The 144,179-nt window shown below is 36.1% G+C and overlaps 5 protein-coding genes, 2 long non-coding RNA genes and 1 pseudogene across 7 annotated transcripts; 4 read left to right on the forward strand and 4 right to left on the reverse strand.

Moving 5' to 3' along the window:
• Window positions 1-9,564: 9,564 nt before the first annotated feature.
• LOC110698177 lies at window positions 9,565-10,895 on the reverse strand. Its single transcript, XR_002506676.1, has 3 exons — window positions 10,433-10,895; window positions 10,261-10,309; window positions 9,565-9,644 (listed from the first exon to the last, which is right to left on the reverse strand). It is a non-coding gene; the product is annotated as an uncharacterized LOC110698177 (long non-coding RNA).
• A 10,540-nt stretch (window positions 10,896-21,435) lies between these two features.
• LOC110698154 (uncharacterized mitochondrial protein AtMg00820-like) lies at window positions 21,436-21,956 on the forward strand. Its single transcript, XM_021875561.1, has 2 exons — window positions 21,436-21,556; window positions 21,628-21,956. Exons 1-2 carry the CDS (start codon window positions 21,436-21,438, stop codon window positions 21,954-21,956), a joined length of 450 nt encoding a protein of 149 aa, XP_021731253.1.
• A 10,135-nt stretch (window positions 21,957-32,091) lies between these two features.
• Window positions 32,092-33,430, reverse strand: LOC110697957 (cold and drought-regulated protein CORA-like). The gene is made up of 2 exons (XM_021875354.1): window positions 33,228-33,430; window positions 32,092-32,662 (listed from the first exon to the last, which is right to left on the reverse strand). The coding sequence occupies exons 1-2, from the start codon at window positions 33,325-33,327 to the stop codon at window positions 32,274-32,276; spliced, it is 489 nt and encodes a 162-aa protein (XP_021731046.1). The 5' UTR covers window positions 33,328-33,430; the 3' UTR covers window positions 32,092-32,273.
• Window positions 33,431-45,835: 12,405 nt separating this feature from the next.
• On the forward strand, window positions 45,836-48,177 carry LOC110697958. The gene is made up of 3 exons (XR_002506618.1): window positions 45,836-46,362; window positions 46,531-46,726; window positions 47,644-48,177. It is a non-coding gene; the product is annotated as an uncharacterized LOC110697958 (long non-coding RNA).
• A 2-nt stretch (window positions 48,178-48,179) lies between these two features.
• On the forward strand, window positions 48,180-51,232 carry LOC110698155 (annotated as a pseudogene).
• Window positions 51,233-53,347: 2,115 nt separating this feature from the next.
• LOC110698156 (protein FAR1-RELATED SEQUENCE 1-like) lies at window positions 53,348-53,743 on the reverse strand. The gene has a single exon (XM_021875563.1). The coding sequence runs from the start codon at window positions 53,741-53,743 to the stop codon at window positions 53,348-53,350; it is 396 nt and encodes a 131-aa protein (XP_021731255.1).
• Window positions 53,744-58,491: 4,748 nt separating this feature from the next.
• On the forward strand, window positions 58,492-59,757 carry LOC110697959 (cold and drought-regulated protein CORA-like). Its single transcript, XM_021875355.1, has 2 exons — window positions 58,492-58,688; window positions 59,103-59,757. Exons 1-2 carry the CDS (start codon window positions 58,583-58,585, stop codon window positions 59,552-59,554), a joined length of 558 nt encoding a protein of 185 aa, XP_021731047.1. The 5' UTR covers window positions 58,492-58,582; the 3' UTR covers window positions 59,555-59,757.
• A 16,505-nt stretch (window positions 59,758-76,262) lies between these two features.
• Window positions 76,263-78,780, reverse strand: LOC110697961 (GTPase HflX-like). Its single transcript, XM_021875356.1, has 5 exons — window positions 78,146-78,780; window positions 77,971-78,063; window positions 77,766-77,870; window positions 77,131-77,273; window positions 76,263-76,554 (listed from the first exon to the last, which is right to left on the reverse strand). The coding sequence occupies exons 3-5, from the start codon at window positions 77,835-77,837 to the stop codon at window positions 76,434-76,436; spliced, it is 336 nt and encodes a 111-aa protein (XP_021731048.1). The 5' UTR covers window positions 77,838-77,870; window positions 77,971-78,063; window positions 78,146-78,780; the 3' UTR covers window positions 76,263-76,433.
• Between the last annotated feature and the right edge of the window lie 65,399 nt (window positions 78,781-144,179).

A 144,179-nucleotide genomic window follows, 5' to 3' on the forward strand; every position in this document is an offset into this window, starting at 1 on the left:
ATCGGATGACATATCAGAGCTGGTCTGATGTTTCCCTTTGCTGGTACCTGTATAGAACCATGTCACGTTGTTTCTGGCAATTCAGCCTGATTTCACCTGTTTCTTACAACAATGATTCTCAATCCTTTTGAGATTTTGAACCATCTACACAACACTTGAAAGATATCAACATAAGTATGTACACACACTATACAAGAGAATACCATTCTAACCAATCATTGAAGGAAGTAATTGAAGCCAATACCTAAAATCTAACTAGACCTAAAAGGACTCTTAACCTACAAAAAGACTCTCTACACAAAGGCTTTGTGAAGATATCAGCAATTTGATCTTCACTTTTACAAAACAACATCTCCACCAATCCTTTTTCCACATTGTCTCTTAAAAAATGGTGTCTTATTTCAATGTGTTTTGTCTTGGAGTGTTGCACAGGATTCTTTGAAATATTGATTGCACTAGTATTATCACAAAAAATAGGAACACTTTTATAAATAACACCAAAATCTTTCAGCTGGTTCCTTATCCACAGTAGCTGGGAACAGCATGAAGCTGCAGCTATATATTCAGACTCTGCTGTGGATAGGGCCACTGAATTTTGCTTTTTAGAACCCCATGAAATTAGACAAGAGCCAAGAAAGTGTGCCATACCTGATGTGCTCTTTCTATCAACTAAGAAACCAGCATAATCTGCATCTGTGTATCCAATAAGATCAATGGTACTGCCTTTGGGGTACCACAATCCCAGATTTGCTGTTCCTACAAGATACCTAAGTATCCTTCTAACAGCCTTCAAGTGAGATTCCTTTGGATTGCTTTGAAACCTAGCACACAAACCAACAGAAAACACAATGTCAGGTCTACTAGCTGTTAGGTAAAGTAGAGAACCTATCATTCCTCTATAAAGAGAAGCTTCAACATCTTTTCCCTTAAGATCAGCATCTAATTTTGTAGATGGGGGAACAGATGTATCATAAGCTTTGCTGTTCTCCATGCCGAATTTTTTCAGCAACTCTTTTAAGTACTTTTGTTGATGGATCATTATTCCATCATCCATTTGCTTAATCTGCAGCCCTAGGAAGAATCCTAGTTCTCCCATCATGCTCATTTCAAATTCACTCTGCATAAGATTAGCAAATTCATCACATAAAACCTGATTAGTAGCACCAAATAAAATATCATCAACATAAATTTGTACTACAATCAAGTGTTTCCCCCTGGTTCTTATGAACAAGGTCTTGTCTACTGTTCCCCTCTTGTAATCATTTTCCATCAAGAAATTGGACAATCTTTCATACCAAGCCCTCGGAGCTTGTTTCAACCCATATAATGCTTTGTCCAACTTGTACACATGTTGGGGGAACAGTGCATCTTCAAAACCAGGTGGCTGCTCCACATATACTTCTTCCTTTAAATATCCATTGAGGAAGGCAGTCTTTACATCCATCTGAAACAGCTTAAAATTCATGTGAGCAGCATAAGCAATTAAAATCCTAATAGCCTCTAGCCTAGCTACTGGTGCAAACGTCTCATCATAGTCAATTCCTTCTTGTTGATTGTACCCTTGCACCACTAGCCTTGCTTTGTTTCTGACTATAGTACCAAGGTCATCTAACTTGTTTCTAAAGACCCATCTAGTGCCAATGACTGATCTTTCCTTGGGACGGGGAACCAAGTGCCAAACCTGGTTCCTCTGAAACTGATTTAACTCATCTTGCATAGCTAGTACCCAATCAGGATCAGTCAATGCCATTTTATAGTCAGTAGGCTCTACATTAGACAGAAAAGAATAGAAAGCACAAAAGTTTTGAAAAACATTTGTTCTCGTTTGAATCCCCTTATTTATATCACTAATTATTTGATCAGTGGGATGAGAAGATTGATATCTATAACTTTTAAAATTAAGACTGTTTTGTGCTTTCTCATTAAGTTGGGAACCAGCATGTTCATGGATCTCTCCTTCTTCTGAGGAGCCAGGAGGATTCACATTCATGCTGTTTCCTCTATCATTACTTACCTCAGGTTCAGGGGTGGTACCTTCTTCTGTTCCCCCTGAACTCATTACCTGTCTATTATTTGAGGAACCATCAGGACTTGGTTCCCCTTCAGAGTCCTCATTATCTTCATTTTCTTCTCTAGGCACTTCATCATTATCATCTGGTGGAGTATTTGGTAGGCCTAGATCTGCTTGCACTTCATCCGTGGGACCAGTATACTGGTTCCCCGTGAAATCCATCAATCCAGTCACTTCATCAGGTTGTACCTGCGCAATCTCAGAAGACATGTTAAATTCATCAAAAATGACATGGACACTCTCCTCAACACAAAGAGTCCTTTTATTGAAGACTCTATATGCTTTGCTGTGAGAAGAGTATCCAAGAAAGATTCCCTCATCACTTCTAGGATCAAACTTATCAAGTTGATTCTTCCCATTATTATGCACATAACATTTACATCCAAAGACACGAAAGTATGTGATGTTGGGCTTTCGACCTTTAAGAAGTTCATAGGGAGTCTTATTTAACTTTGGTCTAATGAGACCTCTATTCAATATATAGCAAGCAGTGTCAACAGCTTCTCCCCAAAAACTCTTTGGGAGACCACTCTCAATGAGCATCGTCCTCGCCATCTCCTCAAGAGTTCTATTCTTCCTTTCTACAACACCATTTTGTTGAGGTGTTCTAGGGGCTGAGAAGTTGTGATTAACTCCATGTTCCCTACAATAATCAATAAAGTTAGCATTATCAAATTCAGTACCATGGTCTGATCTTACCGAGACCAGCTTGTGGGTGAGCTGGTTCTCCACTTGTTTCACCAATGTTACCCATTCTTCAAACGTTTCATCCTTTGTGTGTAACATCATTACCCAAGTGTACCTAGAATAATCATCAACCATAACACAGACATATCTATGACCTCTTCGACTTTGTACTCTCATGGGACCACACAAGTCAATATGTACAAGTTCGAAGGGTCTGCTGGTACTCATAATAGTTTTAGGCTTAAAAGAAATTTTGACCTGTTTCCCCCTTACACATTCAGAACAAACTTTATCAGCTTCATACTTAATGTTAGGAAGGCCTACAACTAAGTCACGTATTTTAAGTTTGTTTAGAAGTGTTAGGCTAGCATGTCCAAACCTCTTATGCCAAATCCATTGATTATTGTCAGAAACAGCTCTCAAACAGATGGACTTGTCTTGAGGGATTTTATCTAAGAAGGTGATGTAAACATCATGCTTCCTGGTTCCCTCACATACAAGTTCTCCTGTTTGTGAGTTAACTATGTGACATAGGTTGGCTTGAAACTCAACTCTATTACCTTTGTCACATAATTGAGAAATACTCAAGAGATTATGTTGCAAGCCTTCAACATAATAAACATCATCTATTGCGTTAGAAAGTGTCTTACCAACCTTACCTAAACCAGTGATGGTTCCCTTGCTGTTATCCCCAAAGGTGACACTTCCTCCATCAAAGGCCACTAGTGAAAGGAATTGATCTTTATCCCCGGACATGTGTCTTGAGCAACCACTGTCCAAATACCAATAGGTGTCTCCCTTCACTCTAGCCTGCAAGAGCAAATCAAACATTAGATTTAGGAACCCAAACATACTTGGGTCCCTTTTCAACAATATTAACAACTTGTTGATCCTTTCTTCTCCAAACACACTTTGCACCCTTGCTGTTCTTGTTAGCACTAATTTTCTTAGCTGGATATTCATGTATCTTATGTCCATTTTTACCACAATGAAAACACACATGCATCTCTTTAGTCATGACATACTTGCCTCGTTGATATTCTTTGATCCAGGTGGTTTCTCTAGGAGACCAGTTAGTCCTGGTTCTCTGTCTAGTATAACCAAGACCAACTTTTCCTCTGTTTCCTCTTGATGAAGTCAGGTAATTTAAGGATTCTTGAGCATTCAATAATTTGTCCACATGTCTATGACTATCATTAAGTTCTTTTTCTCTGGTTTCAAGTGTTTTAGTTAACAATTCGTTTTTCTCTTTAAGAAAATCAAAGTTACTTTTTAAAGCTTCGAATTGTAGATTAAGCTTTGAAACCATAGAGTCAATAGACATGTCAACAACCACTGGTTGCTTGTCCTTTTTCAGTTGATTGATTTCCGCATGCAAATCACAAATATTACTTTCATACTTATCAATCGTATTACTGACATCTACACTGGTACCTGTAGGGGAAACAGTGAACTGTGCAGCTTTAAGTGAAGCAATTTCCTTGTGAGAGTTTTCCAGGTTGTAAGCCAATGTTTCAAAGGCCTTCAACAAGGAAGTTCTAGTACACGAATTTGCTTTACTTATAGCTACTGAAAAATCAAGAGTATCACTAGTGGTTGATAAGTCTCTAGGGAACCAGGAGGTCAGATCCTCTTCACCATCAATTGGTTCAAACGATCTTTCCTTTTCTAGTTCCACTTTACACTTGTCCAATTCAACCTCTAGTTCTGCTACTTGATTTTTTAGTTCATAACAGACTCCTTCTAGATGATCACAACTAGCAATAGCAATATTACATTCACCACGTTTTTCTTTTAATTCTCTTTTGCAAGTTATGTATGTTTCACTTAGTTTATAGCATTCATCTAGTAAGGAATCAATACAAGCAAGCATATTTTCTCTATCATATTCATGCATATCTTCTCTAATTTGCTCAAAGCTTACCTTGCGTTCATGTAGTACATCCTTCTTTGCCATAAAGCATTTGTTGAATGTACTGGTTCCCCCTCTGGTTCCTGGACCAGTGCTGTTTTCCTTGATGTTTGTAAAGGCAGTTAGGCAAACATCTGAGTTGGGTGATCCTTCTTCTTCATCTGACCCTGAGTCAGAGTCTCCCCACATGGAAGCTATCATGGCATTCTTGTATGCTTGTTTATCTCCGGACTTAGACTGTTTGTCATTCCACTTAGGACAATCTCGAATAAGATGTCCTTTTTCTCCACACTTGAAACATCCTGTAGAAGAAGAATTAGAGTTAGATTTTTTATAGTTTTTAAAATGCTTACCTTTGAAATTCTTTCTTTGATCTCGAAGAGATCTCTCAAATCTTTTTGCAATCATGCTAATTTCATCTTCATCATCTTCTGCTGTTCCCTTAAGCGCCATGCCTCTTGCTGGTTCCTTCTCAGACTTAGAGTCAATCAGCATCTCATGAGTCATAAGGGAACCAATCAGCTGTTCCAGAGACAAGGTAGACAGATCCTTTGCTTCATATACTGTTGTTACCTTGGCTGTCCATGCATCTGTTAAACTACGCAATAATTTTCTCACAAGATCCTCGTCAGATAAATTTTTACCAAGAGATCTAAGATCATTTACAATAGTCATAAACCTACGAAAGCAATCATTGATTTTTTCATTTTTATTCATGGCAAACAATTCATATTTAGACATGATTAAATCAATTTTAGACCGTTTTACCTCACTGGTTCCCTCAAACGCAAGTTCAAGGGTGTCCCATATCTCCTTAGCACTACTGCAGCCAGATATACGATTTGTTTCGGTCTCACCTATTGCTTGTTGTAGTATTGACATTGCCTTAGCATTCTTCTCCAGCAACTTGTAATCAGCAGTGACCAATTCGCTATCTTTCTTGGGAACCTGGTTCCCCTCAACATCTGTCTTGAGAATGATATTTGGACCATTTTTAACTACGAGCCAGCATTCATAATCAATACCCATGATAACATTCTGGATCCTGTTCTTCCACCAAGCATAATTATTTCCATTAAACTTGGGTGACTTGTTGTCATAACCGATTGCACTTAATTCTTGAGTACTCATTCTTAACTCCTCTAGATGTTACTCTTTCGAGAAGCTTAGGCTCTGATACCAATTGAAGGTTCAATGGGCACTCAAGAGGGGGGGTGAATTGAGTGTTAAGTAATCGTTGGCTAATTTTGCTTCTTTTCGGATTATGTGTGAGGAACCAGTTGTGCTGGTTCCCGTACGCAGCGGAATATAAATAAGCAATAAAGAAGACAACAAATTTAACGAGGTTCAGCCAACTCAGGCCTACGTCCTCCTATCCTAAGTTCTTTATTAATCTACTCCGAAAAACAAAGACAAAGAACACTCTGCTGTTTCCCTACTCCGGGAACCAGCAAACCCCACACTCTACTCCAAGTGTGCTCTCGACTTACACTCGTAAGCCCAATGTGTTTGAACTCACAAACACTCACCCAGCCTTTAACCCCTTTGTTAAAGACTCAATACAAGAATCAAGAACTCTCCTTTGATCTCACTTCTACGAAGCTAATTAAGAGAAAAAGTTTAAGTACTAGAATGCTCTTGTATATAACTTGATGAATGGGATTAGTGCTTAAGTATATGCTCTCAAATAATTGCTCTTTTAATTTCTGGAGAGGCACACGAAATATGTGAAATAAGATGAGTTTATATAAGCTTAGATTCCTAAAACCTAGTTTCCTTAAATCACACAATCTTAGAGAATAAGATATATTGTAATTTTAGGAAAGTATTTATCTTATTTGATTTAATCACAAAGATAGAATCAATTAAGATAAATACTCCTAGTTTTTAGGTAACCAAGAATATTTCATCTTATTTCCAGCTGCACAAAATATTTTCAAAATAATCTTTTCGAAAAAATCTTTTGTAAAATCTTTTTCCAAAACGGCAGCTCGAATATTTCGTACAGTGAACCTGGTTCCCCGACCTGGTTCCCTGAATTGAAACATGTTATGAAACCTGTTCCAACTTTGTACCAGATTTCATATCATACTTCAATATACTTTTAAGCACTTATATAACCCAAACATGCAAGCATACTACGGAGCATATTACATGAAAACCTAGATAACATATTAAAGCATAAATCGTCTTTTCTTCATGTAATCTTCAAGACTTGAATCTTCCTTGAATACTTCTATTATGAGCAAACAATCTTTCTTCGAAATATCTTCGAAAGGCTTCTATGCTCCAAGTCTTGGAATCAACTCAACTACTGCACATGTAACATGGTTAATGCACAATAAAGAGTATGTGACTGCTTTTCCGCATAGCAGTCAAGGAAACGGTTCACACTGGTTCCCCACCAGTACATAGCACATTTATCATATAACTGTTTCCTGTATATAGATAAGTTAGTTCAATAGATAACCCATATAATCAATAACTTATCTAGGAAAACAGTATTCTATTATAGCTGGTTCCAACCAACTGTTTTCAACACTTATTAAAACCTGTTTCCCATAGCTGTTTGTCATCATTCAAAACTATCAATCAAAACCTAAGGGACTCAACAATTTGCGCCTCGATTGAATCTGGCATATCAACAAAGGTGTGAGAAATTTAAAAACCCTAATTACATAAATTGAGGGACGAATGGAAATTTAGGACCCTAATTACATAATTAAGATGAATACAAATTAAAGGAACTGGCTTACATTCTTGCCTGATGAGCATTCCCGTTTACCAAGGCATGAGCGAAGCCGTTCGTCGTTGCCTGAGCACCGCCGTTCGTCGTAGCCTAAGCATCCCCCGCCATGTCCTGCCTTCCAATTGAAATTAAGTTCATTTGTGTAAATTGGAGAAGCAATTGCATGGGAATAATTCTATGAAGTATCAATTTATGAAGCCTACATTCAATTAATTTACCCACACTTTATTAACTATGAGAATTGGGGAAAATGGAGAATTGAAGCAAATATGAGAATTGGGGAAAATGGAGAATTGGGGAAAATGGAGAAAGCGTGTACTATGATAAAATGGGTACTGTGAGAAATGAGAATGGGTACTGTGAGAATGCATTGTGAATAGAGGGAAGTAAACACTTCAAAAATTTGGTGAAAAAAATAGAGGGAAGAAATGCGCGCTTCATTCTAAATTTTTTCATGATATAACACATACCGTTGCAATAGGTCTCATTTTTGCTAAAATAGCTAGGCTATTGCAACGGTTATTTATAGCCGTGGCAATAGCTCTACCTCTAAGAATATTAGTGTTAAATCCGTGGTAATAGCTTACTCTATTTCAACGGTAATTAAAATACCGTGGCAATAGCCTACTCTATTGCAACGACAATTAAAATACCGTTACATTAGCCTTTATTAGGCCGTTACATTTGGTAAAAAATGTAGTAGTGTCAGAGTTAAATTTTGGCTCTTTTTTTACCCTTCGACCATCTTTTTTATCTATTAATAGGGGTCGTTTTCCCCCGTTTTCAATCATCAACAAGCATGATCACCAATAATCAGTATCTAATCCCTCTCTCTAAGCTATAAGCTTTTATCTCTCTCTCTCTTTCTTTCTCAGCCTAGCCTAAACACATCCCAACACCATCTTGATATTATAAACCATACTCCCTTCACGAGCTTTGAATACTCCAAGCCATTCTCGTAGTTGCCTTCGCTCGACATGAAAGGTTGATATTTCAATTCTTATTTGATTTATTTGGTTTGATTTATTAATCATTCTTAAAGTTACTAATGTGTGTATTGTTTTGATAGAAACAGATACGAGGCATCAAAGTAGGTAATTCGATTACTTAATTATTCTATTGATTCCTAGTATAATGTTAGGATGTTGATTTTGATTTCCTATTATCATGTTTAGGGTGTTAATTAATATTATCATGTGTCTAGTATCATGTTTAGGATAAAGCTTTAATCTTTATTATTTAGTGACATGCTAGGATTTGTTATTAATCCATTTGGTATCATACCTAGGATCTTGCTATTAATCATGTTTTGATGATATTATGATTATATTGATTATGTTGATGATTGTTAAGTTAATTATATATTGCTTGATTATTTATGATTTATTGGTATTGCTTGATCACGCCCTTTCGTGCAGGTTTAAAGGGAGTTTGTACTTGAAACACGCCTAATAAGATAATTAATAATTTGATTAGGCTTAATATGTTTTTAATTCAAGTGATCGCAAATAATATATTAATTTGTGCATTAATAATCAACCAACGTAGATTAAACAGGTTTAGGGCTAATTTGATGTATGTATGTTGATCGGAAAGCGCACATGAATTTCATCATCAGCTTTAATTTGCACTATAACAAGTATAACTAATTTTGGCTAGCCCAAATGAAATCCCAATGAACAACTCTTGTTGATAACTTTATAAGGGCTATAGGTCTCAACAGATGTAAATCATGCAGAAGCAGTGGCATTAGAAATTTATTAAAAAGAATAGCATTTACTCCTTTTAATTATTGTAGATATTGTCTTGTTTATCCCCCCACCACTCCCAATATTCAAATCATCAGACCAATATTAAATTACAAGAAAAACATTAAAATCATAAAAATGAAGAGAAAAAAACATACCAGATCCATGACAAACTCCATAAGATTCAAAAGCAGGAGTAGCATCATAAATTGAATCCTTATACTCGGTTCCCTAACAAAAATAAACTTAAACTTTTATTCAACTAGGACATCTTCTTCATTGCTAATGCATAAATCCAAAACCATCACCAACATACCTAACCTTTTCTCTCATAACTCTGCACATACTCTTTCCACCCATCCTTGAACTCATACCCGTCGAGCAACTTGTATAGAAACTAGCAAGCATGGCCTCTAAGACATCAACAATGTATATGTCTACACCAATTAGCTAAGAATGTCCCTTAACTCATATTTCCTGTTTGTTATTAATATCAAGAACCTATATTAAACTACCATAGTGCAGGTTAATGTATCCGAAAACATTCATTCATGAAAAGTAAAAACTTTTATCAGCAACATGTCGGCAAACTTTAAATGATGCCTAATTTAAAATAGAAAGCTGGATATAGCCTAGAGTAGACAGCTGTGAAGGGCCAACTTCAAGAAGATGAACACTTAACACTCAGATCCACAAATAATTCCTACTTCCTATTATCCTACTAAACCAAACCATTGGATCAGAGTTGACAATAATTTTTTGGGTGTGCTGCAGATTAATCAATAATAACATAATAACTTTACAATCTTAACTCCTAGGACCTAATCTATGGTTACACAAATAGACATAACAAGGAATAATTTGAAATTGTGGAGATCTATCTAGTCTGCTTAAATATTGCTAAATTAGAAACCAATCTCAATGACAATTAGTTATCAACAATACACCAGGATTAAGTCAGCTAACAATTTAAATATATATAAACATGTAGCAGACATGAAAAGCAATTACAGTAATCATTCTCAAGCAACATACATTATTCAAGATAAACATAAAAGGCTACACACAAAAAATTCAATGTGGCTACATATACCTCTTCAGAGGAACAAGACTTTCCACTATCATTTGCGCCTCGATTGAATCTGGCATATCAACAAAGGTGTGAGAAATTTAAAAACCCTAATTACATAAATTGAGGGACGAATGGAAATTTAGGACCCTAATTACATAATTAAGATGAATACAAATTAAAGGAACTGGCTTACATTCTTGCCTGATGAGCATTCCCGTTTACCAAGGCATGAGCGAAGCCGTTCGTCGTTGCCTGAGCACCGCCGTTCGTCGTAGCCTAAGCATCCCCCGCCATGTCCTGCCTTCCAATTGAAATTAAGTTCATTTGTGTAAATTGGAGAAGCAATTGCATGGGAATAATTCTATGAAGTATCAATTTATGAAGCCTACATTCAATTAATTTACCCACACTTTATTAACTATGAGAATTGGGGAAAATGGAGAATTGAAGCAAATATGAGAATTGGGGAAAATGGAGAATTGGGGAAAATGGAGAAAGCGTGTACTATGATAAAATGGGTACTGTGAGAAATGAGAATGGGTACTGTGAGAATGCATTGTGAATAGAGGGAAGTAAACACTTCAAAAATTTGGTGAAAAAAATAGAGGGAAGAAATGCGCGCTTCATTCTAAATTTTTTCATGATATAACACATACCGTTGCAATAGGTCTCATTTTTGCTAAAATAGCTAGGCTATTGCAACGGTTATTTATAGCCGTGGCAATAGCTCTACCTCTAAGAATATTAGTGTTAAATCCGTGGTAATAGCTTACTCTATTTCAACGGTAATTAAAATACCGTGGCAATAGCCTACTCTATTGCAACGACAATTAAAATACCGTTACATTAGCCTTTATTAGGCCGTTACATTTGGTAAAAAATGTAGTAGTGTCAGAGTTAAATTTTGGCTCTTTTTTTACCCTTCGACCATCTTTTTTATCTATTAATAGGGGTCGTTTTCCCCCGTTTTCAATCATCAACAAGCATGATCACCAATAATCAGTATCTAATCCCTCTCTCTAAGCTATAAGCTTTTATCTCTCTCTCTCTTTCTTTCTCAGCCTAGCCTAAACACATCCCAACACCATCTTGATATTATAAACCATACTCCCTTCACGAGCTTTGAATACTCCAAGCCATTCTCGTAGTTGCCTTCGCTCGACATGAAAGGTTGATATTTCAATTCTTATTTGATTTATTTGGTTTGATTTATTAATCATTCTTAAAGTTACTAATGTGTGTATTGTTTTGATAGAAACAGATACGAGGCATCAAAGTAGGTAATTCGATTACTTAATTATTCTATTGATTCCTAGTATAATGTTAGGATGTTGATTTTGATTTCCTATTATCATGTTTAGGGTGTTAATTAATATTATCATGTGTCTAGTATCATGTTTAGGATAAAGCTTTAATCTTTATTATTTAGTGACATGCTAGGATTTGTTATTAATCCATTTGGTATCATACCTAGGATCTTGCTATTAATCATGTTTTGATGATATTATGATTATATTGATTATGTTGATGATTGTTAAGTTAATTATATATTGCTTGATTATTTATGATTTATTGGTATTGCTTGATCACGCCCTTTCGTGCAGGTTTAAAGGGAGTTTGTACTTGAAACACGCCTAATAAGATAATTAATAATTTGATTAGGCTTAATATGTTTTTAATTCAAGTGATCGCAAATAATATATTAATTTGTGCATTAATAATCAACCAACGTAGATTAAACAGGTTTAGGGCTAATTTGATGTATGTATGTTGATCGGAAAGCGCACATGAATCTCATAAGAATTAAGTAAGGCCAACTTAGGGCGGGTTCAATCTCCTATAGGTTGGTTTTGTACCATCATCCTCGAATATCCAGTCATGGTTCCGGACCACTATGAAGTTAGCGATCTTCGTGATCGTGAATAGGGTGTAACCTTCACAATCGTAAAAGGTTTACAAGTTCCTAAAACTTGTTAGCGACTCTTTTATCTCTAGCTTCTTACCCATTAGACGCTACCATGCTTAAACGCATGATCACAGTGGGGCTCAAAGTTGATGTTTGAAATATTCCCTACAATTTTTGGCGACTCCACTAGGGAGGATCTCTAATTTTAATTCCTAAAATTTATTTTGGCAATTAAATTTAGAATGAGTGGATGAGACTTGAAAAATTCAAAATATTCATTGTGCGTAATTTTGATTAACATTGTGACATAAGCATAAAAAGGTCCGCATTGGAAAGACCATCTGAAATGCGTAAAAAACATAGGATTTTTACACGTAGGAAAAGTCAGAAATATCTTTCACAACTAGAATCGAAAAGATACTACAAAAATCAGAAAATTTGAAGAACATAGAAAATTGCCGCAAAGCGCAGGAACTATCGCGAGATGACAGTGTCTGTCGCGATATGATAGCTATATCGCAATGCGATTTTGCTATCGCTACGCGATAGACTCTGTTTTCTCGCGTCGAGTTCTTTCGACATCGAGCCATAAATATGCCTTCTTGTTTTGACCAATTCTAGTACTATCTCGCCAATTTTACTTTCTAATTGAGTTTTTCCTTCTTTTTTGAACCCATATGTGTTCTACATGTGGTTTTAGCCCTTGGGAATTCACGCTCCATCTACCCAATAGAATGCTCCGTGCAACGACGGGTACATCCGAGTTTGTGAATTCACCAAACCATGGAAGCAAGTCTAACTTGCGGGGTCCCATCCATACGCATCAACCCTTCCAAAGGTAAGGCTTCCACGCGATGCATCCGGACTCATAACCATGGACCCACTTTTGACTATCATAATCCTTGAACTTTAGAGAATTAGAGCCATGGTTAGGTTGCTAACTCATTGCATCATGCTGTGACTATTTGACTACTTGTGCATTCCTTACTTGTGCATTTCCTACTTGTGATTAAGCTAACCTTTTGTGTTGACTTGTTTTTTCAAATAAAGTCTTAATCAACTAACCAATGACTAAAAAGGACTTTGCTTAATCAATTGATTAATTAATTTAGATCAATAAAGTCATAACATACTTGACTTAGTAACACTGTACGCTTACCCTTTTTAAAGAATCATCAAGTTCTGACGCGAAATTTTGTTTTGTGCCGCAGGCTTTATCGCGACCGATAGAGCCAATGCGATGCGATATTTTCATCGCTTTGCGATGGTTCGGTTTTTCTTTTTGAGTCTCCGCGTTGAGTCGAAACTTTTTGGATTAATTGATTAATTAATAAACTGAGGTCTTAACTTAGTCCTTGTTTGAGTCTAATCATGTAGTCCCATGGTCATTACACAAGTCTTGAGCATGTCACTTTCACTCACGAGTTAATGCACACACTTTGTTCATTCTTTTCACCATGACCATGTCTTAGGTCCATGCATGAGTCTTATTTCCGTCATTTGAGTTGAAGGTTCATCTTATTCCCAAAAATTCCTATATCCTTCCATATTCACACATACCTTCCCACATACTTCCCATACATTACACTTTCCCTCTTCACATACTTTCCTCTTACATGCTTCACCCATACATATCATTCCTCTCATGCACTATGATATTTTTCATCTATGCATGTTGAATCGAGTTTGAGTCAAGCAATTAAAAAATTTAATGGTTCAATTCGACAGCACTTGGTCAAGGAGAGAGGGGCGTCTAATCAAGGATAACACCTTTGTTCAAGTACTACTCTTTGATAAACCGATCCGACATAGGAAAAGTTCGTAATAATGGTCAGTCGAGAAGATTTTAAGAAACTTGAAGAAACTGTAAATGGACTCGCCGAGATGCTCAAAGGGCTCACCACTCAAGCAACAATCTTGACAAGCAAGTGCCAGTCAAAACCATCAAGCTCATGGAAGATAGCTTGAGTCAAATCTCCAATGACTACAATTACTTTGGAATTAGCTCTAAAGGGGTCTCAGTGGACAAGGATCTTCTTCCATAAATGTTCTCTACCAATGACATCCCTAAATTCAAAGCTATTGACAACCCTTACTTCCACTTGAGGGAATTTGAGACAATCATGGAGATCAAGGGGATTTACAAGAAGGTTTATCCCTCGCTCTTCCCACTTTCTCTTGAGCTTGTATGCCAGCAATGGTTCTTTTCCATAGCCTCCGAGAATATCTCTACTTGGGAGACTGTTACACATGCTTTCATTGATAGATACAAACTTAATATTCAAGTAGAAACCGATCATAGGGAACTTGAAATTCTTAAACAAAAAGAGAATGAAGGTTTCACCACTTTTTACAATAGGTGGAAGGAAACTTCCGCTAGAATGATTGAAGTTCCAAGTGAAAACAAAAAGAGAATGAAGGTTTCACCACTTTTTACAATAGGTGGAAGGAAACTTCCGCTAGAATGATTGAAGTTCCAAGTGAAAAAGAGTCTGTGAAGATGTTCATTAAGAATCTCTAAGAGAAATACCTAAAACACTAGAAATATCAATGCAACTTGAATACTTTTAAAGCTGTTTAAAACATAGGCATTGAAATTAGGGATGACCTTATGAAATCAAAAGCTGCTACAATAGTAACAATAGTGGATGTAAAGGAAAAAAGAACGACAATCCTTCTTTTTCCGAAAACACCCACTCTAGTAACAATGTTAGCGCCTTTAATCTCAATGATGTCTTAGCCATGGATAATCAAGGGCCAAGAAGGCAACTAAGAAAGGAGTTCACCCCCATTGGGATGAGCTATGACACCGCCTTCGATCTTCTCCATGTCAAGGGACTCATCACTCCCATTGGACCTATTCAAGATCCATCTCCTAAAAATAGATCGCCTGACTGGAATTCTAATGCCCATTGCAAGTACCATTAAAGTAGGGGTCATACTACCGAGAGTTGTCGGAAATTAAAGGAAGCCATCCAACATTTGATTGATAATAACAAGCTTCCCGTTCCTCCTGCTAGCAAGAAGACCGAGTGATGATAAGCACAAAGCATGAAGCGAGATTCAACGACAAGATTTCATGATTCTTGTCTTATTTTTGTTTTCCCCTTTCCCTAATAAGTCTAGCATAGAAACCCTTCATTTTCCTTAGATTTATTTCTTAGAGTCTGTTTTTTTCACCCTTTCCATTTTAATAAAATGAGCATTTATTTCCTTGCATATGATCATCGCATTGCATTAAAAAAATAAAAATAAATATAAAAAATAAAATAAAATAATACAAGCCCAACTAAGCACAAGGTATATCAATAATTTGAGGCACCTCTTGTAGCCACATCACCTTTATCCCTTTCGAATACACAATCCTTTCTTGATAAACCACTTTGAGCCTCGTCAAACGATTGACCTTTCTTTTTTCAACCCACAATTACCTAACCTTGGGTGGGATGGTGTGCAGCTTATGGAAATTTCAAAACAAATACAAAAAGCCTGAGATATTTCTAAAGTATTAAAAAGCAAAAACAGTAAAAGTGTGCAAAAGAGCAAGTGTTCCAATGTCTTTGATATGAACACGTCTCGGATTGCATCTCTTATCGAGTGCTCGGCATCGTGCCTGAGAAACATGAATGTCAATTGAGTGATAGACCGCATGATCGTAATTTCCCAAACTTATCTAAGAAAGATTTAAATACAAATCTCAAAAAGAAAAAAGAAAAACAAAATAATTCAAAAGTGAGAAACCTCGAGCATACAAAAACAAAAGATTAAAATGTAAGATTGCACACCTTGGGGGCTTATTTAGGGTCTTATTTTGGGTCTTGAACCTAATCCCTTCTTCTTCATCCTTTAACCTAACTCCATTATAACCCTTGAAAGACCTCCTTGAGGTATACACACATTTATGCGAGGTTCGGCTAGAGCTACGTTTGACCTGATTCCTAACGGATACGTAGGCACCCTCACTTGGGTGTGGCCGTAATAATCATTCATATTCACATTCATGCATGATCATATCAAGGGATCACAAATGCTCATCCCTATCTATTTAGAGCTAGACTTGGGGGCTTGATCCCTACTTTATTAGCCTACCCATCCTAAGAGTCACCATCATTTGGCTCTTCTCGAAACATATTTTCCACACCCTTAGACTTTGCAGCCTAACTTTAGTGTCACTTTCACAAACATCGCAAACACATAGCCAAATAATCCTTCCCTTAGGATCCCTTTGCCATGAAATCTTGACATACCTTTGAAGCATGTCTTGTCATCTATGAATCACTCATTATCATAATCATCATTGCATAACAAATTATGAAGTACTTAGCCTTTGTGCCTAAGTCACCCAAATACTTTCATTATCAAGTCATCAAACTTTACACCATGAGATACAACGACTAATGCATACACTTGATTAAGCTCACTCAACATGAACCATCGCTTAATTCATTCTTTTCATCTCTTTTCCATCTAGATAAGTTCAAAAAACTTCATTTTACACCAACACTACCTTCATTCATTTTTCAATTCTTTCTTTTTCGGGAGAAAGTCGGTACCCTCCAGAAAAATAACGATTTTTTTTATTTTCTACATTTTCAAGTGCACGAGCACAATCATTGTACAATGGAATCACGAGTAAATGCACATTGAGTGATGTCGTGTCATCACATCGAGTTGAGTCTACACATTGAGTCATGTCATACCACATCGAGTTGAGTCTGCACATACATGTCACATCACATTTAGTCGAGTTGATTTAAACACATTGAGTCACACAATGAGTCAAGTAACACCAAGTCTTGGGTCAACCTCAAGGAAACTATAAATATGAGCAAAGTCTTATAGTCCAAAATATAGATACAGGTACACTAAGTCCCTAGCGGACGAGCAACCTTTACAAAACATTTGAGGCAATTTGATTAAGGGCAAATGAGCTAAAAGGTGTGAGCAACAACAGCGAAGCCGAAAGAAAAAAAAGAGTGCAAAAGCTCTGACCCGATTCCAGCGCATCGCGACAGAACCTATCGCAGCGCAACAAATCCGGCGCAACATGATACACCTTGACGCGAAGCGACAAAGTTGTCGCCGCGCGATAATAGTTGACGTGGCACGTCAGTCTTGAGGTTCTTGTAGAACGATCGGTTGTATAATGATTACCCTACTTGAAGCCTCAAAACAAAAGCAACTTGATTTGATTGATGATCAGCCCGATGACAATCATATTTGATTGATGATCGGCCTGATGACGATCACATTTTGATTACACATTGAGTGGCCACCTTCAATTAGTAATCGGCCCGATTACAATTTTGATTGATGATTGGCCTGACGACGATCACTTTATTGATTGAGTACGCCTAAACATTGGCAAAGCATACTTGATTAAAGCACCTAAACATTGGCTCGTTACACTTAAACGCGCCTAAGCACTGGCAGATTATATTACACCTAAACATTGGTTGAGCATATCTAATACACTTAAGCATTGGTCAAGTCCACCTAAGCATCGTTTGGGAGTATTTCATTACACATAAGCATTGGTTAATCCCATCTAAGCATTGGCGAGGTTTGGGGATCGCTAAGTATTGTGGTATTCGACGACTTTCCCTAAGGTGTGGAGGTTGTCAGCATTAGTTGGTCCCGTCTAAGCATTGGCAAGATTTGGAGATGGCGACATACTGCGGTCTTCGATGGTGTCCCTAAGCATTATGGAGATTATCAAATGGCGAAGCACTGCCACAACATCAACAACAGAGATGAAGCACTACCACAATAACAACGGCAAAGCACTGTAGTGGCGAAGCACTGTCGCAATATTGAAGATGGCGAAGCACTCTCACCTTCGGTGGTATTCCCTAGGATGTAGAAGATTGTGATTACAAATGAAGATAGCGAAACAATGCTACCTTCGATGGCGTTCACTAAGCATTGTGGAGGTTGTCAAACAAATTGGATCTGATAAGATGCGTGTACTCGAATGTGCAAGATACGCGTTTCTAACTCCCTTATTTGTAGAACTAACATTTTTCTACAGGTATCAGCGTTAAAAAGTATGATTTAGGATCGGAGAACGTTTTGAATCATTCTCCGTCCCTATCAATCTACTTTGACTAGCATTTTCAAAACTTGCGTTTCTCCAAACTAGTCAAAGTGGGGGCTTCTATAGACACGTGATTGTGTCTCCCCAAAAACCAAACCCAGTGATGAGTACCTTTCACGTGTTTGATTTACGAATTTATCCAGTTTTTGAAAAGATAAAGATTTAAGAATTTGGGGAGACACAAATAAGATTATGATTGTGTCAAGTTAGGTGAAAAGCTGAAGAATCACGTGAATTTCCTTTAGACTTGACCATCTCTAACCTTTCCTTAAACGTTTTAATTCAAAATCATTCATTTCGTGCCTTTAAACCCAAAATCATTTATTTCGTGTCTTTGAAAATCATTCATATCGTATCGTCTTTATAAAAACGTCCAAATAAGTTTATTTTGGTCCATAATCTGGGTCCAATAATTGCTTAGTTGGATGGGGTTTGAAAGGATCTTTCCAACGATATATTGTAAGCCCAAATCCGAGTTATAACGAAGAGGTTATGGCCAAAATTTTAAATTGAGCCTAAACCGAGCCTTACTTACGACCCAATGACCATGTGGAGGGTCCATTAACCTTAAACATCATTTTTAAATCCCTTAGGATTTATTATTAGCTTCTAGAATCCTCTAGAAGATTCTATTTTATCCTGTTTTTGAAAAGATAAAGATTTAAGGAGTTTACTTCAGATAAAACACTTGTTTTTTCAATGATTTTAATAATGATAAAATTAGGATACGTGCGGATATTCGATTAACCCAAGTCGATTGGGAGTCGGATTTCGTACGAATCTTTTCTTCTAAAAAGTATCGTTGAGCGATAGAAAAATCGCACAACGATAGACATATCGCATCGCGATAAGAATATCGCGCAACGATATTCCTATCGTGTCGCGATGTGATCCGTTTTACTTTGAGTCAAATTCTGGCTCTTTTCTAACCCTTCGACCCTCTTTTTTCTCTATTATAGAGGTCGTTTTTCCCCGTTTTCAATCATCAACAAGCTTAATCACCAACAATCATCATCTAATCCCTCTCTCTAAGCTATAAGCTTTTCTCTCTCTCTCTTTCTTTCTTAGCCTAGCCAAAACACATTCCAACACCTTCTCGATATTATACACCATACTTCCTTCACGAGCTCTGAATACTCCAAGCCAATCTGGTAGTTGCCTTCGACCTCGACATAAAGGTTGATAGTTCAGAGGGTTTGGTCCCAAATCTGTATTTCAATTCTTATTTGATTTATTTGGTTTGATTTATTTAATCTTTTTTAAAGTTAGTAATGTGTGTATTGTTTTGATAGAAAGAGATATGAGGCATCAAAGAAAGTAATTCGATTACTTAATTATTCTATTAATTCCTAGTATCATGTTAGGATATTGATTTTGGTTTCCTAGTATCATGTTTAGGGTGTTAATTACTATTATCATGTTTCTAGTATCATATTTAGGATAAAGCTTTTATCTTTATTATTTAGTGACATGCTAGGGTTTGTTATTAATCCGTTTAGTATCATGCCTTAGGCTTAATATGATTTTAATTCAAGTGATCGCCAATAATAGATTTATTTGTGCATTAATCAACCAACGTAGATTAAACAAGTTTAGGGCTAATTTTATGTATGTATGTTGATCTTAAAGCGCACATGAATATCATAAGAATTAAATAAAGGTCGATTTAGGCGTGTTCAATCTCCTTTAGGTTGGATTCGTACCATCATCCCCGAATATCCAGTCATGGTTACGGACTACTATGAAGTTAGCGAGCACCGTGATCGTGAATGGGGTGTAACCTTCACACTCGTGAACAGTTTACAAGTTCCTAAAACTTGTTGGCGACTCTTTTATCTCTAGTTATTTTCCCTTTAGACGCCACCGTGCTTAAACGTAAGATCACAATGGGGCTAAAAGTTGATGTTTGAAATATTCCCTATAGTTTTTGGCGACTCCACTAGGGAGTATTTCTAATTTTGATTCCTAAATTTTTTTTTGGCAATTGACTTTAAAATGAGTGAATGAGACTTGGAAAATTCTAGATACCCATTGTGCGTAATTTTGATTAACATTGTTGCATAAACATAAAAAGTTCTGCATTGGAAAGACCATCTGAAATGCATCAAAAACATAGGATTTTTATACGTAGGAAAAGTCGGATTGTGATGCGTGTCATCGTGCTAAGCATTCTAGGAGTAGTTTTTCTTTAAGTGAAAATAAATCAACTCAAATTTTCGAGTTACTTCATTGTGATTTATGGTGTCCTTGTGACCAAACCTCCTCTTGTGGAGCTTGATATTTTTTAACTCTAATGGATGATTTTTCTAGATCCGTTTGGCCGGGTTTATTTATTAATTGACAAAAAGAAAGTTTTTCGGATGTTTATGTCTTTTATTGGTATGATTGACCAACAATTCTCATAAGAAATTAAAATTGTTCATAGTGTAAATGGAACCAAATATAATTGTATGCAAGATTATTTTTTGGCAAATGGGATATTGTTTCAAAAATCTTATGTTGGCACTCCTTAACAAAATGGGAGGATTGAACGAAAACATAAACATATCCTAAATGTTGCTCGTGCTCTTAGATTTCTAGGTGGTTTGCCGATTGATTTTTGGGGAGAGTGTGTATTAGTTGCTGCACATGTTATTAATAGAACTCCGTCTAGCATTTTGAATAAGCGTACTCCTTATGAGGTACTATTTGGACATCCACCATCTTTTAAGAAATTACGCGTATTTAACTCCTTGTGTTTTGCTCATAATCAACGTGCAAAGGGAGATAAGTTTCCTAGTAGGAGTATGAAATGCATCTTTGATGGATATTTGTTTGGCAAGAACGGTTGGAGTCTTTTTGACTTAGACACTAAGGAATTTTTTGTGTCGAGGGATGTCAAATTTTTTTAGAATGTATTCCCATACTTAGATACGGTTACTACCAATTTTGTGCCTGAAAGTACGTAACATGAGGTGGGCGTGAGTACAAATTTTTCGGAGTATATATTTGATTGTGAATAGGAATTGTAGCCCCAACCAGCAGGTTCCGTAACCACCTTGCGGTATACCACTCCAGACGGCAGGCATGCTGCGGAGTCTGCTGTCCAGCCGCAAGAAAAGGAGCAGCAGCAGCCCTTGGTGCCGATTGCAGGGGGGCATCTCCTCAGTATGAAGTATGCGACATAGGGGATGCTTGCGAGGATGATGATAATATGGGTCATGGTCTTCAGCTAAAATTCCCTAATGTGAAGTACAGAGATTTCGTCACTCATACAGTGTTCACGCAAAGTCCTTTCCCCGTCTCACCTAAGTCTACATCTCCACCTCCCTCAAGTATGTCGTATCCTATAACTTATTATGTTAGTTGTGACAAATTTTCTATGAAACACCAAAATTTATTGCAGCTGTTACAGCAGGAAAGGAGCCTATCGCCTTCAAAGAAGCAATGATAGATGAAGGGTGGTGTAAGGCTATGCAAGAGGAAATTCGTGCCTTAGAAGACAATGGTATATGGGTTATGGAAGACCTTCCCCAAAATAAGAAAGGTTTAGGGCATAGGTGGGTATATAAAATCAAGTACAAGTCTGATGGTAGTATTGAAAGATTGAAGGCTCGATTGGTTATCTTTGGCAATCATCAGGTTGAAGGGATAGATTATGTTGAGACTTTTTCCCCTATAGCAAAAATGGTGACTGTTCGTGCTTTTCTGGCAGTTGCATCTTCTAAAAATTAGGAGCTGCATCAAATGGACGTACACAACGCATTTTTGCATGTTGACCTCGATGAGGAGGTTTATATGAAGCTTCCTCCAGGATTCAATTCTGATTCTCCTGGTATGGTATGTCGTCTGAAAAAATCTTTATACGGCCTAAAACAAGCGTCTTGATTTTGGTTTACCAAATTGGTTACCGCCTTGAAGAGGTATAGATTTTTGTAGTCTGACTATTCATTCTATACATATACTAAGGGTGCCATATAATTAAGTGTCTTGATTTATGTTGATGATTTAATAATTTCTAGGAATGATTCCGCTGCAATTAAGGCCTTTAAAGATTATCTTAGTTCGTGTTTTCATATGAAAGATCTTGGAGCTGTGAAATTTTTTCTTGGTATTGAAGTTGCCCGTAGTTCTAAAGGGTTATTTCTTTCCCAACGAAAATATGCTCTAGACATTGTCAATGATGCGGGTCTTTTGGGTAATAAGCCTGCTCCAACTCCGTTAGAATAAAATCATCATCTTGGGCGTGCAAATGGAGCAGTCTTAGCTCACCCTGAGCACTACCGTCAATTGGTGGGACGTCTCATATACTTGGTTATTACTAGTCCCGATTTGGATTATGCGGTACACATTTTATCGCAATTTATGAATGAGCCAAGACAAGAACACTGGGATAGATGCTGCATTGCAAGTAATACAGTACTTGAAGGGTACCCTGGGACAGGGAATATTACTTCGCTCAGATAGTGAGCTATCTTTGAGTGGTTGGTGTGATTCATATTGGAAGCTTGTCCTTTGACTCGGTACACTTTCACAGGTTGGTTGGTATTTTTGGGGCAGTCTCCGATTTCCTAGAAGACTAAAAAGCAAGGCACAATTTCTCAATCATCCGCCGAGGTGGAGTATCGCTCTATGGCTGCGATCACTTGCGAATTGTAGTGGTTGAAAGCTCTATTATGGAGTTTGGGTGTGCATCATCCAAAGGCTATACCTTTTTATTGTCATAGTAAATCCACGTTGCATATTGAGCAGAATCCGGTTTTCTATGAACGTACGAAGCACATTGAGATCGATTGCCACTTTGTGCGGGATGCAATTCGTGATGGTTTGATTGGTCCTTCGTATGTATCGACTACGGATCAATTGGCCGATGTCTTTACAAAGGCTTTGGGCATACAACAATTTGATTATTTACTTAGCAAGTTGGGCATTCATGACTTACATGCTCCAACTTGAGGGGAAGGGGGGTATTAGGATAATTATGGGAGAATATATTTGATTTATATGATATATATATGATATCTATCTAAGTTAGGCATATTTCCTATCCTACTTGGCGTAGGGTTAGGGATCTTATTTGTATAAATATTGCTATGCACACTGAATAGAAATCATATGCTTCTACTGCCTATCTTTGCCTATCTTTACACAATCCCACACCTTATTACCAGCCATATAAAACATTAAGTAAAAACTTAGTGTGATGATTAATTTGAAATAAAAAATGGAGAAATGAAGAATATGAATGATATTTTGTTACGAGAAATATATTTCGTCAATATACTTTGAATCACAACATAATTCTTTACAGGAAATTGCATTGTTTTTATTGGTACACATAGGACCATCAACATTGAAAACCCTATCTAAAGAGTAGAAGTTATTACATACAAAAGAGAAGTCTAGAAATCTTAGGTTGTATAATTTTGACGGTTCGACACCACATTTGCAATAATTGAAATGGTTATTGGTATGACTTCTAATGTCTAAAGCTATTAGCTATATCTGCAAGCAACTATTGTAGATAGCTTGTGGATTTAAAGTTAAACCCGCCCCATATCCACCCGCATTCATCTACCCACTTATTTTCCAGCCTTATAACTACTTTATAAAAAAAAAAATTCACATTGGTTCAAAAAAAAAAAAGAAAAAAAAAAGAAAACAAAACAGAAATTCTCATTTTATTTTTAATACTCCAAGATAAGTGTGAATACGCCCCTCCAACACAAGCTTGTGAGCTAATGTAAGTGGAAAAGAGTGACATGAGAAGTGATAACAAGGTAAAATGTCCCTCTCATAATAATAAATTAGCATGTCAATTTCAATAATTGTCTTCACTAACTATAATCTACATCCTCGCTACATGTGGTATACTAGAGGTACATCAGGTGGCCAACTATATCGTATGTACTGCCTTATTTGACTACAATCACATACACAGATACACTCATAAGTCATAAATATTGACAAAATTAAAGATATAACAAAACGATAAGTGTCCAAATGAGATGATAATACTCGTAATCAGTAGAGCTTACTAAATTTAAAGTAAGCAACAAAATTGAAAAGGAGCATGAACATGCTAGAAGGATACTCGTTCGTTGACTTGCTAAGGCCTTTGTTTGATGCATATACAACACGTATTACGGAGTTGGCGCCACTTCTCACATGTACTAATAGTCCAATCCATTGGTTATTCAATTTAAAACCAAACATCCAATAATTGAGTCTTTTGCCAAACATTGATTATAATTTTGTGCTTTAATTTTCTTAACAAGCTCTAAGTAAGATCAGTTTTTGTAAAATATGAGTGAGGAACACATAGTGGTGGATCCAAGAATTTAGATATGAGGATACGCAAAATAAATACTGTTGATTAACTCGATTTTTCGACTGATTTAATATAACTTTATTAGTTTTGACCTTTACAAAATTAAAACAAAATTATTGCAAATTCGTCTAAAAAATTAATATCTTTAATGATTTTATTTATTAATTCTATGCCATTAATACAACTTTCAAAACATTAGCCTTTTATAATTTTTTAAATAAATAATTAAAGATATAATGGTATAATATGTATAAATATTGACAAGTATAAAACTAACTTTACAATTAAACAAGAATAGAGGAAGTACTTTGGATGTATTGCTTTGAATAATTGGTTTGAATTCATTTTGATTATATGCACATGGGACATGGCCTTTTAAGTTTTAATAGATTACTCACCTCAAAACAAATTGCCCCATTTTCCTTTTAAAATATCCTTAACAGAATTTATTTATTTATTTATTTATTATTTTTTTTTTGAAAAGTAAGATACAGGAAAATTAGGAACGTCTTCTCGCAAGACTATAACCTAATTTATCGAAAAGTGAAAAATAAGAAAATTTGCTATCCATAAAGGGGTCGATATCTTGATCGATCGGGATAGAATAGCCTAGAGAGGCAACATAATCTACTGCTCGATTTCCTTCACAATAGATATGCTGAGAATCAAAAGCAAAGAAAGACTCCAGAATCCTTTTGATGTCATCCATGAGCAGATGCAGCTTCCAAGGGCAGCGGAATTTTCCTTATAAAATATTAATAATGGTTAGATTATCTCCTTCAATGAAAATATGGGAGGTGTTATGGTCTCTTGCTAAAATAAGACCATTACAAAAAGCAATAGCTTCAGCCAAAAAGGTCGGGCAAGAGCCCAAATTATAAGTGTGACTAGCTATGTGATTACCTAGGTTGTCACGAAGGACCACACTAGCCGTCGTCGAGTTATGTAAAGCAGAGTCATCAAAGTTTAGTTTACAAAATCCCAGGGGGGGAGGGGACCAAGAAATGAAAAAAGGGGTAGGAGGGGAAGTAGAGGAGTGAGCTGGAGGATCAGTAAAATGGAGATTATCCAAGAGAGAACGGGCTTGTCATTCTTGAAAAAGGGTAAAAGCACGACAAAAAATGGTATCAACGATAGGGGTAGAATTCTTACAGATAAGAGCATTTCGACATTTCCAAATGCTCCTAAACAGAAGGGCTATCTTTGGAATATCTCTAGGTGAAGAAGCTTTAAGAGAGCGAAAAAGGTCATGGACTTACAAAGAAGAGACATGGGAGCCGTCCTAGTTACGCACAGCCATAGAAGACCAAACATCCCTAATAAATGGGCACGAAAGAAAAAGATGGTCTTGAGATTTGGAAAGGGCAAAAATGGGTGAGACATCAATATTCTAGGAAACCAAAGTTTGTCTAGTAAGAAGACTGTTTAGGAGAATTTTTCATAATAAAAATCATAATTTTGGGAGGGATATCTAATTTCCAAATCCATCGAAATTCCCATTTAAATGGTAAGATAGAAGGAGAGTGGGCTAACCAAGTTCAAGATTTAACCGAAAATTGCCCATCCTTTGAAATTCTCGAACAAGGTTCATCTGGAACAGAGGAGGAAGGAAGCGGAATACCTCGAATGAGGTGAAAAAGATCATGTGGGAGACAAGATTGCAAGAGGGAAACATTCCATGAATTGTCATCAGTGATAAACATATCTATGGTAATATCAATATTGAAAATAGTATCCGGGTCCAAATCCAATAATGCTATGATATTAGTGTTAGCGCACCAAATGTCTACTCGGAAGAGGATAGAAGAACCATTACCAATCTTATAACGGTGTCCTCTAATTAAGAGAGGCCATGTTAGTAGTAATTTTTTCCAAATCCGAGAGTCTTTAGACTGAGAACGGTAAGTCAAAAAATGGGATTGTCTAAGATATTTTTTTGTAACTGATTTAACCCACAAGTTAGTAGGATCAGTAAGAACTTTCCAACCTAACTTAGCCAAGAAAGCAGAATTAACGACATTAGATTTACGCAAGCCTAAACCGACTTGACTTTTAGGTTGATAAATAGTATCCCAAGCAACCATAGGCATACCCGCCTTAGACGGAGATTGCTTCCAAAAGAAATCATGATTAATTTTATCTAAAGAAGAGGTAACAAAAGACGGTAAACGAGTTGTAGTCATGGCATAGGAAGGGATAGCCTCAAGATGACTTTGAATTAAAATCACCTTGCCAGCTTTAGAAACTAAATTTGAGGCCCAGGAATGCATTTTCTGATCAGCTTTAGCAATAAGATTCTGAAAAATATCTTTAGTATAACGTGAAGAGGTAAAGAAAACCCTTAAATATCGACCAAGGAAGGATTTAGGGGTCATATTAAAGAAACCCGCCAAAGAGGATTTAGTATTATTAGATACATATTTAGAAAAAACCATAGATGACTTATTAAAATTAATAAGTTAACTCGATAACATGGAAAACTCATCCAAAGTATTCCGAAGAGTAGACACAGCTGTAGAAGTGGCCTTACAAAAAAGAAGACTATCATCCGCAAAGAGTAAGCAAGGTATATCAGGGGCTATTAGTGCAATTTTAACCCCGAGGCCTAAGGATTTTATTTTACTAAGAAGTAATAATTTTTTTGTCAGTACTTCCCTACAAATAACAAAGAGGGCCGGGGAAAGAGGATCTCTTTGTCGTAACCCCCTAGAAGGTTTTATGAGAGCAATAGTGACATTGTTGACAGCAGGAGAATAAGACACAGTGGTAACACAAGCTTTAATCCAATTAATCAAAGTAGCATTAAAGCCAAAGGTGGAAATAGTAGCCCATAAAAAATCCCATTAAATGCGATCATAGGCCTTCTCCTTATCTAGTTTCAGAGCTAGCCTACCTTTCATACTTTTGGACTTATTGAACAAGTTTAGAATTTCATGGACCAACAAAATATTATCCTGAATAGCATGATCTGGGGCAAAAGCATTTTGGTGAGGACCTATAACCTTCTTTAAATAAGGTTTCAATCTGTTAACCAAAATTTTGGAGATTGCTTTATAAATAGTAGTACATAGACTAATGGGTTTATATTGACTGGCCTTCGAGGGCAAGTGGACTTTAAGAATTAACGTGATAATAGTATGATTTAATTCTTGAAGAAGAATACCATTGTAAAAAAAAAAAACCTTTTATAGCTTTACAAATATCTTGACCAATTATGTTTCAATAAAATTGAAAAAAATTTTGGGCCATAACCATCCGAACGAGGAACCTTATAAGGGGACATGTTAAAAAAAGCAGCATGTATCTCATCATCTGTAAAAACCATTGTGAGTTGCAGATTATCATTTGGAGAGATGACCGGGTCAATTCAAGGTAAAGAAATGGTTCGATCATGCGTATAAGCAGATTTAAATCTATTAGAGAATTCAGTAAAAAAAGAGGTCTGTAATATTGGATGGATTATCAACCCATTGATTATCTTCATTTTGAAGACGAAAAATTTCTTTTTTACTAGAGCAAAACTGATTCATGAAAAAATCTAGAGTTGCGGTCACCTTTAGTTAACCATAAATTTCCTTCATATTTACCCCAAAATTTTTTACCAAACTAAAGAAGCTTTTCACGTTGATGAATTAGCCGAATGAGGTGTTAACGTATATGGGAATTATCTGGAAAAAGTAGCAATTGAGATTCTACAGAAATCAATTTTGGTTGATTCAAACTTAGTTAAGCTTGCACATTACCATATTTAGAATGATGCCAATGCTTTATGTCTGTTTTAGCACGCTTCAATTTTTGTAAAAAGAAAAAGAAACAAGAGCCAGTATGACGGGTCTTCCAATTCTTAATGATAATATTCTGAGCTTCTACATCTGAAGTCCAGATATTCTGGAATTGAAATGAAGAAAGTCTAGGCGTCATATTATTGTTAGTAAGCAAAACAATAGGGGAATGATCTGAAATAGAGAAGTGTTCATATAAGAGAGTAGCATCCAGATATAAAGAAGACCATTGAGAACTAACAAAGGAACGATCTAATCTTTCATAAAATAAAGTGGGAGTGAAAAGGATGCTTCCACGAGAAAGAGTTTTCCATAGCAGAGATGTCTATAGCCTGCGTAAACTGAGCAAAACGTTGGAGTCTAAAACATCTAGCAGGGGACGGGGGTTTTCCACCTTGCTTATCATTAAGTAAATATAAGTCATTAAAATCCCCAATAATACATCATGGTAGGGGAGAACTTGAAATAAGGTCAAAGATCTCCAACCAAAACATCGCTTTGTGAGAGGTCTGAGCACATATATAGAATATAACATAAAAACAATATCATGTGCTAAATCATGAATAAGTAAAAATGCAATCTTATGCTGTAATTGTATAACAGTGACAGTGATATTAGGAGAGTTATAGCAAACCCGCATTCCACCACAATGCCCTTCCGGATTGATGACATGAACAGATTCATAGCCTAAAGTTTTACTCAAACGATGACTATTCGTAGGGGAGCTCATAGTTTCAATTGCAATAAAAATATCGGGATTGTTTTTTCCTTTAGGAAAATCATCTCACTAATAGCCTGTGAACACTTAGCCCCTCTAACATTCCAACTAATAATCTTCATAAAAGAGTATTAGAGAAGGTAAAAACAAGGAACATACTACAAGAATGTAGGAACAAGGACCTATACAACTGTAAACAAAATTTAATAACAAAATATACAGGATTCATAGAAAGCAATGTCATAAGTTCCTATAGGAACAATAAGAACATAATCAAGAGCAAATACATGGTGAAGGGCGGGAAAACGTGAGAAAATAGGTCAGAAAAAGAAGGCATCCAAAATAGTTTTTGCAAAACAAGAAGAAAGTATATAATTGATCTACAGAGAATAAAAATAACAAATGAAACCAAAAGTACACCAAATAACAAAAGCATAAGTCCAAAATAAGAAAGACAAATAACAAAGTGAAAAGAAATAAACAAAAGAGAAAATAAGCACTGCCCAAAATGAGCAGAAAAAAGGAAAATGAAAATACAACCCAAAAAAGGAAAACTACTGAAAAATAAAAGAAACTAATGAAACAAGAAGTAAGAAACACTAGACAAAGTGCGCTCAGGTCGTAAGTACTACGAATTAGACCAACAAGCCTAGAAGACCCGGCAGTAGGAGAAGTCACTTCAACCTTATACATGAAAAGTATGAGGGAGCATCTAAACCAGTACATAAGGGAATTCATAGGACAAGTTGGAGTTAAATCATATAGGGGATACTTAGTCCAAAGGAAGAAGAGCCAAAAATGCACCACCCTTTGAGCTTTGAAACAGGCAACCAAATTAGCATAGAAATTCAAAAGCAAAGTCACTTCAACCTGTAAATGAGAGAGGGACAAGGAGCAACAATGTAAAGGAGGAGAAACAAAAGGAGCCCTAGTGTCAATCTTACTTGAGGAGGGCATGCATATATGTAATAAATGGTTCAAATGGACAAAGTAACCCCAATAAAAAAGATTCCAGTAAAATTCATCATAGCACTTAACCACAAAACAGTAGAAAGTCCTACAATGAAAGATGGGAAAGCTAACAAAGCATAGGACTAATAGAGGACATGAATCATAAGGGGAAAGGAGAAGACCAGAATAAATAAAGTATGTTAGTGGATAAAGTAAAATCCACAAATGTCCTAAGTGGGAAACCACATATGATCCTGAATCCCAAAAAAGGGAAAGCATACAGCAAAAAGAGAGGGCAGAGAGTAAAGAAACTCAAACCAAAGCAACAAAAAGACTAGAATGGAAATAAAGGCAAAAAGATAAAGGACCCATAACAAGAAAAGGCTAGAAATATGTACATATATTATCATAATTTGATATAGAGGTAGCATCAGGTTATACATCATGAGTACAGATAGTAGAACTATAATACAAAGGAAGAGCTAAAGAAAAAGATGCCTATAAACAATGGGAAAACTAGCATCGGAACTAGTGCATACAAGTACACTAAAATAAAAGATAAGACTATTACAAATATTAAGTAGGAGAATGGACAGATAACAAAAGATTAAAGGCAGGTCGCATACGAGAAAAAGTTAAGCAGAAGAACAGATCATTTTTTGGGGAGCCTCGAAGAAGCTGAGTCTTCAGCATCTTCAGTCCTCCTCCTCTTACTAGAGGAGTCAGAGAAGCAGGCAGAAACATCAACCCCCATAGCATCAAAAAAGCGTTGTTCATCATTAGAGGAGAGGCATGTATGCTGATTGGAGTTTGTGCCATACTCATAAAGAGGAGGAGTTGATACATCAGGAGCAGCAGAATCATGATCCAATAGTTGGTCCATGAGAGAGGGAGAACTATCATCTTCTATCAGAAGAGGGGATGCATCAGCAGCAGCAGAAGAATTTAGAGGGGTTACCTCTCTCATAACATCCTATATAGATTCATGGGCAAGCAGCATTAAATACTGTTATCCATAGGGACAGAAGAGGAGGATGGGACATGCACAACCATGGGACCAAAAGGAAAAGAGGGAATCTCAGGGGAAATAGGTTGTTGGGGCTTAATGACAGTAGAACCAGGTTTGAGCTTAATAGGGCCCGTCAATTTCTTTTTAAATAAAATGTTCCTTATCATCTCCATACATTATATAATTATCACCCTAGTTTTTAGGCCCGAGCGATGCTATGGGTCATTACATGGGGTTGATCATTAATATACATTTTTATTATGACTCAATTTTCTTGTAACTAAATTTGCTAATCATATTGTCATTCGCTACATAACAACATTTTGTATTCAAATGATAATATAAAATATCACATACCTTGATGGTAAAATATAAACAATTCTAGAATTAGAGGTTGCATTATTCTAATTTTGTGGAGAACTTTTTATATTAAAGTGCATGGCATGAAATGAGAAACAAATAGAAGGGAGAATCATGTGACGTAATGAAAAATTGAGTAAGTGATGTGGCGTAATAAAGGGGCTACATGACATATAGACGTTCGTAGGAACACTTTTTAATATATTAGTATACATTATATTGTAAAAAAAACTTTGTACAACTCTTAATAATATTTAAGAGCTTTATTGATATATTAAGAGATTTACCAAACTGGGTATATTTCATTAATATATAAATCTTCATCGATCATTTATAAATAGAGCTTTTGAGTAGATTATGTTACTAACCTAGATAATTATGGGGTATCAAATTAAGCTCAAAATTAAATCGAAATATGGAATGATTATGTTCATCCAATGGAAATCGAATGATTTTAAGACAAAAACTTAGTGAAGGTACCAGGAACACCAACAATATTATTTATTAAATACATAAATTATTTTATGATATGTCTGTAAGTCCAACAGCTAAGAAAGGTTAGGACATATGATAATATATCATTGAGGAAGTCAACGAATTCTTCCAGGAGAACGACGATACTCTTAATGGTACGATAATAACAATCGACGTGTCAATACAAAAAGAAATCAACATAATAAATTCAAACAAAAAAAAAAAGAAATGTAACATGCATGTAATTAACTTCAAATACCACATCCAATTTTATTAATTTAACATTGCATAATTTGTAAATTACAAGCGGTACAAAAAAGGATAACCAATACATTACCAACATACAAGAAGTACTCAACTCTTTGATCAATACATAATCCACATATGATAAATATCGATACTCAGCACATTTTATAGCCACTACTCATTAGTTACCCTTTTGTTCTTGGGAAGTTTTTGTCTCCTTTGGGGGATAGTGACCACCATGTCCACCATGTCCATAGCTTCCATGGCCATATCCGCCACCATGTCCATAACCGCCACCATGGCCATATCCACCACCATGTCCATAACCGCCACCATGGCCATATCCACCACCATGTCCGTAGTGTCCATACTTAGACTCCTCCACGGACTCCTCTTCTTTGGGTGGGTAATGACCGCCGTGTCCACCACCTCCTCCATAGTGGCCACCACCTCCTCCATAGTGGCCCCCGCCTCCTCCATAGTGGCCCCCGCCTCCTCCATAGTGGCCACCACCATGTCCTCCATAGTGGCCGCCACCATAGTGTCCATACTTAGACTCCTCCACAGATTCTGCAAAATAAGAAATATATGTATTATTTTATTAATACATTGATATTCTTTTCTAATCTATAATTTTCTTTAAAACTAAAACACTAGAGCTCTAAATAAAAATTAATACGCAACTATGACGTCCAATCCGCTCATTAGAAAATTAGAAAGACATAAACTTTGTTTATAAAAAGTACATAAATGATGTACTTTAGACATGCATGTCCCAAAACTCTAAATAACGAGATCTAAGTACATGCAATGTGTGCTTTTAATTTCAAAATTATGCACAAAACTATTAAAAGATTATTTAAAAAAAAAACAAAAAAAGAGTAATGATATTTTAGATGTTCTAATTGGATACTAAATTCGTTACAAACTTACTTTTACTTATAAAATATAAATTCTTAAAATTTTTTTCATTTAACGGCTTTCTTGATAGTAGGTGGTGAAAAACAATTTTGTGGTAAAATAAAATTTTGAGAAATTTTGGTGGTAAAAAACAATTTCTTGAAATTTTTTTTTTTTTTTTATTTTTTTTTTTGTGGTAAAAGTGAAAAAATCTTATGAATAAGAAGGCAATTACGTGATTCCTCATTGGTTGAAGATTCAGCCAATTGACGAGCTGAGCATATGACTATAGTCACAGCAATAAGGGCAAGCAGCAAAGCCTTTGAATAGGCCATTTTCAAGTACTTCCCTAGGAAACAAGCTAATCAACTTGTAGAAATATTTGTTTAGATTTAACTAACTCTTCTTTAGGTTTGGTATACAAAGTTAAAACGTAGCACACATATATATAGGCAATAATATACGAAAGAATGAGGGGCCCAAAGTAGGTTAGCAGTATTATAATTAATAGTGGTGGATATTAAAAGAGGGTAAACAAAAATTGAATAAGGGTGATAAATTTGAATATGGCAATCAATTCAATTTTACAATTATGTAAATCTAGGTGTTATAATTTAAACTTAGTACCTGGATATTATGTGTACGTTGCATTGCCACATTTGATTTTAATTTTACTGTTTGACAAGTAAACGCTACAACTAGTGTAGGGTTATGATTGAAAACGATCTCACCTAATTTGTGGATAGGTATGGTTAGGGGTGTTCAATAAAAACCCGACCCGGTTGTACCGTCTCGATTATCCGTTGATCCGCAAAAAACCCGATGGAAAATTGTTAAATTTTTCTGTTTTTTTCGGGCCGGGTATCCGTCCCGTAAAAATTGCATTGTCGCTGGCCGGAACATGAGACAAACTATGCTACTTTCAGGTACCCGAATACCCGGTAAAAAAAAAAAAAAAAAATCAAACCTACTTGAACTAGTGAACTACCCGATTTTAATAAGCCCAGCCCAATTTTTAACTAAGACAGTACAGCTTACAGACTAGTAGACTACAGCTTACTTGCTTAGATCTAGGGTTTCATTGTTTCAATTCATGCCGAAATTCTACAGCTTACTCCCAAACAACCAAAAAATCGCAGCCAATTCACGCCCAACAGAGAACAATTCTTCTTCTTCTCTCTCTCTTGCGCCTCATATTTGGATAGTGGATTCTTATAATATTTTGTATTGTCTCTGTAAATGTTTACAGCAAATTAGCATATATGATCTTTTTGTGTTCCTAGAGAACCCAAGTTAAGCTATTGTATACTAATGTGCTAACTTATGTCATTCTCCTTGCAAGCACCCAGGTCAAGCTACCTTAAATTAACTGATATATAACTTGTTAGAGTTGCTAATGTGCTTTCTATCAACTGATTAACAATATTTTTTCGATCAGCTAACCTTACTCCCATTTCCTGCTGCAGATGTCCCTAGGTAAAAATTACAGCAGATTTTAGGTAAATTTTTTTTTAAAAAAAAATAAATAAATAGATTTCGGGTATCCATAACCCGTCCCGAATAATTCGGGTACCCGAATACCGGGTACCCGAATTATCCTGGACAGGACACGGGCCGATTTTTCAACTACCCGAAGATCTGGGTACCCGGATTTGCAGTTACCCGGATCTGAACACCCCTAGGTATGGTAGCAAATTAACTCCGTACATATTGCAACTCACCTACTTGATACGTACTTTGTTGATATACTCCCTTCGCCCACGATTATCTGCATCAAACGTCCTTTTTGCAGACTATTAGGCAAAACTTTTAGTGGAGTTTAATTAAGTTTGGATGTGTTTAATTAAGTGGGAAAAAGGAGGGAAAAAAGTGGTCCCTTATTTTTTTGTTTTTGGGTGGGTTAAAGTGAGTGAGAAAAAGGTGGAAAATTGAGGCCCCCTTTTATGAGTGGGTAAAAGGTGAAAAATTGAGTGTAATTAAAAGATGTTAAACAAAGTTAAAAAATAAAAGTAAGGGTAAGGTGGTCTTTTTACACTTTAAAATTTACTAAAAGAGGAAAGAAAAAAATTTGTTGCACATAATAGAGAGCACCCATTTATGACAAATGTTACAGATAATTGTGGGCGGAGGGAGTACTAAAACTAGTTAAGCTCATGATCGAGTTGTCTTGGGTTGTATTGTACTAAATATTTAATGGTTATCTGATGTTGATTTTATTTTTAATTTAAGTATTTTTGTGGCATGAAGGTTTATTTAAGCTAATCAACAACATCACTAACTTTCGTAAAATAATATTACCGCATTATTAATATGTAAATAAACTAGCTATTTGGCCCGTGTGATGTACACACTATATATAAAAAAAATTGAAAAAGAAAAAGTGTTAACATTTATTTGTCCTTTGAAATAAACTCAATGAATGTTTTAGGAAAAATGTTGTAATTGTTGAGTGATTGAAAATCTATCAATTAATTAATGAAAGGTAAGGAGTGAGGGAAAGAAAAAAAAAATTACTCTTATGTAAATTGAATAGGGAAATGAATATAATTGATGGATAATTTTGAAGGGATTAAAATATTGGAGATAAGTGGGGAAGATGGAGTGTTAAAGCAAGAGGAATTGTAAAAATCTCTCATAACTAAGGCCAGTGCATTTAACACGTGCGATGTGTGTGCCATATCTAGTTGTATCTGAGGAGCTCTTAGTCTGGCCGTAGATCACAAATTTAGTTATTGGCATTATTAATGAGAGACAATATGTAAACAAATATTTTTTCGATAGTAAATTGTCCACACACTATTCTTTAGAGTTAAAAAAATACTATTAATGAAGGAAAATAAGTAGATAAATATTTTATAGGGTATTATTGTCCAAACACTATTCATAAAAAAACCTATACATATATAAAAGGTATGTATGTATATACACATTTTAAAGGGTCTAATTAGTAACACACTATAAATTCATAAAAGTAATCTTATACTTTTTATAGGAAGAAGATAGGGAAAAACATATAATAAAACACTTTAAGGGGTGAAGGAGAAAAAGTTAAAGCCCAATCGCATGCTAGTACGTCTAATAGCAAGTAAAACCGTTGGAAAAAATAAAAAGGGATCAAAATCAAAATAACAACCATTTAATGACTAGTATCTTTACGCAACTCTGTATGTTGCACTATTCTGCTGCGCGCAATTTATGGGGTTGCGCGCAGATGTCAGGCGCAACTTATGGAATTACGCGCAACATTTAAATCAGCTAAAAGAAGATAAAAGAACACGATCTGCAGCTCGTTTGTTCTTCTCCTTTTTTCCGCCGTTTTCGACCTTACGTACTCTCTATCTATAGCTCAATTTTCATTGACGTTTGAAGCCAAGGAAAGTGGATCTCGTCCCCATTTTATTTAATAATGCTAAAATCCAATGTATGTTTTTCTTGTTATCTTAGTGTAATTTGGTAAAAATTTGCAGAAAATCGAATCAGAGAACCCTAAATTTTGAATTTGGAATTTTTATATTTGGCTTATAATTCTCGAAATTGTTGTTATATATATCATGTTTAAGGATCGTTTTGCAACAAATTTCGTGAAAAATAGTGAAGTATTGAATCCTGTATGAGCATGTGTTAGTGTGTATCGTTTTTGAACTTTTTAGCTTGAATTTCTTACTTAAAATGATATTTCTTGTTGCTTATACAATTATACTTAATTATATATTAATTGTGATGTAAATTGAAGTATGGTAACTATAATTATGCATTTCAATCATAGATGAAATTTTTGAACTTTGAAAATGACGCGAAATGCATGTGTTTTGTTCTTTTACCATACTGAGTTGCAAAATATCTTCTAATGAATGAATTAGTAAAGTGGTGAGTGTTTTAGGACAAGAGGGTTTAATTAACGCCTAAAATTATAAAGTTTGTAGTTGTTTTCTCTGATTTTCAGTGTGTTCAAAGCTCGTAAATCATCCTCTATTTATAGGGAATGGTTAAGATTAAGGTTTCGGATGTACCGAAGCAGCAGAGGGTGCGTGTAAGGTAGGAAGTTGTGCTATGTTGTGGTGTGTGACTTTCTTTCTTGCGCGTGGTATTATCGTAAGATTTGATTCGGTATCTTTAAGAAATCCTGAATCTTTAGCAAGCACAACATTGAAAGTTACGCTGACATGCTAAGTGAGTTATGCGCGGAATCTTCAATGGCGGCTCTAGAATTTTCATCAAAAAGTAGGTTTTAACCCACGCCTTGGTATAGATTAAGCCTAATTTCTAACCAGGCTTAGTACATTAAGATTTGTTTTACTTTGTTTCAGGCTTATCTTGTTGCTTTATATGTCTAAGATTTAATTAGTAGTCCATCCCGATAGCATTCTTCACTTCGATCTAGCATCAAAAAGGAAATTTTATATCGTCATTTCATTTCCAGTCGAGACCAAAGGTGTGGGCATCATTCGAAACGTGCCTACGTTAAGCATGTTGTGAATATTCTTGGCACTCATAAGAAATGGGAATTGACATACGATTAGGGACAAAGAAAAGTAGGGAGCCGCCAACAAGTTTTTAAGGAACTTGTAAATTGTTTACGGATCATTTAAGGCAACCACGATTAAGGGACAACAAAAGGCAACAACAATTGACCTGTGAAGGTTATACCCCATTCATAATCCATGAGATTACTAACTCTATATGGTTAAGAACCACGAAAGGAGGATCAGGGATGATGGTACGAAGTGAGTCATGGAGTCACATTTGCCCGTATTAGCCTCTACTCGATTCTTATTGTAAAAAGTATTCCTGCGATCTCAACGGCATGCAAACAAAGATTTAATTTGCTCCAAAATATTATTAAGCTAAATTGGTTGAAGGTTAATGCAACATATAATTCTAAAATATTGTGATCACTTCAATTAAACAACAAGATTAAAAAGGAACCTAAACCGGTCGTCCAAATTATCTTATTAAGCATCATATTTAATTACATATTCCCTTTAAACATGCAATATGGTGATCATTAAAATAACATTAACAATGGAAGCAATTGAACAATAATGTTAACTATTAGTACATGAAAAACATAATAAAAATCGTTAGAAATATAAAAGGAACAAAAGGAACATGATTCCTTACTTTGATTGCGTTTGCTTGCAACTATAAAACAATAAACGTATTAGTAACTTTAAGTAAAATAATAAACAATAATGGAAATTAAATTAAATCAAAGTAAAGTTGATTTGAGGCTAAACCCTCAAACAATTCTACCTTTCACGCCTTAGTTTAAGTGTGGAACTTCGGGTAAAGTACGGACTCTAGGGAATGCTTAAAGGATGTATGGTGAGAGAATAGGGTAGGCTAGTATTTGGGCTAGAGCATTAGAGAGAGAAGAGAGAATGATTCGGTTTATAAGAAGGAAAGAGAGAATTGTTTGGTGCCCCGAAACGAGAAATCAGCCTCGTATTTATAGAGAAAATATGAGGGGTGAAGCACGGAACCCTAGAGTTGAAGCGCTGCGAAAGAATTAAACCTAAAAATTGTCATGTCATGGCAGAATTGCCGTGACGCCGCAGAATATGCCATGACGCGGCAAATGTTGCCGTGGCGTGGGATAAATTATCGTGTCGCGGCATTTTAGTTTTCTAGAAAACTGTCTAGGTTTATTTTTATCTTTAAGTCTGCATTAAGCACGTGATAAATTAGGCACTGTTTTAGAGTTACGGACTTATATCAGACTTAGGGTTTTTTATTTATTAATCTGGCTTAATTAATAAATAACACAAAATGAATTAAAAAGGGTTTTGGCTAAAATGTGGATTGGACTGAGTTTGAATAAACATTTGGACTGATTTGTTGACTGATTTGCAGGTTATGTTTGACTGAATGTGGGTTTTAAGCACTCCCAAAATTAAATACTTGACTCGACCAATAATTGTGGTGAAAGGTTGTTTATCATCGGGTTTGGTTTTGGGAAGACATTTTTAGGTGTCTATAGAAGCCCCCACTTTGACTGAGTTTGTAGAAACGTAAGTTTCGAAAACGATAGTCAAAGTAATCGATTGGGACGGAGAATGATTTAAGACGTTCTGCGATCCTAAATCACTCTGTGTACGTCGATACCTGCAGAAAGTGTTAGTTCCACAGATAAAAGAGTGAAGAGATAGAATGCGTATTTGACACCAGTGCATGGAAACAAACACGTTTTGGTAGTCTTCTATGCCTCGAGAAGTCCACCGGATAATGATTTTCCATGCCTCGGAAATTTTGTTAGATGATATTTTTCCACGCCTCAGGAATTTTGTTAGATGATATTTTTCTACTCCTCGAGAATTCTGTTAGATGATATTTTTCCATGCCTTGGGAATTCTGTTAGATGATGTTTTTTCACGCCTCGGGAAGATTGATATGAGATAGTTTTTCCTTGCCTCGGGAATTCTGTTAGATGATGTTTTTCCACGCCTCGGGAAGATTGATATGAGATAATTTTCTCGCCTCGGGAATTTTGTTAGATGATATTTTTGCACGCCTCGGGTAGATTGATGTTTGATAGTTTCCTCTCCTCGGGAACTCTATCATGAGTTCCTACGCCTTGAGTAACTCACAAGTGAAATTCCATACTCCGGGAATAACACTAAGTGTCCACACCTTGGGACGAAATCGCCGACTACTACGCCTCGAGAAGTGTGCAACGAACGATAATTCTCCATGCCTCGGGAAAAGCTTGTTTGATAATAAAAATTATCGTCCATCCCTTGGGACACAATCGCCGACTTCTACACCTTGAGAAGTGTGCAACGACTAAAAGTTTTCCACGCCTCGGGAAAAGCTTGTCTAATAATAAAATTACAAGTCTCTACGCCTTGCAACATGCATCGTCCACGCCTTGGGACACAATCACCGACTTCTACGCCTTGAGAAGTGTGCAACGACCGACAATTCTCCACGCCTCGGGAAAAGCTTGTTTGATAATGAGAAATTACAAGTCTCTGCGCCTTGAGAAACTTGCAGTGCGAATCATCCTCCCCTCGGGAGATGATCGCTAGGTGTTTGATAAATGATAATGGTTCGATTTTCCCCGAAAATGGGTTGTAGTTGAATGATCATTTGTTTGATTGTACCTGAGACTTGCAAAATAGAATTTGCCAAAGGACTCGTATAGACTGTGATTGACTTGACCAACTAACTTGACCAAGCCCGACTTGACATGACATGATATGTGTATGACTTGGGATTGTGTGTGTATAGTTTGAGTGTGTGTGCAGACACAAGCAAGTAAAAATGCAAAAGCAAAAAATTTCCGTCATTGTGGAGGGTACCGACTTTCTCCCGAAAAAGAAAGACGTGAAAAATGAAGTTTTGTTTTCAAACTTCCTCGATAAAAATTTTGAAAAAGTTTTTGAACTTCCCCAAAAGAAAAAAAGATGAAAAATAGAAGAAGTTTTGTACTTCCTCGCTAAGAAAGTTTTGAAAAAGTTTTTGAACTTCGCCAAAAGAAAAGACTTGAAAAAAGGAAGAAGTTTTGAACTTCCTCGATGACCAAAGCGAGATGAATTGCAAGGATTTTCTTCTTATCAAATTGAATTGCTCGTCTTTGAAAATAATGTATGAAAAAAGAATGTTCTTAGGCCAGGAGGCTGAGGACAATTGCATCATGTGACACAATCAATGAATGCACTTAGGTCAGGAAGCTAAGCACATATATAGTGTATGAAAAACAATATTGATGAACGTTGCTTAGGTTAGGAAGCTAAGCAAGTATACAGTGGTGATTGCTCAGTATTGCTTAGTTCAAGGAGCTAAGCACAATATGTTATATATGCAATAATGAATGTTGCTAGGTTAGGGAACTAAGCACATCTTGCATGAATCTTGATAAATCTACCTAGGTCAGGAAGCTAAGAACATTTGTGATAATGCTATCGAATGATGATGACTTTACTGGATGCTATCGTGAAGCATGCGTGGTGTGGGAATAAGATTTCATGATAAGGGGTTCCTAAGGGAAGAAGGATATGGTTATGTATGTGTGAATGAAGTGTGTGAAAGTGATACTAAGGCTAGCTGCAAAGGCTATAGCGATGGGAATATACGTGAGAAGAGTCAAAGATGATGACTTTTTAGGCTAGGTAAGCTACGTGATGTGGGTTCAAGCCCCCAAGTCTAGCTCTAGATGGATAAGGATAAGCATTGGATATTCTTTAACTTGATCATGCACGGATGTGAATGTGAATGTGGCCGCACCTCGATTTGAGGTTGCCTACGTATCCGTTAAGAATCAGACCGAACGTAGCTCTAGCCGAACTTCGCACAAGTATGTGTACACCTCAAAGAGGTCTTTTGAGGGTTGTAATGTGATTAAGCTAATGGTTTGAAGAAGAAAAGGGTAAAAGGCTCAAGATCCAAGAGAAGCCCCCAAGATGTGTAATTGTGTGTTTGAAATTTAAATTTGCAAGTTTTAATTTTCACAATATTTTTTTTAATTTGCTTCGAATTATATTTAATCAATGTGAGCAATATCGAATTATGCGGTCCATCACTCACTTAGCATTCATGTTTTCCAGGCACGGTACCAAGCACACGATAAGAGACGCAATTCGAGACGTGTTCATATAAAAGACATTGGAACAATTGCCCTTAGACATTGTTTTATTATTGATTTTTTTTTTGTTACTTGCTTTTGAAAATTACACAAATTACACATCTTCCCATCCCAAGGTTAGGTGAATGTGGGTTGAAGAAATGAGGCCAAACATTTAGACGAGGCTCAAAGTCGTTAATGAACAAGTGGAATATGTGTTTGAAATGTAAAAGGGGTATAATGGGTTGCAAAGTGTAAAGAATATTTCATACATCAGCTTTGAGCCCCACTGTGATCATGCATTTAAGCATGGTGGCTTCCAAAGGAAAAGAAGCTAGAGATAAAAGAGTCGCCAACAAGTTTAAGCAACTTGTAAATCGTTCACGGGTGTGAAGGTTACACCCCATTCATGATCACGGAGATCGCTAACTCCATAGTGGTTCGGAACCATGACTGGATATTCGGGGATGATAGTACGAATCCAATCTAAAAGAGATTGAACCCTCCCTAAATTGGCCTCTACTTAATTCTTATGATATTCATGTGTGATTCTCGATCAACCCTCCCTAAGAATTTATATCGCGATGCGATAAAATCAACGTGAGCGATAGTTCTATCGTTTCGCGATGGTTCGGCTTCCCTTCCTAAGTCTTCGTGTCGAGTATAAACTTTTTTTGATTAATTAATTTAATAACAAAGGTCTTAATTTAGTTCTTAATTGAGTCTATGAAAAGATACAACAAACAAAAAAAAATATATATAAAAAAAGGAGGTTGGATGCTAAAAAGACACCTAAACTAGATAGGCTGTAGTATTTCAGTTATAACTTTTGACCTGTGACTCTGATTGGGACGAAATCAATGCCAAATGAAGATAAAACTCAAGGCTACAGATCCATGGGTTTCACAATACGTAACTCTTTTTAGAACTCCGGCTATGACCAAAACAAGTTGACGCTTGTGCAGGATACGGGAATAAAAATCCGGGTTGACTCAAAATAAAAATAAAAATAAAAAATAAAAAAAGAACTATGACCTGACTCTAATAAATAAGAAGGGTTAGATAAGGAAAAAAAATAATAATAAATAAATAAATCAATAAAAATGTGCACATATAAGCACATTGCCACACATGATGCAATGAAGTTCGCAACTTAGAGTCTTGTTCTAAGTTCGACTATGGTCAAGCTTATTTGGGTGTCGAACGCGTACCATGGTTAAGAGTTTGGACGTGTTAGCAAGGCAGCCTCCCTTGAGGGTGTATGCGAACGGGCGGCTCCGCAAGTTCGTGATTAAATCGAACTCGACTCCATGGTTTGGGTGTATTTAATAAATAACTCGGATGAACCCTTATTGTCATGAACGTTTTCGGGTTGATAGAGCTTAAATCCCCCGGGGCTAAACGTATGTAGAACACATATGGTTTTTTAGAAAAAACGAAGGAAGCTAATAATGAGAAAATAACAGAACCACTGGAAATATTTCAAGACTGCCACAACACAGCAGGGATTGTCGTGTCACAGTACAATTTTCTGCGTGACAGTAAACTGTGACGTGACACGACAATTATATTGTGCCGTGGCGCGGAAGTCAGAAAATCTGACCAGAGTCTCTGTTTTTTCGTTCGCGATCAGGTTATTCGATTTTTCCTACGAGGTAAACCTAAATACGACGTTAAAACGTAAATGCATATGAAAAACATGCCAAATTAATCACAGGAATACGATTTAAGAATATTTCAAGTCTTATCCACTCATCTCAATTAAATACCGAACACTCAAATCGATAAATTACCAAGAATCCTCCCCAGCGGAGTCGCCAAATTATAGACGTCATTCGAAGCGCGCCTACGTTAAGCATGTTGTGAATATGCTTGGCACTCATAGGAAGTGGGAATTGACATACGATTAGGGACAACGATTGGGGACAAAGAAAAGTAGGAAGCTGCCAACAAGTTTATAAGGAACTTGTAAACCATTCACGGATCATTTAAAGCAACAACGATTAAGGGACAACGAAAGGTAACAATGATTGACCCGTGAAGGTTACACCCCATTCATAATCCATGAGATTACTAACTCCATATGGTTTGAAACCACGAAAGTAGGATCGGGGTTGATGGTACGAAGTGAGTCATGGAGTCACATTCGCCCGTATTGGCCTCTACTCGATTCTTATTGTGAAAAGTATTCCTGCGATCTCAAAGGCACGCAAACAAAGATTCAATTTGCTCCAAAGTATTATTAAGCTAAATTGGTTGAATGTTAATACAACATATAATTCTAAAATATTGTGATCATTTCAATTAAACGACAAGATTAAAAAGGAACCTAAACCGGTCGTCCAAATTATCTTATTAAGCGTTATATTCAATTACATATTCCCTTTAAACATGCAATATGGTGATCAATAAAATAACATTGACATTAGAAGCAATTCAACAATAATAATAGCGATTAGTACATAAAAAACATAATAAAAATTGTTAGAAATATATAAGGAACATGATTCCTTACTTTGATTACGTTTGCTTGCAACTATAACACAATAAACGCGTTAGTAACTTCAAGGAAAATAATAAATAATAATGGAAATTAAATTAAATCAAAGTAAAGTGGATTTGAGGCCAAACACTCAAACAATTCTACCTTTCACGCCTTGGTTTAAGTGTGGAAGTTCGGGTAAAGTACGGACTCCGAGGAATGCTTACAAGATGTATGGTGAGAGAATAGGGTAGGCTAGTGTTTAGGCTAGAGCATAAGAGAGAGAAGAGAGAATGATTCGGTGTATAAGAGGGAAGGAGCGAATTGTTTGGTGCCCCGAAACTGAGAAATCAGCCTCGTATTTGTAGAGAAAATATAAGGGGTGAAACACGGAACACTAGAATTGAAGCGCCGTGAAATAATTAAACCTAAAAATTGTCGTGTCACGGAAAAATAGCCATGACGCCGCAGAATTTTCAGTGACGTGGGAAATGTTGCCGTGGCGTGGCATAAATTATCGTGTCGTAGTAGGCATTGCCATGGCGCGGCATTTTGGTTTTCTAGAAAATCGCCTAGGTTCATTGTTATCTTTAAATTTGCATTAAGCACGTGATAAATTAGGCGTCGTTCCAAAGTTACAGATTTATTTCATTCTTATGGGTTTTTTTTATTAATCGGGCTTAATTAATAAATAACACGAAATGAATTAAAAAGGGTTTGGGCTAAAATGTGGATTGGATTGAGTTTGAATAAACATTTGGACTAATCTGTTGACTAATTTGCAGGCTATGTTTGACTGAATGTGGGTTTTAAGCACTCCCAAAATTAAATACTTGACCCGACCAATAATGGTGGTGAAATGTTGTTCATCACCGGGCTAGGTTTTGGGGAGACATTTTTAGGTGTATACATAAGGCCAAAAGTAGATGTCTACAAGTTTTATACCATTTGTACTACTTTTAAACATTAACCTTTTATAACTTTACTTAAATAAATAATTAAAGATTTTAATAATATAATGGAAAATTTGTCAAAAAAAACCTTTAAAACGATTCTTTATTTAAAAAAATCACCACGATCACTTTTTTTGTTTAATGAAACTTGGCTCTCGTTTTCGGCATTGACTCCAAATTTCAGGCGTTGACCCATGAGTTTTCTTACTTGCCGCCTACAGTTGGATAAAACAAAAAAAGAGAATAGAAAATAAAGGAAATAAAACAAAACCCACTAATTCCCAACACTACTACATTTTTGATAAAATGGAACGCTAAAAAATGAGCTATTGCAACACCCTATTCAATGTCGTCGCAATAGATAGCCTATTGCAACGGTAGGATTAACTAATACAATAGTCAATTATATATCATATCTACTGCAACGGTCCCTTATATGCTGTTGTAATAGATTGAGCTAATACAACGGCAACAAGAGCTAACACGACGGCTACTAAACTTTTAATATTTTTTTCTTTCCCTCTGTATTTTAGACCCAAAATTTTGAAATTCTAAATTAAAGTGTCCAATTATTTTATCCCCCGCAGTTTTCTTATCTCCAAATTAAAAAAACCCCAAATTCCCCTTCTTCAATTCAAATGGTTAGGGATTCCTCCAACTTTGCAACCTGCCTTCTCCATCCTCGAGAACCCGTCATCCATTGAAGTCCAATGAAGCAATACTCTGAATCCTTTCCTCTCTAGTCCAATGAAGCAGTACTCTGAATCATTTCCATTCAAGTTGTATTTTGAATTCTCCATTGAAGCCGTACATTAAGCTCTTCCCTGAAATGGCTTTTGAGCCTTTTGTTCTCCATTGGATCAGCTTCTTGGGTAAATTGTTTTTTTTTTCTTTTAAATCATCACCGACTATCGATTTTACAATCTAGGGTTTCACTAGTAGAAAAAATGAAATAGGCACCCCCCCTTTAGCACCAGTTCTTGAAAACCGGTGCCGAAAGAAATTGGCGGGATTGAAAAATTCGGTTTTGGCACCAGTTCGCCTTAAACCGGTGCCAACTATGGTAATTAGCACCGGTTCAAACCGGTGCGAATTAAAAAAAAGGCAAAAAAACCAAAAAAAAAATTTGAATTAAAATTTCGAGTATAAACCCTTTTGCTCTCCGCCTCTTTTCGTTCTCTAATCTCCTCTCTCATCTGTTCTTCTCTTTCCTCTCTCCTCTCTTTTCCCTCTTCTCTGTACTCATATCTCTTCTCTATACTCATCTGTTCTTCATCCTCTCTCCTTTCTTCGTTTTCTTTTCTCACGAATTGCTAGATTCTCTCTTCTGCTCGATTATCTGTTCAGTAATCACCCAAATCGAAAGTTTCAGGTATTAACTTTATAATTATATGTTGAGTTTTTGTTAAAACTGGAGAAATTATGTGTTAATTTGTTGATTTCTTGCGATTTGTATGTCACTTTCAGTTTTGCATGTTACATATTGCGAAATTCTTTGCATGTTAAATTCTTAGTTATATTCTTTGATTGAATTATAAAGGAAAGGGAAATCAGCTAAAACGGAAACACGATTCAGGGGGCATAAAGGAGGAAAGAAAACAAACAAAAGAGCAGAAAATTACAACAGCTAAAACAAGCATGAAGATTGATGATTTCACAAATTACCTATTATTTTTGTAATTATTCCGGTGGGATAAATTTTTCTTCTTTCAGGCCTCATTATTAATCCCATTCAGGTAACTACACTAAACCCCACTTCATTTGCTCTAGTTTATAATTTGTTGTTATTTTTTTTTATTTATTTATAGTCAAATTGATTGTTGAATATACTTCTGAATTCTGATGGGTTTTTCTTAAATAATGAGTTTAATGTTGGTTCTGCTGCATAAAATTGTTTAATGGGTTTTTAGTTTTGGGTAAAATTGATAGCCTAGAATTATTATCTTTGAATTGAAATTTAATAAGGCTAATATATTAATCATCTAATGGATTATTATATAACATGCATTGTGGGTATATTAGTGCAATTTACACCAACTTTAGCATTAAATGTATATGTAAATATGTTTGATTAAAAAGGGAAGTAGTTCATATGTTCAATTTGTCTGGGATACAATAGCTAGAATAGAATTTGGAACGAAATGGTGAATGTGTAATGGTTGAGGGTTGTTTATACTTTATAGGACTTGGGTTTTTCGGAACGAGTCTTGGCATTGGCCCCCAAATTATTAGGTACGAAGTATACATTAGAATCTTCAATCCTAGAGAAAGTGGGATCAATAATGTGCTTCTTGTTAACTTGTATTGCTTGTTGCTAGGAGAATAGGATATCGTTGATATAATGATATATAATATAATCCATTTATCATGTGCTTCTTGCCAGAGAGGTGGGTTGACCATTAGATTTAGATTTTTGACTATCTTGTGTTAAGCGAATTGAGATGTGACGATTTGTTTTGATGTTTTGTAGTATGATCAAGGCCACAAAATAATGTCAATACACACAGAAACACCATGTTATTTGTCTTAAAACAAAATTATGTCACTATTTCTATGCTAACATGCTGTATAATTGCTTTTGTGTGTTGTTGATGATTTTCTTTCACTAATATGCATATCTTGAACCCTTTCTTTGTTGTGCTTGTGTGTTCAGGCTATTCTTTATGTCTTAGTTCGACCCTTGTCAAAAGATATGTATCGGAAATTTAACAAAGTAGTAACAAAACTATTATGGTTGGAGACTGTTTGGCTCTTTGATTGGTGGGCTGGCACGAAGGTTTGAATCGACATTGATTTGCTTTTAGATACATTTACGTTTTCTGTTTTTGTTTTTCCTTTGTTAAAAAATCGGGTTGTTATAGGTGGAGTTGCACACTTTGTTTTTCCTTTAGCTGTTTGCATGTATCTAGATTTATGTCATTGAGACATGTATTACTTGCATTAGTTTCAAGCTTTTTAACATGTGAATCTTTGTGTCGAGCTTCAGTAACCCGTATGGCCTGTGTCTGACTCTTGACATGATACATTGGATAAGGGTGTGAGTGTTTGAAGCCTAGAACAATTTGAATTTGAACAATGTTATGAAGTGCTTTCTGGATGTTAGGATCCCTACACAAACATGATTATTGTCTCGAAGTTGAGATATTATGGATTTGGAGTTTAGTATTGTGTTATTAAGTGGAAGTGTGATGTGCAGTGCAGGTACCTCAGAGACTGTATATTTTGGATGAATTAAAGCTAACTGGAATTGAAGCTGCTTCTCTTTTGTCGCCTGTGGACACGACTCTTTGTTCAATTGAAAGGAACCTGCAGATTGCTGCGGTTTTAGGTGGTGTTACTGCTTGGAACGCCTTTGAACTTAGCCCCCAGCAACTCTTTTATATCTCTTTGGGATTGTTGTTATTGTGGACATTGGATCTGGTAACTTTTTTTTTCTTTCCTTTGTCAAACTTGAGAATTTTTTTTCCTACATTAATGGTAGAGGCTTATGAAAATATTGTTCATGGACTGAGTCACTGTATTAAGTTTTTGTGCTTAGAGAAATGCTTTGAATCATTTAAACAATGTGTTAATATGTGGCTTCTAACAGATTTCTTTTGGTGGAGGAATTTCCGGCTTAGCTCTTGATACGATTGGCCATACCATCAGTTAAAAGTACCACAACCAGGTTATTCAAGTAAGCACATGGTTCATTTTCTCGTTTCCTGGAGCTAATACGTGTAGTCTTATTGGATTTTTTTTATCTTTAAATGTATATATATGGTAGATGTTTCCTTAAAGGTGGCCTTTTCTAGTTTTCTTCACACTTTAAGTTTTTGCTATCCTTGAGTTGACCATAAGATCAATTTTCAACTGCAGCATGAAGCTGGACACTTTTTTATTGCCTACTTGCTTGGCATCCTTCCAAAAAGTTATACACTTTCAAGTTTAGAAGCTTTGTGCAAAGAAGGGTCTCTCAATGTTCAAGCAGGAAATTTTTTTTTTGACTTTGAGTTTGTCGAGGAAGTAAGTTATTCTCACTATGACCTGTTGAGTTCTCTTCCCTTTAACACTCTCTCTAAACTATCATGTCTTACTGTCTTAGCTTGTCCAACTAGCTTATGCTTTAGTATGTTTGAACGCCTTTTTCGTGCTTATTTTTTATGAGCTTTGTTTGCTTGATTTTGAAATTCTGAATCAATTTGTGACTGTAATTTGCAGACCAACACAGGGAAAATGTCATCTACGGTATGGTCTCTTCTTGGTGCAAGCTTTTATGAGGCTCCCTTGTACTTAATTTTCTCTGGAGAAACCTCATGTTAATTAAAAGGAAACTACTTATGATTATGACAGTATTATGTCTTTGATTAGATGCTGAACATATTCTCATGTATAACATTGACTGGTTTAGCAACAGAGTACTTATTATATGGATATGTAGAAGGAGGTTTAGCTGATATTAACAAGGTTCATCCTACTAATCTATCTAGTCATTTCATTGATTTAACCATCATGTCTTAGATTCTCCAATTGGTCTTGAAAGTCCCTCCTTTAGTGAACAAAGTGCCCCCGATTTTACTGTTATGCATTTCTCATTCCTTCATGAACACACAGTAAAATTCTGTTTGCCTAAATTAAACAGATGCTGTTAGCCTAAATCAAACTAACTCATAAACCTTGATTTTATTGTGCTATTGGGGTTTATTTCTGTTTTTTCCTAATGTTCAAATTTTTTTTTTCCTTCTGAAAAGTTGGATGGCATGCTCAAGAGCTTGGGGTTCACACAGAAGAAAGCGGATTCACAGTTGAGATTGGCGGTCCTGAATACTATCCTTCTCTTACCCCGCCATGAAGAAGCTCGAGCGAAACTTGCTGATGCCATGTCTAACAGGATGTATGTGGGCTCTTACATCAATGTTATTGAGGAAGCTGTTGATGATGAAGACTTGGTACAAAATTTGTGACTTTGTGCTTACTTTGCGGGTTGCATGCACTTACATTAGCAGCCTTCATGCCCAGGAAATTCTTTCTTGCGATGGTATTTTCTTTTAAATTTGCTTGTTATATATTTACCTCTCTGGCATGTTAAAACGAAAACCATTCTCAACAAAAAAAAAATACACGCTTTCTTCATTTTCTCTTCCCCTGATCACTGATGAATCAATCTTATTTGGTAGTTCATGTTTCGTCACCTTACTCTCCTTAATACTTTGTACTTAGAGCTCTTGCGATGGCCCTTTTTTATATTTCATGTTTCCCATTGATTATTTGCATCCAAAAAATCAAGTTTTAGTTAATAATATTTGGATTTAATGGTGAGATCAAGGGCTCAAGTATTCTCAATTGCAATTATATTTGCTGCTACATTTTGCAATGGTGATCGTGGTGCTCTTGAACTCAAGACACAGGTAATAATCTATAATTATATAGGTGAGGGAATTGACCTTACTTTACACTGCAAATTCAAGGATGACGATCTTGGAGAAAAAGTGGTTATCAGTATTTTTTTGAGTCATTAATGAACCACTTTGAGGAGGTTATCAGTATTTTTTTTTTTTTTGCTCATACCTAAAATAACTTGGATAGCTGTTTTTATTTCCTCTTTTGGGTACGAACTTGTGTGAGCATAAAATATAAATTTTGCTACAAGATTGTGATCACTTGTTCTAAGCAATTGTTTCTCTTCTTTCATTCTTCTTTCTGCTGTCTTTTGAACTTTCTTGTATAATTGTTTGGTGAATTATTAGTTAATGAAAAATTAATGTCTGAGGTACTATGAGAATTTTTCTTTTGAATTTATGAAAGCAATTTTGCTACTGATTGTTTCTTAATTGCTTGAACTTCTGGAATAGGGGAAATCAAAAGGAAATGTTCTCTTAGTTTATAGGAACAAACTAGCATCCTGTTGTAACTCATCACGAGAGAAGAGAGAGACAGCACGAGCAACCAATGCTACTTACTGCCACCGAATAGCAGCAAAGTGACGATGAGTTACAACACACTGGTTTCATGGAGCTTCTTATGGGAAATGAATCACCGTTAGCCAATGGGTGTAGATCTCCATTATGACAGTGGGTGTAGATCTCCATTATGACCGAGGCAGAAACACAGCCACAACCACCAACACAAGACCAGGACAGCTAGTTAATTAAATGAAATGCAAGAAAGGTCGATCAGAGATAAGTCGGGATTATTTAATTTTTTTTGGACGAAAATTGTAATATTACAGCCTTTTTTAAATGAAAATTTGTAACTTAATATATATGTTAATGTTTCTATATCAATTTAATTGAAAAAAATGCAACAAATTTTATTTATTTATTTTTATTTTTTTGGGGTATTTTTGGCACCGGTTTTGACCAGAACTGGTGCCGAAAGTTTTTTTTAAATTTTTTTTGAGACTTTTGGCACCGGTTCAAAGCAAGAACCGGTGCCTAAAGTGGGGTTTTTTTTGCACCGGTTATTTCTTTGAACCGGTGCCAATAGTATTGAAAAAAAAAAACCGCGCCATGGTAGTTGGCACCGGTTAACCGGTGCCAAATCATATAGTTAGCACCGGTTAACCGATGCTAAATGCTTTAGTTGGCACTGGTTTTGAACCGGTGCCAAATTTTCATGGATTTGGCATCCCTCAAATACCCAACGGTTCAAAACCGGTGCCAAAGGTGGGGTTTGAACTGGTGCCTTTTTATCTTTTTCGTCTAGTGTTTGCCTCTTGGCTTTTGTTTTATTTTCATATTTTTGATTTTAGGTATTGATTTGTAAAAAAGGATTTGAATCATCATCGACTATCGTATTCTAGGGTTTATGGAGGTGATGGTGGTTGTGACGGTGGTCGCGGTATCCATTACGACACTTCGATTTCTAGGATTTCAGATTATAACTAAGAAGAGATTTAAGACTACCGCTCCTCTCCTCACTGCCACGTGCACGGTATTCTTTCCCTCTTCTCTCTTTAAGCTAAAAAATTAATGAAGTGTTTGTCAATGTTCAAGGAAGATTTCAGCCTGATTTTGCAATTCCGATCCCTTCTTGTTTTAATTTTGAAATTAATTACTTCTTAATTGCTATTTTAATGCATAAAGTTTCGATCTTAATTTCATATTCTGTGTAAGCTTGGGTGGGTTGCTTTAGAGTAAAGGGAGAAGCTTTATTATTAAGATTGCTGGGATTTTTATTTATTTTTTTTCTTTTTGGAAACTTTAAAGGAAAGATCAAGCATAGCTTGATTAGTATGTTGAAAATACAATATCTTGTTTAACTTGTAAATGTGTGATGAAAATAAGCGTATTTTATACAATATTACATGTTCTACTCATCCATCATGTATGATAAATATGATTTGTATAATGACTTTTCTTATTTTAACTTGCAGATTATGATTTGTTAAATTTGTGTTTCTGTTGTATATAATAATATGTTTTATAGTTCAGAACAACACACACAAACACAGTAGTTTTCAATATTAGCTGTATTGTTCTCAGCTACTTCATAATCAAACAAATCTATATTAGTTTACGTTGTATCAAAAGCAAATATTCAGGACATATAAACAGAACAACAAGAATAAAAGTTTACAACGGTAACAATAAAAGAATAGATCAATATGGATTTGAACTCTGACAACGTCTACTTTGACCTTCAAACCCTACATATGCTGAAAATGTACCACCCTGCTTACAGTGGCAATCTGTGAATCATAAGGTACAATTTCACAAGAAACTATTCATGTAACCACCTCTATTTTCAACACATGAAGATAAGTGCCCAATGGTACAGTTCATGCACAATAACTGTACCACTACAACATGTTTAAACAACAAATACAACAAGTACATTGCAATGCATTAATCAACCAGTTGAATCAATTACATTACAAGTGATTGGAACCTGATGTACCAGGGGTACCTAATACACTTGCAAAAAAACCCACCAGAATTTGTTCCCCTAACAGAAGTGAAGTACCCTAAGGAACCATCCACATCCCTCATTTGAATCCCTCCAACCGATCGTATATAGTCATTTGTTGACAATGACATATTGTTATATGCCGCCGCAACTTGCTTCTTTGCTGCATTTTTCGCCCTAGCAGCCTTTTCTTTTCCCTTTTTCTCTGTGCAAGATGGATACCTCACGTAGGTTATACGATGGGCCTTCTTCTTGGGCAGCGGTGGATCCTTAATCACTGCCGGGACGGATCCATCACAACTCCCCACAAACCCACTAACTGGTGTATGGATTCTATTCCGCAACCCAGATGCATGTGTGGCTGGTGTATTTGTACAACCAGGCCCCTTGTTGAAAGCCATGGAAGAAGGCGTCCGAACAACACCTTGTACACCATCATCCTTACCTTCGTTTTCATTATCCTTACCTGCCTATTCCTGTCTTTTGGCAACCATTGCCAACACTTCATTGACTCTAAGGTCCATCAATTGCAACAACTCTGCCACAGCCTCAACACCCTCCTTACAAGCTGAAGCCTTTGAGTAAATAGGTTCATACATCCCCATCAATTTGTGATATTGCCTGGCTTCATCGGTTTTAAGTGGATCATGGTAAGCTACTTTCACTCGTGTGTGTTTGCTTTGAATATCCTTCCTCCAACGACGTAGAATATACTTCTCAGGAACAATGGAAACACCACAATGGTCATACACATAGATCATATGTCGACAAATGATTCCATGAAACTGAAAGTGTTTACACTCACAACTTGCTTCATACGTATTACTGTCATAGCACACCCTATAGCATCTTCGAATCTTAGTCATAGATTCTTTCTTTGCATATTTTTGCTTGATCCACACTCGGTCGTCAATAACAAACTCAACTCAATTCTTACCAACTTCATAGTCATCTAGGCGACGCACGTACAACATTCTTTTGCACTCCCGCTAAACTTCTTTAAATTTGGCGTCCGTGTAACACTTCCGGAACACTTCCTCTGCTGGGAAATTGGTAGCTAAATTCCTAACATACCGTATTGTGTTGGAGTCCGCAATTCTTTCTGACTCTGCCCTTATCTGCATTGCATCGCAATATCGAAGCACAAATTCAGACAACGTTGTATGCTTGTCAACATAACCATTGAAAAAGTGATTGAAACTTTTCGATCGTTGGGTCGTTTTCATCCCGGTCCAGAATAAATGCTTCAAATACGCTGGGATCCACATGTGCCTTTTTTCTCATACAACCCTACATTTCAAAAAATTGCAATTACTGGCTTATCTAAAACCAAACAAACCTCATACACCTGGACTCCTGTGAATGGTACATTCACTGTCTCCGAAATATGCCAAAAATAAGAAAATTAGTAAAAAATAACATTCAGTGGTACAAAAGTCTACCACTAAACCTGCTCCTGCTCTAAGTAAGAACTGAAACAACTTCTAGTCCCCTGCACATAGCCAGCTACACAACCTCTGCATACTCTAAAAAATCACTAACAATCACAAAAAAAAAAAAAAAAAAAAACAGAACATATGGAAGTGTAGTACCTTCAAGCCAACCATTATCTCCTAGTTTTTAATAATCAGTTGCGTCTACCAACGATCTACAAATTCATCAGCATCTAAACTAACATAAATGATATTTTCAAACTCATCCTTTACAACTTCATAGTCCTCATGCTTACCAACATACCTCCCAAACTTCTAAAGTATGTGCCACATGCACCACCTAAGGCAACTCTCAGGCATAATCAAGTTTACAACTTTCATAATCGTCGGATCTTGATTAGTTAGGATTGAGGTAGGAGCTTTACCCCCCATGCAATGTAGCCAAGTCCTCAACACCCACTCATACATCTCCGCCGTCTTCCGAGAGATCAATGCACACCCAAACAAAATACTCTGCCCATGATGGTTCACACCGATAAACACAGCAAAGGGAAGGTGAAATTTGTTTGTCAAATACATACTGTCAAAACACACAATATCTCCAAACTCCTCATACGCAGCTCTATTCCTCGCGTCTACCCACACAACATCTTGTAATGCGCCGTCCTTCCCAAACCGACATAGATGGAAAAAATTCTTATTCTATCATGCCATTTGCATCACCCTTAGTAAGCTCAAGTCTGATTTTCTGAGCCACTGCATTCTCTAAGTCTCTTTACGTAAATGTCATCTCCTCCACTCCATTACGCTCTCGAGCATAACAACTGTACATTTGGGATACCTTCACCTTAGACTTCTTCGCCATATGCACCTACTTGACCAAGTGATTGTTTTTCACCATTAACTCATGCTTCCGGTACATCGCTACATCCTTTGACTTTCTCGGAGTAACAATGTGACCTTTGTGCTCCAAATTCAGCCTTCGAACAACCCAGCTCCCTTCCTCATTAACACTGGCATACAACTCCACTGGACAACCACACTTTTTAGTCTTCCATTTTTGAACTATCTCATCATCTTGCAACAACCCTTCCTTCAGTGCATCCCGTTTACACTTCCTTGAAGCATAACCATAATAGTCACAAGTTCACTTAGCATTCCTTCTCTCCTTACAACACTTTCCCTTTTCCAATTCCTTCTTCACATCCACCCACCCATAAGCAACCCTTAATATACCAAAACCCTTTTGTCTAGCATAACTCCAGAAATAGGTATCCAACTCATCCCAACCCCCAAATACCATGCCCAAAGTTGGGGGTGGTACTTCCTCTTCCACACCAAACACAGTGTTTACCATTATCGTGTTCTTCTTTGGGGTTATGAATGAGGAACCTTCTACACTAGCCCCATCAAACTCCCCTTCAACACCAGGCACAACTTCATCTTTCTCATAATCTGCCCCTTTATCCTCAACCTCCAGACCTCCCCCCTCTTCAACCTCCTGCTCATCTTCTACTCTATATCCATCATCACTCTCTAATATCTCCTCATAAACAAATACTTCATCCTCTCCACCATCTTCATATCCATCACCGATATCCACCTAATTCACATACAGAACCATGACTCATTCTAGATAAAGCATTACAACAAATAACCAATAACCAAATCATACACAAAAACACCAAACCCAACATACTATATCATCACATAATTCATAACAAATCAATCCAACCACAACAACTTCCCATGCAAACCCACAATCCCATCACTATCAAGGAAAAACCACAAGCTTAATACTTTTTTTCCCTTCTTTGACAACAACTAGTTCGAAAAAACACAAGCTTTTTATTTTATTTTTTTTCATTTTTTACACCAACAGGTTCTAAAATAAATTAATTACACTAATAGAATTAGGAGATACTCATCCTTTACTCCATTCCCATTCTAAAAACAACACATTCCCAAAAATTATAATACAAACAACAAATTTCATCAACTCATGTACAATACCATTTTACCCAAATAATAATGAACAATCAACATTCATATCAAAGATTTTCTCAATTAAACAATACCAATTAGCCATATACTGACTCAATTACATGGATTGAAGTTCAAATAAAATTTACAACGAATGGCCCTAGCCCTATTATTCTAATTAAAAGACTCTACATTTCATAATTACCCACTTCAAATACTCAATTATAACCCTCAATTTCAAAAAACAACACGGACAAAGGTAAATACTTACATTCTCAGCGTCAAATTGCAATTCCCTTGCCCATCCATGCCGGACTTTGCCATCTTCCACCAATGTTTTGGCTAGATCGACACCCAAAATGTGGCCTAACTGATTTCTCATCACTATAATCTACTTTACTACTATTTATTTGCAATTTGGTCTTTAGAATTGAAGAATATAAGAACAGTGATGTCACCATTGTTCATGAGCTTCCATTCCCCATTTTTTTCCCTACATTTCCAATTCCCGCTTCTTTTTTTCTTTTTTCTTCCCCCGCTTTGCTTTTATTGTACCGTTACATGTGGGCCCACTTTCCTTTACCAAACTTCATTTTATTTTCACAATTGCCATCCTATACACCACTATTCCCATAGCTACTATGCGCCAATAGTTATCCTGCCAAATGAATCTAATTTTAACATAGTGAGTAGTGACCTTTATATTCATCACATTGACCCGTGTATTAAAACTCTTAATTATTATAAAACTATTTATGTCTTATATATATGACCTTTATTACAATTTAATACCTTTTATTTTAACATAATAAACTTTGTTTTCATCATATAGTATTTTTTATAGGAATAATTGCCATGATTAATCCCAACTTTGCTCCGTCCGCCAATATTAATTCCAACTTTCGTTTATTTTTTATTAATCTCAACTTTATACCCAATCTGCCCAAAACGCTCCCAAGTGACTTGCAACCAGTTAAGCAAGTTACCATTTGTGAGTTGGACTTTTTTTTTTCCACACGTGTCAATATTTTATTGGCTGAAAAAAAGGAGAAAATAAAAAAAAATTAAATTAAAAACCCTAAAACTAACTAGCCACTCCACCACCACCACCGGTAACGGCCGCAGCACAGCCCAGCCCCTGGCCTACACCTTCGACTACCGAGAAACCTACCCTTCCCTTTCTCCAGTCCTTAACCGACCGTTACCCACAAAAAATAACCGCCTCTCCCACAAACGACCACCAAAATTGGCCTCAAACGGCCGAAATCGGCCGGCTTTGGGCCTGAATGGTTGATTTCAACCTTAAATCGGCCGATTTTGGCCGTTAGTGGCCAATTTCGTGGCGGAATCGGGGGAGGGGAAGCCTAGAAGTGGCAGAATCAAGGGAGGGGAAACCTAGGACTGGCGAAATTGAAGGAGGAGAATCCTAGAAGTGTTGGAATCGGGGGTGGGGAAATGGTCAGAGATGGCAGGGATGCCGCCTGCCTTCTGGGTTTGGTTTTAATTTTTTTTTTAAATTTATTTAAATTAATTTATTATATTTTTTTTTTAAAAAAATTTAACGAATCAGGTGCTGCCACGTGTCTAATAACTTGCTACATCAAGTTAGATGACCGGTTGGGTGTAATGAGAGCGAATAAGTATAAAGTTGGGATTAATAAAAAATAAACGAAAGTTGGTATTAATATTAGCGGACGGGACAAAGTTGGAATTAATCATGTCAATTTTTCCTTTTTTATATTAATATAGTGACTTTATTAGAAATATCAACATTTAAACATAGTGACGTTAATGTTAGTGCGTGGTCCATCTATTTAAGAGTTTATAAGGTGAGTTGCTATATGTACTTGGTTAATTAATTTTCTAGTTGCTACCACACCTATCCACAAATTAGGTGATATCGTTTTCAATCATAAGTCTAAATAAGTTGTACCGTTTACTTGTCAAATAGTAAAATTGAAATCAAAGGTGGCAATGTAACGTACATATAATATCCACGTACTAAGTTTATGTTATGAGACTTAGATTTACATAATTGTACTAATTAACTTGATTGCCTTACTAAAATTTATTACCCTTATTCAATTTTTTTTTCACCCTCTTTTAATATCCACCACTATTAATTATAGTACTGTTAACCTACTTTGGGCCCCTCATTTTTTCGTATATTATTGCCTATATATATATGTGCTACATTTTTATTTATTTTTTGTATACCAAACCTAAAGAAGAGTTAGTTAAATTCACAAATAGTTCTACAAGTTAATTAGCTTGTTTCCTAGGGAAGTAATGAAAATGGCCTATTCAAAGGCTTTGCTGCTTGCCCTTATTGCTGTGACTCTTGTCATATGCTCAGCTCGTCAGTTGGCTGAATCTTCCACCACTGAGAAATCACGTGAGTTTCTATTGCCTTCTAATTTCTATTTTACGAGTATCCAACTAGAGCACTTAAAATATCATTACTTTTTTTTATAATCTTTTAACAGTTTTGTACATAATTTGAAATTAAATGCACACATTGGATGTATTTAAATCTCGTTATTGCATATGCAAGGAGCCAAGCATAACCTTGTTTTGATCATTAGGGTTTTGGAACTTGCATGTCTAAAGTACATCATTTGTATACTTTTTCAAAATAAAGTTTATATCTTTTTAATTTTTTACTGAGCGGATAGTAAGTCTTAGTCGCATTTATTTTTATTTTTTTTTCCTCTCTCCGTAGTGTTTTAGTTTTACAGCAAATTATAAGATTAGAAAAGAATGTCATCAATGTACTAATAAAATAATGCATATATTTCTTATTTTTCAGAGTCTGTGGAGGAGTCTAAGTATGGACACTATGGTGGCGGCCACTATGGAGGACATGGTGGCAGTCACTATGGTCATGGTGGACACGGCGGTCATTACCCGCCCAAAGAAGAGGAGTCCGTGGAGGAGTCTAAGCATGGACACTATGGACATGGTGGTGGTTATGGACATGGTGGTGGATATAGCCATGGTGGTGGTTATGGACATGGTGGTGGATATAGCCATGGTGGTGGTTATGGACATGGTGGTGGATATGGCCAAGGTGGCGGTTATGGACATGGTGGGGGATATGGCCAAGGTGGCGGTTATGGACATGGTGGGGGATATGGCCATGGTGGCGGTTACGGACATGGTGGTGGATATGGCCAAGGCGGTGTTTACGGACACGGTGGACATGGTGGTCACTATCCTCCAAATGAGATAAAAACTTCCCAAGAACAAAAGGGTAACTAATAAGTAATGGCTATAAAATGTGCGGAGTGTCGATATTATTATATGTGAATAATGTACTGATCAAAGAGTTGGGTATTATCATGTTTTTTCTTGTAGTTGGTCATGTACTGATCATCCTTTCATGTACCATTTATAATTTCCAAATTATCCAACATTAAAATAATAAAATTAGACGTTGTATTTGAAGTTACATGCATGTTATATATTTTTTTTTATCTGAATTTTTGTTCATTACTTTTTGTAATAACATGTCGATTGTTATTATCGTACGATTAGAGTAACGTCGTTCTCCTAGAAGAATTCGTTGACTTTCTCAACGATGTATTATTATGTCTAACCTTGCTTAGTTATTGGACTACTTACGATCATACTTCCTCCGTGTTTAAATAAATGAAACGTTTTCCTTGTGCATGTATGTTAATGCAACACTTTAACTAATAATATTTGTAATCATCAAAAAGTAAAAATTATTACAAGTGAATATTAATAAACTATTCATTGAGACGGTTCTAACAAGTACCCACAAGACTATATTTATTTTTATGTATAAATCACAAATATTAGTCAAAGTAAATTAGATGAATAGTGCAAAAAGTTAAAACATTTCAATTTTAATTATTTAAACATGGAGGAAGTATCATAAATAATTAATGGATTTAATAAATCATATGGTAGGCGTTTCTGGTACCTTCAATAAGTTTTTGTTGTAAGCATATTTGAATTCTATTGGATAAACATAATCATTCCATCTTTCAATTTAATTTTGAACTTAATTTGATACCCATAAGAATATAGGTAAGTAACATAGTCTATTCAAAAGCTCTATTTATAAATGTTCGATGAAGATTAATACTCCCTCCGTTAATTTTTAAGTGCAACTTTAGGGGGTTTTACGGTTCACGAGGCAAAACTTGATGATGATGATTAATGTATTATAGGGGTATGTAATTAAGGTGGAGAGAGAATGTTTGGATAATTAATCAACCACCTACTGCCACCACCAAGACCGGAGAACACCACCGCCGCCTTCACCAACACCACCGCCGCCTTCACCACCACCACAACCAACCCCACGAAAGCACCACCACCCTCACGAAAACCCACCACCCCCACGAAATCACCACCGTACCACCCACAAAAAACCCAGGCCACCACCTCCAAACAACCCCACGAAACCCAAACCCACGACCACCCACCAAAACCCACCCACCAAAACCCAAATCCACGACCATCCACCAAAACCCATCAACGGAACCACGAGAACAAACCCACTGAAAACGACAACCCACGAAAACCAACCCACCAGAAATTAAACCCCCAATTCGAACCCAAAACCACGACCCACACCGCCTTCACCAACACCACCGCCGTCTTCAACGCAGGCTTCACCACCACCAGTACCACCCCCACGAAACAACCACCACCCTCGCGAAAACCTACGAAATCGCCGGTTGAAGTTGAAGAGAGAGAAAGAAGATCAATGGGGGAAGATGAGGATGACAGAGGAGAGAGCAAATATGGGGGAAGATGAGATGAATGTCTCTTGTTTTGAAAGAGGAGAGAGAAAAAATGGGGACAGGTGAAAATGAAGATGAAGATGAATGAGGATGGTTTTGGGTTTCTTGAATTGAAGATGAAGAGTTGATGATTTAGATTGGGTTGGTTGGGGTGAAAATTGGGTGAGAATTAGTGATTAATAATATCTGATTATAGTTAGTAAATTGTGTTTTAATTTTTTAAATGAGGGTAAAATTGACATTTAACTAGTTTTTTTTTTACTAAAAGAGGAAAGAAAATAGAAAGTTGCACATAATGCTTAGCAGACCAAAATAGTAAAAGTTGCACATAAAAATTAACGGGGAGTATATTGATGAACATATAGCCAGTTTGGTGATTCATGTTACAAAGGTGTAAATTAAGTAAACAAATTCCCGATTAAAAAATATTTAATAAAGTTCTCAAATAATATTCAGAGATGTATAAAGTTCTTTAGAATATAATCTTACAAATAAATAATGTATGGAGATGATAAGGTACATGTTATTTAAAAGGATTTGATTTAATAACCTGTTAAGGATATTTTAAAAGGAAAATGGGGCAATGTGTTTTGAGGTGCACAATATGCTAGAAAGGCCATGTGTATATAATCTAGATGTATTCAAACCAATTAGTCAAAGCAATACATCCAAAGTACTTCTTCTATTCTTTTTTTATTGTAATATTATTTTCACCCTTGTTAAAATACATATTATATTAGAATAATTTGTCAAAAAAAACCTTTTAAATGCCTCATTTTGCAAGAAAAAACCTTTTAAACAATTCTTTGTTTAGAAAAACCACCACGATCACTTTTTTTGTTTAATGAAACCTGGGCTCTCTTTTCCGGCATTGACTCCCAGTTTCAAACACTTACCCATGAGTTTTCCTACTTGCTGCCACTTATTTTGATAATCGCACTCCCCTTTCATTTTTCCCTCTAATTTTCCCTCCAACGAATTTCCTCTGTGTTCTCTTTCCCCTTTCCTCCATGAATGCTCTGCAACACTATCACATCAAACTGGGTTTCTCTCTCTCTCTGCTCGCCATTAATACTACAACCATAAATTGAGGTAAGAGTAAAATCATCAATTCTATACTCGAAATGGTCAGCAGCATCCCTCACCCCACAATACCACCGTTTCACCACTTACATCCACCGAACCAAACCCTCCTGCCATCAACGCCCAAACCGCAACCCACACCTCAATTCACCACCCAACACTCTCCATGCCACCACCTTCTTTATCCCCACAACAAAAGTCATAATTGATACTGCAACCCACCATTCACACCTCTTTTAGCACCGACCCACCACCAGCCGCCGCACACAGTAGCAACACTGCCCAGCAGCACCATCAATCGAATTCACACCCCCACAAATCGTAGCAACAAGCACCCATTCAGCCCCAAATCGATGACCCATTAGAGCGGGTGCTCTTCATTACGACGCGGGCGCTCCTCAATCATCCAATTTCATCAATTTCGGGCAGAAGCAAGGAACGTCCGCTCCAATAGGTATGGGCGGCCACTCCGTTTATCAGGTCCAATTGAACGGAATTAAAAGAAATTGGACGACTGCGAATAACTTACTCAAATCACGAGTGAGATCGGAGATGATGGTGTTTGATTTGGTGATTATGGTCGTTGATGATGATGATGCGTGGATGATGATGAAATCAGAGCAATAAAGTGAATGAAGAAGAGGGGTGAATTCGAGGGTCTAATTGTTTGCACTACTACATTTTTGATCTATTACAACCCTCAAATCCGTTGCATTAGGCGTCAAAATCCGTGGTATTAGGCCTAAAGCAACGGCCATGTACCGTGACATCTGCTGAAGTTGCAATAGGTCTAATGCAACGTCATATGACACCTAATGCCACGGTATCAATGATCCGTGGCGTTAGATCAATACCTATTGCAACGGCAACATTATTGTCGTGGCAATAGCTATAATACCTAATGCCACGGTTTCCTATACCTAATGCCACGTGCATATAACCTAATGCCACGGTTCCCTATACCTAATGTCACACAATGCATGTACCCTAATGCCACGGTTTACTATACCTAATGCCAATAATAATAATAATAATAATAATAATAATAATAATAATAATAATAATAGTAATAATACAATTAAAATAAGAATTTTTTTTTAAAAAATTAGAATTTTATTAATATGAATTCAAAGTTTGTACATTGTTACCTATAAGGAAAATTACAAAATTAAATTAGAATTTTATTAATATGAATTCAAAGTCTTTGCTTGCTTCTGCTTTGCAGCTCTGTGTGTGCAAGTTGTTGTTCGGGTTGTTCTGGTTTTGTCCAGCCTGCTGCTGGTTGCAGGTGCTGCCACTGGTGTACTGGTCCTGGCTCTTGATGCTGGATTCTGTTGCTGTGGCATTGCTGGTCTTCAGCTAGTCAGCTGCTCCTTGTCTATCTGCTGGTTCAACCACATCCTGCTTTCTCCAGCCTGTTGCTGCTGATATCTGTTATTGGTGCTTGCTGTTCCTGTATTGCTGGTGCTGTGTTGCTGGAATGCTGTTGAGGTGTTGCTGGCGTGGCTTGCTGGTTTTGGCTAGCAGATCCTTGCTGCTGATTATGTCTGCTGCTGTTTCTGCCAGCTGTTGTTTCTGCTGCCCAAGCTACTGTTTCTGCTACTGTTTATTTCACCTACACTAGAAGCCAAAATAAGGAGGTGAAAAAATCAATAGATTTTCTAATTCCTATATTAGTAAAGCACTAGCCCATAACTCCATAAGTACTAACAGAAGATTGAATACCTTCATTACTCTGTCAACCTTAAAGGGAAGAAAGGACACTGAACATGCCTATTATTTGCCAAATGTTGTAACAAAAGAAATAATCTCAGGAAAGGGATTTTATGATGCAAAAATAATGAAGGCCTAACTTGGTATCTTTACCGACAAGAGGAAGTTTATTTGTCTCGCACTCAATTAGATTTTCCTAGCTAATCAAACAGTTATCAAAAAAGAACTAGAGAAATCAAAATACTATATATATAAATCTCAAGGCACGGTACAACAAGTTGTAACGTAATACAATGCAAATGGCATCCCAGTGCAAAAGCCACTGCGAAAGAGAGGCCATAAAAACAAGTTAAATGTTCCCAATCTTATCATACAAAAAGTTCATCACTTTCCTATCAGAGTAACATTTAACTTCTCAGATTATCACTAGACGAAAAAGATAAAAAGGCACCGGTTCAAACCCCCCCTTTAGCACCGGTTAACCGGTGCCAACTACATGCTTTGGCACCGGTTAACTGGTGCCAACTACATGCTTTGGCACCGGTTAACTGGTGCCAACTAATATGGCACGTTTTTTTTTTCAATACTATTGGCACCGGTTCAAAGCAAGAACCGGTGCCAAAAGTGTCACAAAAAATTTTAAAAAACTTTTGGCACCGGTTTTGGTCAAAACCGGTGCCAAAAATACCCCAAAAAATAAAAATATAAAAAAAATAATTTGCATTTTTTTCACTTTAATTGATATGGAAACATTAACATATATATAAAGTTACATTATTTCATTTAAAAAGGCTAAAATATTACAATTTTCTTCCAAAAAAAAATTTGAAGTGTCCAAGGTTTCTGGCTGCTGTGTGTCTTCTGTCTGCACTGGTACTGTTGTTTTGGTTCTGCACTGCTACTGCTGTTCTGCTGCTCTCATGGTCTCATGATATCAAAGTAGACCCGCGAACTTCCATTGTAGCAAAAAGACCTATTTCAAAGTATGACATTTAATTAATATCAAGCCATGTATATTAACCTCAAAAGTCAAGACATTGTTTAATGAAGGTGAATTAAAAAGAGATTATCTGAAAATAACAGGAAGTCAAGTAGTAAGCCAAAGATATGCCTAAGGACAGATAAAATTTGTTTAAGCCCTATTGAACTTATGAAGCATAAGACGAGAAGATGATTGATAGTGTCTAATATATCGCTTTAAAAGTCATACCTTCATTGTTCGCAGGGAACTGGCATTAATGTGATGAATAAAAGAAGTGTACTTCATATGCCTGGGCTCCAAATGACAACTATAGCAATTCATTTGTTCAAATATATCCATTCCAAAAAGAGTGTGTGTTATACACGAAGGGCTGGAGCAATCCCAAGACTGTAAGCGGTTATTTACTAGTGACTCACTGTCAGAACCGCTTGGACCTGAAATAAATGATTGATGCAGGCAAGACATATGTTTAATATCAAGAGAAATTCTGAACTAACACAAACAACTTACCCCACAGAGCTAATTCAATCAATAGTTAAAATTAGCAATGCCAATTGTTATATCACATAATGTTCCTTGTTGCCAGGCTATAAGCAATTTCAATCTTCTATGCCATCTCAAACTGGTGGATACTCTACCCAACCCCATTTTCAAAGGATATAGAATTCATACATGGTCTCCCATATTTTTTTGTATATTCATGTAACTAAATAATTAGTTTTTTCAATTAACTTTACTTATGAGTCTCAATGTGTATATTGTAGGGTTTCGTAGTGACCCGACACTACGCGGAAGGAAACCCCCCAAGACCCGCCCCTTAATTAAAGCAATTAACAAGCATAATAAACTTAATCAAACAAGATTAAGAACAAGAATGATACCTTTGCTGCGTGCTTCGCTCCTGAAGAGCTCTTACTTCAAAATCCCGAAACTACGAGATCTCTGACGGATCGTACCCTCGACCCGACCCGAGCGTCCCAAGTCTTGAAGGTTAGTCAAGACCCGGACAAAACAAAACTATGAGTTTTACGAATCAAAAGTTTACTCTAATTATAAGAGTTGCCTTTTTAATTCCACTCAAGGTTGTGTATTTCCCAATACCATGCCTTTGGTATTTATAGGGAAACGCACCCTTGATTTCCAATCTCCCATCAATGTAAGAGAGTTGGTAAAAATCAACAATTTATTTAATTCCAAATTAAATAAATAATTAACTTAATCACATTGCGACAAGTGGCACAATCATATGCAAATGAGTGATGACCAAGGCTAGGAGGGGGGACCATTTGCCTTGCTCCCCAAAGCCCTTGATTGGTCCCCACATGCATGCACAAGGAAGGCTAGGTGGCTGCCAGCTAGTGCTGCTAGCTAGCACTGCCTTGCTGCCCAGCATCCTAGCTAGCCAGTGCACGCTGGTGCTGGGCTAGGCTGTGCTGGTGTTGGTGCTTTGTGCTAGCGCCTGGCGCTACTAGCACATTGTGCTGGCCCTGGCCCCAGCATCCCACGCACCACACGCATCCCCGCTGCACCTTTCACACATGCTCGCATAGCCAGCATGCGTGCTGCTAGCGAGCCACGTATGCTGGCCCTTTGCCTCGCACCATACGCATCAGCCTCGCAGCACCTCTCGCACACGCACATGCACTAGCATCTCATGCACACCCACGCATCCCCTAGCATCCTTAGTGCGTAGCGATGCTAGGCTGCTGTGTGTGGCCTAGTAATGTCCTGGCGCCCAGGCCCTGGCACACGCATGGTGGGCTGCTTGGTGCTGCCATGCGAAGGCTAGCACGCAAGCCAGCATGCATGTTGCGATGGGCTACCTGGTGCGCCTATTGCTTGCGATAGGCTGCCAGGTGCTCCTGGTGCACCTAGTGCTTTCGATAGGCTGCTAGGTGCTCCTGGTGCGCCTAGTGCTTGCGATAGGCCAGCGATGGTGCGCCTAGGCTGCGATGGTGCACCTAGCACACCTGTGCTTAGGCTTGCGCTTAGCCATGCTAGCTTTAACTAGCCTAGCATTCACATGGCTAGGCTAGTGTGGTGCTAGGGCTATGTTCATACTTGTCGCTTTGTGATTTTGTGACGCTCGGTCTCGACGCCCTAGGCTCGATATCATTAAATCCGACGTTTGTATTCGTAAAATTCTGTCGACTCATTAAATCCTTTCGGATTAATTTGTCGTCTCGGATCGGTGATTCGATTGGGTTCGACCCGAAGGGTTCAGTTAAGATTAAGTTGTAATATCAATTGTACCTCGATATTACTGATCGGAAGCGGCCTTCACCTAGGCATTCCGATCACTTGATCTTACTGAAGAATTAACTCTGTAATAATTCTGAACCCTCTATCGGAAGACTACACTTGTTGGAAGGACACCATTCCTTTTAATCTCCCACTTGTCCTTCCGGACAAGTGTGCATATAGTGTATATCCCATTTCCTATGTCTCTTAATATTTCTTCGTGAACTATAAGGTAAGATTCATCGTCATCCTTATTACGTTCAGATATGTTTCTCGATCTCCGAGTTTGATTGTCAATAAGCAAATGATTTCTAAAATCCATCTGAGCACGGCCATGCATTTTCACAGTCTCGCTCTTCGAGCGGCCATGTAAACAACAAAACATTTTCCCTATTGTCAATAGGGGGACAATCCCAATCTTGCATTGTAAGTTCCTCTTACTAAGAGGACTTAGTCTCCCGAGTGTTCCCGTTATGATCCCCAGTTACGGTAGACGTTAGGAAACATCAAAGAGTCTAGTACTCAAACAAGAAAACTTCACAATACTCATGGTCGGAGGAAACAGGTTCCAATAGTCATAATGAGAAATGTACTTATGACAATTTTGAAATTTCTTAAAGTACTTCTTATCCAGTACAGTTCGAAAATGTACCTGTGCAAATGATTTATAACTGTCACGTCCTCGCAGCACAAGAAACGGTGCTGTAAATCATACTACACACTAATCTATGGCGGTCATCAATCGTCTATTTGTTAGATGACCTCGATTAGGGATTATTTTCGATTTAAATATTCAATGTTCACTTAACAGGTGTTTCTTTATCCAAGACATTGTCTTGATACCCTGTTTTGAATATTTCCGTAAATCAAATGGACTCATTATTTAATTCTAAACCACAATTAAATAGTAATGGAGTGAATGATAATTTTGCACAAAAATTAATTACTCCATAAATAAATGGTTTCAATACAGTGTCTTACAATAAATAATCTATTTAATTAAAACACATGTACAGGGAATTTCAAAGCCAGTCTCCAACATGCTTGATTCCCATTGCCTTAATGTGCTTGTTGTGTTTCACCTGAGGCAGCGGCTTATTCAAAGGATCGGCCACATTATCATTTGTGCCAATCTTACAAAATCTGATTTCACCTTCGGATTTCCACTCCCTTATCATGTGAAATCGCCTTTGCACGTGTTTAACCTTCTGGTGTTCTCTCGGCTCACTGGCTTGAGCGATAGCTCCATTGTTATCACAATAGAGGTCTATCGGCCCCTTGATTAAGGGTAGTACACCAAGTTCACTGATGAACTTGCGAATCAAAACAACTTTCTTGGCAGCTTCTGAAGCGGCCAAGTACTAGGCTTCAATTGTAGAGTCTGCAGTGGTGCTCTGCTTGGCAATCTTCTAGCTGAACGCTCCTCCATTCAGACAGAATATGTATCCTGACTGTGACTTCGACTCGTCTCTGTCAGTGTGGAAGCTAGTGTCGGTGTAACCTTCAACAACAAGTTCTTTTTGGCCTCCATACACCAGGAATTTATCCTTGTTCCTTTATAGATACTTTAGGATATTCTTGGCCGCAGTCCAATGTTCCTCTCTTGGGTTCGATTGGTATCGGCTCGTTGCACTCAGGGCATATGATACATCTAGCCTTGTACATATCATGGCATACATGATCGATCCGATCAGCGAAGCATATGGGATCTGATTCATTCTTTCTCGCTCAACAGGTGTCTATGGACACCGTTTCTTGCTGAGAGTTATGTCATGGGACATGGGTAAATGCCCTCTCTTGGCATTCTCCATGTTGAATCGAGCCAGTACCTTATCAATGAAAGTACTCTGGATTAATCCAATCATCCTTTTAGATCTATCTCTTTAGATCTTGATGCCCAATATGTACTGTGCCTCTCCTAAGTCCTTCATTGAAAAGCACTTTCCCAACCAGCCCTTTACGAACTCCAGTAATTTTGTGTTGTTTCCAATGAGAAGTATGTCATCGACATACAAGATATCACTCCTACTTACCTTCTTGTATACACAAGATTTATCTGGATTCTTGATAAAACCAAACTTGCTAATGGCTTCATCAAATCGCAGATTCCAACTTCTACTGGCTTGCTTTAGTCCATAAATGGACTTCTTCAGCTTGCAAACCTTTCCAGCGTTGCCTGGATCGACAAAACCTTTTGGCTGTTTCATATACACAGTTTCATCCAAAATTCCATTTAGGAAGGCGTTTTTGACATCCATCTGCCATATTTCATAATCTTAATATGCAGCAATCGCTAGTATGATCCGGACAGATTTTAGCATTGCAAATGGTGAAAAAGTTTCATCATAGTCAATCCCGTGGATTTGTCTATAACCTTTTGCCACCAGTCTAGCTTTGTATATCGATACATTTCCATCCTTGTCTGTCTTCACTTTGAAGATCCATTTGCAACCAATGGGTGTATAACCCTCGGGCAAATTCACCAAGTCCCAGACTTGATTTTCAGACATGGGGTCCATCTCGGATCTCATGGCCTCTTGCCATTTTGTAGAGTCGGGGCTCGTCATAGCTTGCTTGTATGTCGCTGGCTCATCACCATCCATGACTAGGATGTCCTGATCATCGGTTAAGACGATACTGAGGTATCTGTCTGGTTGAGATCTTTGCCGTTGAGACCTACGAAGGGTAATCGGTTAAGCATTTTCATTGTCAGTTTGATTCTGACCAATCTTCTTAGATGCTTCCAAAGCATCTAGATTGTCAGTTTTGTCAGGTTGACATTGTTGCTCGTCCTCTCGAACTTCGTCGAATTCGATTTTCCTCCCACTTGTCATTTTGGAAAGTTGATCCTTCTCCAAAAAGACACCATCACGAGCAACAAAAACTTTGTTCTCGGATTTATTGTAGAAGTAATACCCTTTGGTTTCTTTTGGATATCCCACAAAGAAACACTTATCCAATTTGGGGTGAAGTTTGTCCGAAATTAATCGCTTGACATATGCTTCGCATCCCCAAATCTTGAGAAAAGACAACCTAGGAGGTTTCTTAGTCCATTATTCATATGGAGTCTTTTCAACAGCTTTTGACGGAGCTCTGTTCAATGTTAGTGCTGCAGTTTGTAGCGCATGTCCCCATAAATAGATAGGGAGTTACCTAAGACCCGTCATTGGTCGAACCATGTTTAACAAGGTTCGATTCCTCCGTTCGGACACTCCATTCCATTGATGAGTTCCGGGAGGTGTCAACTCTGAAAGAATACCTTTTTCTTTCAAGTGATCGTCGAATTCATGGCTCTAATATTCGCCACCTCAATCTGATCGAAGTGCTTTAATTTTCTTGCCAAGTTGATTTTCAACTTCTTTCTGAAATTCTTTGAATTTTTCAAAGGATTCAGATTTATTCGACATTAAGTAGATATAGCCATATCTACTAAAATCGTCGGTGAAAGTAATGAAATATCAGTAACCTTGTCTTGAGGGTGTACTCATTGGTCCACATACATCCGTGTGTATTAGACCTAATAAGTCACTTGCCCTTTCTCCCAACTTGAAGAATGGCTGTTTTATCATCTTGCCTAATAGACATCCTTCGCAATTTTCAAACGACTCTAAGTCGAATGAGTCAAGAACACCTTCTTGAAGAAGTTTCTTGATGCGTTTGATGTTAATATGGCCAAGACGACAATGCCACAAGTAGGTTTGATTCGACTCGATGGTCTTAGTTCATTTGGTATCAATCCTATTGTCTTTGTGTAAAGCATGCAATTTAATTTGAACATATGTTTGCAAGACAATTTTGAAACAACTATTATCAAAATTTAACAAGCAAAATGACTAGGTGTCCAACACCGTGGATCAAAATATTGTTCAAAAGGCATGACAAAACTGGGATTAGTTTTAATTACATCTCAAAGACAAAATAGTGCATGCAAGCATGACCAAAAAACCATCTTCGTCGTCCACTTGTCCATGCATCAACACTTGATAAGCTTTCTCACTTGGTTCCTGAAAAGGTAACATAAAGTGAGTCATACTTGGTATCTGATACCTATGATAAGCTTAATTCACAAGTGTTTGGGAAGATACCTGAGGTGGATGCTCCATTCCCCTCTTCCTCTTCCCGAAAGAGCTTGCATTCTCTCTTCAAGTGGCCTTGCCCACCATAATAGAAGCAACACATCTATGCCTTAACCTTGAAATCCCTCCTTCTTGACGGTCTTTTGGTTGCCCCAAATGAGTTGGCTCGGTGAAGTAGCTCCACCACATTCTTCAAAGAATGTGTCTCCCTCGTTTCAGAAATATATGCCCTTAGTGCATCATATCCTGAGTGGAGTGAAGTGAGCATAATATGACCAGCCATTCCATCTTCTAGTGGAATTTCGAGGAGTTCCATGTGCTTGAAGAGCTTAGTCATTCTTGCCACATGGGGTCGAAGGGGCATACCCGGTCTCAACTTGGTGTTGCAGACTGTAGACCAAAGATGGTACCTCTCTTTCGCAAGGCAACCTTGATCCGATGGCTTCACATTCATTTCTGTAAATGACCTAGTCACTTCAAACAAGAGTCCATCATTGTTGTCGTTGAAACTCTTAGAGAATCTCACACCGACAACATCCCTTAGTCCTCCAAGGAACAAGTCCGGAAAAGAGAATGGAAGTTTTTCTTTCCATTCTTCCGGGATGGAGTTAGCCATGAGCTGTGACACTAATTTTCAATCTTTTGACCATGCACAATAAGTTTCGTTACTCAAGTGTTTCTTGGTAGAGAGGGTTGGGAGGAAAGTATCCAGAACATACTCCTTAGAACAACTCCGGAGAGTTTTCCTGAGTTTTTCTTCCCATTATTCAAGGTTTGTTAAGTTAAGCTTGACAGCTAACTTTTCGGGGAGTTCCGGGCACACATGGTTGTTGTTTGAGTTACTTGCAGACATTGTTCTACAATTGAAATAATTTGAAATGAAAAACCATTCATATAATCAATAAGTTGAAATTTAAAAGCGTTCATGCATATTCTCAATCTTATTGAGCATTTTATCCATGCATTTATAAAATTGTCCCTTTTAGGAGAGAATAAAATGATTCCGAGATCCCAAAGATCAAGAAATGGTTAAGCATGCTTTGGCTTGTCTTAATCATTAAATATCTTAAGGTAAGCAATCCAATTGCTAATAGCTCCAAGCTACTCTCGGTTTGATAAAATGTCGCATCTAATGCATCCTTGACATTTTATCTCTTTTGCCATGACATCTAAGGGCTCCTTACTGATATCGTTAAGCTTAACCAAGACAACTCGTATACCTAGTATACCTTACGTTCCTAGGGAAGTAGTGATGTCTCGCTTTGGCGTAGTCCATCACGTACGCGCATTAGTTTTGTAAGTGTTGTTCTTGGAACGACAAATTTTAGCTCAATATTATTAAGAAACCTAGGGTTTCTATGTTGGTTGATTTAAGTGAACTTAACTAATCGTCGCAACATATAAAAATCATAGACATGCATCTAGCAATCATATATAACAACAATATATAAAGCATAAAATAGATGCATTTGACAACTAGCATGACCCCTTAAAATCTTCAATTTTCATGGGTCTTCATCTTGGCTTGTCTTCATCGAAGCGCCGTCTTGAGACATCTTGGCCAAAATAAAAGCTAGCTAGAATGACTAAGATTAATCTAATAGTACAAAAATACTTAACGGTTTTCAGACCGTATTTAGATTTACAAAAATACATAACGGAACGCAGTCCGTATTTTCTATCCTAGTCGGGCCCCACTAGTTGCCATATTCAATAACCTGTTTTGAAAACAATCTTTCATTCACCCATTCACTATTTGTGAATGGCCCATGCAATTTTACGAAATACATAATTAAACACACAAAACTAGTAACTAACTTAGGTGGTTAATCCGATTAACGCGCTTAATTAAAACTAGTTAAAGTTGTTTAATCCATTATTTCTAAATGCAAAATGCTCACGCAATTAATTAAGCTCCCACTAAATTCCGCATCCATACTTAATTAATCCGATTAATTAAGTCGGCATAACCCATAATTTGTCAAATTTTTGCAAGACCGAAAATCGAGGTTTTTTAACCTCGTTAAAACAATTACTTAAAATTATTAAAATTGGAAAAATTGCAAAATCATAGCTCAAACATTAAGCAATAACTTCCCACAAAACCCCTAGTGGGTGCGCACCATGGCTGCTAGGCAGCCCATGGCTCTATGCCATGGTGCGTAGTGCTGGCAGCTAGCAGGCATGCCTAGCACAACCTGCCTTGCTAGCTGCTTGCCGGTGCAGGCTGCAGTGGGGCTGGGGCTTGCTGCCTCACTACCCAACAGCAGCACAAGCACACCAGCAGCCTAAGGCCCATGCACCAGCACACGCACTACGCACCTGCCTCCTCGCCACACATCAATGCGCAGCAGCACGCTACGAGGCTTTCCCTTGTGCGCACCATAGGCAGCCACATGCGGGCTGCTGGGCAGCCTGGCTAGCCTTGGTGACACTTGGGGTTTTTGCCTCGATTTCCGTGAATATATCTCAGGATTTTAATCCCGATTTATGTGCGATATAAAATTAATCTAAATTTATTTTAGAATTAATTTAGGGCAACAAGAAAATAAAATAAGTCCAACTTAATTAAATTCTTTTTTTAATGGTGCACAAGCCTAAATCATCAAAAATTTCATTTTTGAACAAAATTAGGTCTTTTTTTATGCTTAAAATAAAATGAGCTATGTCCATCATTAATCTTGCCAATATGCAAAATAATAATGGATTTGACAAAAGGGAGTTGGAAAAATAGACTAATCATCTAATGAAAAATTTTCCAACTTTCATACTTGTGTAAAATACCAAGATTTCATCTTCCAATATGAAGATTAATCAAATTTTACTCACAAGTATTTGAACTTGATGGATTTTAATCAACCAAACATGAAAAATCCAAACTTTGTTCAACATGGAATTTAGGGTTAGGGTTCCAATCATTTAAACCTTTAAAGATTAGAACTTTAACATTATAAGAACTTAAAAATTACAAGTTCACAACAAGTTTTCACATTTTATTGCAATTTATTTGCAAAATTTGTGAAAAACAAGTTTATGTGAAAAACTGTAATATTAACTTAAGCACTAATAAAAACTCCATTATTATGCTTAAGGATATTTTTAAAACCAGTAGATTAGTGATGCAAATGTGCATTTAATCTAACCTTGTAATGCTTGCATTAATCAAGGCTTAAAAAGAATTAAAATTTTCGTTAAAAAACGAAAAACCCTAGAAAAAATGGGTTTCTGGTTCGAATTTGGCTTCTGGACAGCCCATAAAAAGGGTTGAATCTATTCTTAGATGTCAATTCCACCCAAAAATCCCTATTTTGAGCCAAAATCGGGGTTCGATAGCCAAATCGAGAATAAAATCGAGTTTTAAAATTAATTAAAACGAGCATCTAATCTAATTAGAAGAACATGAACCAGAAAAAAAAAATTCTATTAAAACACCTTAATTAAAAAAATTAATTGCAAAAATTAAAAGGAGCGTAGCTCCGATACCGGTGTAGGGTTTCGTAGTGACCCGACACTACGCGGAAGGAAACCCCCAAGACCCGCCCCTTAATTAAAGCAATTAACAAGCATAATAAACTTAATCAAACAAGATTAAGAACAAGAATTACACCTTTGTTGCGTGCTTCGCTCCCGAAGAGCTCTTACTTCAAAATTCCGAAACTACGAGATCTCCGACGGATCGTACCCTCGACCCGACCCGAGCGTCCCAAGTCTTGAAGGTTAGTCAAGACCCGGACAAAACAAAACTATGAGTTTTACGAATCAAAGGTTTACTCTAATTATAAGAGTTGCCTTTTCAATTCCACTCAAGGTTATGTATTTCCCAATACCATGCCTTTGGTATTTATAGGGAAATGCACCCTTGATTTCCAATCTCCCATCAATGTGGGAGAGTTGGTAAAAATCAACAATTTATTTAATTCCAAATTAAATAAATAATCAACTTAATTACATTGCAAAAAGTGGCTTAATCATATGCAAATGAGTGATGGCCAAGGCTAGAAGGGGGACCATTTGCCTTGCTCCCCAAGGCCCTTGATTGGTCCCCAAAACCGGGTCAAGGAGGGCTAGCTGGCTTCTAGCTAGCGTGCCAGCTAGTGCTTCCAGCTAGCACTGCCTTGCTGCCCAGCATCCTAGCTAGCCAGTGCACGCTGGTGTTGGGCTATGCTGGTGCTAGTGCTGGTGCTTTGTGCTAGCGCCTATCGCTACTAGCACATTATGCTGGCACCGGCCCCAGCATCTCGTGCACCACACGCATCCCCGCTGCACCTCTCACACATGCTCGCATAGCAAGCATGCGTGCTGCTAGCGAGCCACGCATGTTGGCCCTTTGCCTCGCACCATACACATCAGCCTCGCAGCACCTCTCGCACACACACATGCACTAGCATCTCATGCACACCCACGCATCCCCCAACAACCTTGGTGCGTAGCGAGGCTAGGCTGCTGTGCGTGGTCTAGCAATGTGCTGGCGCCTAGGCCCTCGCACACGCATGGTGCGCTGCTTGGTGCTGCCATGCGAAGGCTAGCACGCAAGCCAGCACGCATGCTGCGATGGGCTGCCTGGTGCGTCTTGTGCTCCTATTACTTGCGATAGGCTGCCATGTGCTCCTGGTGCGCCTAGTGCTTGCGATATGCTGCCAGGTGCTCCTGGTGCTCCCGGTGCGCCTAGTGCTTGCGATAGGCCAGCGATGGTGCGCCTAGCACACCTAGTGTGCTTAGGCTTGCACCTAGCCATGCTAGCTCGAACTAGCCTAGCATCCACATGGCTAGGCCAGTGTGGTGTTGGGGCTATGTTCATACTTGTCGCTTAATGATTTTGCGACGCTTGGTCTCGACGCCCTAGGCTCGATATCCGACGTTTGTATTCGTAAAACTCTGTCGACTCATTAAATCCTTTCGGATTAATTCGTCGTCTCGGATCGGTGATTCGATTGGGTTCGACCCGAAGGGTTCAGTTAAGATTAAGCTGTAATATCAATTGTACCTCGATATTACGGATCGAAAGCGGCCTCCACCTAGGCATTCCGATCACTTGATCTTACTGAAGAATTAACTCTGTAACAATTCTGAACCCTCTATCGGAAGAATACACTTGTTAGAAGGACACCATTCCTTTCATATATCATACGACATTTAGATTCATAACCAAATACGAACTGGTGTTAAAGGAGGGGTGCCTATTTTAATTTTTCTACTAGTGAAATGTTGATAGCTAGACAATGCATGTACACCAACTGTCAGTTTCTGAATAAAAAAGTGTTTCATTCTTACCCTGGTGAGAGGTCATCATCAAATATCACTGTTTTAACATCAAATGCATGAATTGCACTCTTGATCTCAAAAACCTTTCCTGAGCCAATATATGTTCTTGGATTTGGAGCAGCAAGCCTAATTCATACAAAGGTGTTGATGTTATTTACCATGCAGACCAGTAGTTCTCACAAAGCAAAAATAAAGGAGAAATGTATTTGATAGAAGACATATGTAAACTATATGACAAAAACTCATAAGTTAATGCACACTTGGTAAAGTAATCTGAGTTTTGTTTAACAATCTCTATCTTAACAAGTTAAAACGGAGGTACTAAAGATTTTAATTGAATTGTAGCTGCTTTGGAGGCCATGCTCCCAGATGACACATAACATGCCTTAAGTTACAAGTGCTTTTCACTTGCAAAGAATTACAACAGATACAAAATCAACTCACTAAAACCCCTTAAGCTCTAATTTAAAGAATTACATTATCGTTTTAAGCGACACTCCCCCATTCAATTCTCCAACCCTTCCCCAACTTTCACAATCACACACAGAGTGACAGAGATATATAACATGTTAACTGGAAGATTTAGGGCATGCACAGATAATATAAATCTCCAATTAGCTAATTGTACTGTCTTAAGTATATGCACATTGTAACTTATAGCGTAACCACATTATGCAATAGAAAAACCCACGACATACTCACTTTTGATAGGTAGAGCCAACAACCTGAAGACCTGCTGTGTCAGCTAGTTGAGCCAATTCTTTAAGAGATTCTTCTATTCCAAAAGAATCCACTTTAATACCTTTTTGCTCCACACCCACAAGATAAGCTTTTTCAGCAAGAACCTGACATTACAATATTAGGCCACTTAACTTATTCTCCCAAGAGCCTCATGCAATGGCAGAGGGCGCATAAATAAGAAAGCAGTCAATCAATAACAACATAACACAAACTTAAAAATGCTTAGCAACAAGTTGCGTATACTTTTCTTCATGATTAACATAGCAACTAGAATCACCTAAAGCATTAGAACAATGATCCTAATATCATATGCTCAACCTCAACAGAAAGCCATATATGCATATAATATCATAATACAACATCACCACGATTCCTCTTATGAGACTATATCTACTATTTACAATAGGGTAAACAGTAGACAAAATTTCATAAACATAATCTGTTAAGAGGTTCTATTAGAGGTGGTTTTTGATGCACCCTAAATTTGATCATTAAACTAATAATTAACATGAAAGAAGCGCAAAGCAAAATAGAAAGTGAAAGGAAACAAAGACCAAAAAAAAGAAAAAAAAAAGAAAAGAGAGAAGAGGACATACGGGAGACATCAAGAGGTCATCCTTGAAATGGTTGTATTGAGACCTCTTGTTGGCTAATTCAGAGGGCCACATTGCTCGATCACTGGGCAAATACCCAAGTAGAAGCTGCCAATTGCAATTGCAATTTATATTTTTAGGTATTTCAATTCCGATTAAGTAAGTAATCAACTCAAAGTATGAAATGAATAGAAAGCGAGACAAAAACCTTCTAGGCAGTGGAGCGGATGGCAGGAGCGTTAGGAAGACCCATGGATGCTAACCTCCTGATTACTCTGATGTTGATGATCTTCTTTGACAACTTTACAAATTCAACAAATTAGGTTAGGTTAGGAGTTGTTGGTGATGAATTGAATTGAAAAAGAAAGAAGAGAGAGAGGAACCTCGAGTGAGAGCTGAGCATGGCGAGAGATCTCCTCGGGGGTAGGAGAAGGAGAAGGAGAAGCAGAGGAAGTGGAAGTGCCATTGGAGTCCGGCGGCGGAGGAGGTGGGGATGGAGGTCGAACCGGCGACGGAGGGCGGACGATGGGCAGAGGAGAGAGATGGTGGTAGCAAACGAAGAAGGACAAGGCGTAGACCAAAGTAAAGAGTTCAACCAATCAGGTATTCAAAACCACAACAAAAATACCAAGGAATTGCATCCCACAACAAATCCATCTAAAAACAACCAAAAATCCATCTAAAAACAACTAAAAATCGGATACCCATAACCACAATCAACCAAAGCCCTAATTTCAAAACTAAAATAACAAAAACTCAACCAAATTGCCACCTGAAACTCTAAAAATCCAACAACCAATCGCGACCACCGTCACATCGCCTTGATGCCGTGAAGAATGAAGATAGAGTGTGGTGGCGGTGGAAGGGGTGTGTAGTGGTGGAAGTAGTGGAGTCAAGAGGAAAATGGGGAAAGGTAGAAGGAGAAAGGAGAAGCAAGTTACAAAGGAAAAGGAATTGAAAAAGAAAAACGCACGAATAACCTAACTCGGGTTTTTTTTCTCAAATATGGCACCGGTTTGAACCGGTGCTAATTAACATAGCTGGCACCGGTTTAAGGCGAACCGGTGCCAACTCTATGTCATACTTATTTTTTAAAAAAAAAAACTAAGTTGGCACTGGTTTGAACCGGTGCTAATTAAATGGTTGGCACCGGTTTTGGTTGGAACCGGTGCCAACTCCGAATTTTTCAATCCCGCCCATTTCTTTTGGCACCGGTTTTCAAGAACCGGTGCTAAAGGGGGGTGCCTATTTTATTTTTTCTACTAGTGTATATTTCTCTAAAATGCAACAAACATATGAAACAATAAAAAATTGGAAAAAAATGAAACAACAATATCAGATTGTCAGGAATTTAACAATTTGCAATTTGCAAGTATCACCAACATTCCCTAAATTTCCAATAATATTATATTAAAAATAAAATGAGGGAATCAATGCATAGAGAAAGAATTATAACTAAAATTGAAAAATTATAGAACAAAATCCGTGATTTGAGTAATTTGTAATCCAATAATTTGATTTTATAATGAAAATCATAAGATAAAAACAAAAAAAAAGTGAAGAAAGTATATACCAGTAGAAAGGCCAGATAGTATAATCGAGATCAAAGACAACCAATTTGGGAAGAACTTGGAACAAATTTATGGTTTGCAGAACTTCTGTTTTGACCCTTTCAAAGTCAATTACAGAATTTAAAGCAAATAATCCCCAAAAATAACACTAATTAATTAATCAACTCAGAACCTAAATAATTAAACCCTAATTATACAATCAAATGAACAATACTTATAAATCAATACTTATAATTAAATGTAAGCCGACAAAGCCACCACAAAAATTATTTAACAGAGCTATTATACATATATAACAGGTTATCAACTTCACTAAGAGAAAGAAAGTAACAACGAAAAGGTAAATATGCAAGATTTACTTCATTATCCCCCTTTACATACTGCAATATAAGACTCTATCCCCTAGATTAGCAGACTCTAAGGAATTCAACAAATAAAAAGTTAGCTTGGACAAGATACTCATGACTAGATCAGTATTTAGTGATTCTGAAGTACAAAAAGAGAAACAAAAAAAAAAAAAAAAAAAGAAAACTCACTTAGCCACAAATCCATAGAAGCGAATCATCGAGTCCCGGTCATTCTCATATGCCATATTCACTTTTCCCAGACAACCAATCCTAAAGCTAGGATCTGCAATATTACATAAATAAAAGTTACATCAAAGAAACGTTTAATTCAAAAAATGATACATAATTCACAAGCAAGAGTCTGAAACTACATCAAAGAGAAAAAGAGCAGGCATAAGTAATTAGCTTGTATTTTCAAATTATACTATAATGTCACACATCTCAAAATTGAAGTTCCATCTTTGGCTTGCCATCATGCTCGCGTCTTCTTGAGCAACTTGAAGTTCCATGATCACTTTAAGAAGAGCTACATAAGTCCCCCAAAAAAAAGGTTAATATACTGCAGAAAGTTATATGAAGCCTAGGCACAGCTACATCGTCACATATTTATTCTTACATAAATCACAATATGGGGAATCAAGTGGTAATTACCTCAATTAGAATCCCATTATTAACTCCTGATGCAACACCAATATGAAATAGAGGAACATCACTTAAGAATATTTATTCAGTTCAAGTAGCACTATCATATACTTAGATGTTATTAAATTCCATGACATGAAAACAGGATTCTCCAAACTAGATATTGACAAAAGCCAAATGAAATCCTTCCAACACTTTTTCATACCTTTTAGATATGCATAATCCTGTTCAGATATGAGTGGGACATAAATTTAATGTTAAAACTACCATTTAAAAGACAACACTACTTCCAGAGCTGTATATGATTTCAACTTCTCAAGCAAGTTATAAGTCATCAAATACATTTAACTCCACACAGAACATATCTTCTCAATAGAATGTAAGCATCTATTTGAAGTCTTTGTCATAAGATCAAAGATATTACCCCCAACACAAACATGTTAACAGTATAGGCAAATGGGTGTTAAGTTAAGTCCATAGAAACATATGAATCAGAGTAGTCATATGAATCAGAACATTGCATAACGAATGAGAGAATGACATCACCATACTAGATCAATACAAGGATATATCCTCTTTTTGTAAAGTTCATTTGAGCACATAACTCTTTCACCAGCTTCTCTGGGAATTATTTTACTTCCATACCGCCCGAAAAATCGAGTGTACCATGCCATTCAAGCAATGCTCTAGCTTAACAAACACCAGACACAGAAAATACAAGACCAAACTAAGAAGCTAGAATCAAGACAACTGTTTAGAACACGCTGATTTAGCTAGTACTGGATAAATGGTTTTAAGCTTATGCACTGAATTAGAATGAGAAACAATATCACGGGTTCTTCACTTAACAGCCATTATAATTACAATGTATTCACTTGTCCAACAATATTGCAACTTATAATGTCAAAGTTCGAGAAATGCATGAGCAAAATATCAAAATCATATATTAGACATGTTATAATTTTTACTCATCTACAAATTATATCCATCACAAATTCACAATATCCATCACAAATTATATCCATCACTGAATTAGAATGAGAAACAATATCACGAGTTCTTCACTTAACAACCATTATAATTACAATGTAGTCACTTGTCCAACAATATTGCAACTTATAATGTCAAAGTTCGAGAAATGCATGAGCAAAATATCATAATCATATATTGGACATGTTATAATTTTTACTCATCTACAAATTATATCCATCACAAATTCACAATATCCTTGCAATCCTATACCTCACAAAGGACATAAACACGAGCATCATGCATCAACATATATAAGATCACGATGTTTAACTAATCTACTAGTTAAAATTTTCCTTAGCAAATGAATAAACCGTGGGAAGTCCAGAGCGTTCTTGAAGACTATTTCTATACAAAATGGTACTATCATTAATACATTCCCAATCAGCTACTTCGTTCTTGGAAACCTCCTTGTTATTCAAGGGCCTTAACCTCACCAACACCAAGATCTTCTCCTCTCGGCCCGCCCCTCCGGTCATCTTGTCCGAATTCTTTGAACCCTCGTCCATAATAGCCCCTATTCAACACCCAAAGCTGAATAATGTATCCATAATACAACAATCAGCAACACTAGTAACAACACAACTTATGCAAAAAACACCCTAAAATAGGAAATAACCAGAACATTTACAACAAAATTAACGACTAACTTTAGTAACCTTAGATTCTCCAAAAATCAACAAAGTCAGTTAATTGCTCACAAGAAAAGCATTGTCATCATTAAAATTTGGTGTATCAACAGCTCATAAAAGCAAATGAAGTACCTTTTTTTACCTTATTCTCTGCAAAAATAACACCCAAAAAACAAAAGAAAAAAGAGAGAGAGAGAGAGAGAGAGAGAGAAAAAAAAGGAAACTAATTATAGAAATTTTCTCACTTTTCTTAATTGGGTTTAATTAAATTAACTAGTAAAAAAACAACAAAATTAAACAATTAAGATTTATGAGACAGAAAAAAACACGGGGGTTTAGAGGTTATAATCATGGGATTAGGTTGATAATCATTAATCAAATGGCACCGGTTCTCACCTAAACCGGTGCCAACTTCTTTAATTAGCACCGGTTCAAACTGGTGCCAACTATGCTGTTTTGCACCGATTCAAACCGGTGCCATGTTTAAAAAAGAAAACCTGGGTTAATTTAATAACGTTCTTCTTTTTGCTCTAATTCTTCACTTCACGCACTGTGCCATTGAATTAAGTCGATATTTCTCTTCAATTTTTCCCTCTTCTCTTCTCTTCTCTTCTCTTGCTAGCTTCTTCATTCAACGGTCTTCGTTTTCCGTTGAAGGGCTGCGAGTTTCTCATCCTCCATTGAAGTAGTACTCCATATGCATCCCTCCATTGAAACAGCTTCAAGCTAATTAAGGTAAGTTATTTTTAGGTTTTACTTACTCCATTGTTCAATTCCTACGTACTCTTGAGTTTTTGGTGGATTTGCTTTACAATTTAGTAATTACAAGTTTATTGTAATCTAGGGTTTGTCAATAGACAAGCATTGCCCCCCCTCCACAACTACGTTCTTGCTCTCACAGTTGGTTAAGGCGCGAGTTTCAGGTACTGTGCATCTTTCTGGATTTTCCCTTTGCTGTTTGTGTATTGGTTTGCTGTGCCTGGGTTGTATAGGTGTTGGGCTGCTGTTTATTTTTTGCTGTTTGTGTTTTGGTTTGCATTGTTCTGGTAAGGTGCTGGGCGTTAGTGTTTTGGTTTGCATTGTGTTTTAGCTAATTAAGGTAAGGTGCAGGGCGTTAGTGTTTAGGTGCTACTGTGTGGTGCATGGTGCAGCTCAGTGAGGCTGTTTTTCTTGGATGGCTGTTGCTATAGCCTGGTAGTGATAGTGGAATACTATACCTTTATTGGTGAAATATTCTATCTCAATTAGTTCAGCATAACAATATATAATTGTAGGGTAAGAGGGGTAACCTAATAGAAATGGTTTGCGAAAAATTGGATTAAGTAAAACTATTGAGAATTAGTTAAAACATCTGAAAACAGAAAGTGTAATAGCTACCCACATATTGTGGGTGGGCACTAAAGAATTGGAGCCTTGGAGGTAATATGATGCATGCTACAAAAGAGACCATTTTATTGTTATTTATAAGCTTTTTTTGTTTGTTTTTATAGGTTCGTATGTGAATTAAAGTTCAAGTTTAGCTTGAAGATTATACATATTTAGCTCAAGTGGGAAGTATTAGTATGAATTATAAACTTGTCTAAGCTATAAATATTTCTTTCTCTTCATTATTGTTTTAATAGAAGTTTTTTCATGCTAGCTATTAGACTTGTGTATTATATAATGACAAACTAAATACAACAATAAATATAAGAAATGCTTGCATCATCATATGCCTAGATACCCGTTCAAGGCTTTCTCATTAGGAGAAAGTCTTGAATAATCCCCGGTTGGGACTGTTCTTAAACGTTTACTCTCACTTAGGTGGTGAATGTATGTCTAGTTTTTTTCGATTTTAAGGAACATCTTGGCTTACCATTTCCTCGAACACCATGTTCTCTGGGTACATATGTGGGTAACTTATTACCTACATCGTGTACTTGGAGAACAGGGAGGAAATGTTGCCGGATTTTCCTTAAAATTGGAAAGTCGACATACATTCACTAGTGATAGTATACGTTCAAGGATGGGTTAGGTTGGAGTGATAAGGACCCTTTGGAAGCATATATGAATTTTTGTATCTATATGAATGTTATATGCATGTTGTGTGTTTGAATTTGATTTACATATATAATAGATGGTAGCAATTATACATGATTCGTAATATGTTGCCATGTTTAGAGACAATTTACTTAATGGAGAAGGATCGTGGCTGGATGTATAGTAGACGTGATACATTGGAATTCTTTAATGGGGTTCAGGAGTTTTGCGAGAGGGCTTCATCTTACAAGCGCAGAATGGGTTTCGATTGCCTCTATTGTCCTTGTGTTGATTGTAATAATGTGAAGGTGGTCAATAGTGTTGATATCATTAGAGATCATGTAGTTTGTCGTGGGTTTAGGCTTAAATACCATGTGTGGATTTGGCACGGTGAAGAAGGAGAGTATAGTGGGGATGTTATTGGGAATGATGTGCATGATGATAGAAGCAATGACATTTGTGTGGGCGAGGAGTACAAGAATAATGATGAACATATTGTTGATCATGGTGCTGAGGATGGATTTGAGGATGATCATGTGGATGAGGTCGAGGATGAAGGGGTGGATGAGATGATGCGTGGTTTTGAAGGTGACGTGTTTGAGTCATTATCGGAGGCTTCTAAAAAGCCTTTGTATCCTGAGTGCAAAAAATACTCCAAACCATCAGTCGTGCTAACACTTTTTAACATTAAGTCGAAGCATGGGTGGACAAACAGTAGTTTTACTTCTTTGTTGACCGCTTTAAGTGAGATGTTGCCCGACGGGAATGAAATTCCTAATTCTTACTATTACGCAAAGAAGCTCATGTGTCCATTTGGTTTGTAGTATAAGAAGATACATGCATGTCCTAATGCTGGTACGAAGGGACCGCCTTCTATGGTGTTGTGGGATCTTCCCATTATTCCAAGGTTTAAGCGTCTGTTCTCTTTACCACAAGACGCTAAAAACTTGAGGTGAAATGTAGAGGGAAGAAAGAAAAACAAAATGCTGAAGCACCTAGCCGACTCCCCGCAATGGAAGAACATTGATATGAAATTAGGGGAATTTGGTGATGAAGTTAGAAATTTAAGGCTTGGTTTGTGCACGAACGGGATGAATCCGTTTGGCACTCTTAGTACCCAGCATAGCACATGGCCGGTACTTTTAGTGATCTACAATTTTCCTCCTTGGTTGTGCATGGAACGAAAATACGTAATGCTTTCACTTTTGATATTTGGGCCAAGGCAACCAGGAAACGACATAGATGTTTATCTTGCGCCACTTGTTGATGATTTGAGAAAGATGTGGGATGAAGGGGTTTCCGTGTTTGATGCTCATAAGAATGAGATGTTCACATTGCGTGTAGCTCTTATGTGGACCGTTAATGATTTTCCTGCATATGGCAACTTTTCTGGGTATAAGAACAAAGGGAAAAAAGCATGCCCCATTTGTATTGAAGATACGCTAAGCAGACGCCTTGATCATTCTCACAAAGAAGTGCATTTGCGGACCAGAAGGTTGCTCAGGCGCGATCACTCGCACCGTAGGCAGAAAAAGGCTTTTGATGGGACAGCGGAAGAGGGGACTACGCCTAGGCCGTTTACTGGTGAGGAGATTTACGCTCGAGTTAAGGGTGTACGAACAGTCTTTGGGAAATTAGAAAAAGAGTGCACCTTTATGTGTTGCACCATGTTGCAGATGTTCACCCATATTTAGACGAGCACATGGCTAGTTTGCGTGATGAATTTCCATCGTAAGGTGAACGGGCACTAATGTAGTTGCATAATAAGAAGTTTGTGAGTTGGTTTCGTGATCGAGTGATGGGTGGAAAGTATGAGAGTGTCACAGATACAGTAAGGTGGCTTGCTTATGGTCCTAGGGATGACGTTCGCTCATTTGAGGGATATGACATAAATGGGTACACATTTTTGACTGAGCGTCAGGATATGAAATCATCCTCGACCCAAAACAGTGGTGTAACGCTTGTGGCATCGTCAAGGGAGTTTGCAAGTGCTAAGGATAAATCACCTGTTGATGCAGAGTTGTCATACTACGGTCGAATTCAAGAAATATGGGAGCTTGATTATTGTGACTTCACGATTGCTCTTTTCCGGTGTAACTGGGTTGATAATATTAGGCGTAACGTCAAACATGATGACTTTACTCTTGTAGATTTTGGCCACCTGAATGATAGTACTGAACTGTTCATCCTTGCATCTCAAGCCAAGCAAGTGTTTTAGGTAAGTGACCCAGCCGACTCAAACTGGTTTATTGTGCTAGCCGGCAAAAGAAGAATCCTTGGTGTTGGAGATGTTGAGGATGAGGAAGAATATGATGCGTTTGATGACTCGGCACCTTTCACTGTTCCTAGACTTGTTGTACCAAATGAGATAGACGACCAAGCCAATTACATGCGATCAGACCACGACAAAGGAATATTAGATTGAGGTACTATTTTTTGTTAGTTTGAAATTGTAGGCGTCGAAAGTATTATTAAATCACATTTTTAGGTGAAAATGAATGAAATTGTTAACTTACTTGCCCATTTTTCGTATTTTCTTTTAAATGAATGAAGTAACTTAGTTCCGCATTTTCTATGTTAATTTGTATTATAATTCAGCAATTTATATTTGAATAAAATTTTACCTTACAAATTTATTTATATTACAACTAATAACGTGTTATGTTTGTAATGACAGGTTTTACATCTCATGGCGGATGATCACTACCGTATTGGAGTGGAGGATGTAGAGGATGATGATGATGATTCATCTGGGGATGGGGACGAGTTGTATGATGTGAACAAGGAGCCTGATTTGGGTGAGGCAGAAGATCAGGCTCAAGATGTTTTGGATCGTATGCTTGATGAGTTTGAAATTGCAGCTGAACAAGCGCCTCCTATCGAAAATGCAATGTCTGAGTCGTTTAATGAGAATCCTAGTGGAGGGGGGGTAAAGGCACCAGCGAACAAAAAGCTGAGGGGTCCGACGACAAGCTTCAAGAAACCTGTCGGTCCAATGGTCCTAGAGTATGAAAGGGTAGGCCAATCTACATGCAAATGGCGTCGTCAGTATGCTGTTCAAGTTGGGATTTGTGCGCGCAAAATTCCCATTACTCTTCGTTTGAGCGAAGTACCTACAGGTTTGATTAACACGTTTTGGAATGATACTAGGGCAAGTGTTTTTTTTTTCACATTTACAAATTCCTTCAATTTATTGTTATTAAATGGGAAAACTAATAACGACTGTTATTTGTCCTTGTAGAGTCTATTTAACATTCCAAATGAGTACGCCAAGCGAAGGGTGTTTGAATCCTTACTTGCGGCAAGATTCAGAGGCTTCAAGACCACCTAAGTTCGTCGGTTTATCACAAAGAAACTTGTGAGAAAATTAAAGAACAAGAAAGGAGGTGGCAATGATGATGAAGTCATCGATGAAGAGAAACTCCCATGGCAAATATGGCCTAGCGTATCAAAGGAAGATTGGGATGCTTTCGTTCTTCAAAAAAGCAAAAAGGAAGAAATTGTAAGTTCAAGTAACTCTGATGACAAATGGATAATATATTTAATATTTTGGTAGTTTTGAAACTAATATGTCTAATTATGTAGGAAATAAGGGAGCAGAATTCCGGCCAAGAATGCATTGAAGAAGCAATACCACCATCGTATGGGGTGTAAGACGTTTGATGAATTGAGGGAGACGTGGGTGAATGAGGGAGTATACCCCACTGCGCTTCTAGGGTCCTCCACAGTTCCCTCTGACTCCACGACCAGTACTTTGGTGAGTCATGCCGGAGATTTCTTTTGTTCTTTGCATTCTCGTGACAAGAAAACCGGAAAATGGTCCATTAAGGCTCCGGAAACGAAAGAAATGGCAGATAAACTTGTAAGCAACTATGACTTGTGAACTGCATGAATCTTTTGCATATATATCACTTTACATAAACACTAACTTGATGTTGGCCTTTTGTTTTTGCTACAGCTTGAGTACACTGAAGAGCTTGTTGAAGGCAAGCTCGCCCCAACAGTGGAGAAGGACCCTTTCACCTTGGCTTTGGGAAAGCCCTACCATCCAGAACGCGTATTGGGTGACGGGGGGAGCTTTCTAGGATGGGAGAAGGTGATGGGTCCGGAATATACCAAATCAGGGAGATCCCGGGCAAGTGTGAACTCACCGGTCAACTTGGATGCCACGGTGGCATCAATTAAGGAACAAGTGCGCAACGAGATGCGAGAAGAGTTCAATGCATGGGCAAAGCAAATGAACTTGTCGAGCTTGCCTTTCTCCTCGGCTACACCGGTCGACTCTTCTAGTCACCCATGAAAACAAGGAGAAGATGAGATACATGCAGACGAGGAGGTACATGATCAAGTGGTTTCTAATGTATAAGTTTTGACTTTTTGAGTTACGTGGGTTCTAATTAGCCTCGCACTATCAATACACTTTTGCAGGTTAGTAATCCTGCACATGCGTACTTGAGGGAGCCTGAAAATCAAACACCTTATGACTTTCCAGTTCTACAGGTGAGTTGTTTAGTTATTTCTTTGGATGGTGATATTGGTTCTTTGATTCTGCTGTGAATTTGTGAAGTTTGTTGTGTTGTTTCTTTATATTGGATGAAGTTTGCGGTTTATGTGCTGTAAATGTTCTTCGTTTCTTCATTTGCATCGTGTTTCTTCGTTCCTATAAAGACTGGTTTCTGTGTTGTTTCTGTGCTATTGTTGTCGTGTTTCTGTGCTGTCATGTTGTTTCTGTCATACTTTCTCTGTGCTTACTGCCTTCCTGATGTGATGTTGTGAGTTGTGTTGTTTCTTTGCGGTGTTGCTGCTGTTTCTATGCTGTGAGCTGTGAACTGTGTTGAGTTGTGTTGTGAAATGTGATGAGTTGTGCTGTGAGTTGTGAACTGTGCTGAGTTGTGGTGTGAGATGTGAACTGTGCTGAGTTGTGCTGTGAACTGTGCTGTAAGCTATGCAAAGTTGTGATGTAACCTGTGCTTCCTGCTTGTGAGCTGTGCAGGCAGCAGTAGTGCAACAACTGGCAGCAGCAGTGCCGGCAGTGCATCTGTTGTTCTGTTGCTGCGCTGTTCCGCTGTTTTCCTCTTCCCTTTTTTTTGTTGTACTTGTTTCTTACAAGTGATATTCCAAATTGGTGCAGGAAGAGACCCGTTGTGAAATTCTTCACCCGGGCGAATCGCTTAATGGAGCTTTGAATGTCGTTGCATATAGTAGTGCACAACCGGCCAAAACTCCAAAGAAGAGGGTGGAGGGGCCAAAAACCATTGATCAACATATGCCAAAGAAGAAGAGTGAACATGGCTCGGTGAGTGAAAAAGCGTTGAACAAGAGCTCTTCACGAGGTTCAGCTATGCAAGCTACTCCACTAGTTGAAGACACGGTGCTTCAATCGCTCTCTAAGGAGTTAACTTATCTGCACAATCGTGTTTTCGCGTTGCCTAGTGACAACCCCATTTAAGTTCCACTACCTAAGGAAATGTTCCACTACGATGATGATGCAATGGCATGGCTATTCAAAGAAGATGTGAAGGAATTTCTAAGTGGTGCAATGCTTAACATTTCCTTCATTCAAATATGCATCAGGTAATTCAACTAGTACTCAATTTATGTTATTCAGTTTAGTGGTAATTGTCGATTGGTTTTCGATTAACATTCTATTATCATGCATGCAGAGCACTCCAAGAGCACTTATGGGAGCTTGGTTCTCCATGTCAAATTGGGTGGTTATGCCCTGAGTAGATCTCCACTGCTAGAATCTTAGGCAACCACGCTGACGTGTTGTACTATGTTGAACGGGGTATCAAGGAATCAATGTGTGTGGGAGACATGTTTATATTTTCCCCATATTATAAGGAGTACATCAAATTATGCTTGTCAAATTCATTTGTTTTCCCAGTTTATATCCTGTACTTGCCTAATTATTGATTTATTTGTCTCGTGTGAATGTATGTACGTAGTTATCATTGGACCCTACTGGTGATTTGTGTTTCCAGTAACACAATCTTCTTCTTTGATTCTACTATATTACCTCAACCAAGAAAGCGCCTCGTAAAGTCCATATTGCAAAAGTAAATATACATAACTTCAATTCTTGTTATTGATTATCATAACCTAACTCATATATATTAATTATACTAATCAAATTTGAACTTACTTTTCTATGTAGTGTTATGAAGAAGATAAATTCTCGAGCTCCTCGAGGTCCTACATGGAAATCATCGATGGTAATGCCACATGATATTGTAATTTTCGTAATATACAATGCATAAGATGTTGCTAATTTGCTATGTATGTTTGATTCATGTACTTTTCTCCTCATGCTAGTGCGCACAACAAGATAAAGGAGTTGATTTTGGCCTATACGTGATGAGATTCATGTTTAACATAGTGAGTCATTGTACAGACACACAACAAATTGAAGAGGTATGCCATTTTGGTTGAAATTGCGTTCCAAAACGCTTTAATTGCTCTTTTCTTGTAATTTCAAGCCTTAATCACCAATAACTAAGTGATAAAGACATGTTATGACTAATTATGAGTTCACTAGACAAGAAATGTAGGAAATAGGCATCCTAGTAGTGAAAATGGCCTTACTCGGTCCATTTTGGTTGAAAAAACGTTCTAAAACCCCTTAATTGCTATTTTCTTGTAATTTCAAGCCTTGGCCACCTATAAGTAAGTGATAAAGACATGTTATGACTATTTATGAGTTTACTTGACAGGAAATGTAGTAAATAGGCATCCTAGTAGTGAAAATGGCCTTACTCAGGCCATTTTGGATTAAAATGCGTTCTAAAACCCCTTAATTGCAATTTTCTTGTAATTTCAAGCCTTGGCCACCTATAAATACGTGATAAAGACATGTTATGACTATTTAGGAGTTCACTTGACAAGAAATATAGGAAATAGGCATCCTAGTAGTCAAAATGGCCTTACTCAGGCCATTTTGGTTGAAAAAGCGTTCTAAAACCCCTTAATTGCTATTTTATTGTAATTTCAAGCCTTGGCCACCTATAAAAAAGTGATAAAGACATGTTATGACTATTTATGAGTTCACTTGACATAAAATGTAGTAAATAGGCATCCTAGTAGTCAAAATGGCCTTACTCGGGCCATTTTGTTTGAAATTGCGTTCTAAAACGCCTTAATTGCTATTTTCTTGTAATTACAAGCCTTGGCCACCTATAAATACGTGATAAAGACATGTTATGACTATTTATGAGTTCACTTGACAGGAAATGTAGGAAACAGGCGTCCTAGTAGTTAAAATGGCCTTACTCGGGCCATTTTGTTTGAAATTGCGTTCTAAAACGCCTTAATTGCTATTTTCTTGTAATTACAAGCCTTGGCCACCTATAAATACGTGATAAAGACATGTTATGACTATTTATGAGTTCACTTGACAGAAAATGTAGGAAATAGGCATCCTAGTAGTCAAAATGGCCTTACTAGGGCCATTTTGGTTGAAATTACGTTCTAAAACCCCTTAATTGCTATTTTCTTGTAATTTTAAGCCTTGGCCACCTATAATGATAAAGACAAGTTATAAATATTTATCAGTTCACTGGACAAGAAATGTAGGAAATAGGCATCCAAGTAGTTAAAATGGCCTAACTAGGGCCATTTTGGTTGAAATTGCGTTCTAAAACCCCTTAATTGCTATTTTCTTGTAATTTCAAGCCTTGGCCACCAATAAATAAGTGATGAAGACATATTATGACTATTTATGAGTTCACTTGACAGGAAATGTAGGAAACAGGCGTCCTAGTAGTCAAAATAGCCTTACTCAGGCCATTTTGTTTGAAATTGCGTTCTAAAACGCCTTAATTGCTATTTTCTTGTAATTACAAGCCTTGGCCACCTATAAATACGTGATAAAGACATGTTATGACTATTTATGAGTTCACTTGACAGGAAATGTAGGAAATAGGCATCCTAGTAGTCAAAATGGCCTTACTAGGGCCATTTTGGTTGAAATTGTGTTCTAAAACCCCTTAATTTCTATTTTCTTGTAATTTCAAGGCTTGGCCACCTATAAATAAGTGATAAAGACAAGTTATAACTATTTATGAGTTCACTGGACAGGAAATGTAGGAAATAGGCATCCTAGTAGTCAAAATGGCCTTACTAGGGCCATTTTGGTTGAAATTGCGTTCTAAAACCCCTTAATTGCTATTTTCTTGTAAGCTCAAGCCTTGGCCACCTATAAATAAGTGATAAAGACATGTTATAACTATTTATGAGTTCACTTGACAGGAAATGTAGGAAATAGGCATCCTAGTAGTTAAAATGGCCTTACTCGGGCCATTTTGGTTGAAATTGCGTTCTAAAACCCCTAATTTCTATTTTCTTGTAATTTCAAGCCTTGGCCACCTATAAATAAGTGATAAAGACATGTTAACACTATTTGTGACTTCACTTGACAGGAAATGTAGGAAATAGGCATCCTAGTAGTGAAAATGGCCTTACTCGGGCCATTTTTGTTGAAAATGTGTTCTAAAACCCCTTAATTGCTATTTTCTTGTAATTTCAAGCCTTGGCCACCTATAAAAAAGTGATAAAGACATGTTATAACTATTTATGAATTCACTTGACAAAAATGTAGAAAATAGGCATCCTAGTAGTGAAAATGGCCTTACTCGCGCCATTTTGGTTGAAAAAGCGTTCTAAAACCTCTTAATTTCTGTTTTCTTGTAACTTCAAGCCTTCGCCACTTATAAATAAGTGATAAAGACCTGTTATGACCATTTATGAACTCACTTGACAAGAAATGTAGGAAATAGGCATCCTAGTAGTCAAAATGGCCTTACTCGGGCCATTTTGGTTGAAAAAGCGATCTAAAACCCCTTAATTGCTATTTTCTTGTAACTTCATGCCTTGGCCACCTATAAATAAGTTTTAAAGACATGTTATAAAAATTTATGAGTTCACTCGACAGGAATTGTAGTAAATAGGAACGCTAGTAGTGAAAATGGCCTTACTCGGGCCATTTTGGTTAAAAATGCGTTCTAAAACCCCTTAATTGCTATTTTCTTGTAATTTCAATCCTTGGCCACCTATAAATAAATGATAAAGACATGTTATAACTATTTATGAGTTCACACGATTTTTGTATGTATTCCAAATTTTGTAAGGGAAATCCATTCACGATTGAGGAACTCAATGTAATTCGAGACATGTTGACGGCCTACATCACATTTAATTTTATAAATATCATTTATTTCTGTATTAACTAGCTTAGTGTACTACATTATTACTAATTAATTTTGTTTGTTTTTAGTTATGACACATTTTTCTAACTAATATCATATTTTGGGATTTTCAACTATTATTATTATTAATATATCATTAATACTAATTATTATTAATATTATAATAATAATAATAATTATTATTATTAATATTAATAATAATAATAATTATTATTATTATTAAAATTAATAATAATAATGATAATTATTATTATTATTAATTATCGATATTATATGCATGATCTCATTATTATATATTTATTAGTATTAATATTAATGTATATTATTTCCGGAAAAAGAAAAAAAAAATAAACAAGTCAAAGGCACCGGTGCCAACTACATTGAATTTATAAAAAAAAAACTGGCGCCATTAAAGTTGGCACCGGTTAACCGATGCCAAATGCTTTAGTTGGCACCGGTTAACCGATGCCAAATGCTTTAGTTGGCACCGGTTAACCAGTGCCAGGTATTTTTTATTAAATTCAAGATAGTTGGCATCGGTTAACCGGTGCCAAATGCTTTAGTTGGCACCGGTTTTGAACTGGTGCCAAATTTTTGAGGATTTGGCATCCCTCAAATCCCCAACGGTTAAAAACTGGTGCCTTAGGGGGGGGGGGGGGGGGTTGAACCGGTGCCAAATTAGGATTTTCGTCTAGTGTGCTCTTTCCAAACTCTTCAACCCTTCGTCTACCACCATAGTGTTGAAGTATTGTCGCTACAGTAACGTAAAATAGAAAATTTTTAACAATTATCAACAGGTTTTTTTTAATATTATAATGAATAAAATTCTCAAGTAATAAGAAAAGCCTTACAAATCCAAACTCAAGCAGAGCTTCAGGATGTTCATTCTCCAAGCACTTCATGAAGAATGTGTTTGCCTCTTCTCGGTGTAACCACCTTCGTGTTTCAATCCAAGGGAGGTGAATTTGTTGAAGGACCCTTTCTCCTTTGACTATCTTCGCAGGGTCTTACAACTTTTATCATGTCATACGCCAGAAAATACATTATTAAAATCTCTGTGTATAGGGGGATGAGAAACAGAGTACAAATTATAAGTAAAATGAAATCCTACCTTAATTTGCACCGAAATAAATCTGCAAAAGATGACTTAGCAACGCAACACAAAATGGTCTCTAACACTTCCGACGAAAGGATGTCAACCATGAAAGTTAAAATTTTTCGCCTTTTCGCTACTACATCCATGGGCTTTTTTTTTTTTTTTTTGCGTTTTTATAGAATCTGACCTCTGTTTTTTGTAATAGAAGGAAGTGAGTTATTTTTAAATCTTTGTTTATCTTTAAAAATGTTTGAGATAAGTAACTTAGTCAGTGAAATGCCTTATATATAGACTGTAAAATGACGGTTCACATTCTGCAAGGGAGTGGATGTAGTGGGTGGGAGATAAATGATGATGGTTAATCAATGTTAAGCGCAAATGATGATTTATTGGGGGAGATAAATAAATCTGGCACGCATAATCTAAGGAAGTGCCATTTCCCTAACCCTTCATTTCAATATGTCATTTCAACGCATGCATATAATAATTAATGATACATGTCTTAAGCAATAAGTGTACCACTGCAATATGTTTAGGCTTATTACAAGACAAATTTGTGTGATTTTATGTTTGTAGTTGTAAGTGAAGTATACGTTATACTGATTACAATTTTAGGTATGGGATAATAAAAATTGAATAATATGCTAGTTCGTACAACTAATCTTCAGTGTAGTACATGAAGTAGGTTTCAAGCTCCAAATGCAATACGTCTAAGACAATACTACTGTAGTCAGGATGGTACAAATGAACTTCTAAAATGGACCACTAAAAAGAAAAAGGCATGTTTCTTGTGTAGGGTGGTACAAAACCTTCATAGGAGGACATTTTATACTCACATTTTTTGGTATCACTAATATCCTTCGTAGTGGGTTTCACATGTATCTTTGGTACAAATAACTATGTAATAGAGTTGACAGTCGTAACCAATTCATAATCTTTTAGAGAGTTGTTAGTCACAATCTTTAGGAAATTCACAATCTTTTAGAGAGTTGTTAGTCACAATATTTTATATTAATTACAATTTTTGGTATGTACTTGGAGTTCTAGCTTTCTTTCATATCAGGCTCTTCAGCATGGAAGCCTTTCGCCTAAGAGTTAGTTAAGAGTTTTGGCTTCTAGGGCAATAAGACTTTTTGGGATAATAATAATTGAATAATGTGTTAATTCAAACAACTTAACTTCAGTATAATACATCAAGTAAGTTTCAAGTTCCAAATGCAATACATCTACTCGTTATCAATTGTTAAATGATTTAGGATATGTAGGGTTTCAAGGTCGGAGTACACGTTGTCATCTGATCGAGGGTACTAATGTAGTCAGGGTGGTACAAATGACCTTATAAAAAGAACCACTGAAAAGGAAAAGGCATCTTTCTTGTTTAGGGTGGTACAAAACCTTCATAGGTGGATATTGTTTAATCATAATTTTGTGATATCACTAATATCCTTCTTCGTAGGTTTTCACTAATATCTTTGGTAAAAATAACTAATTACTAGAGTTGACCTCATTAACTAATTCGTAATCTTTTAATGATTTGTTCATCACAACCTTTGGAAGATTTACGTTGATAGTAGTACATTGTAGGACATTATTTAATGACAATCTTCGGTTTCACTAATATTTTGTTAATAAGACCTACGTGTATGGATACTACAGGTTACCTTAGTAACTAGTTTGTAATCTTTTAATGATTTTGTAATCACAACCCTTACATGTACCTGAAATTCGTAATCACAACCTCTGAGATATTTACGTCATTAACGAATTCAATTACTTGTTTGAGTTATTCAGTTGTTGCTTGGTTCGTTCATGGCCTTACTTATTATCGATTGCTAAATGATTTAACCAGTTACACCCTGTAATGAACAGTGTTTTGTTATGTAGTCCTCCTCAAGAAATTGGACTTACCACTTACTTCGTTAACCTAATGACAATGAAATTTGTAAACGCCTTAGTACAGTGGTACCTTTTCACGTGTTGATTGTATCATTGTACACAGAGTGGTACTTTTTATGGACTAAAGGGTACCATATATATGGTCACAAGCACGGGTATCATTGCATTGTACGCCATGAACTGGTCGTCTTTACAAATTCACACTTTATATAAAATGAGGCCCTATGGTGGAAAACTGGCGCCTAAACAAAGGAAGTTTCCCGCTCTTTGTGGTTTCACCATCAAACACTTCACTCCACTACATATGCTTGGGTTTGGAGTGAAAACATTCATTTGTCCAAAAATGTGACCCTCCTTCTCAAACACTTTCTTCACAAATTACTTACAATGTCAAATATGTCCTCTGCATCGATAGGAAGTCGAACAATTCGCCGGTCGTTTGCATCTGCGGACATCTCATGGATATCAGCCAAAACTTGCAATTGCTTGGGAGATGACACAACCCTCGTGGAATTTCGGATCTCAATGTCGGAGAAGAATCCAAAGCGGTCGTACTACAAATGTCGCCACTATGGGTACTGAGAGTGGGCTATTCAGTCGGACCTCAATAAGGATGGTCCACCAACCAACATTGGCGGTGTTGTTCGACGGGTAGAGGTGTTAGAGCACTAACACATAAAGATCGTAAAATTTAGGCTAACTATTTTTGTAATTGTTGTTTTCATTTATTTTAAATTGTAATTGTCGTTTTCGTTCAACTTTGGTTAGTAGTAGCGTAGTTCATTAATAATTATCAAAACATTGTTTGTGCTTCTGTATGCTAAAATTCCATATGCAGATTTATGTAGTTCAACTAGTTCAATTTCATGTGAAAACAACACATTTGCACTAGTACTAAACACAAAAGTCTGTGTACCACTCTGAACAAAATAATAGCCACCTAATACAATAGTGGTACATTAGACAATGAGTCCTGAAAGGAACACCCAAGCACTTTTTGATGACAAAAAACATAACCAAGTACCATTAAAAAGGCCAGTGGTGCATAAATCATAGTAAGACGTACGGTGGTAACGAGAATGGTATAGAATGATACCATTTAACTGGCCAGTGGTACGTAATACATACTAAGACTAATAAAGGTAATGCGTACATGCAACTAACAAAGAAAATGCAATACAACACTATGTAACTAGTCGAACACAAAATCATGGTTCCCTTCCCACGAATCCCCATATGGGTCACCATAATCAGGCTCATAACCATCCCAAAAGTCATTGGAATCAGGATTGGACTTGTTCTCGAACCTATCCTTCGCCTCGGTCAAACGACGCACATACCAAGATGGGTAGTCGTTGTACTGAAATGGCTCCCTTGTGATAAGATCTAAGTGTTGTATCTCATCGTACCCGTTTTCAGCCAACATCTTGCTTCTAAAATACATGCATTGTTCTTCGCTCGTATGGATCATGTCAAAAGGATCCTATAGAGAGAAATTCAGCCAATCTACCGTCACGTGAAACAAATCTATGTCGTAGTCCGACGTGAAATCATGACCAAGTAGTAGAAGACCAAATTTATCACCTTCCTCACAGTGGTTATTGAGCATGTACTCAACAGTTTGATGCCAATCACACATAGGGAGGAAAAGCTCCCAAAATTTTATCAGGTGTCTGCAATAGTATGGATATCGCATCCAGTAGATCATGTTTCAAGGAACTCACGGAGATTCACACTGATAGCGGTCTTGTAAGCATCAACATCGTAGTGCATGAAACAGAATGCTTCCATCTAAAAGTACCCGGGACCTCCTACTTCAAAAGGAGTTAGAAAAGGGTACTCCGGATGGAAATCTATCCCAGAGATGGGATTTTTAAGCCCTCCACGAGCAATTGTGGCTCACTGGTGGGCGCACATCATTTCTTTACCTCTTTTGGGGAGGTAAAAGTCTCGAACAACACCATTTGCATCGTGATACCCTTTTTTTCATGAATTCCAATCGCTTCATAAGGCACCTAGGGCTCTTATCACCAACCACTCCCTTATCAGCCACCACTCTCTTATTCCTTTGGCTACCCTTTTTTTTGGCAATTTCTATTACTCCAAGGAAAGGAAATCAGCCATGAACTAATACTTGCCCCCCTTCTTATACTCGCAACTAAGAGCATGCGTTAAGTTCACTCCTAACTACTTTGTGTTAGTTCCGTTACTTCCAGTGGTACAAAAAGTGTACCATTACGTTAAGTGTTCTTGTATGTTTGTGAATATATATTGTTCCACTGGAATGAATGTGTGTTTCTTTTGAAACGAAAGCTATATGCCATAGTACAGGACCTAAGCCATGTAGACTGAAATGGGGTGAACATTCAATATTTACCACCGTAACTGAAGGTAAAAATTAAAACAATACATACAATGGTACATTTAATTGAATCGAATACAAAATCAAATGTACCACTAGTGATTATCTTATACCATTAGCCAGACTTTGTGCTTCTTTTGACAAGACAACTCCTTAGGGAACTCCTTCTGAGGAACTGCCATTTTCGTCACCCGTCATTTCAATATGTCAGAACATAATGGTACATTTCGTGAACAATAAGTGTACCACTACCAACTGTTTGGACTTAGTTTAAGACAACTTTGTGTGATTTTATGTTTTTCCTTGTAAGTTAAGTTTACTTTAGAGCATCAATAGTCAGAAGCATCTTAAAATGGGGTTCTTAATCTCTCTCCATTGCCACATCATCACCAACTCCTAATAAGAGTCACCCTTTATATAATCTACGAAATGCACTAGTTCTTACTAAGATTAGTTTTGCAGATTGTGTACAACTTTTTAATTTTTTTTATACGTATTCATATGAAAAATGTAGCAATAGTATTTTTTATTGTTGTCATTTCGTCCTTAGTCAGCATAGCTCTTTTTTTTAAGAGCTACTCCTTATTTTAGAAGCCCCAAGCCCAATTACCAAATAAGAAACTCCCCTTTGCGTCGTGATACCCATTTTTATCCACGAATTCCAACCGCCTAATAACCCGCTTAGGGGTCTTATCACCAACAACTCCCTTATCAGCCACCACTCTCTTATTCTTTGGCTACCCATTTTTTTTAGATAGCTTTTGTTATTCCGAGGAGAGTTTCCTTCCGAGGCAACCGGATACCACACATGAACTAATACTTTCCCCTTTTCTTATACTCGCAACTATGAACATGTAAACTCCTTTGTGTTTGTTCCATTACGTCTAGTGGTACAAAAACTGTACCATTACATCTTTACATTAACTGTGCCAGTATGTTTGTGACTATAATCACTGGAATGAATGTCTGTTTCTTTTGAAATGATAGCTCTGTGCCATAGTACTGTACCTAGGCCATGTAGACTGCAATAGGATGAATAGTCAACATTCACCACCGTAACTAAAGGTAAAAATTAAAACAATACATACAATGGTACATTTAATTCAAGCGATTACAAAAGTCAAATGTACCATCGAGTGATTATCTTGTACAATTTCCCAGACTTTGTGCTTCATTTGACAAGACAACTCCTTGGGGAACTTCTGCACCAGGTTAAAGAAATTGCAAAGCATTTCATCAAAACAAAATTAAGTTTCCATCCATACTCTCCATCCATTTTCTTCCATTTCTCATTTCATCTCATCTCCATCCCCTTCCCCGGTTACAAGGTACCGAAAATGGCCGAAAATACCGTTGTCAAATACTCTAGCTCAGGTCACCAAATTTTACCCCACCCACATCAACCAATATTGTACTTTCAAAAAAACCTGAGGTGGGCGTCCAAAATAAACCTGAATTTAGTAAAGTATTTTAGGAACACCTACACCTTATATAATGGGATATACCAGCCTGTGCAATCCATTAAAGCACATCTCCAATCAATGTGCTGCCAAAATAATTGCATGCAATTACAAGCTGACAACCCGATTTCGGGACACCTTCCTCTTTTAGAGGACTTGGTGGGTTGCTACGACGAGGGAGCATATGTCATGTTGTATTGGATCATAGAGAGGTTCTATTCCTCGTCGTCCCCTCTTACTGTACCACCTGAGATAGAGGAAGCAATTGACTTGAAGCCCAATCTTAACACCGACTCCATAGTTGGTTACAGTTTCCCTACGCTTTGGTACCACATATTTGTTGGCTCTTTCACGGATACCCTCCACCTCATGACGGTCGATACTACTAACACCCACCTGAGGTTCCAGGTTGAAGGTTGTACCTCTAATTCGAGGCTCAACCATCGTTGGCCCATTCGTAAACGGTACCACCGTGTTAGCTATAAAGGAGAGCGTATTTTCACAACCGAAGAGTATGGCGTAGTCGATCGGGGGTCGCTTATTTTATTTTGGAACGCCCTTCATGAAAAATTTAACCCCATGTTGGTCATCATTTTGGAAGCTCGTATTGGTAAACATGAGGCGAACAATTGCGTTGTTCGTAATCTCCCAGGTGAATATCAAGCAGAGATATGTGCTCCGGAGTCAAGGCCTGGTGGAGTTATAATGTTTTGGAAACCAAATATGCTAAGGGCCAATTTATTGCACAGATTGTGTCAGCCAAATGGGTTGCTTGTTGATGCTGTTTTTTCAGGTAATTTGTTTGTTTTATAATATTGTTTGGAATGTAAGTTATTTAGCTAACTAAATGTTGTTTGCAATTATAGGCTCCACCACCACCATCATGGCCTCTACAACAAGTTTAATTCTGGGAAATATTTGGCTTTTGATTGCTCCAACCACCACTGGGGATTTGGAAAATACCTATGATGAAGATGCTAGGGATCAAATACTTCTAAATGCTTTGTGTCTTTGTTTAATTAGTATTGTAGTTTTATTTTTCTTTCCCTAACACTATTTTTCTGTATGCCTAATACTAAGTTTGATTATGCCTTCACTATGTTCGATTATGCCTTGACTGTTTAATGCATGTATTAGCTATGAAGTTATTACGAATAGGGGGAACCTTGAATATTTCACTTAACTGTGATAGTGGTACATTTAATTCTCCGAAAATGCACCACTGAAAGGAAATGACGTTGGTACATTTAATCATAGTGGTACGTACCTATGCTGTGTACATACTACCTATGGTGTGTACATGAATAATGACCCTTTCATATGCATCTTGTGTACATACTACGTACCTATGCTGTGTACATGAAGTGAATATGCACAGCTGCAATCAAAGTGGTACGTTTTGTACTTTTAATTGTACCACTAGAAAACCAGTGGTAGGAGAATACTGACCCTTTCATAAGGGGCAATCAGTCCAAAACTTGTCATCTAAATGAAGGGTGAACTATAAACAGTGGTTGGATTACTTTCCATGTTTTGTTTGTATTTGGATTACTATTTGTGCTCCTTAGCATTATTCTATGAATTATGGATTGTAATGTTCAATTTCGTTGCTGTTATTTTACTGAATTGCAATTCTATCCTAATTCATGAAAACTTTGACGGATCAATGGTACAAACCACACCAATTTAATGTACCATTGCAAAGACAAATGGCACTTGTACTATACCATTGTGAACTAAATTGTAAGAATATCATTTACATTCCACTAGTGGTACTTGCAATGTACCTATGGCACTGTACGTTGAGTTTAAATTATCCTGTTCGTGTAGATTGAAAAATGTAATTAAAGTAAATTGTTGCATAATTTGCATATGCAACAGAACACCCAATGCAGACATCACATCAAACACTTAGCCATGAGTGGACTGACCACCTCCACACCCAAAGCAACCTAATAGTTACCCCTGAGTGGACTAACCACCTCAGGGAGGAGTACGTTTGCCAGAAAGTGTTTAAATGTTCAATACACAATACTTAGAGCCACCACACTTCAACCCCAGATAATAATTACACCACCGCCAAGGCCACTAACATAACATATCACATTTTTCGCGTTGTTTTCCTAGAACCTGGAATCAAATCCAAAGACCATCTTTCAATTCGTTCATTTCACACTACACGTCGTCCAAGAACAAATTTGCCCGAGCACTAGGAATCTTCCCCTATAAATGTATGAACAAACACTACAGCCAACCACTTCAAAGATATTAACACAAAACACAAATATATACACCACTTACCACACTGAACCTCGTGGTGAATCTCCTAGCAAAGAACTTAATACATGCACGCTAACATAAGAACACCACAGTATGAGATGCACATTGGAGGACCACAATTAACATAAAAGTTGAACATACGTTCTTTTGACCTTAAAATGATCAGCTAGGCTGATAGTTATTGGCACAATAAGTAAATAAGGAAACAAGTGCTTACTTATCCCTTGGCTCTAAGATCTCAACAGTGCATCTCGTCCAAGAATGTAGTTGACCAGTCTTCCATGCTGGGTCACAGAGTCGAAAAAGGACGTTGATACCACTAACCAGTAGTTTGACAAACACATTACACATAACCAAATGGGTCCCAGTAAATACCATGTTTGTTTAGAATGAAAGGCATTAGAATTAGTACCAGAAGATCAAACTCTTTGGCATGTGTGGTGAACAGGTCAGGGTACATAGAATCTATCATCCACAACCGTGGAGCCTTTATGTCTAATGCTAAGCACCACCTGTGCGACTCGTCAGGGGAATCCTTAGGAATTTCAAGCACTAGGACAAAGACCTGATAAAATGACAATTTTAACGCCATATGCACAATTTAGAGTATATACCAAATCACATTTAAACCTAGAGTATTGAACCATGAGAGTAAGTAGCTGACCGCTTGAATCTGCGACAGCTTAAAGCTCAGAACAAATTTGGCATACTTGTTACAAATATGTTCTTCTTTTCCTTCGTTCAATAACAGTCGATTCTACGATCCAAACAAAAAAAAATAACAAGCATGATCATCAATTGTGCACGTAAATATGACACCCCAAAGCTGAAATGAACCACGAACCACTTATCGAAAAGCTTTGGTCAAGCAAAATACGCTTGCTTCTGTTCCCAAAGTCTTTGGTGGCGGTGTATTGCACACTGGCCATTCTAACATAATCACTAGAAATCCGCGATTTATGGTGCACCACTTTAAAGCAATCCCTCTGGTTGGCTTCCATGTGGTCACACTTTATCAACACAATACCAGGACTATGAAGTGAAGCAACAACATAACACCAAGTATACACATTAACATATTTTGCTTGTTGAACCCTGTGAATTGGGTGAAAGTAGGAGAATTTACAATTATAACAAAAAATTTATAAAAGGCGTGCACAAAACAGACTTTTCATCAATTATACATCTGAATTACCTAAGTGGATCCTTCGGGTCCTTCCAGCGCTTTACAAACTGCAGCAGACGTGCCTCGACCGTTGTATGGTGTCGGGTGTTTGACACATTGGTGAACATGGCTGACAAGGCTGCCTCTGTAGGTTTCACCACCCTCTTATCCGAAATTCCGTCCCCCTTCCCTGTAAACTCATCTTCCTCATCAGATGAAGATTAATTTGCCAAACTGCACTGAGCATCAACCAACACAGTAGTTCCCCTTGTCCCAACCAAGCACCACAAATATTTCAGGTCCAGGCTCCATGTTCTCATCTTCCGCTTCAAGATCAGAACACCAGCCATGGAACTCTGAGACAACACCTTCATCACCCCATCCACCTTGGATTCATCCCAAACCACCTTGACCTCACCCCCAACCTCTGCAAACAGTGGATCAACCAAAATCTTTTGAACCACATGGTCCGGGTCATCTTCACCTGAAACTGTATCCGCAGAAGGATCTTCCCCACCAAGTCCTTTCCCACCTTCTTTCAATTGTTCCTTCTCCAACAAAAAACTGCCCAAAGCCTGATCTGCACCATTCACAGCATCATGCTTTTCACTAGACAAGTTCTCATGCAAAACAACTTCCTTCTCTATTGGCTTACCCCTCTCCATTGGCTTCCCCCTAATCACTCTGTAGGCATTAGCTACGTCAACACACTGTGACATCAACTGATGCATTGATTTCATAACATCACCTAATTTCAAGTCTATCACAGACATCAACTTTGGAGTAATTCTATCCAACAGCTTCAGAAAAACAAAAATACAAACTATTAAAAACGGCCATAGGACATATCACTTATTTTATTAAGTACAAAGCTACATCTAAAACTATCATTAATTTGCATTATACCTGCTGCGTAATATTTTCCACGTCTACCTCCTGCGTAGTCTATTACACGTCAACTCTTTCCACCATTTGCTTTGCAAGATCCCAAGGAGTCAAAGAACGCTCCTCCCCATATGCTATATCCAGAGACTGCAAAAGAATCAAACACGACAGCTTTAGTAGTATTCACATCAAATCAAAGTCAAACTAATACTAACCGACAATTTTCCAAAATCCCCAGATTCTTTTTTTTATCATCGCCAACCGCCTCATTGATCTTTTCTTCGGTCCATGCCTCAAGTCTCGGCCTCACACCCCACCTCATTGGGACACGACTGAGGTGATCTAGATAAAATATCTACAGGTAATGCACATAATGGATGATTTAGTTCAACTAACCATTACAAATGATAACACTTCAAAATTTAATAAAACTACTGAAATAGCATTTGGTGTACGGTAGCAAATCCCTAATTTTACTCACCAACAAATACAGGATATAACCCCTAGAACCTGTAACATATCCATCACGAGCAAATTTCTTTTGGAACCTACTGGCTACTACAACCATCCAATTAAATACATAAGTGCACCAATCATACTCATCAGCTTCATCGTACACCAATAACGACAGTACAAGCTTCACCCAAAGATAGCTTGTATTTGTCGTTGCACAAAATACGTATCCCAAAGATGCTATAAGAAAGGCTATCTTGAAATGAGCCCTCTCGGCATCCGAGAGCGGCAACACATTGCCTTCCTCATCCTTTTGAATCAGTGCCCCCAAGGCAGCAACTAATGAAATGCTATCATTTTTCCCAAACTTTTCCAAAATTCTACTATGCTCATCCTACTTATCCTAAGGAATCATACACAAAAATGCCTTCGACCCCATGGGAATCCCAAGTACGTACTCGACCTGAACAAGACTCAAAGGAAGCACACACTCATCTCCAAAAGTTATCGACCCATCACCCTTGTCAACCCTCCAAACCCCATTTATGTGACCAGCTTCTTCATAGAGTCATTAAACTTCTTCATTGCAGTTGCAAAAGCCTTCACACTACGCAAATATGGGGCCTACAACATTACATTCAAAGGACATAAACTTCTATCAACTCACACAGGAGACAACAAAAAATTATTAAGCTGACAAAATAACACCATGAACCCATTGTTCATGCCTTTATTTGTTCATTAACTAAAAAGAACTAGCTAAACAAACACTACCGATACATTCCCACTACACTTGTCAATGTTTTATGAGGTATTTTAATCTTTCACAACCAATTAAGGACTCACAATATTATTACCAAACCAATAACTCAACTAGAATTAACAATTAATCCATTTTATAAAACTGTCCTCATCTTCACATGTATATTTTTCACTACATTTTCCGACCTACATAAACGAAGGACCAACCACATACAAGCATTTCCATATCAAAAATTTTGGCGACATAAAAGGTTGAGACAGTACCTTTTGCGTATTTCTTGATTAGGTTTGAACAACAACCCCTTTCTCCTTCACCTCTTCTCCCTTCGTCTTGTCATCCTACACAAAACATCATACATGTAATTTATCCATCCCCACATTACTCAGTTAAAAACCTTTTATCATTATCAACTAACATGCAATACCATTTGCTTGCCCCTCTTTGCTCTCTGCTTCTGATCACCAGTACCTCGCTCGTGCTTCCCTTTTTCAACTTTTTCTTGCAATAACCTGATCAGGAGATCTTGGTAACCATCTCTGTTAGGTTCAGTTTCATCATCACTAGCTTCACCCTCCTCCACATCCTCCTCAGAATCACCATCTTCAGAACCACCATCATCAGAACTAGATTCTTCAGCACCAAAATGATCAGAAACAAAATCCTCAATCTTGTAATTCCTCTTCCTCAAAAACAGGATTAGGTTTCACTTTCTTCTTGCCTTTATTTACAGCTTTCTTTTTGGGCATCTCATTCACCCGACTCATTACGGGTTTACCCCTCGCCTACATACATATAAATATTTTACAACATAAATCAACTACACCACACAACCATCACTAACCAAACATACAAACTTTGTATTACAACCAACAATAAATTACCAATTCTGATCCCTTCTTGGTCCTTGCCATTATTTCCACCTGCTAATTTTAAATCAACCTTACATAAGTAAGTGACATTTTCCAACTGCATACAACCATTTCAACCAACCCTTCACTGTTCACATATACAATTTTCACAACTAAAATACACTTTATTCACAAACCCACACACATTACCAACAATCACACTTTCATAATCAATACTACTACCAAAATAGCAAAATCAATTTCACTTATTCATAACAACTACATTTTTTTAAGACACTTCCAATCAAATTCATTCCAATTAAATATCATCATCATCAACAAAGGAAATCTTAATTCGCTAATTACAGTTAAATAACAAAGAGTTGCAAATTTCTGTGGCTAACAAGACATTACATAATCTAAATCATCATAACAACAAATTTATTCCAATTACGCGTTTCACAACCTCATATTAATTCCAATAATAAACATGAAAAGCAAAGGAAACCCTAATTTGCTAATTTCATTAGATAACCGTAAATCACATACACTTAAACACCAGAACAACAAATTCATTCCAAATAAGGGTTTTAGTACCACGCCCACTAAAATGTTTCCCAATTAAACGAATGAACAACACAAGAAACCCTAAATCACTAACTTCACTGGAAAACCCTAGATTATATAAACTAAAACTTCATAACAACAAAAAAAAATCACAAATACAACATTTACACATAAAGTCATAATTCGAGAAGTGTTTTGCACCCATACCTTCAAACAACCGACGAAGCCAGTAGTAGCTACCTACAATTAACGCACCAACTACACCACAATAAACTTCTGCTCTTGCTCCAGCGATAACCACCGTCCTAGCGTCTTCGTTGCAACAGAGTACAGTACCTTTCAGGAGGAGATAACACAACAGAACGAGGAGAGAGAATGAAATTGTTTTTCGAAAAATAACCTTTTCAAATTAAAAAATTGGAGCCACCATTACAAACCCAAAAATAATGGGATCTCAAAAGTCAGCATATTCCACTTTTTAATTCTAAGGCCTGGTAAATTACGCATCTGCCCTCCTATACACTTTCTAAGCACATAGGTGTTATGCGCTAATATGGACTCCATGTGCCTGGATCTCAAGATCTACAATCATATGTTATAGTGAATGGACTAGGTCCACACAAATTTTAATAAAAATCACTATGTTAAAATTAGGGTCACAATATTAAATTTAGGGTCACTATATGTTCAACATCACGTCAGTTGGCACATTAGGTCCACAATAATATTATTGCCGAAATTTTGTATTTTACCATCCACAAATAACCCACTTATTGATATTACCACTCAAAAAAAATTATATATTGAAAATATCACCCAAAAAAGCCAAAATAATATTATTGTGAATCAGGCCCACACATGTTTTTCCAGCCCACATACATAATAAGTACTTTGTTGATTATAGATACGAGTAATGTACTGAAACTATTTAAGCTCGTGAGTTGTCTCAGGTTGCACAATACTAAATATTTTATGGTTATGTGATGTTGATTTTTTTTTTGTTTTTTTTTAAGTATTTTTTATAAATTGTGGCGTGAAGGTTTATTTAAGCTAAAACATCACTAATAATTTTTGTAAAATAATATTACAACATTATTAATATGTAAGTAAACTAGTCTTTTAGCCCATATCATGCACATGCTATGTATAAGAATATTGGAAAGAACGAAAACGTTAACATTTTTTTATCTCTTGGAATAAAGTCAATTAATTCAATGAATGTTTTAAGAAAAATGATGTAATTGTTCAGTCCTTATTGAAAATCAATCGATTAATTATGAAAGTTAAGGAGCAAGGGAAGAAAAAAATGACTCGTATGTAAATTGAATAGGGAAATGAATACGATTAATGAAGAATGTTGAAGGGATTAAAATATTGGAGATGAGTAATGGGGAAGATGGAATGTTAAGGCAAGATCAGAGATTTTGTAAAAGTTTTTCAAAATTAAAAAACTAATAATACAATAATTTCAAAGGGTGAAGGAGGGGAGGACATGTTGATGTATAATGTATGTGGTTTGTGTTTCTAGATAATAGGTATAGATTATTACCATTACTATTTAGACACAATACTTTGTCCAATTATTTTGTGATAACATTGTGTATCTAATTAGCTCTATATACTAAATAAAAGTTAAATTTTTAAGTATTATTAATACTTTAATAGATTGATATGTAAGTTAATTGATATGGAGCTTCATTAAGTTCAAATTAATTTCATCAGATTCGATCCGCTCCAATACAAGGTAAAACAATCGAAGTTAAATCCAATATAAAAAAATGAAATAAAAATAAAAAATAAAGAAAAGAAAAAGGTATGTTTTTTTTTGGGATACGATTGAGCCTTTAGACCCTATTTATTCTAACCATGAATATTTATGGAATTGTGTAAAAATGAAAATTAACCTTTAAACACTCAAACAATGATCCAAGCCACGATTTAAATACAATTTTAATATCATTATAAACATTCTAGGAGGTTTCAACAAAAATAAATAAATAAATAGATAAACATTTTATGAGTCTAAGTAATACTTTGGACCTACTGGTTAAGACTATTGGTTTGTGTTAATCATATATTACCTCCGTTAACAGTTAGTTGCAACGATTTAACATAAAGTAGAGAGGAAAAATGTATAATCGTTGCAACTAACTATTAACGGAGCTAGTACTTTGTATCAAAATCCCTACCATATCCATTTGAAATTCATTTAGTCCTTCTGGCTCTTCACGCCAAAAAAGTTTAATGTAACATCAATCTTTCGATAACTATACTAAAATAGAGGGCGCTTAATCTACAACTTAACACATGTCACTATGTGGTTAAAAACATTCCCACTTAATTTTCCAACCCTATATTTATCAACTAAATCTTATTGTGATATTGGATTTACTATATGTACATTCATATAGGGACAAAATAAAGTATAATATAATAATATCAATTATTATACTAATAAGATCTATTAGTATAATATAATCAAATATTCATATAACTAATTATGGTACTATAGCAAACTATAGTACAATGTAATATTATTGATTATTATACTAATAAAATCAGTTATTATAATATATCAATATAACCTTATTTATATGAACAAAATTTTCTATCTTCATATACAGATTCTAGATATGTTACGTTATATTATATTTTTTTTACTCTTAGTAAACCACAAACAATGCAATTTATGATTGAAATGTATAGGAAATAATGCAATTTAAATATATACTTTGTACTATATTTTTTTTATAGACAGATTATCAAAGTTGAATACATTGTGCAATGCAATCTAATTTACAGAATTCGTGAAATTTTGTTCAAAAGTCTTTTTCAAAAGAAAATAAACAGTTGAATGCATACATATATGATTACCACAATGATAACAATATAATAATAGGACCAAATAAGTAAATAAATGACACATAGTTTATATATATATATATATATATATATATATATATATATATATATAAATTTTTTTAAATAGAAAAGTAAATGATTACAATCATATTCTGATGTGGATTAAATGACATTGGATATTAAGTTAACAATTAAAAATAACCTAATTCAATAAATTTTTATCTTTTCCTCTCAAACAATAAAAGACCACCATTAGAAATCAATATAATGACTCACTCACAAACTCACAATTTTAAAAAACTCAATAATTTAAGCTTTCATTAATGAAAACAATTGTTATTAGCATGCAATCTCAAGCCCAATAGGGTAAACAAAACATAAAAACTAGCCATAAAGTAATCAATAAATCAATAATCCTTTTGTTTACTATATATTTCATCTGACTTTTAATTGTAAATATTTTTAATTACATATTAGCAAATATTATAGAATTTGATATTTGAAGCTAAAAGTTAAGACAAATCTAACAAAACTCCACATGATTTTGTTTGTAGACAATAAGATAATAAGTTTTATAAGTGTAATATAGTTTTTTTTTTTTTTTTACTCACTCATATATTTTTAAATAATTTAAATTGAGTATCTTTATCAATAAAGCATATCCTTCCTCCGTTCTAGTAATATTGCAACAAATGAACTTTTACACTATTCATCACGCTTGTTTGACCACATATTATGATTTATACGTAAAATTAAATATAGTCATGTGGGGTCTTGTTAGATTCATCTCATAAAATACTTTCACAATATCAACTTTTTATAATTATTACTCTTATATAATTATAGATATTTAACATATAAAATGTGTTTTGGGATGCGTGATTTCATTCTTGTTGCAATATTTGTGGAACAGAGGAAGTATAACTTTTATCACAAAGTTTCATATTTGGCTAGTAATACCGTGTGCCAAAAGTTACTTAGTCAAAGGTTACTCGGTCAGTCAGGGGTTACTCAGTAAGGGATTACATGGTTGAGGGTTACTCAATCTGTCAAAGGTTACTTGATCAAGAGTTACTCAATTAGGGGTTACTCAGTCAATATTTTGGTATGTGTCAATCGGCCACACGAAACTGAAAATGAGCTGGATGGTCACACCGTGTGGCGGGAGTTACTAGGTTAAGGGTTACTCGATTTGTTAGGGGTTACTTGGTCGGTTAGGGGTTACTTAGTTGGTCAAGGGTAACTCGATCATGGTTTACTCGATCGATTAGGGGTTACTCGGTCAGGGGTTACCCGGCCAGTGTTTTGGTGTGTGTCAGTCGGCCACACAGTGTGGCCAGCCACTCAGAAAACGCGCTAAACTTTTATTATATTGAGGTAGAGGGAGCCTTTTTTAACCAATATACAATGTTTTATTGTACACTGTATTTGTTTTATTAAAAAAGAAAGTATGTGGTTATATCATTGGATGTAGAGAGTATGGTTTATTGATTAAAAAAAGTGCACATGAAGAGAAATATATGATGTACATGTGCATAACCCATTATGATCTAAAAAGATTAAACATGACCAATATATTTGAAGGGAATAACTAAAACATTTATCATAAAATTTCTAAATTTTTTTTATTGAACATTGAATTGAAAACATGATACGGAGTGTTATGATTGATGATTAGATGTGTACACATTATTGTGGTTAAAATTGTTATAAAATAATGAATAATCCATTAATGTACACTAAAAGATTTTGCTATTATATACTATGATAACCAGTAGTTTAGATTTATTCAAACCGTGTAATTGCACGGGTACTATAATAGTGTATCCTAATTCTTAATGAGAATAAAAGAAAAATACATATAATTTCATTTTATTCCATTTTTTTTAAATCCAAACACTTTCACTTGAATCCAGTCCAACAATTCAATTCTAGAGTACTGGCTACTCCAATTTGATGTATAGATAATCCAATTTTATTTTAGTAATTCCATTTAAAATCCATTGGCTTGTATTTAATAATGATTGGGAGTTTCTTCAAAAAAAAAAAAATAATGATTGGGAGATTATTTACCCCAAAAAAAATATTGGGGTTAGAGAGGTTTCGAGAGAAGTTAGATTTACTTCTTGCCCGGACCACAAGTATTAATTTCTTATATCCTTCGATGGCGACGTTTATTATTATTATTTTATTTTTTTTAATTTTGTAGGGAGCAAATCACAAAAGATAGATGTTTACACTATACCAGTGACTAACCATTTAGGATAATTATTAAGAGAGAGAGTGTAAAAATATTTTAAATATAATTGTAAAGAGATAAAAATGAGTGAGAACAATAACCCAATTAAAGTTATAACCGGTTATTGTAACATGGTTATTTAATAAAATAATCTTCTCATTTTTGCAAGATTTTCCACCCATTTATTAGCTAATGACGTGTCAAATTTAAGGAGTTGACATATTATAATGATTAATGGTCGAGATATATTTACAATTTATAACCATTCGGCACCCACTAAGATACATATGTTATTAAATGAATATAAGAGTAGTTATAAATGAGGCGGAAATATAAAAGAGAGAAATGAATAAAATAAATGATAACCGCAGTGATTGTGGTTAACCACGCACTAACTATACTCATAGAGAATTTTATTCTAAATTAAAATAATGAAAATGAAATTTAAGACTCGTCCAAAAAAAAAAAGGGTAAACTGCGTGGATGTTCGAATCTTATTTGATTCGTTTAATTGTCCATCGTAATTTTACAATGCAATTTATGAGATTAATGGTGAAATGTTTTATTGAAAGTTGTGTAAAAATAGTTACATGACTTTCATTGAGAAACAAGTGGTGCACTACTCTTAAAATTTCAAGCAACTAAGGACCCAAGATATTTTACATTGAAGAAACTCTAAGTAGATTAAACTTTAATGAAAAATTGTAAAAGGAAAAGTCAAAGCCCAAGAGGCTTCCTAAAGATCACTGGCTATATTTTGCTTCTAATTGTTAATACGTACACCCAAGTGTAGGTACTAACACCTACACCCACTCTCCCAAAAAAAAAATAGAAAAAAAAAATATATTTTAACTTATCTCTCTTCTCCACCCCTTAAAAACAAGAAGAATGTTCTACACTGTTCAAGGGAACCGTACTATCGAAAGGAATAGTGACTTAGCTGGACGGCTTTTTCCTTACTCCATGCTTATTGCAAAAATGCCATTGCTTTTGTTGACTTTCTTTGACAATTCTGGTTTATTGTTTACTTAGTTTAATAGCGTGGGTGGTGGCTTCGTGGCTTTCTTTGTTTAATTGCATGAGGAGCTTTTCTTTTTCCTTGTTTTAAGGCATGTGTTTTTCCGATGGGTTAAGTATTTATTTAGTATAATTAATTTTTCCAAAATGTAGACTATAAAAGTTGTTCATTGTGAGTTAATTTTAACACAGTTTCTCTTTGTTAGAGCTTAAAAAGTATTATGTATCTAAAAGAGTTCAGGTAATTTGCATTCATTTAATTTGTCAAGATGACAACTACTTGTATAAGAAGTTCCTTGTATTGACTGGATCAACATGATACCTTTCCATGACAATGAACATTACCATTAATTAAGGAGCTTAAGGGTGATATTGTTTTCGAATTAAGTTTTGTTGAATGTTTATTGTTAATTGTTTGATTTTATTTGTTTGTATGCTGTGTAATTAATGTTGTATGCTATGAGATTGTGTTGGTATGCCATGCACGTGAGGGTTTGGAAGTTTTGATTTGAGTCTATTGTTGTATGGTATGCATATAAGGGTTTGAAATGGTTTAGATTTCACTGATTGTTGCATGCAGTTTATATTGCTGTCATATATAAGATCTTATTAGCTTAAAAATATCATGAATATAAATTCTAATGGATGCAGGTATATAATGAAATGGTCTGATAGTTTTGACTCTCCTTTGTTATGCATGTCAAGTTTTATACATGTTATTGTTTATGGATCAAAATTAAGGTTCCATCTGTTATTTTGTTAGAGATGTGGCTTGGCTGTGAAGTATTAGCTTCTTGCTAACTTTAGTTACATTTAATTTGGGTTGACCTTAGTCTAAATTGGTTGATTATACGTGAATTAGAGGTTATGGATGCACCGCTCACACAAGTAGTGATACCATTTCATCCTTTGTTGAAGCAAATTACCAGTTATCTGAATTTCCCTGATCCTGATTACCAATATGTCGATGTCCGTAAGAGCTTTTCTTGTGTGGCTGTTAGGATAGATAATGGTGTTGTTCCCACTATTTATCTTGGTCGTGTTAGTGTAAATGAATCGTGTGAAATTGTGGCTAGAAAAGCTGTGTATGATCTAATGAAGAAATTTGAGATAGTTATTGAGGACGTAACAGCCATACAAAAATAGATGTATGAACGTTGTGGTCGATTTTATGGTTATAAGAAAGAGGAACTTGAATGAATTTAAAAAGGTAAGCCAATGGTTTGTTTGCATAAAGATGTATTTATTGAATTTAGGAACAATCGTAGGAAGATTGTCATAGATTTCCTTATTGTGTTGAGGGCCATTTTCAGGTGTATTGATATAAAGTGCACTCTAATTGAAGTTATTGAGCAATTTCCTAATTAGTATATTTCTTGGTTTATTGTCATTCATCATAGGAATAGTTCAAGCTTTCAGTGTCTGTTTAGTGATTATTGTTCGAGTCCAGTTGCAGCGAAGCAAAACCTTGCTAGGAAGGTTGTTGATTATCTCAGTGTTGTGTTTAACCTTGAGATAATGGATGCCAATTATAGGGCAACGACTTGTAGGTTTGATGCTGTGTTATCTGCTTTGGGGAGGGAGAGTTATTTAAATGTAAAGGAACGTGTGTTGGGAAATAAAGAACAGTTGGAACCTTCTTTAGTTCTTGTTAAGCAAGATTGCATAGCTCAGGTTGGGAAGGATTTTCAGGTTCTAGTGCCTATTCCACCTATCATAACTTTTAATAAGATTGATCTAAGGTCTCAAGTTGTAGAATCATCTGCTATTGCTGATTCTGATAGCGAAGTGTTTTAAGAAGGTTTACATGGTCGTTTCAAGAGTATAAGGCTTTCAAAAGACTAGATGTTTTTAGTTTGAAAATGGTTTGTAGGAGTATTGTCTAAGTACTGCTTAACTCTTTTTCCTTTTGCTTTAACTAAGTTAGTTTCTGCTCCAAGAGAAATGTGTTATTGTTTTAGGAATGTATGTTATAGTTGTTAGTTTTTGTGATGCTTGTGTACTGAACTCTTTTTTGAAAACTGATAGGAGTACAAATGTAAATGTATGGCTACGTAATTGTTGTAATGGATTTGATATATCCTATGGTAACGAATATGTGGTATTTTATTTTGGAGAAATAATTATTTATATTAGCTTTTGTAATTTTAAAGTTTTTATTAAAATCTGCAGTTTGTAACCTGTTCTTATTTAGACAAAGGTTTAAAAAGATTTTAACTTATTGTCTGTTTTGTAATATGAATTCAAATGTCTTAGATCAGGAGTTACGTGTATTAATTTGATCAATAAACCAAAATAACGAAAATTGCAAGGAAAAAGTGTCCAGTAATTTGCTGAAATGTGTTAGAGGATATGGGTGAGTCTTATCGTGCATTTAAAGATTTAGACTCACAAAAGTGATTTGAGGACTATGTATTATTAATTTTGATGTTGATTACTGATCATCTAGATCGATTATTACAAGCACCTTCTTCATAAAAAAGTTACAAAACTAAACGTCTTAGAGGTTTGCAAGGTGAATGTAACAAAACACAAGATGGAGACGTACCTCATAAAAAAACAAGGACTAGACTTAATGTGATAAGTAATTACAGTACCCTTTTTTTTGTATTATGTATTTCTTTCAGTTCTAGCAATTTAACAGCATTAATATGCTGATTTCCATTAATTTATATTCATGGTTTCAGTATATGACGTTGATTACTGATCATCTAGATCGATTATTACAAGCACCTTCGTCATCAAGAAATAATAGTACTAAACGTCTTAGAGGTTTGCAAGGTGAATATAACGTTAAGATGCTGAGATATTTAAGGGCTGATTAGGGGTGAGCACGGATCGGATATCCGTATCCGAAAATTAGGATTTGATATCCGGATATCCGAAATTTTCGTATCGGATACTTCGGATATCCAGTATCCGAATATTTTTAAATAAAATTGTAGAAAATTTTGATTTTATTTATAAATTTCTTATTTTTAGAGTCTGAATCAAAGAATGATAATTGCTTCCAATTTCTCATTAAAAAAATCCATCGGAAAAAAAAAAGATAATTGAGCATTTATGAAAACTAAATCAAAACATACGAAGTACCAAATTTACAAACTAAATATCACAAAAATTAAAAACAAAAAATTAAAAAAAAAACGATACTACTAATTAATTCCATCGATCTATCCCTAAAAGCTCAAATGAAAAACTAGATCTAAACCAAATCTAAAGGATTATGTACAATTTAACAAAAAAAAAAAAAACATCAAAATACAATTAGAAATCAAGCACATAAAGTCTCATCTTGTGTGTTGGCTGAAGTGACAATAACATTGACCCCTCGAATATGTTCGAAGATCTCAAAATGATCTTCTAGTTCCGGGAGAATTCACAAAACTCCATCGAGAATTGAATGGAGCTTTCCTGTATTTCTAGTTTTCCACTAGAGAATCTAAGAGAGAGAGGAGATTCTGACCAAAAAATGAAACATTCATGCCCTCGGAGCTCTGGTGGAGGAATATGAGAGGAGAAAGGAGAGAGGAGAGAGAAGAGAGAGGGGGAAGAGAGTGGCGGTGGGATTGCGGTTTGTGGGAATATGTGATCTGTTTTGAGGGGAGTGATATTAGGGTTTGGGTTTTGGGCTTTTGGAGGGTTTTTAAACTTTGTAACATATTAGAATTAATATTATAAAGTAAGTGATATTTTCGGATATCCGATATCCGAAAAATCCGGATCGGATATCCATAATTTTCGGATCGGATGCGGATCGGATCATCGGATTTTCGGATCTTCAGATAGTTTTGCTCAGCCCTAGGGCTGATTACTTTGGAAACAAACTAAAATATATAAAACCGTGCTATATTATCGTAATTATTTTTCACTGTTAAAATTTTTCTAAATATGTGTTCCTATTATTATTTAAAAGGTCACAGGTACAATATGATGGTAAAGCTAAAAACAAAAAACAAAAAAAAAAAAAAAAAAAAAAAGGACTAGTGTTGAAGATCCGAGTAATTATAGTCCTCCTTTTTTTTTTGTATTACATATTTTAGTTCCTGGAGATGCATGGCCAAAATATATGGAGCTCTATTTCTATGATGGACAACATGAAATGGCTTATCATCTAGGATGTTTTCCTAAATTAAGGGAGGATGTCTTGGCAATACTGATGGAGGTTACTGGAATAAATCCCTATGCTAGATTCTTTTGATCTTTAAGGGGAGTTTCGATTAGTGATTCAACACAAAATATGTTAAATAAGACTACAGTTCCAGGTTAGTGTGTTTATAATGCTCCTACGTCGGATGAGGTTGTAGTTATTTGGCCAGAGACTACTTCTTCCAGTGAATATGAGAGTACGCACATACTGGTCACTGGTCAAAATGATTCTTCTCATAAGATCAAGCATTATTATGGTTGCTATGATCCTTTGCAATATCCATTACTATTTCCATATGGTGACTGTGGGTAGAATCAAGGTCTTAAGAAAATGTCTGTGGGTGGAAGGCAGCAATTACAGTCTCAGCCTGATCCGGTTTCTTCTTGTAGTGTGCATACTACTAAGGACTTATTAGATGAGGAGGCCAGGCTTATGGGATGTATATCTTTTTGTTTTTAAGTATATGGTTTTATTTATGATATATATATATATATATGGTCTTATTACTTAATATTCTTTGCTGTTTTCTTCCCAAATATGGACTTGTAGGTGTAAATGACAGCTCATCTAAGGCAGATAAACATATTTAAGCTCGAGAATACTATGCATATAAGATTCAATGTCGATCGGGTAACTTATTACTAAGATCTAGTAGAGAATACACGCTTGGATTTCTTTCTTAAAAATCAACAAACAATAAGGGTGATATTTATCAAGGTCTTCCTGATACTATTGACTGTGGAGAAGATTGTGCAGCAAATGTTGGTGAAAGAGTTATTTTACCTGCAAAATTTATTGGAGGTTCTCTTGATCTTAAGAAAAGATATCTTAATGCGATGTCATTGGTTTAGAGGTTTGGTAAGCCTGATTCATTTATAACAATGACATGTAATCCTAATTGGCCAGAAATAAAACAGGAACTTGCTGTTGGAGAAGAAGCATAAAATAGGCCAAATTTGTTGCTAGAATTTTTAGAGCAAAGGTACTTGCTTTAAAACATTTAATTCGAAAGAAAAAAGTGCGTAGAAAAATGTCTGCAATGATTTATGTTATTTTATTTAAGAAAAGAGGTTTACCTCATGCTCATTTTCTAATTATATTGAAGTTAGAGTTCAAAATCAAGTCTCTTGATGATTTTGATAAATATGTTTGTGCTGAATTACTGTCTGCTGAAATACTTAAGGAAAGTTGTGATCAAGCATATGATGCATGGTCCATGTGGTTGTTTAAATCCAGAATGTCCCTGCATGAAACATAAAGAGAATCTTAGGCATTGTAAGTATGGTTATCCAAAACAAAGCTGTGATGAAACAAGAAATAACAAGGATGGATATCCTCTGTACCGAAGGAGAGCTATAGGTGACACTGTTATAGTTCGAAGAGTTAAAATGGATAATAGATGGGTGATTCCATATAATTCATATCATTTTGCATATTTTAATTGTCCCTAAATGTTGAAGTCTATTTCTACTATTGAGGAGGTTAAATATCTGTATAAATATGTTTATAAAGGACATGATAGGATATCTTTCAATATTGTTCAAACAAGAGATGATATACCTGTGCAAGATGAAATTGAACAATATCAATCTCGTCGATTGCTGGGTTTCACCTTGTGAGGTTGCATGGCATCTTTTTGGTTTTGAATTATATGAAATGCATCCCTCGGTTTTACTTCTTCCTTTCATTTGCCTAACTCACAGGTTATACAGATGAGACCTCATGAACAACTTTCGACAATTGTTTCAGATAATAAGCATTCTAGAACTTGTCTAACAGAGTTTTTTTAGAATGAACTCTAAATTAGCTTTGGGAATAGGTTGGTTATACAATGAATTTTCATAACACTATCACTGGGATGCATCAGACAAGCAATGGTATAAGAGGAGAAATAAAAAAATTCAGATTGGAAGGCTAGTATTTGTCAGTCCTTTTGAGGGTGAAAGATATTTTTTTACAATTGTTGCTTCATAATGTCAGAAGTCCTAAATCCTTCAAAGATCTACGGACAGTTGATGGTCACTTGTGTGACACTTTCCAACAGGAAACACTTAAGCTTCGATTATTGGAAGAAGATGATGTAGTTAAATTGTGCTTAACTAAAGGATGTGCCATTCAAATGCCTTATGCAATTCAAAAAAATTTTGATTCATTGCTTATCTTTTGTTAACCTAGCAATCCTTTGTCTCTATGGCTGAAATATTATGTTTCTCTATCTGAAGATTTCCAACACAAATATCTTGCAGATGCAAGAAGAGTCAAACAACTTACTGTCAAATCAATTGAGCAATATATTGAGTCAATGGGAAGTTCGCTGAAAGCTTTTGGATTAAAAAATTTAATAGAAGATAATGGTGATGCTATGCATGTAACAAAAGACATCGAAGATGCATTGAATACACCGATACCACCAGAATGTTTGGAATGTAGATAAATTGAATCATGCTCAACGGAGTGCATTTGATGTCATAATGGATCATGTTGTAACACAAAAGCATGGTGCCTTTTTTTATAGATGGTCCTGGTGGAACAGTGAAAACGTTTTTTATACAATGCTCTTTATGCAGAAATAAGATTGATGAATAAGATTGTTTTTCCAACAACAACTTCAGGCATTGCTGCAGCCAATATTTCATCTCGTAGCTAGAATTGCATATTCACGCTTTAAAATACCTTTAGATCCTTTTTCCTCTCTCACTTGCAATGTTTCTAAGCAGGGAAGTCTTGCCTCACTATTAAGGGAAACAACCTTAATCATTTGGGATGAAGCTTCAATGGCTAAAAAAGAAAATATTGAGTCTCTTGATTTATTACTCAGAGATATTTGCAATCCAGATATGTTGTTTAGAGGCAAATTAGTTGTTTTTTATCCTGTTGTTCCATGCAAGACACAGCGAGAAGCAGTTGCTGCAAGTTTAGTTAATTCTGCTTTGTGGCCAAATCTATTGGTAACTGAAAACTTAAGAGCTAAACATGATCCTTCATATGAAACTTTTTTGTTGGCATTGGGAAACTGTGAATTGCAAAATAGTGAAGATGCACTTGTTAAGCTTCTATTTAACATTGTTAAGCCTTATGATAATTGTACAGCTGACGATGCATATCATACTGCTGTAGCATTTCCAGAGATGGATATGGCTCCATTTAGTTCAGATACTTTTACTACAAGAGCTATATTGACACCGATGAATGATGATGTTGATGCCATTAATTCAAGCTTGATAGACAAATTCCTTGGTGAAACAATGGTATATAAAAGCTATGATGTAATGATTGATGATAATTGTGTCATTTACCCTAATGAATTTCTAAACAAGCTAAGCCCTGGTGGTATGAGTCTTCATGAGCTCGTGTTGAAAGTTAACCGTCCAGTTATTTTGTTGAGAAACATTCTGCCATCATCTGGCCTTTGAAATGGTATAAGACTTTTATGCAAATGGTTTCTTCCTAATCTCATTGAGTGCGTAATTGTTGTTGGTCATAATAAAGGACAACATGTATTAATTCCAAGAAAAAACCTACGTCCATCAGAATCTTCGGGTTATCCTTTCAGTTTCAAAGAAAATAGTTTCCTTTGAAACTCAATTTTGCAATGACAATCAATAAAGCTCAAGGGCAAACACTTAGTAAGGTTGTGATATATTTTCCACGATCGCGTCTTTCACATGGTCAATTATATGTTGCACTTTCTCGAGCTTGTGAGTCAGCTAATGTCACCGTCATAACTGAGGCTAATACTCGGCAACAAAATTCGACTCACGTAAAAAATATCATATCTTATGATATTCTTCGAATGGCAAGCATCATTTAATTGTATGCATTGGTAATTCATCATCAGCTTTTTGCTACATTTCAGTTAAGATATTATGTATGTCTTCTTATAAACAACTTTGGGATGTTCAATATTATCTTCATTGACTTTTCATGCAACATAAATGCAGAACAAGGAAGTTCATAAAAGATATCATTTTGTAAGTATTCTTTTTTTCAATAATTTATCTACTAATTTAAACTAAAAGTCTTTACTGATTTAGTAATGTGTTGTTCTATGTTGATATTGTTTATTTTGTCAAAAAACTCTAACAAATGTTACTTTGTACTATTATGTTTTTGCAGTGATGCAACAGCTTGGAATTTATCTTATCAGTATATATAAGTAGTCAATTTTAAGGTTATTTGTTGAAAAAAAAAGAATGTAAAGAGTTTGTTGTTATTGTTTTTTAGCATTCCAATTGAGAAAATTAAGTAAAGGTTATTATCATCAGATTAGTTAAAGTAATTAGGCCTTCAAAATGGTACTTATAAATAGTCAGCTTGTTTTGCTTTTCTTCAGTAAAATAATTGTAAAAGTTAGTTTTAGACATCTTCTTATCTACAAAAAGATTTTAGTACACAATTTAATTCTTTTTGAATAACAGCAAAAATCTGTCAAGCATTTGTGGATTTTTTTTTTAAAAAAAAAGGGGAGACAAAATTAATTATTACATGCTAAAGTAACTATGCTTGCATGCATTTTCTTAGAAAAAAAGAAGAGGAAATCACTATTACAATCTATAGTAGCTTTGCATGCATCCCTATTTTTTTTGGAGGAAAAAACAAAAAAGGAAAACCATTACATAGTCATTACTTAACCCTTACTATAAAAGCAATGCTAAGGTTCAGTTTCATTTTCATAACTCAAATATCCAAATTTAAACCAAAGAGAAACAAACACAAAAAAAAAAAAAAAAAAAATAAAAAAAAAATAAATAAAAATAGAATATACATTAAGCATAGGGTAAGTTGTATCAAATTATGTTCTAAGAATTCAATCCTTTGCTCTTTCACAAGTATGATTAGTATATAATTATGTTAAGCTAATTTATATTTAAATCTTTAAAATTTGCATATCTTGTTATTATCCAACCAATGATACATGTTGTATTTATTGAAGACAGTTAGATATTGCATGATATGAGCTAAAGTTTGATAGCATTTATAATTTTCATATGATATGTACATAATTGGTACTGATTTAAGCTCAATTAAGATCTGTTTAAGTCGTACAATACTAATGCTTGATAGATTATAGAACTTAGATATTGCAGGATATGAATTACATACTAATAGCTTTCATAATTTACACATGTTGCATGCATAATTGTTTCTGATTTTACCTTAATCAACATCTATTTTGAACATGCAATATTAAACTTATATATTTATACCATTAAATGCTTCATATATTATAGAGATTTTATAAAATTAGAGATAATTTGATCAGGTCAAATCATAGTGTTATCTACATCTTTAAACGATTGATTTATTATCTTCATTACACATATAAATTGAAACTGCTAAAAACCAAAGTTATTATTTGTATAATAATAATATCTACAGATCTTATAAACCATGCATGTAATGTCTTCCCTACTACCATATAAATTTTAAATTCTATATTACAATTGGCCTCTACTATAAATATCATTGTTTACAAAACACTTTTTACACTCTTGCCATATAAGTTTCTAATCTGTTTGCAAATTAAATATGATTTCTATTCTTAAAATAATGATTGTTTTTCTTGTAATTAAAATTAGTTTAATTTATACTGAACACATTTACATGCAGACTGCATACATTACATTTCTAATCATGTTTGAAATATGCCACATAGAGGACATTTCCATGGCGCCTCAACGAAATTTCTAGATGAACTCGACACAAAAACCAAAAACTATAAGGTGAAAGTTAGGGTTTCAGAAAAAGGTCGTCCACAAACATCTGAAAAAAATATATGATATTAGTATATGTTCTTGCATGATGACAAGGTATAGTAACTCGATTCATCATATATTTAAAATGTTAATTCTAAAGGTGAACAACTTAAACAATAATATAACAAAGTGTATGTATCCTTGTTTTTATAGAGAAATCAAAAGAAGATGACACTTTTTGGTGACCAAATTCAAGCATACTGGAATTTTATTAGCTTCAGAGGTAATTGCAATTACAATCTAGAAAGTATTTTGCATTAATAACTTTTCATATTATCAATACAAACTAATAAGTATAGTAAATGTCCTAATTTTAGTACTGATCAGTCGATGAAAGTATGTACTTGGAATGATCTTGCTGGAGAACAATCTGAAACAACTGTTTCATATAGTGATTCTTTTAAAGTAATTGGTGTCACAGCTTTGCGTCTTATTACCCGCCAAGGTAAGACATCAAGTTTATTCATTTTTTAATTCCAGAATGTAGCACATGTATAAAATAACAAAATTAGAACACAAATATAGACATCCTACAAATTATAAGATTTTCGCTTGAATCAACCATGTCTACTTTTTTAATGAAAGGCCCTGAAGGTGACAAGGCAGAAGCTCTAGCTGAATGGTAAATTTCCACAGAATTGCTTTCACTAATTGTGTAGCGTTGTATACATAATTATTGATAATTCCGTAAACTTCTAACATTTTCTTTTCCCTAATAATAAATAGGGCAAAGAAACATCGTTCTATGCTAATTGATCAACAAAATAAAGTCAAGGCTGCCTACAATCCAATAGCAGAAAGAACTCTAACAACTGTAGGCCGCCTAAAGGAAAGAAGGTAAATTTGTAGAATATAACATCAAATTAATATGTTTACCGCAAACACAGTAATAACCTTACATGTTATATATACAATGCAGTCAACAGACACACTTCCAGATGAAGTTTTCTGGTTGAAAGTTGTTACTAATGATGTGGAGTTTGAAAGATTAAGAGCATACATTGGATGCTCTTGTTGTGGTAAACGAACACAGTTCACTCTTAAAACAGTCTACGATTGCATAGCATGCTCAAAAAAAGGGATATGTGCTGCTTATAAGTACCATAAAATTACTTACACCATTGAACACCCAAATTTATGTACTATCAGATATGAAACAAAGCTAATTTTGTTACTTACAATGTATAGGGAAACAATCACTTTTAACGTATCTGACAGAATTGGAGCGTTAGAGCTAATTGCTTTTACAGATGTTTGTGACAAGCTCTTAACATGCCAGTTGAGGCCATTGATGAAGTGAAGATGATGGTATACAACATAATTTACATGAATTATGAACTAACTACTAAAGTCTATATTCGGTATAATTTAGAAATATGTTCTCCACTTTAACCTTACTTTGTATGTGATTAGGAACAAACTGACAAATTCCAAAAGATAGCTTATCAGTTAGCAACAACGCATTTTCTGATCAAAGTTGGACCTACAACTAACTACATTGGCAAAAAACAAGGTCTTGCAATGGGGTCTTAAGGGTATGGAAATGAAGGACACTAATACAACGACCAATGGACAGAGTAGCTAAACAAATGCTAATTTAGGATCTGCAAGCAAATTTGAAGCTACAATCACCAACTCAGAAGCTGCTAATGTTGAACTAAGTGATCAAAATCCAGCTCAGTCAAAGGAAGATATAAGCAAGGCCATTAAAAAAGAAGCACTAGAAAAGGTTGATCTTACATACTTTAGCCAAAAGGAAGAAGATGTCTGTGTTATTGCTGAAGGTTTGAATGCAGCAAATCTGAACAGTCAAAATATCGTTGGAGATTTCAGCCAAGAGATTTGAAAGTGAAGCAAAAGCAAATGTCAATACACCATCAAAAGATGTGATGGAACTGTCAGTCCAAGTTACATATACCAAAACAGCCATTGCCAATGCAAAAGAAACTGAACAGGCTGCTCTAGTTGCAATTAAAGGCAAGGCTATCACGTTTGAGGAGCAGACCATTGTTAATACTATGCCACACATAATTAAGCAGCAAAAGGAAAGCAAACGTCGGTCAATCAAATTTCAAGATGATGATGAAAACGATCTCTAGAATCATGGAACTATAGTCTCAGCAGATCAGGTCAATAGCAGCTTCAACAACTATCAGAAATCTATAAAATCTTAAAGTTAGATTAATCGTATTTTGTAATTTGTAGCATTGGTTTAATATACTTGTTCCTAACTAACACCACTTATTTAGGTATTAGCCTTAGCTAATTGCCTAAATCTTTTGCTATTGGCTAGGAAGTAACTCAAACATATAATGCTTTTGGATATCAGGTCTATCATAATGGCTATGTACATAGTAAGCCATGTATGTAAATAGGTAACCGTCTACTATGTTAAAAAGAAATTATGTGAAACTAAGCAGTTATGTACATAGTATGCTTAAAAGGGTAAAACATGGTTTACTCTTATATGGAAATGTATGCTCGGTTTATCGTATTTCGTTTTCAACTTCAAATATATGTTATGCGTTTTAATTATGCAATTTATTATCTATTATATCCCATAAATTTTGAAGATTGGACTTAAAATTTGTGCCTATTTAAAAACAAAATAGCTAGCATAAATTTGACTTCTTACAACATTTTAGAATCGAATGAAGGTTACTGCTAGCATGTAGTCGTTCGATGAATTCCAAAACAAATACATGGTACGTGCATGAAAATTTAACCTTCTGCAACCTAGGAAAGCATTCTTCACACAATAACTTGCATACATTTTTCTCTGAATATCTTAATTCAAAAAGATGTTTAAAGATATACATCTTCATACATCTATTTTTACGACAGATAACAGTGTAAAGTATATATTTAAGCTTCAAATTACTTCAACTTAAGCGAAAGTAATAATGTTATAAAGTTCAAATATAAAATTACATAAATTTATACATTGTCATCGTTTTGAACAGGTTTAATACTAGCTCGCCTTTCAATCATAGCAGAAGAAAAAATTCTAACATAAAACTTTCTATTACCAGCATAATAAACAATCATTGTTTCACCATCAACCAAGTTATTTTCATTAACAAAACTTTCCCAACCAATATCAAGACATATATTACTTCTTGTATCTTCAGTAACCTTCACCAGCTGCATAGGCCATATATGACTATTAGGGCCTCGAAGAATCTCCACAAAACTATAAACTCCAATCCTCTGGAAGCACCTACAATATTCACAGAGTTATTTACAAACACAAAAAACATGCTACAAATAATACACAATATATATAAACAAACAAATAACCTACCAGCTCATGTCTACATTCATCTCCAAACATAACAACATGACTTGGCAAGTTACTATACATCTTTAGAACTAACAAAGTATGTGAAATATTTTATGGTTGAAAAGCACCTGTATTTATACACAAGAAAATTCCATTAACAATAAGCATATAAACTATATTGTCAAAGTGTCTTAATTATGTGCACGCATGTTTGACCTAATTTAAAGCAAAATAAATATAGGATTAAGGTTTCATAATATTCCTCAATCCATTTTGACTAAAATAGTTCTATCCTAATTTAATCCTCAATCCATTTTGAATAAAACAAATCTATCCCATTTTGACTGACAACAACATTTGACCAATTTTAATAGTCAAACTCGATTACAATAAATATTCAAGCATTATTTTCAATGTTACTTATCTTTACAACAATTTAAATCATAAATAGTCAAGCATGTATGCAGTTGGTGCCTTATGCTAGCCTAGCCTTCGCATGGCTAGGCCAATACAAAGCCACGACTTAGCTTAAACTTGTCATTTGCTTAATTTCTCGTCTCGTTGAATTCTAAATTCGACTCAAGTTACGACGCTCGGTTTCGACGCTTTAAGCTCGATATCCGACGTCTTTGTTTGTAATACTCTAATGACTCATGTAATCCTTTGGATTGATTCGTCGCCTCGAATCGGTTACTCAATTGGGGTGTGACCTGAAGGGTATAGTCAAGATTAAGCTGTAATATTATTATATATTAATATTATTGATCGGAAGCAGCCTCCACCTAGACATTCCGATCACTTGACCTCACTAAATAATTTGCTTTCTAATAATTCCAAACCCTCTATCGGAATAATACACTTGTTGGAAGGACACCATTCCTTTCAATCTCCCACTTGTCCTTTCGGATAAGTGTGTAGTTAGTGTATAGCCCATTTCCTATGTCACTTAATGTCTCTTCATGAACTATAAGGTAAGATTCTTATAACGTCCAAAAGTGTTTCTTAATTTCTGAGTTCAACTATCAATAAGCAGATGATTTCTAAAATCCATCTGAGCACGACCATGCATTTTCATAGTCTCGCTCTTCGAGAGGCCTTGTAAACAACAAAGACATGTTCCCTATTGATAATAGGGGGACATTCCCAGTATTGTATTGTTAGCTTCCCTAACTAAGAGGACCTTGCCGCTTGAGTGTTGCCGTTATAATCCCCATTTAAGGCAGACGTTTGACAACATCAAAATGGACTAGTATTCAAGCAAGATAACTTACAATACTTATGGTCGAGGAAAAAGGTTCCAATAGCTATAATGAGAAATATGCTTATGAAGATTTTAAATTTTTTAAATTATTCTCATAGGTCGATCCGGTATAGTTCCAAACCAATACCTGTGCAAATGATTTATGACAATCATGTCCTTGTAGCACAAGAAACAGTGCTATAAATCATACTACACACTAATCTCAATTGGTCATTAATCGTTCATCATTTAAATGACCTTGATTAGGGATAATTTTCGATTGAAATATTCAATAATGTTCACTTAATAGGTGTTTCTTTATCCAAGACATGGTCTTGATACCCTGTTTTGAATATTCTCGTAAATCGAATGGACTCATTATTTAATTCTAAACCACAATTTAATAGTTTGAGGAATTATTAGTAAAAATTTTATTCCACTGTGAAACTTTTCAACGTTTCATCTTATGATAAATTGTTTTCCACAAATGTTTTAAGAGTAATACTCTTAACAAAACATTAATAGAAATCACACCCATATTTAATATGCTTTATTTCTTTCATGCAATTGTGACTGTTGTTGTTCACTTATTGCATGAGATTAGTTATGATTACTTTGCAAATCTTAGCATCTTCATTATCGAACACTTCCATCGTAAGATGATAAAATTTGAGAATGTTATGGATTATATGTGATTTAGGATTTATTGTCCAAGTGATGGCTCCCATTCATTTTCATGACTTGAGATCTTCAACTTCACAACCTATAATCATCAACTTTCGACAACGAACTTTCCATTGAACAACTTTCTTATTATTGCCTTTAAGGCAACAATATTCTCAAAATATATTTCAGTGGACTTCCTGATGGTGCTTTGCTTGGATTTCATTCCAAACGGCTCACAATGATTTGGGATACCCTTATCACTTGTGATCATGGAAATTTACCTTAAATTTCCGCACATTACACATGGATGCGCGTCCATGTTACCATTCTCAAGCCACGACGCATTTTAGCTCGTGGTTATAAACGACTTCTTTGTTAAGGATCTGATCCTTATTAAGGATCTGATCCTTGCTAAGGATGTGCTTACAACATCAATTCTCAAAATACATTTGTTTCCATGCGTCAAGAACTCATCCCTTTTACTTATCCAAGTACTTTGGACGTTCTTGACCATAATCTAACGATCCATCACTTAGATTTAAATTGATTGGCACTTTATACTTCTCATGCTCTAAGTATGTATGTTGAGTGACGACTCCATATCATAGCATACATGATGGTTTCAATCGCATAATTATTCTCAATATTATTCCATTCATGTGACCTTTCAGCTCATTCAGTTTCACCGAGTCTTGCTAAACTGTTTGCTATGTGATACGGTTGAAAGTCTCTCCTAGAGTCTTTCTTGTTTTTATTAATATCAACGCCGTTAACTAATCGTATCCTTTACAACCAATCTAGCTATGTACATTTCCACATTTGTTAGTTTTCTCCTTAAAAACATATTTGCGATTGATGGGTCTTTCACCCTTCATGCAAATTAATCAAGTTTCAAACATGATTTTCAAACATGGAGTCTATTTTGGATTTTATGGCCTCTAACCATTATTCAGAATTTGGATTTGTCGTAGCTAATTTACAAGACACTATTCCCGTACCATCCAATGGTAAATAGTATGCTTGTAAGTCTTAGGTTTATTTCTAACTTAATAGAAATTTATAGAATTCAATCCAAGTCGTTGGTGAATTCTATACCTATACGGGGTAATTGCATCAAACACTGAGTTTTAAGGTGCTTTTAAAGCCCTTTGATTATATTGATCTTACTCCAACACTTCTATAGTTTTATGAGGATTGAAATCTCATTTAAGGCACTTATGAAGTCCTTTGAGTATTCTTGATCCATCATTCCCATGAAGCCTTTCTAAAGTCTTCTGAGATTCTCAGTTTAATTTTGTTGCTAATCTCGATTGTCATCGAGTTCATTTTCCTCCCACTTGTCGTTTTGGAAATGTGTTACTTTCCAAAAAGACACCACTTAGAGCAACAAATATTATGTTCTCAATTAAGTTGTGGAAGTAATGCACGTAGTCTCACTTGAATGCTTACAAAGAGACAGGTATATTGTCTTTAGGTAAAAGTTCGTTGTGAAACAAACAGATAGCTCCCACTCGAGCTACCTTAGCCCTAATTGAGCCACTTAGCTCCCACTGAGCCAATGAACTCCCACTGAGCTAAGAGCCCTAGACATGTACTTGAAATTACGCTAGAAACTATTTTTATCCACAACTAAATATGGTGTCCTTTCTTAGCTTCGACATTTTATTTAGTGTAACATTACTCATTTGTGCAAATCTTTAAGAACTTTATAGGAAGGGATGTGATCCATCATCGTTCGAGTCATTTCCAAATGGCATCGAGGTCTCCGTCAAGGCATACTATATTCTTTGTGGAGCTAATTATGAAATTCCAATTTCATAACTTCTATATGATCACTCTTGGCTCAAGCAAACATCGCTCGATCTAGACGTTTTGATATCTTGCCAAGTCGATTCTATACTTCACTAAACTTGTGAGCAACTCAAGGTCCATTTTGTTCACATTTGATGAATATAGCCATATTCTTTCAAATTCTTGTGAGACATTAAAGTAATGGAATCCCATTTAGCTTTCGGAGTCAATTGTCTATACCAAGCACAATAGTTCCTTTCTTTATCGATTTCAAAAAGTAAGACTTGCTTGTCTTAGAACGATTTCGAATCGATCAACTATTAAGAGTCTATCTAATAGAGCATTGAGTACATTCTTGTCGATGTGACATTGCTAAAGATTTTTGGAACAAAAATCATTTCCATGACTTGAACCTTGTGAGTTTTCATGTTAGAGAAATGTTTGTTTATAGTCAAGCATCCCTGACTCATGGCTTAAACAACCATGTCATTCAAATAAAACCAACAACTATTGTTGTTTTACTTTGAATGCGAGTCTTTCCGTGTATAAACGGATCGTTTGCTGATTATAGAACACAATAACCATTATTCGTTCGAGCCTTAGCTTTAAAAAGGTCTTTACACAAAACAAATGACCTTACAACTGATATGATCGATATAATATCCGATACTTAGCTTCAATAAATTAGCTTAACTTCAATGGTTTGAGGTCACTTTCAAAGTGGAACATTCAAGCAATATCCGATACTTGTGAAGATAACGAGTTGCTAGGTTAACTACAATAACATGAACTCATGAGAAGAAGAGGAATCTTATTCCTTTTCTTTGTTTCTTGCTTCCTATATTTCTTATCATACATAATCTCATAACTTTAAGAACCATTTCTTTAAGTTCTTTGACTTTTATACTTTGTTAGGCATAATTAAGCATCTAATGCACCGTGAAATAAAGTTCCATCTTTTTTTTAATTCGTACTTGAATTACTACATCAATGAGTCTTACTCATTAGTGTATGAAGCGAAAAGATATGTTGGTTGTCAACTATTGACAATTTGAGTTTTTCAACTCAATAATTAATGTTCATCAAAACTACCTAGTATTTTGAATACATGATATCCAACCGCCCTTTCGGACTTTAGTTATAAAAGTCATTTATGAGAGTTGTATTTTAGAAATGTTTTTCCTTTCCTCAAGAACCATTCTCAAGGATTTCCTTTACTAATCATTGAAAACAATATAATTTTATTTTGAATTATATAAATATAAGTGCAAAGTATAACCATTTATCAAGATAATAACATAATATGTTTGAAATTTAAAGCATACATGGAAATTTTCAATTTTTATTAAGAGTTTTATCTACGCATTAATATTTGTCCCTTTTAGGCAAGAATAAAACGATTCCAAGATTGCAAAAATCAAAAAGTGATTATGCATGCTTTGGCTTATCTTAACACTTAGTATTTTAAGGTAAGCAATCCAATTGCTAATAGCTCTAAGCTACTCTTGGTTCGATAAAACGTCACATCTAATGCTTCCTTGAAGTTTTATCTCCATTTCCACGACATCTAAGGACTCCTTACTGATATCGTTGAGCTTAACCAAGATCAACTTGTATACCTAGTATACCTTACGTTCCTAGGGAAGTAGTTATGCCTCGCTTTGGCGTAGCCCATCACTATGCGCATTAGTTTGGTAAGTGTTGTTCTTGGAATGACAAATTTGGCTCAATATTCTAGGGACCTAGGGTTTCTATGTTGGTTTATTTTAGTGAACTTAATTAATCATCGCAACATTTGAAATCCTAAAAATGCATCTAACATACCATTCATTCATATATAAACATAATTATATATAAAAAACAAAAGTAAAAGATGCATTTGGCAACTAGCATGACCCCTTGAGTCTTCGAGTCTTCAAGGGTCTTCGATGCATCCTCTTGGCTTGTCTTCTTAGAAACGCCGTCTTCAAGACATCTCCACCAAATATGCAACTATTAGTTATTATTACTAGGACTAATCTAAATATTAAGGTACAAAAATACGCGACGGAATGCAAACCGTATTTAGATTTACAAAAATACATAACAGATTGTAGTCCGTATTTACTATCCTAATCAGGCCCCACTAGTTGCCATTTTCATAAAACCTGTGATAGAATATACATTCCATTCATCCATTCACTATATGTGAATTGGCCCATGCATTTTACAACGTAAAACAAGTAACAATGCATAACACGCACAAACTAGTAACTAACTTAGGTAGTTAATCCGATTAACGCGCCTTATTAAAAAAATATTATGTGATTAAATGCAATAAAATTAGCTCAAGTAATTAACGAAGCTCCCACTAAATTTTGCATCCAACTTAATTAATCCAATTAATTAAGCTGGTTAACCCAAAATTTGCCAAATTATTTTGCAAGTGCTGGAAAAAACGAGGCCTAGCCTCGTTAAAAGAATAAAATAATTAAAATGGCAAAAAATCACAAAAAGCATAGCCCAACGATGCCCAAGTGCCTAGCACCAAGCCCCGAGACTCTGTGTGCTAGGCACCAAAGTGCGGCTGCCATTCGTGGCTGCTCCCCTCGCACACCCCTTGTTGCGCCAAGCACGAGGGACTGGCTAACAGCATTGCTCGCGCGTTACGCTAGCCACATCAGCGTGCTTGCGTGCAAGCAAGACGTGGCCTCAAAGGCCCTAGAATGTGCTGGGTTGTGCTCCTCAATGTCGCACACTGCAGCAGTCCGCGCACCCACATCGCAGCGCACCGAGCTTGCACTAAGCGTGCACGAAGCTCGCACACACGCATCACGTCGCAGCACCAAGTGTGCACATAGCTCAAGCATGCCACACAATAGCGCACCTTCGAGGCATGAGCAACCCACACACGCACCTTAGTAGCCCAGCTAGCCGAAGGGTGTGCTTGGGCGGTCTTTGCCTCGATTTGTGTACTCTTAGCTCGGGATTTTAATCCCGATTTATGTGTGATATTAAGATTAATTCTAAATTTATTTTAGAACCAATTTTGAGAAAAATTAAAATAAATCAAGTCCAACTTTAATAAATTCAATTTTAGTGCAAAACCAAAATCAATTCAAGAACCATTCTTTATATTGTTTTTTGTTCATCTTGATGCTACAAAATTGAAGGACTATACTCATAATTAATTTAACCAAACATAAATTAATAATGAGATTTGACAAAATTAATGGGGTCAGAAAAATGAACACAATAATCCAATGATAAATTTCCAACACTAACTTGGGTAATCTTGAAAAATTACATCTTCCAATATGAAAATTAATTAAATTTCAATCACACGTTTTGAACTTTCAAGACTTTAATCAACTCAAAAATGATTAAATCCAAAATTAGTTCAACATGGAATTTAGAAAGTTAAGTTCCAACCAAATAAACAATTAAAGATTGGATCTTTAACACTTTTAGGGACTTCAAAATTACAAATTCACCATAAACATTCACACTTGAAACAATTATTTTGCAAAAACGTGAAATTACAAGTTTATGTGAAAAATGAACTCATCAAATTAAGCACCAAATATGACTTCTTAAACATGCTTAATAAGGGTTATTATTGCAGTAGATTAATGATGTAATCATACACATAATCTAACATTAACATGCCATAATTAATCAAGGTTTAAAGATTTAAAAATTTTCATCAAAAACGAAAAATCCCTCGAAAAATATGTTTTCTGGGTGGAATTTGGCTTCTGTACAGCCCTCAAATAGGGCAAAAAACAATTCAGAACATTGATTCCACCCAATATTCACTATTTTTGGGTCGAAATCTGGGTTCTTGAGCCAAAATTAATATAAATACGAGATTAAAACTAACTAAAACGAGCTTCCAATCTAATTAGAAAGCAAAACCAGAAATTTAAGTTCCTTTAAATCACCTTAATTAATTATTAGTTACAATAATTAAATGAGCGCGGCTCCGATACCGCTGTTGGGTTTCATAGTGTCCGACACTACGCGGAATGAAACCCTCCTAAAATCTGCACACAAATTAATGTAACTAAACAAACATATTAATTAACAATCACTTAATTAATTAACTAAGATAGAGAGAGAAAGACGAACATACCCTCGACGCGTGCTTTGCTCCTTTAGAGCTCGGACTTGAAAGCGTTAGCTCCGCAAGTGCGTAAGCCTCCAACGGCTCTCACCCACGAGACCCGACCCGAACGGTCCCTACCCCAAAGGTTAGTCGGGGCTAGACCAAGATAATACTAGAGTATTACAAAAATAAAGGTTTTCTCACCTATAGGGAGATGCCTTATTGAGTTCAACTCAAGTGTCCCTTCCCAAAGCCAAATGATTGGTATTTATAGGGAAGGGAGCTCTTCAACTTCAATCTCCCATCAATGTGCAGTGGGAGAGTTGGTAAAATGCATTTTATCCAATTTATTTTTAATTCAAAAATCAAATTGAAATGCAAGTGAATCAACAAATGACAAGTGTCAAGAGGAGAGCAAGGGGTTAGGTGAGGACCACAAGGGGGGGACCATTCTCCCCTTGCTCCCCAAGAAAACCCACACTCACATGCCTTTTACACGCATATGTGCTATATGCACATGATGAGGTAGGGAATTGGGCAAGGCCTGGCTGGCAGCCTTGCTGTGCGGCAAAGCCAGCACACGCATAGGCCAGCTTGCGTGCTGGGCCTTGTGTTGTGCGGCATTGCTGCTCGCATGGCCTAGCATGCTTGCTAGGTCATCGCTGCCCATAAGGCACCTGTTGCCACGCCCTTGATAGCCCAGTCATGCGTGCTGGTGCTAGCTGGCATGTGATTAGGCGCTCCAGCCCCGTAAGCATGCTCGGCCAGCAAGCCTAGCACGCACATGCATGCTTGGCTTACGACACAATCATGTATGCGGTTGGTGCCCTATACTAACCTAGCCTTCGCATGGCTAGGCCAATGCGAAGTTACGGCTTAGCTTAAACTTGTCATTTGCTTGATTTCTCGTCTCGTCAAATTCTTAATTCGACTCGACTTAGACGCTCGGTTTTGATGCTCTAAGCTCGATATCTGATGTCTTTGTTCGTAAACTCTAATGACTCATCTAATCCTTCGGATTGATTCGTTGCCTCAGATCGGTTACTCGATTGGGGTGTGACCCGAAGGGTTCAGTTAAGATTAAGCTGTAATATTAATTATATATTAATAACTGATCGGAAGCGGCCTCCACCTAGACATTTCGATCACTTGACCTCACTGAATAATTAGCTTTCTAATAATTCCTAACCTTGTATCGGAATAATACACTTGGTTGAAAGACACCATTCCTTTCATAAATATATATACAAAAATGAACATTTTATATGTTATTCAGAACCTAAGAAATATAGAATGACGTTATTATAAAGGAAAGGGGGTGTAGGTAATGCTACCTACACAAGGGCGTAGGCAAAAATTTGTAATTTTGCTTCTATGTGGAATAAAGTATTATAGATATTGAAGTTTATTTTTTTTAATAAAAAAAAATAAAAAATAAAAAAAAAAAACAAACTCCTTCAATTTTATTACTATAAATTCGATATTAATATAGCAATTATTATTTCTCTGTTCAATGATATCAATACTAAGATTGATGCTTGAACAAATTAAAAAAGATTGCATGCTTTATTATAAGCAATCTTAGTGTTTACCCATGCAATGCGTGCTTTAAATTTTACAGGGTATCTAAGAAGGTATACGAAAAAATGTATATTGCATCTGTATTTCATAATGTACTCCGTTTTTTTCACTTTGTTTCATAAGATAATATAAATTAGGATTTTTTTACAATTACCACTTACAATTGTTGTTGTTTTAGGAATTACCACCTAAAGTTTTTTTTAATTGAAATTTACTATCTACATTTTATGAAAATGATAAAATTTCCCACCATTTTGAAAGATGATGTCATGGTGGGGCTCACAAACGACCTTCCCCTCATTTTCCCTCCTTTTCCTCTTTCGATACTCAGTCTTTCTTCTTCATCTCCTTTTTAATTTTGTACAAATACTAAAATCAAATTGCTAAAATAAAAAATTAGGGTTTCAAAATTCACTGTTCTTGCTTCGAATCTTCAAAAATTAGGGTTTCCAGCAATTCGATTTCAAGTTATGCCTCAATTTAGATGGAAGTGGAAGACGAGGGAAGTGAGTATCGAGTAAAGAAGAAAGAAAACGGAGGGAAATAGCAAGGATGACGTCATCTTTAAGGGGTTGGTCAAAGTGGTGGGAAGTTTTAGTGTTTTGGAAAAATGTAGGTGGTAAATTTATTAAAAAAAAATAAAAAAAATAAAAAAATATTGTAGGTGGTAATTCCTAAAATAGCAACAATTGTAGGTGGTAATTGTCAAAAAATCTTATAAATTATTAAGAAAAAAAATAAAAATTAAATTTTGCAATTACATATTAACGCATGGATGATTGGACGGATGTGATAGATTGGGTTTGACTTGGTTAATGGATCCATATGAAGCACATCATACTTGAACAGTTGAACTACTCTCTCCGTGTTTAAATAAATGAAACATTTTGATTTTTACGGAGTTTTAGGAAGATTAATTGAAATTATTAGAATAATAAGTGGTAGGTTATAAGTTTGAGGAGAGAGAAGAAAGAAAAGGGTTTTGTGGGGACCATTAGTTATTAAAAAGTAGAGAGAATATTATTTACAAAAATAGAGAGAAGTTACTAAAAAAGAAAACATTTTATTTATTTAAACACGGTCGCAAAAGAAATATGTTTCATTTATAAAACCATGGAGGGAGTATTAATTACCAGTTTGTGTCAAATACATCCATGCTACTCGGGTTGTATAAATGGATCCCTGAAATGAGCCCATCCATTAGCGATAGTCGTATTATGGACTATGTAGTCATATCCGATAATCTCATATTACCTTCATTTCATATTATTTGCATTGCAAATATTATGAAACGGAGGTACATAGTATTTAGATGCATTTCCATATTACGTAGTTGTAGGCGTCATTCAAAGCGCGCCTACGTTAAGCATGTTGTGAATATGCTTGGCACTCATAGGTAGTAGGAATTGACATATGATTAGGGACACGATTAGGAACAAAGCAAAGTAGGGAGCCACCAACAAGTTTTTAAGGAACTTGTAAACCGTTCACGGATCATTTAAGGCAACCATGAATAAGGCACAACAAAAGGCGACAACGATTGACCCGTGAAGGTTACACCTCATTCATAATCCATAAGAATACTAACTTCATATGGTTCAAAACCACGAAAGGAGGATCGGGGATGATGGTACGAAGTGAGTCATGGAGTCACATTCGCCCGTATTGGCCGCTACTTAATTCTTATTGTGAAAAGTATTTCCTACGATCTCAAAGGCATGCAAACAAAGATTCAATTTGCTCCAAACTAATATTAAGCTAAATTGGTTGAATATTAATATTAGTGACTACTTAATTTAACAACAAGATTAAAAAGGAACCAAAACCAGTCGTCCAAATTATCTCATTAGGCGTTATATTCAATTACATATTCCTTTTACACATGCAATATGGTGATCAACATATATAATAAAATCATCATCAACATTGGTAGCAATTTAGCCATAATAACGTTAGTCAAATCAAAACATAATAACCCTAATCATGATACTAGCAACAAGAACAATAGAAAGAATAATTAAGTGAATTAATTACTCACGTTCCGCGTTTCCTTGAGTTTCTACATCATGTATAAATTGTTAGTAACTTCAAAGAATAATAACTAAAATTGAAATAAAATTTAAAGAAAGTAAAGTTGATTTGGTCAAAACCCTCAGTCGGTTATACCTTTCAGGCCTTGGTTTAAGTATAGAAGTTTGGATGCTGTATGGGCTTCGGGGAGTGGTTAAGGAAGGAATAATGTAATTGGGAAAATAGGTTTAAGGCTTAGAATATTAGAGAGAGAGAAGAGAATGTGTGTTGGTGCATAAGGGAGGAAGAGAGAAATATTTGGTCCCCCCAAAACTGAGGAAATCAGCCTCGTGTTTATAAAGAAAAATATGAGAGGTGAGGTACAAAACCCTAGAAATTAAAGAGCACCGCGGAGAAACCTTAAAATTTGCCGCATCACAGCAAAATTGCCGCGACGCGGCAAAAATTGTCGTGATGCGGCAGAAATTGCCATGACACAGCAAATGTGTTTTCCTGAATTCCGTCTAAATTCATTTTATCTTTTTCTTAAGCATTAAGCACGTGATAATCAGGCGCCGTTTCAGCTATTTCGGACTTATTTCAGGCTTAGGTTTTATTATTTATTAATCGGGCTTACTTAATAAATAACACGAAATGAATTAAAAAGGGTTTGGGCTGAAATGCGGTTAGACTGAGCTTGAATAAATGTTTAGACTGATTTGTGGACTGAATATGTTTGACTGAATATGGGTTTTAAGCACTCCCGAGATTAAATACTCGATTCGACCAACAATGGCGGTGAAATGTTGTTCATCATCGGGTTTGGTTTTGGGGAGACATTTTAAGGTGTCTACAGTAGTACTACTAACACAACTTCCTTCCATACATGTAAGTTGTAACAACTTAAAAGAGAGTCAGGCTACCACTGAATATGGTTCAACTGGTCGAGGTTTGGTTTTCGGAGATGATTTCTAATCTAGGGACCCTTAAAAATTAGGGTGGTTTGGATTGGTTTTTTGGTTTATTATGGGCTAGCTATTTGGTTGACTAGGAACAATCTCCATTTCCGGTCTGAGGTTTATTCACCGGCTTCTGTTTTAGTTTTAGCTACTAGCTGGAGGGATCAGAGCTCTGAGGCTCGTGCCCTATTGAAGGTTCAATGGGCACTCAAGAGGGGGGGGGGGTGAATTGAGTGTTAAGTAATCGTTGGCTAATTTTGCTTCTTTTCGGATTATGTGTGAGGAACCAGTTGTGCTGGTTCCCGTACGCAGCGGAATATAAATAAGCAATAAAGAAGACAACAAATTTAACGAAATAAAACAAAGCAATAAAGAACACAACAAATTTAACGAGGTTCAGCCAACTCAGGCCTACGTCCTCCTATCCTAAGTTCTTTATTAATCTACTCCGAAAAACAAAGACAAAGAACACTCTGCTGTTCCCTACTCCGGGAACCAGCAAACCCCACACTCTACTCCGAGTGTGCTCTCGACTTACACTCGTAAGCCCAATGTGTTTGAACTCACAAACACTCACCCAGCCTTTAACCCCTTTGTTAAAGACTCAATACAAGAATCAAAAACTCTCCTTTGATCTCACTTCTACGAAGCTAATTAAGAGAAAAAGTTTAAGTACTAGAATGCTCTTGTATATGACTTGATGAATGGGATTAGTGCTTAAGTATATGCTCTCAAATAATTGCTCTTTTAATTTCTGGAGAGGCACACGAAATATGTGAAATAAGATGAGTTTATATAAGCTTAGATTCCTAAAACCTAGTTTCCTTAAATCACACAATCTTAGAGAATAAGATATAATGTAATTTTAGGAAAGTTTTTATCTTATTTGATTTAATCACAAAGATAGAATCAATTAAGATAAATACTCCTAGATTTTAGGTAACCAAGAATATTTCATCTTATTTCCAGCTGCACAAAATATTTTCAAGATAATCTTTTCGAAAAAATCTTTTTGTAAAATCTTTTTCCAAAACGGCAGCTCGAATACAGTGAACCTGGTTCCCCGACCTGGTTCCCTGAATTGAAACATGTTATGAAACCTGTTCCAACTTTGTACCAGATTTCATATCATACTTCAATATACTTTTAAGCACTTATATAACCCAAACATGCAAGCATACTACGGAGCATATTACATGAAAACCTAGATAACATATTAAAGCATAAATCGTCTTTTCTTCATGTAATCTTCAAGACTTGAATCTTCCTTGAATACTTCTATTATGAGCAAACAATCTTTCTTCGAAATATCTTCGAAAGGCTTCTATGCTCCAAGTCTTGGAATCAACTCAACTACTGCACATGTAACATGGTTAATGCACAATAAAGAGTATGTGACTGCTTTACCACGTAGCAACCATGGAAACAGTACATACTGGTTCCCTACCAGTACATAACACTTTTATCATATAACTGTTCCCTGTATAAAGACAAGTTAGTTCAATAAGAAAACTCATGTAAGTAATAACTTGTCTGGGGAAACAGTGTTCTATGTTAGCTGGTTCCCCCAACTGTATCGAACACTTTCAAGGACCTGTTTCCCTTAGCTGTTTGTCATCATTCAAAACTATCAATCAAAACCTAAGGGACTCAACAAATTCCCCCTTTTTGATGATGACAAACTCTTGAAGTTCCTGAACCTGTGAACATGCTCAAAAGGAAAACCGTCAAAAACTTCAAGGACTCAAGACAAGGACTCAAGACTCTTTGGAACAAGTCAGTTAGGCCAACTGGTTCCCTAAACATAAAATAGAAAATACGAAATAAAAAGACTCAAACTGACTCAATCTAAACTAGCTAAACCTTAGGCTTCAACTTCAGACTACTTCCCCCTTTTGGCATCATTAAAAAGTATCCACAAGTAAAAGCAATGTGCACAAGTTAATGTGCTTATCCATACAATGGCATCAACCACCATTCAAGCATTATGCTGCAAAAAGAGATTAGTCAAACAGTTCATACCATAGCAGAGTTAGTAGTTCATACAAGCCAACAAAGTTCAACCAAAGAAGCCCAAATCCATCCAAAAAGAAAGTTCATGGAATGGAGAGAAGTAGACAGACCAACAAAATCAGTTATTTTAGAATAAACATGAGGGTGAGGAAACAAGAACAGAAACAGCATCACTCCTCATCATCATTCTCGTTCCCTTCCTCCTCCTCAAACTTTGCAACATCTTCTGTATTATCATCTGATTCCTCTTCATCTTTGTCACCATGCTCTGCTTAAACCAAAATCATTGTATTACTAAGCATATTCTTGTGATTCCCCAATCTGTTTCAAAACCACTTCCTGACCTGCTGGTTCCTCTTTTTTTTTTTTTTTTTTTTTTTTTTTTTTTTTTTTTTTATAAATCATGAGAGATATGTACTGATTCAGAATGTTCTCCTTGTTGCATAACGAGTGCAAAACTAGCATCACATCAATCAAGCAAGGAGGTTCTTGCTGGTACCCTTTTTCTCTTGGTTCCTGGAACAGCGTCAATGGACTGTTCCTTCTGCACCTTCTCAGTGAACTTCTTTAATTGAGTTACTCTACTTCGTACCATGGTCTTAGCAATGGGTGTTTCCTCATAATAACCAACAATCTCTATTTCATCCTCTTCACTCTGAATTTTCTGAATTTCCTCCAACTTCGGGCTTAAGGACACTTATGCTTCCATCTGATGTTCCCCCTGAGACTGAGCTGGTTCCTTGAGTGAACAGTAACCAAATGAACAATGATGAATTTAAAGCATACGAGAGAGAGAGAGAGAATTTCGAGTGATGATGATTGATGATCTGCACAAAGGGTTAGTGTATATTTTTAACAATGAAGCACAAAGAGAGAAGAAGAAAAGAAAAGAGTTAGTTGAGCCAATAAAAAGCAACTGTAAAGGATATTTTTAAATTGAAATCAAAAATTTTGGTAATTATCTTTTACCATAATTATCTCAACCAACTATAAATAAGGCATATGATATGTTTGCCTTTTATATGGGATTAAATAACTGAAATAAGATAAATTCCTTCCAAAAGGATATATCTTATAGTAATCTTCCGAAAATAAAAGATATTATCGGATGACATATCAGAGCTGGTCTGCTGTTTTCCTTTGGTGGTACCTGTATAGAACCATGTCACGCTGTTTCTGGCAATTCAGCCTGATTTCACCTGTTTCTTACAACAATGATTCTCAATCCTTTTGAGATTTTGAACCATCTACACAACACTTGAAAGATATCAACATAAGTATGTACACACACTATACAAGAGAATACCATTCTAACCAATCATTGAAGGAAGTAATTGAAGCCAATACCTAAAATCTAACTAGACCTAAAAGGACTCTTAACCTACAAAAAGACTCTCTACACAAAGGCTTTGTGAAGATATCCGCAATTTGATCTTCACTTTTACAAAACAACATCTCCACCAATCCTTTTTCCACATTGTCTCTTAAAAAATGGTGTCTTATTTCAATGTGTTTTGTCTTGGAGTGTTGCACAGGATTCTTTGAAATATTGATTGCACTAGTGTTATCACAGAAAATAGGAACACTTTTATAAATAACACCAAAATCTTTCAGCTGGTTCCTTATCCACAGTAGCTGGGAACAGCATGAAGCTGCAGCTATATATTCAGACTCTGCTGTGGATAGGGCCACTGAATTTTGCTTTTTAGAACCCCATGAAATTAGACAAGAGCCAAGAAAGTGTGCCATACCTGATGTGCTCTTTCTATCAACTAAGAAACCAGCATAATCTGCATCTGTGTATCCAATAAGATCAATGGTACTGCCTTTGGGGTACCACAATCCCAGATTTGCTGTTCCTACAAGATACCTAAGTATCCTTCTAACAGCCTTCAAGTGAGATTCCTTTGGATTGCTTTGAAACCTAGCACACAAACCAACAGAAAACACAATGTCAGGTCTACTAGCTGTTAGGTAAAGTAGAGAACCTATCATTCCTCTATAAAGAGAAGCTTCAACATCTTTTCCCTTAAGATCAGCATCTAATTTTGTAGATGGGGGAACAGGTGTATCATAAGCTTTGCTGTTCTCCATGCCGAATTTTTTCAGCAACTCTTTTAAGTACTTTTGTTGATGGATCATTATTCCATCATCCATTTGCTTAATCTGCAGCCCTAGGAAGAATCCTAGTTCTCCCATCATGCTCATTTCAAATTCACTCTGCATAAGATTAGCAAATTCATCACATAAAACCTGATTAGTAGCACCAAATAAAATATCATCAACATAAATTTGTACTACAATCAAGTGTTTCCCCCTGGTTCTTATGAACAAGGTCTTGTCTACTGTTCCCCTCTTGTAATCATTTGCCATCAAGAAATTGGACAATCTTTCATACCAAGCCCTCGGAGCTTGTTTCAACCCATATAATGCTTTGTCCAACTTGTACACATGTTGGGGGAACAGTGCATCTTCAAAACCAGGTGGCTGCTCCACATATACTTCTTCCTTTAAATATCCATTGAGGAAGGCAGTCTTAACATCCATCTGAAACAGCTTAAAATTCATGTGAGCAGCATAAGCAATTAAAATCCTAATAGCCTCTAGCCTAGCTACTGGTGCAAACGTCTCATCATAATCAATTCCTTCTTGTTGATTGTACCCTTGCACCACTAGCCTTGCTTTGTTTCTGACTATAGTACCAAGGTCATCTAACTTGTTTCTAAAGACCCATCTAGTGCCAATGACTGATCTTTCCTTGGGACGGGGAACCAGGTGCCAAACCTGGTTCCTCTGAAACTGATTTAACTCATCTTGCATAGCTAGTACCCAATCAGGATCAGTCAATGCCATTTTATAGTCAGTAGGCTCTACATTAGACAGGAAAGAATAGAAAGCACAAAAGTTTTGAAAAACATTTGTTCTCGTTTGAATCCCCTTATTTATATCACTAATTATTTGATCAGTGGGATGAGAAGATTGATATCTATAACTTTTAAAATTAAGACTGTTTTGTGCTTTCTCATTAAGTTGGGAACCAGCATGTTCATGGATCTCTCCTTCTTCTGAGGAGCCAGGAGGATTCACATTCATGCTGTTTCCTCTATCATTACTTACCTCAGGTTCAGGAGTGGTACCTTCTTCTGTTTCCCCTGAACTCATTACCTGTCTATTATTTGAGGAACCATCAGGACTTGGTTCCCCTTCAGAGTCCTCATTATCTTCATTTTCTTCTCTAGGCACTTCATCATTATCATCTGGTGGAGTATTTGGTAGGCCTAGATCTGCTTGCACTTCATCCGTGGGACCAGTATACTGGTTCCCCGTGAAATCCATCAATCCAATCACTTCATCAGGTTGTACCTGCGCAATCTCAGAAGACATGTTAAATTCATCAAAAATGACATGGACACTCTCCTCAACACGAAGAGTCCTTTTATTAAAGACTCTATATGCTTTGCTGTGAGAAGAGTATCCAAGGAAGATTCCCTCATCACTTCTAGGATCAAATTTATCAAGCTGGTCCTTCCCATTATTATGCACAT

The sequence above is a fragment of the Chenopodium quinoa genome, unplaced genomic scaffold, assembly GCF_001683475.1.
Source record: "Chenopodium quinoa cultivar QQ74 unplaced genomic scaffold, ASM168347v1, whole genome shotgun sequence".
Classification (NCBI taxonomy): domain Eukaryota; kingdom Viridiplantae; phylum Streptophyta; class Magnoliopsida; order Caryophyllales; family Amaranthaceae; genus Chenopodium; species Chenopodium quinoa.

Bases quoted from the DNA above. Each gene is read 5' to 3' on its own strand.
- LOC110698154 (XM_021875561.1), top strand. From the start codon at position 21,436: ATGGGTCATGGTCTTCAGCTAAAATTCCCTAATGTGAAGTACAGAGAT. The intron at 21,557-21,627 runs GTATGTCGTATC...AATTTATTGCAG, and splicing joins TACATCTCCACCTCCCTCAA to CTGTTACAGCAGGAAAGGAG.
- LOC110697957 (XM_021875354.1), bottom strand. From the start codon at position 33,327: ATGGCCTATTCAAAGGCTTTGCTGCTTGCCCTTATTGCTGTGACTATA. The intron at 32,663-33,227 runs GTAATTGCCTTC...CTTATTTTGCAG, and splicing joins TTCAACCAATGAGGAATCAC to AATCTGTGGAGGAGTCTAAG.
- LOC110698156 (XM_021875563.1), bottom strand. From the start codon at position 53,743: ATGACTAAGATTCGAAGATGCTATAGGGTGTGCTATGACAGTAATACG.
- LOC110697959 (XM_021875355.1), top strand. From the start codon at position 58,583: ATGAAAATGGCCTATTCAAAGGCTTTGCTGCTTGCCCTTATTGCTGTG. The intron at 58,689-59,102 runs GTGAGTTTCTAT...CTTATTTTTCAG, and splicing joins TTCCACCACTGAGAAATCAC to AGTCTGTGGAGGAGTCTAAG.
- LOC110697961 (XM_021875356.1), bottom strand. From the start codon at position 77,837: ATGTGGCCCTCTGAATTAGCCAACAAGAGGTCTCAATACAACCATTTC. The intron at 77,274-77,765 runs GTATGTCCTCTT...TTGTAATGTCAG, and splicing joins ATGACCTCTTGATGTCTCCC to GTTCTTGCTGAAAAAGCTTA. The intron at 76,555-77,130 runs GTGAGTATGTCG...TGTATGAATTAG, and splicing joins GTTGGCTCTACCTATCAAAA to GCTTGCTGCTCCAAATCCAA.